Here is a 128,850-nt window from a genome sequence, read left to right on the forward strand (position 1 = left end):
CTCGACTGCAACTGGCTCCATATACACAAAAATGGCTTATATAAGCCTAAGATAACATGTCTGCAAAATTTCATGGAAATCATACATCTGATTCCCAATTTGGCTTGGAATTGCTCCTTTGGATTTGGATGGATTTTTCTGGGCAAATTTTACAAACAAATTATAAATAAATAAATGCTAAGTGTCAGTGGATGTCAGTAATGTATTCATCCGAAAAAAAATCTCAACAACCCAAAGGCTTGTTGAGCTAAAGATTGAATTTTTTTTTAAATTATTTTAAAAGTTGTCCAAATTATGCCTTCACCCTGCAAAGCTGTCCACCAGATAAAGAAGTCCCAATCGAAACATCAAATGTGGTACCATCTACTTTGTCCTGTCCATGTCACCCACGCTCAGCAGTTGTTCCGAGCTCTGTGGCTCTGTGGTTTTACACACCGGTGTTCTAAAAATACATCTCAATTGCCGTTCGGGAGGATGATGGTCATCGAAACCAAACTCCGGGCCAAACCCCAGCAGGAAATGGCATCCGAAATTGATTGCACGTACGATGACGACGGCGATGGGTCTTTTACAGAAGGACGAAACGCAATTTCAACCCGTTTTGCAGCACATTGTCCGGTGCAGTCCCGGGCCAGCCAGAATGACACAGTTGTCCTTTCGTCGTTGGAGGTCTCTCACCAGGAGTCCTGAGAATGAACTTCGAGCCCGGACCGGAGATGAGATAGTTTTGTGGTTGAAGGGTTGATTCTGGGGGGTTGTGTTGTCTTGGGGTTTGTTTTGCACTGGACAATTGACATCTCATTTAGCAAGAAGCTTTATTAAAGATTGTTTTGTTTGAAATGTACTATGAAATATAAAATGAATCTACTTCAAACAAAATTTTGTTTTTTTTTCCAATTCAAAAAGTTCTAAACTGTAATTATTCTCACAATCTTTACCCAAGATCTAAAGAAGCAACACCCATTGCACAAGCGAGTCACTCTCAAGTCCTTGCTCGACTCGCAAAGTGAAACATGTGCACGTGGGGAGTTCCGTGCCAAGCTTGTTGCATATCGACACTGGATACTTTGCCCCCCCTTCAAGTGCACAGCCAAGAACTGGGCGTGATGGAGTGGGAAATTAAAACGCCACACTGGAGATACTTGTTTCAACAGTTATGCTAATGAGTTTTAATTAATTAGAAAGTTGAGAAAGAAAAACTATGACTAAGTTTGCGAGAAAGAAAGAGCAAACCCGACTCCTTGGGGGGTGTTTTAACAGCTGGTTGGCTAAAGATCTTGATATTGTTGCAAGGAAAAAGGATTTCTTGAGATACCTTTTAAAATATTATTCAAACTTATCACGTCGTGCACAGTCATTGTAAACCAGCTGGAAATAAATGTTATCTTTCTACAATCCAATCATGGTAGAAAGTTTATTTAAAAAATGCCATGGATAATATAAAGCAGAGCAATTCTCTACCAAAACCGGAAATGGATTTTATTTGTATTTTTTGATTTGGCTCAAACTTTGTGGGGGCCTTCCCTATGACCAAAGAAGCTATTTTGTGTCATTGGTTCACCCATACAAGTCTCCATACAATTTTGGCTGCTGTCCATACAAAAATGGTATGTAAATATTCAAACAGCTGTAACTTTTGAGTGAATTTTCTGATCAATTTGGTGTCTTCGGCAAAGTTGTAGGTATTGTTGAGGACTATTGAGAAAAAATAGGTACACGGAAAAACAAATTTGCAGATTTTTTAATCAACTTTTTTTTCACAAAGACTCAATTTCCCAAAATACGTATTTTCTGATTTTCGAGATTTTTTGATATGATATGGGATAAAAATCCGCAACTTTTGAGCCATAGAGAAACATGGTCAAAAAATCTGTCGCCGAGTTATGAATTTTTGAAAAAATTGTGATTTTTGGAAAAGTTGAATTTCATGCAAAAACAAATTTGACGTTATTTTTTAATGCAAAATTGAATTGCAATCGAAAAACACTTTTTTTTTTAATTTTTTGATAAAGGGCTTTGTCTTCAAGATATAGCCACCAAAAGTTTGATTTTAGCGAAATATTTGCAGTTTTTCGATTTTTAAAAATAGTGACCATGAGTGACCATTTCTAAAAATATTTTTTTTTGAAAAGTTCAGAAAATTTGCTATAAAATTGTTTACGAGACATTGAAGATTAGACCTCGGGTTGTTGAGATACAGCGGCTTAAAGAAAAAGAAACACGAAAATTGAAGTTTTCTAAGTCTCACCCAAACAGCCCACCATTTTCTAATGTCGATATTTCAGCAACTAATGATCCGATTTTCAATGTTATAACATGAACTTTTCGAAAAAAATATTTTGAAAATTACTAAATCAACCCTATCTAAATTTAAAAATCGAAAAACTGCAAATGATCAGAAAATTCACTCAAAAGTTACAGCTGTTTGAATATTTACATACCATTTTTGAATGGACAGCTGCCAAAATTGTATGGAGACTTGTATGGGTGAACCAATGACACAAAATAGCTTCTTTGGTCATAGTTAGTTTTAAGGTATCCCTTTTCCCTTTTGTACATGTAGGACCTCCTACATTTGAAATCACTGAATAGCGAAAGCTACAATATTTCATGAATAAATGAAAGTTGCTAGTATTTAAAATTGAGGTGAAAAGTCATCGATTGTGATTGGACACTCAATAATATTTTAACTGAATGAATGTACATGGAAGAGAAAATCAAAATAAATATAAATTAAAAAAAAAAAAAAAAAAAAAAGCTTCTTTGGTCATAGGGAAGGCCTCCACAAAGTTTGAGCCAAATAAAAAAATACAAAAAATAAAAATAGTCGAAATCGGCCGATTTCGTAGAGAGTTGCTCAGCAGAAGAATTCCTGTTGATTGTTAAAACTTGATTCATGACCATTATTTACTTTGAACAAACAAATAAACAAATCAAAATCAAAAGTTCAAGTTCAGATTTTTCAATATGGGTTTCAAATGATCGGGTTTTTTTAATATATGAAAAAACCCCAATCTTTTCATACCCATATTTAAAAAAAAATGAAATTGTGAGTATTTTTTTCCTAAAATACGTAGTTTTATTAAAATTTTGAGTATTTAAAAAAAATATAACTTTTGAAATGTATGTAGAAATTCCGATCATTTGAAACCCATATTGAAAAATCAGAACTTCAACTTTTGATTTTGATTTGTTTATTTGTTTGTTCAAAGTAAATATTTTTTTCCGAAGCTTATGAAACATGTTATTGTGTCTTGTGTTTAAGTTTTTCAAATCAGGAAAATTTTGAGTGTTTTCAAAAATTTGTGTTTTTACTTTCGAAATGAATGAAAAAATCCCGAAATGATTGAAAAATAATTAAATTCAAGAAATTCAAGAAATTCAAGAAATTCAAGAAATTCAAGAAATTCAAGAAATTCAAGAAATTCAAGAAATTCAAGAAATTCAAGAAATTCAAGAAATTCAAGAAATTCAAGAAATTCAAGAAATTCAAAAAATTCAAGAAATTCAAGAAATTCAAGAAATTCAAGAAATTCAAGAAATTCAAGAAATTCAAGAAATTCAAGAAATTCAAGAAATTCAAGAAATTCAAGAAATTCAAAATTCAAGAAATTCAAGAAATTCAAGAAATTCAAGAAATTCAAGAAATTCAAGAAATTCAAGAAATTCAAGAAATTCAAGAAATTCAAGAAATTCAAGAAATTCAAGAAATTCAAGAAATTTAAGAAATTCAAGAAATATAAAAAATTTGAGAAATTCAAGAAATTCAAGAAATTCAAGAAATTCAAGAAATTCAAGAAATTCAAGAAATTCAAGAAATTCAAGAAATTTAAGAAATTCAAGAAATTTAAGAAATTCAAGAAATTCAAGAAATTCAAGAAATTCAAGAAATTCAAGAAATTTAAGAAATTCAAGAATTTCAATAAATTCAAGAAATTCAAGAAATTCAAGAAATTCAAGAAATTCAATAAATTCAAGAAATTCAAGAAATTCAAGAAAATCAAGAAATTTAAAAAAATCAAGAAATTCAAGAAATTCAAGAAATTCAAGAAATTCAAGAAATTCAAGAAATTCAAGAAATTCAAGAAATTCAAGAAATTCAAGAAATTCAAGAAATTCAAGAAATTCAAGAAATTCAAGAAATTCAAGAAATTCAAGAAATTCAAGAAATTCAAGAAATTCAAGAAATTCAAGAAATTCAAGAAATTCAAGAAATTCAAGAAATTCAAGAAATTCAAGAAATTCAAGAAATTCAAGAAATTCAAGAAATTCAAGAAATTCAAGAAATTCAAGAAATTCAAGAAATTCAAGAATTTCAAGAAATTCAAGAAATTCAAGAAATTCAAGAAATTCAAGAAATTCAAGAAATTCAAGAAATTCAAGAAATTCAAGAAATTCAAGAAATTCAAGAAATTTAAGAAATTCAAGAAACTCAAAAATTTAAGAAATTTTTGAAATTAAAATTCAGAAAAATTTCCATCTTTGTGAATTTCATCCAAATTTGAAGGCATGATTTTAATCATTAAATTTATCTTCAAAATAAACCATTCCAAAATGTCTAACGAAAAAAAATATCCCGTTCACATCGCCAAGAAAGCCCTCCTCAGCACTCGATTCCCATCAACGAAACTGCAAACTCAATGAGTCGACTCCCAAACCACAAAAGAGATGTTAACAAGTTAATGTTTTCGAATCAGTGTTGCCAGCTAGTACTCGTCGCCGTTGGATGCACACAATGTCGGGGTTGTGCTCAGAACTCTAGCTTTTGTTGCACACAATGCAATGTCGGGCAAGATTCCGGGGAATTGGCCCAATTAGCCCCGGTGTGACGGGACCAGTATCATAGCCCGCAAACGGACTCTACTAAAAGTGTGAAAGTGCTTCCAGGAATTTGCGGTCGATTTTGCACTTTGTAACGTGAGGGTAACTGCGCTGGAAATGAGGACACCCAGCAGGAAATGAATTGTGGTCACTTTTTGACACTATTTGAAACATTGTTTTGATACTTTGGGTAAAGCTTAGACTTCTTAGAAGGAATTCAAATTGTCGTTAATGTGGGTCAAATGCAGCAATAAAATAAAAATTGGCATTTTTGACAAACTATTCACAATTCAACAGATGGTTTCGATTCAATTGACGCTCGCCCCATTTTTTGATATGAACAATATTTATACATCCAAACGGTGGTCGCATGATTGTAATGCATGGTGTGATGCTGTCATGCATGCATTTTTTGCGATATTGGGATATGACATTTCTGCCCGTTACCGAAAAATATTGACATTACCGACGGCTGATTGATTGCAAAAATAAATCTTAACAGAACAAGGATTAAACCATCAACTTCTTAGTTGTTGGTCCGACACGCTACCACCACGCCATGGACGCTTGATGAAATGTGAGGGATAGGGCACCAACATATTCTTCTCTTTGAAGTGTTGCTCGGGGACGTGCTAGCATTATATGTGTTGGTGAGAACTGCAGATCGCTGACATGTTTACAAACGGGCAAAAATGATCAAAGAGTTTGCTGCAAAAAATGTTGTACAATGTAAGATTTTCTGCAGCAAATTCACTGTTGCAGATTTTGATATATATTTTTCCTTTGGGTGTAAGGTGTCAAAAACGTTGATGGCTTGTCATTGTTACCAAATTAAGTTTGTTATGTTGTGTTCAATGGAGTACTTGTGGAGTGCATAATTGGCAAAGGGAGCGCGTTGTCGTAAAAAATATTCGGAGTGAAAAGTTTTTTTGTGTGCCTTTTGCTTCGCATTTTTTTCGTGAATTGTATGCTGCGTATTTGCGTCTTGAGCGTCATTTTCGTTGAGTAATTTGTGTTTTATGTGCTTGTGTAATCTTAATTAACTGTTTTGTGATTTTCAAAGCCCTTTCTATATCATCGTTGATCGGAAGGCACGGCGTCGGGTAAATTGTGTTTACATTTTTTGAATAAGGTTTTATTTTTCTTTACGGTGGAAAAGCCATTTCTATATAATGATCGAAAGACGCGCTGACATTTTGGAACGTCGATTCTGCGTGTATCCTCCAGAGCAAGCAGCAGTTAAGTGCTCAGTGCTCTAGAAGTTTTTTCGAATTTTCCGCCGCAATCGACCGTGATTACCCGCGAGTTTGCTCCACCAGCATGCCGAAGGCCGGCCGTGGCCGTGGCAGTTCGAGTGCGGCCTCGAAAAACCCGCGAAGTTCGTCTACCGGCCGAGTGCAAAAAGGTAAACAAAACAACGCCGCCGCGTCGTCCGCCATCGCGCAGGGGAGCGTGTGCGCTGATGGTTTCAATCCGGAGTTATTGCACGCTAATTACCGTGTCCAGGATCGCAGCCCTATAAGAAGCAGACTCCGCTCAGGTACTTCCGGCAATCTGTCGACCGGTGGCGCATCAACATCCGCCAACATTCCTACCAGTAACAAGTTCGCGAGGCTGAGTGACGAGGAAACCAACAACAACAACACCGACGGTAGCAGCACTACCGACGACGACGACGATGATAGACGTGCACGCAAAAAAGGTAGTACGACAAAAAAAGATAATTCTCCGAAGGAACGACGACCACCTCCAATTTTTGTTTTGGATACGTTGGCGGACGATGTTGACGAGTTGCTGGAAGGCCTCCAATATAGTCTGAAAATTGGAAAATCGAAAGTACAAGTGATTACTTTCAACAAAAAGAATTTCGACCTGGTGGTGAAAGAACTGAAGTGTAGCAACTTCAAGTTCTACATTCGATCCAGTTGAGAAGACAGCGGTTAAGGTAGTCCTGCAGGGCTACCAAGACCGCCCAATCGCCGACCTGAAGGAACACCTCTCGGGTGCCGGAATAACGCCACGGGAGATAAAAGTGCTCTCGCGCAAGACAACAGTCACAGGTACGCACACTCTGTACCTGTTGTACTTCGACCGCGGCACCGTCAAAATCCAAGACCTGCGACGGACTAAGGCGTTGGACGGTTTTGGGTAAACTGGCGGTTTTACTCCAAAACCCAATGGACGTAGCGCAATGCCACCGTTGCCAGAAGTTCGGCCACGGCTCGCGGAACTGCAACCTCCCGCCCCGCTGCGTGAAGTGCGGTGAAACACACCTCTCGGAGAAGTGTGCACTGCCGTGCAAGGCGGACTTGGGGGACAAGGCAGAGCACACCAAGGCGCGCATCAAGTGTGCCAACTGTGACGGCAACCATACCGGTAATTACCGCGGATGCGTCGCGCGCAAGGCGTACCTCGAGGAGCAGGAAAAGAGGAAGAAGAAAGCAGCAGCATCCCACCCTTCTCAGCGGAATACGAGCGCAACCGTTCCTGCAGCTGGACAGCGTACGGTTCCAGCGGACAACTCAGCGTTCCCTCCTGGATGGGGGCGAAGGTTCGCCAGCGTGGTCGCTGCCGGTAGCGGCGATGCGGCCCAGCAAGAGGTTACCGGAGAAGATCTCTTCACCTTGCCGGAGTTTTTTGCTCTAGCGGGTGAGATGATGACGCGGTTCCGGACCTGCCGTAACAAGGCGGAGCAATTTCTGGCCCTCGGGGAGCTAATGATTAAGCACATCTACAATAGATGAAAAATACTGTGATCTAGTTTAAGCTTTTTCTATTTCTATCCCTTTTCCTTTGCAATTTCAGTAAGTTTTTTTCTAATTTTTTTCTTACTGTTGGTAATCTCTTAGTCATAAGCAATAATCGTTCCAAAATGGATTGAGATTTAACACACAGCTGAGAGGAACTCCAAAACTCTGTTATATCCTGCGAATGAACTAATTGTAACATGATTATTCACTAATAAAACCGAATTGAAATGAATTTTGGAACGTCGAGATAATAATGGAGCAAAATAACTGTGTTTGAGTGATTTTGTGTGTTAACCAGAAAGACCTTCCCATAGCATCGTTGCTCGGAAGGCTCGCCGACGGGTCTGTTATGAAAGTCCTCCCCATAGCATCGTAGCTCGGGAGGCATCGAAAAGCCAACACCTTATCCTACTAACCCAAAATATAATAATCACGTGATGCTTGAAGGAGATGCTGTGGATTCAACGGTCTCATGCGGTATCAACAGGTATATAGCGAAAAGCTGTATGCTTGATGAGTCTGCAACTTCAATTATCGGACTAACATTCCTCCCTTTCGCTGAACTGCAGGCTTCTTGGGAAGGCGCCGGTATTGACTAATAAAGTAGGGATCTTCAGAGGTTAAACAGTGAACGGATGGTTGGCTCCCACTGATAATTTTTGATTCATTGTTTAACTTCAGCTGATCTGTCAATAACGGAGTAGCAGCTTATTGGCAGTCAACCATGCTCATGCTCATGCTCATGCTCATGTGTTCAATGGAGTACTTGTTTTCACATTTGCTCTAAACGACGATTTCAAATTTAAAAAAGGTCGTGAAATATCCTCCACCATGTAATCGATATTCACAATAGATAAAAGTCAAAAAGACAAATTGTTGACAAGGCAAAATCGTATCATTATTTTTTTTCTCGATTGAGAGCAGACATGATTTGCATATTCAAACACACTTGTTGTATACTTTGCCTTATATGTGCAAACACGGAAGCTTTGAAATCAAAGGGGATACTCAAAGTCAAGTAAAAAGACTGTAAACAAGGGGCCTGTTAGATGTTCAACAGGCTGACTGAAGATTTTATGCTCGTGTATCAAGTGAGCACTAGATGAAAGATATGAATTCAATGCCGGCAAAACAGAATATTGTGGTAAAAATCGAAAAAACGGTCATGTGTTGCCGAAACATTAGTTTTTAAAACTTTTTGTTTTGGTCAGAGGTAACAATATTATAAAACAAAAGCTATATTATTTTCAAATCATTGCAAATCAAGTTGAATAAATTCGAAAAAAAATTGATGGTTCCAAAAAAGTTACAGAAAAAGGCCAAATTGAGTTCAGGACTGCTATCAACTAAAAGAAAAATAATGCCATAAATGTGTTTTTATACTGTCTGCTTTCATTATTTTAAATGGTGTTATTTTAGAAGTGTAATTACTCAAAAACATTCAAAAATTCCATATTTTTTGAAAAACTAAAATTTTATAATTTGCAAAATTTTACATATGAGCAATTCTCTACGAAATCGACCGATTGCGACAATATTTATTTTTTGTATTTTTTTATTTGGCTCAAACTTGGTGGGGGCCTTCCCCATGACCAAAGAAGCTATTTTGTGTCATTGGTTCACCTATACAAGTCTCCATACATATTTGGCAGCTGTCCATACCAAATCTGTACGTAAATATTTAAACAACTGTAACTTTAGAGTGAATTTTCTGATCAATTTGGTGTCTTCGGCAAAGTTGTTGGTATTGCTGAGGACTATTGAGAAAAAAATAGGTACACGGATTTTTTTTGCAGATTTTTCAATCAACTTTTTTATTTCAAAAACTCAATTTCCCAAAATACGTATTTTTTGATTTTCGAGATTTTTTGATATGTTTTAGGGGTCAAAAAATCTGCCGCCGAGCTATAAATTTTAGAAAAAATAGTGATTTGGAAAAAATCTAAATTTTATACCAAAAAAAATTTGACCTTATTTTTCTGTGTAAAATTGGATTTGCAATCGAAAAGTACTTTACAGATTTTTTGATAAAGGGCTCCGTTTTCAAGATATAGCCACCGAATGTTTGATTTTACCCAAATATTTGCAGTTTTTTGATTTTTTAAAATAGTGACCATGAGTGACCATTTCTAAATTTTTTTTTTTAAAGGTTCAGAAAATTTGCAAAAAAAATGTCTAAGAGACATTGGAACCTCTGGTTGCTGAGATACAGTGGCTTGAAGAAAAAGAAACATGAAAATTGAAGTTTTCTAAGTCTCACCCAAACAACCCACCATTTTCTAATGTCGATATCAGCAACTTATGGTCCGATTTTCAATGTTAAAACATGAAACATTCGTGAAATTTTCCGATCTTTTTGAAAACAATATTTTGAAATTTTTTGAATCAAGACTAACATTTTAAAAGGGCCAAACATTCAATATTACGCCATTCCCCACAAAGTTTGAGCCAAATCAAAAAATTACACATAAAATCCATTTCCGGTTTTGGTAGAGAGTTGCTCATATATTTTTTTTTTGAAATAAGTGTTTATAATGTAAAACACACACATTTTCTCTAATTACTACACCCAGAACTGGGCATCGGCATACGAGAGGATAAAGAGCACGATTCGGTAGTAAAATGGTACTGTGTGCGGACTGAGAGCATAAATCCCGAAATTAACGAGAGTACTTTACTCATGGGTTCATCTTCAAAAAAAGTTCATCTATCAAAAAAAAGTACCGGTACCGAGACTCAAACCCAAGACCTTCGGCATATTGAACCGTGCCTTTGCCGTATGGGCCACCGTGGTTCGGTGACTTAGTGTTTCTTTTCGTGAGGACTATCCTCTCGTTCTTTAACTTTGGGTGTACTTGTTTTAAAATAAACCAATTTTTATAATTCGTGTTATGGATATCATACGACGTAAATTTGTATTTTTTTTACTAAACTCAAGTTTTTAATAACATTTTCACAAAAAATCGTACTGTCATCTTGAATTTAAAATTCTAAAATATTTTTGAAGGTTATGTCCCTGGACTTTGACCAAAGTCGAAGAGTAAAAAAATAAAAAAAAGTTTTAAAATTTATCTACAAGGACTTCGCCGCCCTGGGCTCCTAAGAGTATGAAAGTATGGCACGGAGCGACGGCGCTGAATCATCATATTTACACAAAGAATTTTAGAGCGCCCGCCGCGGGATTCGAATCGTCGACCTCTGGATTGTGAGTCCAGTGCGCGATCCGGCGACATATACTTTGAAAAATATTTGCAACGGCCTAAAAGTAGTTAAGAAGTCATACTTTAACTTCTTAACAAATTTCCATGCTGTCTTTTTATAAAAAATTCGCTATTCAAGTATCAACAACACTGGTCCGTTTACAATTATTTAAACAATACCAACTTTCTTTTTATTTGCAACGGTAAAATTCGTTCCTCGGTTGGCGGATAACCTATCGAAATCCAATCATGAACTTGATGAAGTGTACCCGTGGATTGCAGAAGCCATCAGTCACCACTCTCTTTTTTCCCATCAATCCATATGGAATGATGCGCCGGAGGAAAAAAAAATAAAAGAAAATCTCTTAAAATGGTCACGTATCACGTTTCGATTGTCATTTTTCGGTTTTCTACACGGGGGCAAATCTCGGGTAACATTTGAAAGTGTCACATTAAAAAAACATCATTCAGCTAGTTGATTCAAAAAGTAAATTTGAAATGTTCCTCCCGTAGGCTGTAACACGAACCGTCCACTTTCAATTCAATTTCATTACAGTTGGGCAAGTGCCAGAAAAAATATTAACCTTATACCATGACGGTTTTGATCACGTTGGTACAGCAGGGATAGGAAAAAAATGGTAACTGACCTGTCCCCCAAAACAGTGCTGCCATTCAATCTGCACTCACACATAGCCAAAAAAAACGGAGTTCAAACAAATCAAAAAGAGCCAACGGTTCAGGCAGGGGCAAATAGATTGGAAAATCGAACCGCGGTTGACCGGTCAAACTGGATGGACCACAATGGGCTGTGTTGTTTGAATAGCAGTTTTCAACTGGATTCGAACAGTCGAGTTGTGATTTTTTACTGCTGCTTTGAATTCACAGTTCAATTAGCATGGACAAACAAAGTGGTATTTTATCATCGGAATTCAGACTTGATCGAACTTTCCACCTTGTAATTTTAGACTGACCAAGCTGATTCCCCTCACCACATTTATCCCACGAATTAATTACATGTCGGGGAGCGTCTTTGGTCGACTTAACTGCTCCAGCTTAAATACAGCTCCAGAAGTGTGCAACAAAAACAATGCGACCCAGCAGCTGCCAGAAGCTTTCAGCATTCGGGTCTTTAATTTTTGGTCTGGTGAAAATCCTCTCGTGCAGGACGTGGAACCAGGCTGGCCGGGGGGTTTGTTGGACGTGGTAAGCTGGCTTTGCCCGAGATGCCAGTAAGTTGTAACAGCATATAAATTTGCTGCTGCTTATGGAGCGATTGGGGTAACTATTGCTTTTAATCTGTTTGAGACATTTCCTTCACAATATTTTTTTTTTATTTTGAATTTTCAAGGGTCGTAAAATGCTTAGCGTAACTCAATCATCTATTTTTACTTTAAGGAATTATTGGAAAAAAAGTTTTTCCAATTTTTTCCAAATATTGAAAATTTTAAAGTTTGGCAAAGGGCTTCAAGAGTTATTCTTTAAAAAAAAAACCATTTTTATGAAAGTCCGGAAAATTTCATAATGGGTGGTTTTTGTAAGAAAACATGAAATATTAGAAAATTTTAGAAAAGTGTAAGCCCATTTTAAGGAGCAACAAAGATTGAATTAATTTATGGAAATTATGAGCATTTATGTATACCTAAGGCTACACACTGTACGGATTTTTTCCTTACCGTACGGATTTTCGACCCTCTTCGCGGATTTTTACCAGGCCGGAATTTTTGTACGAAATTTTTCGCATAATACGGATTTCAAAGGAATTTTAACAACTTTTTCAAAATTGAATTGTTTTTTTGATTTGGCCAAAGCTTTTGCTTACTAGACATTTTTATTTAAATGTGAGTTTGATTTAAAAATTGATAGTTTTCCGGGGTTTTTTTTTAGAGTTTTTTTTAAAAGGTCCTTTAAACTCTTGTCTTTCATATGTTTATAGGACCTTTAACAAAAAAAAAATGAAGAACATAATGATTTGATTCAGGAAATCACGGTTTATTTTATGAATACTTTTAACTCTCGTTGATGTGCACCGTTAAATGTGAAAGTCATAAGCACTCTTATAGCATCTTGTGAAATTTGTTAGCTGTAAAAACGACACAGTTTAAGATTTTTTTCTACAAGAAAATGGAAATCTTAAGAAGCAAACGAGTCGATCAATAAAAACAAGTAAAATTAAAAAAAAATATGGTTAGTTCAATCGCTGCGTCTCAACCCATCAAAATTAAAAGTTATCACAAAAATATTAAACAATATTTTAAAAAACTGCCTTTCGACCTATTGAGATTTTGTCTTTGAGATTCCTCAAAATAAGGCGAGGGGGGCAGCCCAAACATTGTGCCCCCCCCCCCAGAGTTTTTGGAAGAAAAATATTCTTAATTTAAATATCGAAAATAAAATTTCAATCGATGACGTTTTTTGAACAATTCGTTAACAATTTTCTATATTTCGATACAAAAGTTTTCCAAATTGACAACGTTGTACATGATATCGTTATTAGTTTGAGAGATGTCGTCAACAAAGATTTGACGGATTTTCCCACAAGATTGCAATACGTGCATGGTTTTCCAAAAACATAACTAAAGTACTTATTCGATAGCACCTATCAAGTTAGGCCATTGCAAATATTTTTTGAAGTTTTTGTCCCTCGAATCTGGCCAATGTCCAGGGGGGAGAGCAAAAAAAATAAAAAAGAATAAAAATTGAAATCACAGGCCATGGTATTAACATTTGAATGAAAAAAGTGTTTTAATGAAAAAAAAGTATTTTAAAATGCTTTTTACACCTGCCCAGTTGTTCTGCAATCATTAGTTTTAAAAAATTTCAAGCATGGAAAAAAAAATAATTTAATCACCTTTTGGCGGCCATGAATGACATTTTTTCGACAGTTACAAAAAAGGCAGATAAATTTCTCATTTTGTTTGTCAAATTTGTAAAGTAAATTTGAGACAAAAACCATTTCATACCAATTTTAGCCGATAAACACATTTTTTTAAGAAACACATTTTTCAAGACCGGTGCGCTGGATTTTGTTAGAAATGAAAAAATTCTAACAAAATCTAAAACAATACCACATAATAATCTTAAAAAAAACTCAGGTGTATCGCCTTCTTCGATTTTTGATAGGATTTGAAAATACCTATTTTTAACTCCTTTCTTCAAAATTTTGGCGAAAAATCAGAGGGCAAATAATTTTACTAAACATAGAAAATTTTCAGGAAAAATCTTTTTTCGTTGGTTGCCAAGAATTGAGAATTGCATTTTACTAATGCATTGAGCATGCATTTTAATTTTATTTGTTGAAATTTGCATTTATTTTCAATTTTGTTGAATTATTAAAGTTTCTTTATTTTCTTGTTTTTCGTGATTTCTAGAATTTCTATGATTTTTTGAATCCAATAATATTTTTTTAATTTCTGAGTTCTTAAAACTTTTTAAACTCAAATGAATCACTTGAATTTAATTTTTTTATTTGAAGGATTTTTAAAACTTTAGTTTGTAGGTTACTAAAATTCTTTCTTTCTTCTCTCATTTTTTTTTAATTTATTTTCTATTTCTCAATTATTATTTTTTGTAATATGCTTTATGATCTTATTATCTCACACTTTTAATGATACTAGGTTATTTTTAAATTACGGGATTAGCTTGCAATGTTTCTTGTCACCGCTAGCAAACAAAAATTAGACCTTTTGATAAAGTATACTTGAATTACTTTTTGTTGAAATTTCCTGAATTTCTTGGATATCTAGATTTTTTTTAATTTATTAAATTTTATTAAATTATTATAATTTTTCGAATTAAGAAACAAAAATTACACCTCTTTAAAAAGTAGGCATAAATAACTTTTTTTATATATTTTTATAATTTTATTGAGTTTTATGAATTATGAAATATATAAATTTCTCTTATTTCGTCAATTCCTGCAAATTTCAGATTACTTAAATTTCATGAAATTATCGAAATTTCTTTTTTTTTAATTTCTTTAATTTATAAGTTTTTTTGAGTTCTGTGCCACTGCTTACAAGCAAAAATTAGTCCTTTTGATGATAAACACTTGAATTCCTTGTTTTTAATAATATTTAATTTCCGGGTTTCTTAATTTTTTCAAAAAATGTTTTATTGATTTCATTATTGTTATTATCTAATTTGAATTTTTCGAATTAAAAAAAATATTCGAATTTCTAAAATTTCTTGAGCGTTAAATATTTTATAATTTCAACAATTTCATATAAATTTCGGATTCATTCCAATTCCTTGATTTTTGAATATTCTTAAATTTTGAAAGGGTTTTTGAGCGGGTTAAAAAATATTGTTTAAGTTCAAATGTTTAATGGAATTTTAAGTGCCATCAAATGAAATCAACCAGCGTTTAGAATCATTTTTTGCATGTTTTGGATGAATTCAAAAATCTTTGGAATTTTGTTGAAATTTTAATGTACAAAACTGCAGAAAGCTTTTTCTTTAACATTTTTTTTTTCATCAAATCTTACGTTTTTTGCAGACCAATGATTGCATATCAACTGTACGGGTGTATAATGCATTTTCCAATGGTTTTTCACTGAAATGTTGATATTCTGGCTTGTAATTTTTTTCCATAATTGCATTTTCAATCAATATCAGTAGCAACATCAATAGCTTATGGAAAGTGACCAAGCATGTTTATATCAAAACTTTTGCAATAATTTGTTAAAATATTGAGAATTTGCAAATCAAACGGAATTCAATTTAAGTCTTTAACCTTCCAAACATACATGAATTTCTCTAATTAACATTCTACATAGTTTAGAGTTAAATTATCTTTTTCCATCCAAAACTGATTCCAGGTAATTATATCATATCATTTGGTTAATTATTTTTGCATAAACATGCAAATAAGTAAAATTCATGATAAACGAGAAACTATAACATTTAAACTCTTCGCCAACACGTCGATTTTGGGAATCAACCGTGTCGGCGCCACTGTTGTAGAGGATTGCTCATATATTACGTTAACATTGCATAAACATATTTCACAAAAATAAAGTTAATAGTCAGTTCGGAATAGCAGAATTTAAATTTTTTGTTTCAATTTATTTTGATTTTAAAACGTTTTACAGTATTTATCATTATTACAGGTAAAACATTAAAATTTTGCTAGGATCTAAGGAAGCACATTTTTTTGGACTTCCGGAATCTCTGTTAAAAAAATAATTTATGACCAAAAAATCCAAAAACTAGTTCTTTTAAAATGATTTATGGTCAAGTTTATTGATTCTCTCCTTTATGTTATAAGTAATTTTGAATGTATTGCTTTTTTTAATTTTATTTTTAAGTTAGAACTAATAAAAAAGATGTTAGAATTACTCATGAATGTTTACACTAAGACCAATTTAACCCCATTCTTCCCCTCAGATTCAATTAATAGCGGATTAGTTTTGGTTGAACCGGTGTGTGATGGTCCCTGGGACCGAAGAAGTCAGGAAGTGTACGGGAAATTGGTGGGAATTTATTTTTTTCTTGCTCCCAAATCTTCCCAAAAACATCAGGAGGCTTAGGATCCAAGTAACAGTCCAAGCATGCTAGCTGCCATCTAACTTTTTGGCTTCCGATCGAAAGTGAGGGTTTTTTTTTTGCTGGGGAGTAGGCTTCGGGAAGGGGGTAATTATGGCCCGGGTTGGTTGGCCAGCTGGTGCAGAGGCGTTAAGGGTTCAATTTGGCAGGATTTGGTCAGTTTTTCCGGCCTGTCGTTCAATTGTGTTGATTTGCGAGAATGGTTTTCGGGGTGAGGAGGAAGAGGTCTCCATTTAATTGGCTGGTCTTTTATGGGCTTACGATCGATTTTGGTTGCTAGGGCTGGGGGGCAATTATCCGGGATTGGAGTCGAAGTAAGTGGCTTAGCAGGGTATTTCTATGTTTAATTTTTTATAAAATAAATTCTAGAAATAAAAACAACACTTATATTTAATATTGCCCAAATAAAATTTGCATTAAAATAAAAAAAAATCCAACTCAAGAAACTAAAAACCATAAAAAGCAAGCAGAGATTTTTCCCATTTTCACTTTTCCTTTATCAATCCCCGGGGTGACCAAACAAAGCTCGCTCCGCAAAAAAGCTTCCCCAAACTGTCACATTGCCATGACAGTAAGCCATAACAAAGGGACTAAAGCTCAGCACCTTCCTTCTTTTTTGCGCTCTCTGCCTCTCTCTAGCAAAAACTCCCCCGAAAGAAAAACGAACATCGCCATCGTGTCAAAGTTGAGGTCAGTTAAGACAATGTCATTTTTCCGTCCCATTTCCCGGCCATGAAAAATCGTCGCATAATGCAATCGAGATCAAATGATTTCACGCTCTTTCTTCTCCGGTGACAGTGAGACACTGAAGGAAATTGTCACGGTAAAATTTTGCAAAAAACATTTCGTGTCTTAAATTTCATTTATTTTTTTGTACAATTTCAAAAAAACATCTAAAATTTCTTTAAATACGATTCACATAAGTGCAATTCCACACCCAAGTTATCTGGATTTCTTTGAGGAAAATGGAATCGTTCGTCGCCTCCCAAAAGGTGGGGGCACTCTCTGCATGTGGTTTTGCAAGAAGGGAATTTTCTTTCGCTTTTCCCAACACACCCACACTCTCCTTAGGAAGAACTTCCTCCGTAGTCTCAAGCTGAAGACAAACAGATCAACTTCTGTTGGCCGTCCCGGGGTGCGGATAAGTAGAAAAAAAAGAGCAGTGATAAATTGATAGCTTAAATTGAGCATAAATTTGGTGCCGAATGAACTTGGTTTGCTGTCGACGTTTTGAGAGCTGGAAAGGGGAAAACGATTGAAGGAAAAATTGGTTTAGTGTAGCGGCGCTGACTTCGTCGATCGGTCTTGTTCGGTGGGGTTGATTAAAGTACGATTTGTGTCCCCTTTTGATTCAATAGAAGGTTGGAATTTATGTGACTTTAACTTTTTCAAACGAAGCTTATTTTGTAAAACAAAAATAGCTCTATCCACTGAAAACCCCTTATAAAATTCCGAAAATAACGGCGTAACCTTATATGTTTTTACTCTCTAGTGCAAATCAATCCTTTTGCTGGTCAAAACACTAATTATAACCATTGATGCCAGTTTGACGTTCCCTTCGTTTAGATATAACAAGTCATAATTAGTTTAGCTGTGAGGTGATTGACGTAACAAAAGCTGTCAAAATCACCGTTGGAAACACATGTTAGCATACATGCTAAAATGCGAAATCCGAAACAATGCTTGTCACGTAAATGAGAGATAATTTGTGTAAAATCAGGTGAGATCCAAGTAATGCAGATTAAAATTGGAACAATGCATGCTCGGAACAATGCATGTGTATGAGTAAGATCAGTTTGCTGACATTTCTCAGAAAGATTATCATTTTAAAGTAAATCGCCATAAATTAATTTTTAAAAATAAAAAATAAAAATATGTACACTAGGTTGTCCCAAAAAGGGGAAAGCTGTCAAAATCTTGGTGCTCATCTCCTATAGAATGTCAGAAACAACGTTTTCATAGATCGAAAAATTAAAAAAAATACAACTCGTGCGCTGAGCCTTTGAGGAGGGAAACTTTTTGATGGTTTTTACAAAAATACACCTAATAATCATAGTAAAGTCATTTAAAATATATCTTCCAATTTAATATGCCCTGGACAAGTTACTGTACAAATATTGCTCAAAAAACTTGTATTTTGCCAAAAAATTGCATGAAAATTGTTTTAAATTAAACGGAAAATATTTTTTTAACTGAACTTTTAGTTTATGAGCAATTCCAGCTCAAATCAGGATTTTTTCTGGTACTTTTGTACCCGACCCTCTCCGATTTCAATGAATTTTTTTAGACATGTTATCCTAGGACTATATAAGCTATTTTTGTGAATATGGAGCCCATTGTACTCAAAAATTACATTTGAGAAAGGCGTAAATTATTTAAATATTTTTGTTTTTTGTAATTTGAAAAATACTGTAACTCAAAGCCGTTGCATCGTATCAAAAAGTGATCAAAGACAAACTTGTAGGAAATTGGACGGGCTTTCTGAAAAAAAAAACACGGAAAGAAAAATACACACCACTTCTATGAGATTTTTAAATTTTCAAGTTTAAAAGTTAAATTTACAGTTAATGTTACGATTTTTTTTTCATTTTTTTGAGGAAATAGCCTAAGATGTAACAAAAAGACTTACAAAAAATACAGGAAATCATTTACTAAAACTGTTTTTTTGAAAAGTGGTCTTAACGTCAAAATTTTCAAAAACCGATAGTGGGAATCGATTTCCCAGACAATTCTACATAAAAGTATCGATATTGACCATTGTTCTAGGTCCAATCCTTGTGAAGTAACAGTGATTTAAAAAAATAAAAATGTTGAAAAATACCTTTTTTGGTGGTTTTGGCCATTTCTATAGGACAAATTTGATTTTTCAGTCTCGAAAATATTTTTACCGCAAAGCTCGTCTAATTTCCTATAATATTACGCATTTTTGAAATGTTAGTCTTGATTGAAAAATTGATAGTATTTTTTTTCGAAAAGATTAGAATATTTCACGAATGTTTCATATTTTAACATTGAAAATCGGACCATTAGTTGCTTAGATATCGAAATTTGAAAATGGTGGGTTGTTTGGGTGAGACATAGAAAACATCAATTTTCCAGTTTTTAAATCTTTGCATGGCAATATCTCAGTAACTAAGGGTCGTATCAACAAAGTTCAAAAAAGCAAAATATAGAGAATTTTTCAGCTTTTCAAAAGTATGTTTTTCAAGAGTGGGCAAACATTAGCACTAAATTTTAAAAAAATGAATAACTGCGACTATTTTCAAAAAGTTACCTAAAATTTTTTATTGCATGAAAACGGTGCACTTTATTAAAATTTCACTAAAGTGCTTTGTGATTGCAAATTTGAGTTCACATCGAAAAATGAAGTTGAAATTTTTTTGCGACCAATACTTCAATTTTTTGAAAAAATCAGCATTGATTAAAAAATTTATAACTCCGTTAAAGATTATTTGCCCATTCTGGAAATTTCTGAAAAGTTGCCATTTGATGTCCCCTAAAACATATCAGAAAATAACAAAAATTAAAAATAGTATTGTTTTGCAAATCAAGTTTTAGTGACAAAAAGTTAAATAAAAAATCTCCAAAATTATGTTTACCCTGTATCATTTTTTTTAACTGTAGTCCTTATTCATACCTACAACTTTGTCGAAGACACCAATTCGATCAAAAAAATCCTTTAAAAGATACAGATTTTTGAATCTTCATTTATCATTTTTGCATGGACAGCTGCCAAAATTGTATGTAAAAGTATATGGACAAAATAATGATGCAAAATGGATTCTTTGGGCATACCGAAGGCACCAAAAAAGTTTCAGCCGGATTGAAAAATCCAAAAATTAAAATTAGGAAAAAATACCAATTTTGTAGGGAATTGCTCTGAAGTAAAAAAAAAGTTCAGTGAAATTTTGATTGTTTTTTTAAGCTTAAAAACATTATTTTTTCAAAAAAATTAGAAGGTTTTATATTTTTAAATATTTTTCACTGATATTTTAAAGTTTTTTGAGAAAAAATAGTTTTGCCCCCTGATTTTTCAGATTGACTTTGATGGGTAGATGGGGGTGAAGGAGAGACAAAAACTTTAAATAAAATTTGTACCAGTGGCAATTGTAAGTTTTAGCAATTTTCAACAAACAAAAAGTAATATAAAGAATTGTGAATTTTGAGAAATAGATTTTTGAGAAAAAAGGTTTGAATTCGGGATAAAATGCAAAGGACTTATTTTTTAAGAATTCTCAATAATACCAACGCCGTTGCTGATACCAAATCGTTTACCAAATTTACTCGAACAGATAAAGATATTCGAATATTTACGTACCATTTTTGTATGTTCATTTGTATGCGTGATCCAATGATACATAAAGGCTTCTTATGGCATAAAAAGGATTGCACAAAGTTTGAGCCAAATAAAATCCATTTCCGGTTCTGGTGGAGAATTGCAGCTCTATAAAAAAAAATTAAAACATTTTTCAATCATCTAAAAATCATTTCTCCAGCACCACTCTTAGCACAAACGCAAAGATGCCTTTCTCTCAAGCAAAATACATTATAAAATTTCGAGAACAAAAATAACTACTTTGGGAATAATGCTCAAACGGAATATAAAGTTAGTTTATGCAACAAGTTGCTAAAAGAAGATTTTTCAGCATGAGTCGTACATTTATCCAACCAGGTTTACCGAGTTAGATAAATACGAAGAGTGCTGAAAAAGTCATGTTTTGCAACAAGTTGCTTACAACATTTTTTGCAATTACGAAAAACGCTTTTTGAATGAAATTTATGTCAATCACCCATGTGTTAAGTAAATTCACCATTCAAAATAAAAAAATACTGATAAATGTTACTTTTCGATACAAGTGCTGAAAAGTAGAACTATTGAAAGGTATTAATTTTCAAATCTGTTATTTTTGGTAGGGAAAAGTAGGCCGTTTCGTTTCTCCTAGAGCGTCAAACTTCCCGGGGTTTTCCCGAGAAACTGGACATTTTCAACCAATTTCCCGGGAAATCCCGGGAAATTTTAAATTTATTAAAATTTGTTCTGATCAAGTCTTTGATTAATGTTTTGCAATAAAATTGTATAGAATTGCGTGAAGATCAGTTAAAAGCTTGTCTGCATGTTAAAAAATCACACAATTTCAAGTAAATGTATGATTTTTTTCTTATTTTAAAAGCTTAAATCGTACAAGAAATCAGAAAAAGGTGCTGGTATTTTTGTTGAGGAGTATTTTTTACCAAAGTGTTGGGACAGTGAGTAAAATCAATCCATACTCGACACTCATAAAATTTCATTTAAACTTGCCTTTGTGACCAGTTTGAGAGAGTGTGGTTTGGCACATAAAGTTGAAATGAATTAATAACATACAGAAATTATGTTTTTCATGAGAAGTAAATTTTCATACTGGCTACAGCTCTTGAAAAAAATAAAAAAATACTTTAGGTTTTCATTGAAAATCTTAAATCGTGTTTGTTTTGACAACTATATATATTTTTTTAAATATTTGGTGCAAATTTTTAAAATATGTCGGCATTTTTTTAGCATCTCTCAAACATATAAAGTAGTTTTTCAATGTTCTTGAAATGGGTTTATCATGCCACATGGCTTCTCCGTTTATAATTGACTTCGGTTGAAATCAGTTTTTCTAAAGCCTAAAAACATTATTTAAATTGTACGATAAATTAACAGCATTCCACAATCAGTTTTCCATTTCTTTCATATTTAACCCCGTAACACCCATTTTTGCACCAGAGCTAAATTGAAATTTCTTGAATACCAAGTATTGAACGAATTGAAGTAATTCTTCTTGCACAAACTTATTCATCAATTTCCATCTCATGGTATACGGGAAGCGGTTTAAATTTTTCTTATTTTTTATAAAGCCCTTCTTAATTGTAAAAGTTGGTTTTTATTTAGCTAGATCTATTTCCAGATGCCTCAGAAATTAAAATCATCAGCAATTGATTGATTGATATAAAATTTTCTGACCATCTCATTAATCCTTCTGAACAATAAATTGTATTGAAGAAAATTATTTTGGGTTTCGTCATTTATTATTTTTTTCAGAGCATTTAAAAAAATGGTTCTAAAAAGTTAAGAAAATGTATACTTTCGCTTGATTTTCGGGAATTCCCGGGAAGAAACGGGAAATATTTTTTACGGGAAATCCCGGAAATTCCCTGGAGTTTATTTTCCCGGGACGGAAAATTGGACGCTTTAGTTTTTCCAGAAGGCACAATTTCACAGCGGAATTGCAAAAAACTTTTCTGAAGATACATATTTTCCAATATTTACACGTATGACCAGCCTAAAAAATTGTATGGAGCCTTATATGGATCAGACAAAATCTCTAGCATCTCAAGCCAAGTAATTTTTCCATACGAGTTTGTACGGTGAAAGATTTTTTTTTTTGTTATTGCAATTTTGGACAATTTAGCCATTTTTGCAATTTTGTAGTTAACAACAGAAGGCGTCTATGAGAACTGCTTGCTATGTAGCTTACTGTTTAACCCTCTCAGGCCTGAATTTAAAAAAAAAATATAGTTGATTTATGGAAAAACGATCCTGAGGACCAAACGAAAGGTTTCTATTGAAATTTTTGATTTTGAGATCATATATGACCCGACAGGCCTGAAACGGTTAATGTTTTTTTGTGGTTCCTGAAGCTTTGATGATAAAATGCTTCCAAGCTTCCAATTTGTTTATAATAATTAATAATCTACAAATTATATAAATCCTAATTTTGTTGTAACGTCTGAAAAAAGACAAAGAAGAAACAACAATGCAAAATTTAAGATGGTTAAATTAATAATCACTTTGCAAATAACCAAACTGACTGTCACATTTATGACAAACTACCAAGAGTTATTTCAATTTCCACTCATCTCCACTTTGCATCCACCGGTAATTTACGACACTTTCCATTTCTCCAGCACTAAATTGATTGCGACGTCCGTGCTTAATCATAGTTGTTCAATCAAAATCCACCAATTACGGGCGAGAATCGTACGATCCTTTGCTGGAATGGAATTTCCAGCAATTGCAATCACAATTCTCATGCATTGACAATTAATTAAGTTACAGCGACCAGATACGGCCACCGTCACGGCAGTGTGTCATTCTCCGAGGCAGAATCATCACAGAGCTTGAAATTGAACTCACCCCCACTTCCCTGGATGATCCTCCCCCACCTTGATGGCACAGCATAAAATATATGGATGTGACTCGGACTCGCTGAATGATGTTGTAAATAAAATTAATTACGCGACACACTCACACACAAGTGATGTCACAAAACCACAGAACGTCATACTCTTCAACCCGGTTTGGTGGCGGCGATGGCTCTTCAGAATCACGGGCTTCAGGGTTGCCAGATTGCACCGATAAGTCTGGAAGTGAAACACGGATTCGCTCTGGCAACCCTGCGTGGCCCACTTCCGAATGTAACCGGTCAGTAGTGAATCACTGTGCCGGTCCTTACCGTCGTCGCTCCACGGTCACTGGGTTGAGTGTGTCGTCCTCTTCCGCCAGCGTTCTTCTTGCCCTGAAATACCTACCAGTAGTATGTCAGTGTGGTGTTGCGGTAATTTATAACCTCATAAATAAATGTCATCAGACTGGGCGGTGCGGTCGGACGAGGAAGAAACGGTAGTTGAGGTGGGCAGTTATTTGTCCCAAAAGGTGGCCACGTGGACATGTTCCGATGAAGGGACTTGGCGCTGATTTCGTTACGGCGACGTTGATCCGTCTGGTCCGGGAATGCGACGGATGCTCCGGAATGGGACGGTTTTGCATAAAAGTACCGTGCACAGCTAAAAAAGTAGTAATCCAGCTGCGTGTAAAAGCCCTGGGTGTAAAATAAATATTGCATTATTTTATGAAATTCTGTGTAATATTACACCCTGAAATATGTAGCCCATCAGTATGGGAAACCTACTTAACCGAAGTGTCAAGCTCATATATGCGTTTATCCTTACAGCTTTTCATCGGTCTGATGGCCGAGTGGGCTAAGGCGCCAGTCCTTTCTGTTGGTGCTGGGTTTGAATCCCGTCGGTTGCAACTTTTTTTTGTGTTTGCAAAATTTGTACATGCAGTGTGTAATATTAAGTGTTTATTTTGACGAAGGTGATGTGCATGCTTTTGCATGCGATTTTACCATCGGATTTTTTGCTGTGTGCATCTCCATTAATCATCTCCGGAGAAGTAATTACAGCTTGCAATAGATGAGCATTATTAATTATGGATTCATCTTGGAACAAGTGGAAAACCATGTCTAATGAGGAGTTATAGATGTAAACAATTTTCATTCAGGTTCTTTCACTGAGAATCGAGATCCGCAATTTTTTTTCGTAATTTAAGGAGATATTATAGATTCTTTCAACATGTTTCATGACCGTGTGCATTTTAGTTATGATACCAACGATGAATCAAAATTAAGTCTGAGCACGATTTTCCACATTTTTTTTGTTTGGTCCACTAAAGAGAAGCTTATTTTATAAGCTGTTCAAATACGGTCAACGGGTTGAAAATAAGTTTGCACATTGTGTGACAGAAAAAAAACGATTTATTTATGTAAAATAATTGTTTTTTTGATAATATTAATGATTTTACAAAAACTTAATAATTAATTTGCAAATAACCCCACATTTCTGTCAACCTGCCACACGAGTGACCCCATCTGTCTCGTTAGTCTTTTTTATTCTCCAGTGCCAGTGTTCGAGCGTGCCACTGACGGTTGCAGACAGGAAACGTTTTACGTCAAATTAAAACTGTACTCCTAGGAAAATACACGGCCACGTCATACGAACGGAAAATAAATAATGAGCATTCGTCGGTTGATGGACTCGGGCTCGTCAAAACCGCGCAAAAAATAAAACTTTTGCTTCGAGAGAGGATTTTGGCTAATCGTTAGGCGGTGGTTGCGGGAAAAGTTGTGAACTGTGGTAGGAAATTTAGCCTGATTCTGAATAGACAGTTTTGATAATTTGCGAATGTTTTTTAGTTTTGTTTTCTGTGACTAACATTATTTATATTTGTTTAACCTCACGACCACGGTAGCTTGGGCTCGGCAGTCTTTTTTTCCTTTGTACTAGTTTCCAGCTACAATTTCCTGTTAATGTTTTTTTTTATTCCATTCTATTATTTTTTTTTTCTCTATTTCTATACTATTCATGCCTTTTAAATTTTTATCTGTTAATTTTATTTTCTATTTTGTACTCTTTTCATCGTATCTCTCTGTTGTTCTGTTTAAACTCTCTTTTTTCGGCTCTTTTTTAAACTCTTTTGTTTTGGTCTTTTATTTCTTTTGTTTTTTTTTTGTTATTTATCGTTTTACATTTTATCATTATGTATTCCTTTTTTTTTGTTTTTCTATTCATCATCTATTAAGTCCTTCTGCATTCATAATAAGCTGGTATTCTTTGTCATTATGTTTTTTTCTTTAAAATTTTCATTCTGGCATGGCCACAATTTCCTTTTCGTTTTTGAATATTTCTGTTATTTAAAATTTAAGCATAAAAATATCCTCTTTTTGGTTTGAATGTTTGTTTATGCTATAGTTAGTTATTCTGTTTTTTTCTGATTTATTATTAAATTGTTTTGTCTTTTTGTATTTCTGTTTTCTCATATTCTGTCAAACTGTATTCCTTTCATTCATTCTGTTTTTCTTTCTTTCCGTATGTCTGTCTTTCATAACTTTTTCTTGTTTTCATTTCTTCTTTTATCTTTTTGACTTTTTGTCTTGCTGTCTTTATGTCTTTATGTCTTTCTGTTTTTTTTTTTGATTTTCTGTTCGTCATTTTTGTATTTTTGTTTGTCTCTGTGCCGTTTGTTTGTTTTTTTCAGTCTTCTTCTTATCTGTTGCTTCTATGGTTATGCATTGTTTTTTCCTGTCTTATGTTTCCCTTTTTTGTCTGTTTTTTTTGTCTTTCTATGTTTCTTTTTGGTGTTTTTTTCCTTTCTTTTCTATATTTTTGTTGATTTTTCATTCTGTCCTTCTATCTTTTTGTCTCAAAACCTTTCAGTCTTTTTGTCCTGCACTCTCTTTTTCTTGTTTTTCTGTCTTTCTTTTGTCTTTCTGACTTTAAGTCTTTCTATCACTGGTCCTTTTGTCATTCATTATTTGTCTTTCTCTCTGTCTATCTGTTTTTTTTCTTCTTTCTGTCAGATTTCTTGTCATTACATATTCTGTCTCTTTTCCTTGTTTTACTCTCTTACTTTTGTCTTTTTGACTTTTTGTCTTGATGCCTTTCAGTCTTTTTGCTTTTCTGTTCCTAATTTTTTATTTTTGTTTGTCAGTCTGTCGCTCTGTTTTTTGTGTTTCATTCTTCTTATTTTTTTTCTGGATCTTCTATGTTTTTGCTTTCTGTTTTTCTGTTTCCTTCAGTCTTTAATTCACTCTCTCTACCTAGTTTTTCTGCCCATCTGTCTATCTTTTGTCTTTGTGACTGTTTCTCTTGATTCATGTATGTTTTTTTTCGGTTTTTCATAATATTTTGATGGACAGAATTTCTATCTTTTGGTCTATCTGTTTTTGCCTTTCTATCTTTTTTGGTTTTTTCTTGCTTTTTATGTTTTTTTATTATTTTCAATTCTGTCTTTTTATCTTTTTGTCTCCCTCTTTTTCCGTCTATATGTTCTCCACTCTCTCTTTCTTGTTTCCCTGTCTTTCTTTTGTCTTTTTGACGTTTTTCTGTCATTCGTCATTTTGTCATTTATTTTTTGTATTTCTTTCTGTATATATATTTTCTTTTTCTGACTTCTTGTCATTTCATATTCTGTCGATCTATCTTTTAAACTTTCTATTGTTTTTGTTTTTTCGACTTTGTATCACATTTTTGTAGATTTTTCGTTATGAAATCTGTTTTTTTTTATCAAATAGTTTTGATATGATTTCTCGCATGCAGTTTTTTTTTGTAATCTTAACATTCATTTTTGAGATTGTATTTTTCTGTCTTTCTATCATTTCTTATGGTTCTACGTTACTTCGTACTCCTGCTTTCCTCAAGCTTTCCATTTTTGTGATTTCTATATTTCTATTCAACTGGTCCTTTGTTATTTAGTGTTTCCGTCATGATCTTGCTGTGTTTAATTTGTCTCGTCTTTTTGAATATTTGTTTCTCTGTCATTCATTTTTTGCGTTTGTTTTTCTGTTCTTCTTCTGTTCCTTATACTTCTGATGTGGTTTTGCCTTTCATTGTTTTTTTTTTTTGTTATTTTTTATATTTCTGTTTTTCTTTCTATTATTCTGTTTAATAAATTCGTTTCACAAGGTTTTTATTTTTTTTTCCTGACTCCGCAGGAAAAAAATATCAAAATCTGTCATATTGCTTTTGATACATAAAATGTTATCTTTATAACAGCAATATCTCAATTTTCCCGTATGAAAACATGTCAGTGTCAGCTGTCCTCACCAATACTGGCAACTGGTCAGAAAGTAAAACATGTTATAATAACTTTTTTTACCTGCAATACAATCAAACAACCATCGATCGGTATTTGCGGCTTCGGGCCAAATTGTCATGCCCCTATATCGCAAAAAATGAATTTGATTGACATAGTTCCATGCAGATTTGAAGCAATATGTTGCGATTACCGTTTGGGTGTATCATCCTGCATTGGTCTTATAGCTTTTTTTTTTAATTTCAGGTTTGATGTCTATTTATGTTTATTTTCGATTTTGCTGTAATAAATTAAACTTTCTTTATATTTTCTGATTGGTTTTTTGTAATTTTATTGATTTGTATTTATGTCATTATGCTTTCCAAATTTTTGAAGGCAGGATATTTATTTTTATCTTTATCAGTTCGGTGAATATTTGTTTGTGTTTTTCTTTATTACTGTGTTCTGTGTTTCTTTATATCACGTTTTAAGAGTTTCGTTGTTTCAAGCATTCTTTATTTTTATTTATCTTTTTTTTGTAAACCGATCTTCCTTGCTATTATTTATTACGCAACACTGATGCGTTCGTTCTATTCCTATATTTTAAATACTCATAATTTTAAAGCCTTCATTATCCTTATTGAGCAAAAGTTCCAAACAATTCCCCCCGCAACCTTAATTCTCTCTCAAGCTGTGCGCCCCTCAAAATTGATTTCACACCCCAACGTGCTGCCGCACAAACTTTCTCCCTCAAAAACCGCCCGGAATTCTTCCCAAGAAATTCTTCGCCAAGACACCTGCTGTCACGAGTAAAACTCCCAGAAATACCCATAAATCCATTCCATTGCCCCACAGCCCTCGGCCATGCTTTAAATACCTGTTGATTTATCGTAATTACCGTGAATTCTCCTCCAATAGTCCGGCCTCCGGATAGATCCCGACGCTGGACGCTTGTTGGGATGCCCTCGGGGAAAATCCCTGAACAAGTCGGTCCTCCACCGACGGCAGGTAATTAAATTCCTTCGAGAGGGCTTTGAGGCTTTTGAGGCGGGCCGTTTTTCCAGCACTTGAAGAAGTTGCATGCCCCAGCAGGAACGAGTCTTTAATCGTTGGCCCTGGTGTTGCTGCCAGCGCGGTCTCGAAAATGCCCTGTGGAGAAATTTGTGATTAATGAGGCTTTGGCGGAGAGAGCTAGACGATAAAAGTTTCCTGTTGAAAATTTAAGGTTACCGCTGGGTTCACGCGATTCGGTGTGATTTATTGATGTTTAATGATTTTTATTTTATTTGTTTAGAGTGGACGTCAGCTTTTGGGCTTTTATTAGAGGTTTAATTTGCACGCTATTTCTCTATGTTTGTTTCAGAATGATTGTTTATTTCTTTCTGAATAAACAGTCCTAATTCTAGTTTGCATGCATAATTCTGTCTTTTCTGCCTCATTCATCATTCCTAGTATCAATTTCAATAGGTCCAAGCTGATCCCTAAATCATGCCGAGTGCTTCTGGAAATAACCATTAAAATAAACGACCACATCACCATATTTTTCCCCCGAAAATTTCCCCCATGACAGTTTTAACCTACAGCTCAAAAGCCCACATTTTCCCGGCATTTTACGACGACGGTTCGATCTTTCAAAGTTTATCCAAGAAAGCCCACGAAACGGTGGGGCGCGGTGAAGTGAAGCGAACGACGACGTCACTACGCATAAAATTACCATAAACAGTCAAAGTTCCCGGAATGACGCGACCACGCGGGCCATTCAGTTTCCATTTGTGGGGAGCGCCCCGTGAAAAATATTTCAACGTTATGTTTTAGAATTATTCCGCGGAACTGTCGCCCTCCTACTCGCTCCTGGGCTGTCGTTGCCATTTTGGGAGTTTATTTGCGATGTTCACGGAACCATTTTCCATAAACGTCACCGCCAGCTTGGGCCATCATCATTGTAATAATTTTTAATTTTGTCTGCGGCGAAGATTTGTTGTGGTTTTGGATCGACTGAAATTAGTTTTCAACAAAAATTAATCTCGTTTTTTTATAAGCTATTTGATTTCCTATGATCACATTTAATGAAATGAAAATTTGTTTTGGTTGGATGAACAACTAGGCATTTCAAAAATAAAAACAAAAATCTCAGAGAAATTGCTTTTGAGTGGTTCTCTACGATTTCGCAAATCGACTTTTCTTTATATTTTTTAGTTAAACGAAACTTTAACCATGCAATCCCTATGTCAAAAGTAATTTTAATCGATTCGAATTTTTTGTGTGTATCTCAAAAACTAATTGCCAGATTTTCAAAACTTCATAGTGAAATTTTTAGAAAATTTTCTCAGCTATTCAAACATTTTATTCAGGGTTACTTGTCTTTCATTTTTAAGAAAATATTGTTAATTCAAAATCATTCACTACCGTAAACTGGGGTCAATCGGGACACATGGGGCGAATTGGGACAGCAGTTTTAACCATGTTGGAGCACAATATTTTGATTTTTCTGATTGGTTTCAGTTAGAACATACTCAGGCCAACAAAATGTGTACATCCATTTCCAAATTTAAAAGCTTTAAGTGCTCTAAAAACTGCTGTCCCTATTCAGACTGTAGTCCCGATTCACCCCAGATTACGGTACATGCAGATAGTATAAATAGATTTTATTAATAGAACATTTACCGTTTTGGTCATTCGCTCCCTAAAATGCAGGTAATAAATTGTGGATAAAATGCGAATAAGCTTTGGTTGTCATATTTCATACCATGCCAATGTGAAATTCAATGAAAGAAAATGCGTAGCAGTTTTATTCGAGGAAAATCTAGAACAATTGGAATATTTTGAGAAGAAATTTAGTTAAATATTTAATTTGAATAAAAAAAAATATAAAAAATTGTGTAAAGCAAATTACAATGTTTTAAATTTCCTGGTATTTTAAATTCCAAATGGGATGCTAGAAATAATCAATTTCCCTTTTTGTTAAAAACTACGAAAACATTAAAAATTGTATAATTTGACTGATTCTGCTTTAAGTGAATTAAGAATTTTGGAATATTATTCTAATATCTTGTCTGATATACAAACTAAAAATAGGCAGAATCGTAAATTCAGATGGTTAAAATGTTGTAAAATTTCACCAAACTGGAGTAATGAAAAAATGTTTATTATTTGTATGTAAGGGAGTAATATTTGGTTTTTCGAGCTATAACTAATTCTTAATGTGACTATTCTTAACAGAATTATTCTAAACAAACAAAATTTTGCAAATATTCCAAGTCTGTGAAATTGCCATGAAATTGCATTGTTTTGTAACTGGCATGCCACGAAGTTTCAATTTTTTAGCCGCGATAAATCACTAGCCCTGATCATAACCTACAACTTTGCCAAAGACACCAAATTGGTCGGAAAATTCCTCCTCATGACACAGAATTGTGCTCAAAATTGTATGGAGACTTGTATGGAAAACGAATGATGCAAAATAGTTTTTTGACATAGGCTGGACAAAGTTTCATCCGAATATAAAAAAATGAATGAAAAATGATTTCGACAATTTTTATTTTTTGTATTTTTTTATTTGGCTCAAACTTTGTTGGGGACTTATACCCTTTTTTAGTAATTGTCTGCTCTACAACTTTGTAGAACATTGTTACTTTCTAAAAAAATGTTAGAAAAACACGAATTTTAAATAAGAAATTTTGTTTTAAACCAGCAGTTCTCTACGAATTCGATCTTTTTTGAATTTTAATTTTTTTATTTTTTTATCCAGCTGAAACTTTTTTGATGCCTTCGGTATGCCCAAATTTGGCAGCTGGCCATACAAAAATGATGTATGAAAATTCAAAAATCTGTATCTTCTTAAGGAATTTTTTGATCGATTTGGTGTCTTCGGCAAAGTTGTAGGTATGGATATGGACTACACTGAGAAAAAAAATGATACACGGTAGAAAATGTTGGTGATTTTTTATTTAACTTTTTGTCACTAAAACTTGATTTGCAAAAATCACCATTTTAGATTTTTTTATTTTTTTATATGTTTTAGAGGACATCAAATGCCAACTTTTCAGAAATTTCCAGGTTGTGCAAAAAATCTTCGAGCGAGTTATGAATTTTTGAATCAATACTGATTTGAAAAAAAATCGAAAAATTGGTCGCAAATTTTTTCAACTTCATTTTTCGATGTAAAATCAAATTTGCAATCAAAAAGTACTGTAGGTAAATTTTGATAAAAAGCACCGTTTTCAAGTTAAAGCCATTTTTAGGTAACTTTTTGAAAATAGTCGCAGTTTTTCATTTTTAAAATTAGTGCACAAGTTTGCCCACTTTTGAAAAAAAATAATTTTGAAAAGCTGAGAAAATTCTCTATATTTTGCTTTTTTTCGAAAAGATCGGAAATTATCACGAATGTTTCATATTTTAACATTAAAATCGGACCATTAGTTGCTGAGATATTGACGATAGAAAATGGTGTGTTGTTTGGGTGAGACTTGAAAAACATCAATTTTCCTGTTTTTAAACCTTTGCATGGCAATATCTCAGCAACTAAGGGTCGTATCAACAAAGTTCTAAAAAGCAAAATATAGAGAATTTTCTCAGCTTTTCAAATTTTTTTCAAAAGTGGGCAAACATGTGCACTTATTTAAAAAAATTAAATACTGCGATTATTCTCAAAAAAGCCACCTAAAAATTACTAAATCTTGAAAACGGTGCACTGCATCAAAAATTCACTAAAGTACTTTTTGATTGCAAATTTGATTTTACATCGAAAAATGAAGTTGAAAATTTTTTGCGACCAATTTTTCCATTTTTTTTTTAAATCAGTTTTTAAATCAGTATTGATTCAAAAATTCATAACTCGCTTAAAGATTTTTTGCACAGCCTGGAAATTTCTGAAAAGTTTGCATTTGATGTCTTTTAAAACATATCAAAAAATAAAAAAAATAAAAAATTGTGTGAAATAAAAAATCATCAAAAAAAAAATTTACCGAGTATCATTTTTTTTCAGTGTAGTCCATATCTATACCTACAACTTTGCCGAAGATACCAAAGCGATCAAATTTTTTTTTTAAAGATAAAGATTTTTGAATTTTCACGTGTCATTTTTGTATGGACAGCTGTCAAATTTGTATGGAAAATTATATGGACAAACTAATGATGCAAAAAGGCTTCTTTGGACATACCGAAGGCACCAAAAAAGTTTCAGCCGGATTAAAAAATACAAAAAAAATCGAATGACCGAAATCTGAGAGAACTGCTCAAATGAAAAAAATACCCTTCTGGGTTTAAGTAGATTTGAAAAGTACATTAAATTTCCCAGAAAATGGCATGTCCTTAAACAATGTTTACAGTCGGGTAGAATTAAATGGCAGAATTTTTTAAACATTTTTGTATTTTTTCGTTTGAAAATACGATTTTTTTCGGAAATATGATTACGATGTCGAGCATCCAATTTCACATAAAAGTCCCTTGAATACCAATTTTTCAAACCATCACCATTTAAGGCTGCAAATTATTGAAGAACTCGTAATTTTTGCAATGCTCAAAAATGGAAGGTCGTACCACCCCTCCGTCACGAGATATTAAAAAATGGAGCTCGGATTCGTGATCAGGGATAAAAGTTACTCCTTAGAACAAAGTTTCACGCAAATCGAAGAGGGTCGGGGCAACTGCTGTGTGAGTTGACGGAGAATGACCCATATATGGATTTCAAGCGACGCATATTTTTCCTTGTTTTGATTACATCAGAGTTTTAAGTGTAAAGCACTACAATATTCTCAAAATATCGTAATCTATTTATATATTCTACAATTCTTGACTTATTATACGGGTATCAAACCAGAACAAATTTTAAATGAGTTTATATCAGACCAAAAATTATTAGTATTCATAGAAATAATGAAAGCACTGTTTGATGTAAAAAATTTAAAACTTAATAAATGAAAATTGAAAGAGATTCTGTTCAATCTTCTCGCGTCTCGGCAATCACTAGCAATTCCATCGTCAAATAATCCTGTCACCATAGCCCAGATCACAGATTATCGTTGACTTTCATCACCATCAACCGGAAGCGGCTCGTTCCCTAGCTCCCTCTTTGTCATGTGTCCTGTAAGCTGGTCATTTCAAGATTGCAATCTGTCGTCAAGATGACACCCCCTCTGGGCAGCCAGATCCAGATTTGTGGCACACATCATCCGGCAACAGTCCGGATCTAATCCATTGAGCAATCGAACGTCTCTCACAAACACACAAACACACCCTCAAAGAGCTTTTGTTTGAGCCAATCAATCCGTGTCTCCTTGTGCTGGTTTTAGCTCTTCAAAGACATTAATTGTTCTTATGGTTTCAACACATGTACGTACATTTGTCACATTTGTGGTGTGTAAATAGATTAAAGCACAAACATACATGTCAAGCTGGCAGCAAATCAAGTCTGATCTCATTTTCTGTTTGGGAAGTTCTTTCAGTTTTCGAATTCTTAATCTGTTCTGAGTTTTCTGTGTTTAGTTTAATCTTTTCGTGATATTTTTTCAACGAATTTCCGTGTAATATGGCTTTTAAGAACTTCAGTTAAGATAATTTCAAATGCAAAGCAATAAAACACATTTTTTGCAGAGATTCACGCAAGATTCATCCTTTTGTTGATTTGTTACTTCAACCACAGAGGCAACATTCCAGCCCAGGAAATCCATCCATGTTCACCGCAAGTAAACATTTCCGCCTCTTCCGGGACACGACAAGGCTCTAAGAAGCAAAAAAAAGCATTCTTCTCCTAGACGCCAAAGTTTAGTGCGAAACGACGCCAAGACGACAACGTGACGGTAAGTTCCACCGCCAAACTCAATTTGAAAAGTTGCACTCACTCTCTGATGCTCGGGCGTCCCCGTGATGCTTGTTGACAGAGTGGAACCAGCTTGATTGAAATTCCTGCCCGAACCAGATGATGCGACTCTCGATGACGACGAGGGTGTAGGTGTGTTGGTTTGGAATGTCATGGAAAAGTGGAAGAAAAAATAAAAATAGATTGCAATAACTCAATCAACATAAGTTTCCAACGAGGAGTGTCGGCCAAGCCACATGATTCCATGAGGAGGGATGGGGGTGGTTTGTTTGAGATTGTGGTATATCCTTTGCATACACCACAATGTATGGTGAAGTGTCTTGGCCAAGTCTTGGCAGTGAAAATAGATCCCTTTCCATATTGGATGGATTGAACGGCAAACTTTTGTAATAATGCATTGTGGTGTGGCAAACAATATGTGCAAATTTTGGAACGTTCAAACTTTTTAAATTGCTTAGTAATTTTTGATCCTTGATACTCGACTGCTCTGAAGTTTATTAAATTTTTATTTTATTCTCGAAATACAATATTTTAATTTTTACTTTAATCTCTAGAAAATTTTGAAAAATTACGTTTTTTAATCATCTTTGTTTTAAATACCACCTTAAATTAAAAAGGCCCTTTTCCTCAGACTTTGTAATATGAAATTGAGATACTAAAACAAATAAATATAAGGAATAGCAGTTGTTGTATACAAAGGTTTAACAGGGCGAAAATATTGTTTTCGAAAAGATCGGAAAATTTCAAAAATATGTCATATTTTAACATTGAAAATCGGATCATTAGTTGCTGAGATATCGACATTAGAAAATTATGGATTTTTTGGGTGAGACTTAGAAAACATCAATTTTCCTGTTTTCAAACCTTTGCATGGCAATATCTCAGCAACTTAGGGTCGTATCAACAAAGTTGAAAAAAGCAAAATATAGAGAATTTTCTCAGCTTTTCAAAAATATTTTTTCAAAAGTGGGCAAACATGTGCACTCATTTTAAAAAATGAAAAACTGCGGCAATTTTAAAAAAGTCACCTAAAAATGGATTTAACTTGAAAACGGTGCAGTTTATCAAAATTTCACTAAAGTACTTTTTGATTGCAAATTCGATTTTACATCGAAAACTGAAGTTGAAAAATTTTTGCGACCGATATTTCGATTTTTTTAAATAATCAGTATTGATTCAAAAATTCGTAACTCGCTCAAAGATTTTTTGCACAGCCTGAGAATTTATGAAAAGTGGGCATTTTATGTCCTCTAAAACATATCAAAAAACAAAAAAAATAGTGTTTTTTTTGCAAATCAAGTTTTAGTGACAAAAAGTTAAATAAAAAATCACCAATTTTTTTTACCTTGTTTTATTTTTTTTCCAGTGTAGTCCGTATCCATACCTACAACTTTGCCGAAGACACCAAATCGATCAAAAAATTCCTTCAAAAGATACAGATTTTTGAATTTTCATACATCGTTTTTGTATGGCCAAATTTGTATGGAAAATTATATGGACAAACTAATGATGCAAAATGGCTTCTTTGGGCATACCGAAGGCACCAAAAAAGTTTCAAAAGGATTAAAAACTACAAAAATTACAATTTAGAAAAAAAGACCAATTTCGTGGAGAATTGCTCTTCTAACAAATTTTCATCAGAATTTTAAAATTAAAATGACTTGTTGTGCTTCAAATCCTTGAAACTGATAAAAGCTGATTCGAAATCCTGACACTTTTGCTTCGAATTCATCAAAACAATCGATATTTTACATAAAAATTTGCTAGAATTTAAGGAAATCAAAACCATAAATTTCTGCTTTGCCTTCCCAGTGCATCGGACGCCAATGAAATATTTCATTGAAATGTTTCTTATTTTGGGTAAACTTTTTTGGTAAATTTTATGTTATATAATTGTTTTGGCATTAACAACAGCTTTCAAACAAACTTTAAATGAAAGTTGATGTTAGAATTCAACAAATATAACAGTTTTGACATTCATTATGAGAACTTATATCCAAATAATTGATAAAACAATATGAGGTATCCGGGTTTCGAAGCGTCCGGGAATTCCAGTCAAACCAGTTGCATTCGATTTGGTTTGAGGTCCCATACGTACCTATTGATTTTTATAAAGTTTTGATGAGAAGTTCAAAAGTTATGTATAAAATTGTGTTTTTGCCCTTATCCGGATGTTAGATAAGTGACCGGAAATCGATTCAAATACCAGTATTTTATACATAGTTGGTAAGGAAATCAAAAAACCTTTCCAACGAGTCCAAAAAATTGAAGATCTGGCAACTCTGTCTCAAGTTATGACCACTTTAGTGATATTTACATACTTTTTTGAAGTTGAATCTCACTTAAATGTATTTAAACTATGTCCAGATCCATTATCCGACCCACCGTTGGTTAGTTAATCGAAAAACCTTTCCAACAAATCCAAAACATTGTGAATCTGGCAACCTTGTCTCAAGTTATGACCACTTAAGTGATATTTTTGTACTTTTTTGAAGCCAGATCTCACTTAAATATATTTAATCTTTGTACAGATCCATTATCTGGCCCACTGTCGGTTAGGTAATCAAAAAACCTTTCCAATTAGTCCAAATAATTCAAGATCTGGAAACCCTGTCTCGAGTTTTGACTTCTTAAGTGATATTTGTTTACTTTTTTATTGCGGATTTTAAGAAAATCTAGATGAAACTTGTGTCTTAACCCATCGCATCACCAATTGTTGGTAAAAAGTGAGAAAGGCATCAACCTCATAGGAGCAGTTCTCTACGGAATCGGTATTTTTTCTTTCATTTTTATTTTTTCACTTGTAGTCCCAACGGGGTCAAAAAACTTACGTTACATGAATAAATAAATAAATAAAAAATAAAAAAAAAGTTGGAAATGCAACTTCACCGGCTCATGCAACCCTTGAAGAAAAGTTGTAAATGCCTTTTTTATTATAACTTAAGGTAGACGCATCTATTTTAGATCTACCTTGTTGGAGGTGATTCTTGACATTCTTCCGGATCGAATGCAACTAGTATCATCCAAATCGGTTGAGTTTTCACCGAGATACAGCCGGTCGAAGTTGCATTTCCAACTTTTTTGATCACCTTGGTATTTCGCGTAAGTTTTGACCCCGTTGGTGCTACAAGTATTAATCCGGCTGAAACTTTTTTGGTGCCTTCGGTATGCTCAAAGAAGCCATTTAGCATCATTAGTTTGTCCATATAATTTTCCATACAAATTTGGCAGCTGTCCATACAAAAATGATATGTGAAAATTCAAAAGTCTGTATCTTTTGAAGGAATTTTTTGATCGATTTGGTGTCTTCGGCAAAGTTGTAGGATATGGATATGGACTACACTGAAGAAAATGATCCACGGTAAATTTTTTTTGTCGCTAAAACTTGATTTGCAAAAAAAACTATTTTGATTTTTTTTTCTTACATGTTTAAGAGGACATCAAATGCCAATTTTTCAGAAATTTCCAGAATGGGCAAAAAATCTTTTTCCTAGTTTTAAATTTTTAAATCAATACAATTTTTTCAAAAAATCGAAATATTGGTCGCAATTTTTTTAAGCTAAATTTCATTTTTTCCAAAGTGTGTAATTTTGTTTGCGTCGGTACATTTAGTGTGGTGCTCAAAGAATGTACAAACTTTATAACAATCTGTATCTGCATCTCGCAAAGAGTTAAATTCATAAATTTCATGATGTTCACCAACGCCCCATAACAATCCGCTCAATTAGTGCATTTCCTCCACATTTTACAGCATCGAGGGTTTCCTCGTTGAACGCGATAGCTCCGTCAGGATGCTGTTCACTTATGCTCAACTGTACAGCATAAATCTCCTTCTCCCCCCCCACCAAGTCCCCCCTTACCAGCAATTGAGCACAGTCAATTATGCACCCGGCTCTCTCTCTCTCTTACCCAGACTTTTCCAAGCTCATCATGGGCTCAGAACGGCGACTCGGTTCATTTAATTCAATGCTGGTGCTGCTGCTCCGTTTTTCCACGGCTTCGGTCGGATGGCAAAAGCCAAACAAAAAGCTGGAAAATAAGCTCTCCATCGAAGCCCAAGCTAGTGGCAGCTACTGGTAGCAAGTCAGTGACGGAAAAATTTTATATTCTAATTTACTGTATGATCAAGAAGAAAATTATTTTGCAGACAAAAATTCGTTTCGAATTAATTTAGATTCTATGAAATAAAAAAAAAGATGTTCATCAAAAATTGAAAATATTAAAATTATCCAACTCTGAACCCCCCACCGAATAACAATACTGAAATTATTCATTCGCGTAATGTTCCACTATTGGCCTGCACTACCACCAACGCAACCAACAAAAGGAGGGGGAGGAAAGCCCCGAGTGTTGTTGTTGTTGTGCCGTTACCGACGAAAGGATATTGTTTGAGTAAAGGCTTGGGTTAAGGCCCGGCCTGCTGCGGCTTCAATGCTGATGGGTGCACGCCTGGAAAATGCACAGGAAAACCGCATAACTCAACCCGACACAACAATCGCGAGTACAATGCACAGTCGGTGGGTGGTGGTGGTTGAGGGAAGGTTTGCGATATGGGATAGTGGGAAAATGTGGGTTGTGTGGGCGGGTTAGTTTTATCAAGTAATGGAAGTGACCGACAAAATTATTTTTTTCAACGGGTATTTTCAGTCACTTTTATTGTACATTGAATTTATTGAATTCAATTTTGTGATCAGAGATTGAAGTTTTTTTATTTTCATATTCTTTTACCACCAGTTCTTTCCAAAATTCAAAAAAAAAATCCAAAATTTGCAACAACAAAAACCCTGCTAACGTAGGTTTTAAGGGATTTCATTTATGTAAATTAGGTAAAAAAATAAAGGGCACATATTAAAACAATCTTAATCGACATATAAATTTACAACTATTAACGAAATAATGTTGAAGACATTTGGTTGTATCATTGTCAAGGTATAGCTAGTTATTAGCAGTTTCAAAAACGAGTGCCACGATATCTTTGACCAAATCAGCTCAAGATTTTGGTGAAGACTCTTTCAATCGGTCCTGTTTTCAAAAAATCTGATTTTACGTCTTTTCACATTAAAAATGTCGACAGTTTTTTATTTTAATATTTTTTTACAAAACAAATTTTCAAGATTGGGCTTCATCATGCACATGAGATATGTATCTTGAGAGTCATTAAATTCATTAAATTCAGTTTATTTCTTTAGTTTATCACTATTAACAGTAGTTTTGTAGGTGCAGTAGTTTTGTAAGTGCAGTACAGAGTTTTGGGAGATCCTTTCAGCTGTGTATAAGGCAATTATCACAATGGATGCAAACAAAGTTGGTTGTAAAGGAAACAGAAAACAGGAAAACAACTCGTAAAAAACTGTCACTATTGTCTTAGAGTCTACACGACAAATTTCAGCTATTTTTTCATCCATTTTCGAGATATCTTGGCACCCGTAAATCAACTCGGTGTTTCAGAAAAAAAATATCAGAAAGTTTGACAATTTGCTTTGCGCGTGGCAAAATGTGAAGCTTCAATCGTCTGTTAATTAGGCCGTTGCAAAAAAAATTAATAAAAATTGAAATAACAAGCCTTAATATCAACATTTCAATGGAAAAAGTTTTTCAAAATGCTTAATATACCTGCCCAAATGTTTCCAAAATATTTAAGTATCAACGAAATTTTTTTTTGTCCTAAAAAAACTTTTCGTGGTACTGTATATCGGAACTACACAAACATTCTAAATATTTCCATTTGATCCCAAACATGCTTATTATGATTTTAAACCCTGAAAACACCTATATTTTCATTAAAAATTTTAAGTTTCTTGAAAAAAAAAAATTTTTTTGCCCCCTGATTTTGCGGGCCGATTTTGGAGGGGGGGAGCGACATAAACTTTGAAAAATGTTTGCAACGGCCTTACTTTAATCATGACATATTTTCATGAAACTTTCAGGAGTTATTAGAAATCACCTTTTAAGTGGATTGAATAAATTTACTGTAATATTAATTTTTTAAATCTTCTATATGTAAATGTAAATATGTTTTAAATATGTACCGCAATTTTCACAAACAAAATATAATAAAAAAAAGTATATGTTATTTATTAAACTATTTGAAAACTTTAGAAAAAAACATAAAAATTTCTGAGGTTTTGTAAATTTACGGATTTGGGAAATTATAAAAAATCTGTCCCTAGTTAAATATTAGTTAATATTTTAAAAATTTAGGAATCAAGACTATCATTTGAAAAGAGCGTTAAATTAAAAAATGTTAAAAATGTTGTCTCTTATCAAAAATTAGTCTTGATTCCAAAATTTTCAAAATATTTTTTTTAAATAAATAAATAACATTAAAAAATAGAAAATTAGTTGCTGAGATTTTGGCATAAGATAAAAGGGTGAGACTTTGAAAACATCCATATTATTTTTATTTTATTCGTTTGCCCAATCTTCGTAGTTTCCTTGACAAAATTTGAGGATTTTTTTGAAGTTTACGAAAACAAATATATTCAGATCAGCACAATGGTCAATCATGGCCCTATTTTTAAAAATCGAAGAACTGCAAATTTCTAGTTGACATCAGAACTGCAAATTTGTAGTTGACATTAAGTGGCCATATCTTGGAAGCGATGCACTTTGTAAAAATATCAGTTAAGTGCTTCTCGATTTTGCATTAAATACTGCAGCCAAATTTTTGTTTTGGCATAATTTCTTTTTTTTCCCAAAAATTTTTTTATTCAAAAATGAAATTTCATCAAAAATCTTCTTTTTTTCAAAAATTACCGTTTTTTCCAAAAAATATTTTTGGTTGTGCTTCTGTATGACTAAAAAGTTGCGGGTTTCTGTTCCCTAATTCATATTAAAAAAAATCAAAAATTTAAAAATACAGATTTTGGGAAATTGGATTTTTGTGTTTAGTTATTAAAAGTTGGATTTTTTTCCAAAAGCCTAATTTTTGGAAAGTCGTCATAAATACTTACAACTTTATTGAAGACATCAAATAGATCAGAAAATTCCGTTGAAATGTATAGATTTACAAATATTTACGTACCATATTTGTATGGACAGCTGCCAAAATTTTATGGATACTTGCACAGGTAAACTAATTATACAAAATGGTTTCTTTAGTCATTGGAAGACCCCTACAAAGTTTGAGCCAAATACAAAAAAATGTGAAAAAGATAGATAGAAACATCTTCAACTTAAAAAAAAAACATGTTGAATTGAGAGTTCTTGATTGTCTTTCACCACGTCTTTTTTTCATGAAAGTTCTATTGTTTAATTTGTGTTTATGTATGTATCCTCGTGAACCATTGTAATGTACAACATATAATTGTGTAGTACCTATTCTATATTTATTTCACAAATAAGCCATCGGCCATTACACCGTAAGAGTGTTCTCATAATTTAAACACGTTCGCACCCAAAAAACAACACGAGTGAGTAAATCTCAAAAGAAAATCATAACAAATGACCAGAAACCAAACGCGGCATTAAAAAACGGATCCAAATAAAACAAAAACAGATTTCCTGGCAAATGTAAACCAACACCCTGCGTTTTTTGTTGTTGTTTCTGCCCGGAATCTGGCAACCCAAAATTTAAGCTCTACGTTTTTTTTTTCGCTACTGCCGCAGTGCTGCCAGCTCATCTCCGAGCCTCCGCTCCATGGATTCAGTGTTCAGTTCAAAAAGAGAAATAATGTAAGCCAGATTGCCATTTCGGCACCATAAAAAGATAATGTATGCTCATGTGCTGCCATAACTTATTCATGCACGAACAAACATGCTTTATTTGCTGTGCGTTTTGGGTTGGGGGTGGGAGGAGATTTTCTTTTTTTATTTACAGGAAACTCTTGGTTGGGTCGAGGCAGAGCAGGACTGGGTGGACAAAACGAGGATAAACGATGAACTGGTTGAGCTGGTTGCTGCTGCTGCTGCTGTTTTTTCGGTGGTGGTGGTGGTGGTGAAATATTTCCCCGGACCCACCTACCCAGAACAGCATTTTCGGCTTGCATGGATGGACAACAGTTTGGCGATGCTTCCGTTTGGCGGTTTTTGCAGTTGCTGGGTGCAGGACTGGGTAAATTAAGGACTTACAATTAGCGCAACGAGTACTGATGAGTACAGAATGAGTGAAAGAGTGTATTGAATCAGTTGAACATAAAATAATAACCCACAAAAAAATATTTCAACTCAAATTAAATCCAAACTACCAATAACCACTCTATCTGACTATTTTTATGTTGAGTTGTTTTGTCTTTTTTCACAGCAGAACAATTATTTACGTTGTGAAGTGCTATTTTTATTTATTTATATTCTCCAACAAAAGAATATCCATTACTCGACAATGTATTCAAATTGGCCACCGGAAGCTCCCAGACTGGAGAGTCCACGCCCCGGAGGCACTTTGCCGTTTCTGGTACCTTTTGTTTACCTTGTCGAAGTCTTGAGTCCAGCAAGCCCTTCAGAAAAAATGGGCTATCCTTGTCCTCATCAGCATCGTCCTCATCGGGTACCGACATCGTAAATTATTGCTTTTTCTCTGCCAAAGAAGTGGGGTGTGGGTGTGGGAAGGCCCCAAAATACATCACAGAGCGCAGAGGATGCTGCTCCAGAAAATGAGAAAGTGTACCGAGAGTGGAGTCTATAATTTTGTATGGGACTCACCGTGGGTGGGAGGGAAATAATGTCTTCAACTATTCAAACCTTTAAATCTTAAAATATTGCAATTTTCAAATCTTTAAATCTTAAAATATTGCAATTTTCAAATCTTAAAATCTTAAAATCTTCAAATCTTCAAATCTTCAAATCTTCAAATCTTCAAATCTTCAAATCTTCAAATCTTCAAATCTTCAAATCTTCAAATCTTCAAATCTTCAAATCTTCAAATCTTCAAATCTTCAAATCTTCAAATCTTCAAATCTTCAAATCTTCAAATCTTCAAATCTTCAAATCTTCAAATCTTCAAATCTTCAAATCTTCAAATTTCAAATCTTCAAATCTTCAAATCTTCAAATCTTCAAATCTTCAAATCTTCAAATCTTCAAATCTTCAAATCTTCAAATCTTCAAATCTTCAAATCTTCAAATCTTCAAATCTTCAAATCTTCAAATCTTCAAATCTTCAAATCTTCAAATCTTCAAATCTTCAAATCTTCAAATCTTCAAATCTTCAAATCTTCAAATCTTCAAATCTTCAAATCTTCAAATCTTCAAATCTTCAAATCTTCAAATCTTCAAATCTTCAAATCTTCAAATCTTCAAATCTTCAACACTCAATTTTAAATCTTGTGTAAGATAAAGTTAACACAAGTTCAACTTCACCCCCGTTACGGTTTCGCCCCTTCCGGAGGGGTCTTCCACCGGAAAAACTGGGCACGACGGGTGGGGTGCGAAGAAGGTACATGACAAGTCATTATTTTACCGCCACAAGGAATAATATTCATGAATGTTGTTACACTGCCTTTCTGGTATGTTTCCTTGAGGGTGGAAATGGGCAGGGTGGGTAACGGAACGGAGGCAAGGAAAACAGGCCGCCCAGTCAAGACGGAAAAGTTTTTCTTCTTCGTCTTGTTCGAAGTTCTTGACGCAGGAAGCCTTCAAGGAGAATCCTTCTTGCTTGTTGTCTTCTGGCGGGTTTCCGATACGGTCCAGGCTTTTCTTGGGGAAGAAATGTAATTTATTGCAATACTATCAGTTCGTAATGAGATGCTATCGGTTTTTATGGAAGATGGTCGATATCCATTTAGATTTCTTTTTTTCTTTTTGAGAAAATTCTGTGTTGCTTTGAGCAATATCTGCTTCCTACAAAACGCGGTAATTTGCTTTTACAATGTCACAATCTAACTTTGATCCTTCGTCAAGTGCACTCAACTCGCCTCGAGTACCACTTGGCTTGTATCCTTTCGCACAGCTTTGAGCTTATTTTCCACCCTCGGTTAGCTTTCCGCCCTGAACAGGGCACAATACGGGAAATTTTTGAGGTAAAGGGACTTAAGCTCATAAAATAACAAAATCGAATTATATCGAATTATTTTCAAATAAGTGAAACAAAAAAATCTTTTTAGGGCACTCAGATATTTTTCTCAAAAAACCTAATAAGCACCAAAGTTCTCAATCTACCCTACAAACCCCCCTCACATTTTATAGTTGCTAAAAGGGAGAGGGAGCTTTTTATTATTACATTTCCTTTCCACTTTGTCGCTTTATAATAAACCGCCCTGTTGTCGTCGGATTCACCCCCAAACCCCCCACAGGACATCCTTTCCCCTCCCTCCCCTCTCCCGTCCACGTAAGTCAGTGTCCTGTTGGGTGCGAATATCCGGGGGACGCATAATAAAATAATGAAAAGCAGGCTCCACTCTACAGCTCTCTTCTAAGTAGGAGTCTACTTTCCACGAGTTGTGTGTCCATTTTGGAGGGGGTGGCGGAAAGGATGGCCGCTGGCCACTGACTGTCCAGAACATGGACCGTCCAGGATAAAGATCAGAGAACATGGTGAAGGCCGGGGTTTGTTGCAATTTTAGCAGTAAAGGTTACCCAGAAAAATATTTTCTAAGAAAGAATTATGAAAAATATTTTTAAATGAGAAGCAATGGTCAATTTATAGTTTTTTTTTTGTTTGAGTTAATTGTATAATTGTTTAATTGTTTAATTGTTTAATTGTTTAATTGTTTAATTGTTTAATTGTTTAATTGTTTAATTGTTTAATTGTTTAATTGTTTAATTGTTTAATTGTTTAATTGTTTAATTGTTTAATTGTTTAATTGTTTAATTGTTTAATTGTTTAATTGTTTAATTGTTTAATTGTTTAATTGTTTAATTGTTTAATTGTTTAATTGTTTAATTGTTTAATTGTTTAATTGTTTAATTGTTTAATTGTTTAATTGTTTAATTGTTTAATTGTTTAATTGTTTAATTGTTTAATTGTTTAATTGTTTAATTGTTTAATTGTTTAATTGTTTAATTGTTTAATTGTTTAATTGTTTAATTGTTTAATTGTTTAATTGTTTAATTGTTTAATTGTTTAATTGTTTAATTGTTTAATTGTTTAATTGTTTAATTGTTTAATTGTTTAATTGTTTAATTGTTTAATTGTTTAATTGTTTAATTGTTTAATTGTTTAATTGTTTAATTGTTTAATTGTTTAATTGTTTAATTGTTTAATTGTTTAATTGTTTAATTGTTTAATTGTTTAGTTGTTTAATTGTTTACATGTTTAATTGTTTAACTGTTAATTTATAAACAAACTGTCACAAAGCAAAAATGGCATTTTGACATTTTAACAAGTTGACAATTTAACTATTTGACAATTTGACAATTTGACAATTTGACAATTTGACATTTTAACAAGTTGACAATTTAACTATTTGACAATTTGACAATTTGACAATTTGACAATTTGACAATTTGACAATTTGACAATTTGACAATTTGACAATTTGACAATTTGACAATTTGACAATTTGACAATTTGACAATTTGACAATTTGACAATTTGACAATTTGACAATTTGACAATTTGACAATTTGACAATTTGACAATTTGACAATTTGACAATTTGACAATTTGACAATTTGACAATTTGACAATTTGACAATTTGACAATTTGACAATTTGACAATTTGACAATTTGACAATTTGACAATTTGACAATTTGACAATTTGACAATTTGACAATTTGACAATTTGACAATTTGACAATTTGACAATTTGACAATTTGACAATTTGACAATTTGACAATTTGACAATTTGACAATTTGACAATTTGACAATTTGACAATTTGACAATTTGACAATTTGACAATTTGACAATTTGACAATTTGACAATTTGACAATTTGACAATTTGACAATTTGACAATTTGACAATTTGACAATTTGACAATTTGACAATTTGACAATTTGACAATTTGACAATTTGACAATTTGACAATTTGACAATTTGACAATTTGACAATTTGACAATTTGACAATTTGACAATTTGACAATTTGACAATTTGACAATTTGACAATTTGACAATTTGACAATTTGACAATTTGACAGTTTGACAATTAGATATAAACTCTCAACAACGGATTTTAGCATTTATGATTTTTTTTTATTTAATGATGTAATTTTGTAATCTAGAATTTAGAAGAAAAACTAAAAAATGCTAAAAAAAACTTTAAAAAAATGCAACCTTGCGATATAAAATCTTTACACCTATATTTATAAAGCACACAAAATTGTTTGATTTTTTCTGGCTTTACTTTTCCACTGCAACTTTGTTGTCCTTATGCAGTACATATTTGCAGCACTCCGCACGCCTCATAAGTATTCACTCAGCTGTAAAAATATCCGACGAAAAAAACCAAACGGGGGAGATGGGCCCACTGCCACTTTTCAATAAAGCTATACGAAATGCGCACTCGTCGTCCATATTTATTTGCTCAGTCTCGAAGCGCGTTGCGCACAATTCGAGCAAATTTGCACTCCATAAATAATGCACACGCAAATACACCGTAATCCACGCCAAACTGAGCGCCGAATTTATTCAAAGGGAAAAAAGGAGATTTGGAAAAAAAAGGGTCAATATGCGCACTACGGAGTTGCATTTTTAATTTATTTCGGTTTCGGCAGCTCATCGAGTGTCACTTTTTTCGGAACCTCGTTTTTTTCAATTCATATTGCCCACCAGAGAATTTCGAAACCACTGTGCGTTAAGTAAATAATGCGTAACGCAAAAAATTACCGATGTGTGACAGTTTGATTACAGGTGTCAGTTTTTCATTGGGGAGGCATACTTTTCAATTAAATATCAAGGGAAATAAAACAGGAGGAAAAATGTGTTTAACTGAGTTTCAATTGAGTGAGAAGAACATCCTTCAAGGTTGAACTTTATGGCAGTTTTGAGAAGAATTTATCGAAAATCAAGTCATCGTGTCGAGATTTAGTTGTGCATGTCTTGGAATCACGCTCTCACGTGTGATTTGTGTCCCATTACGAATGCAAATTGATGCACTCTGCCGCCCAGGGTAATGCATGTGTATGTGTGCGCGATGCGATGCAACATCTGGCTAATATATCATCAACTTTGAGCTCGCAAATCTTGCCATAATTCCTGGCTGCAAGCACTGAATTCCGTTTGTTGAGGCCCTGAAGGTGCAGACATATGCTAAGAGAGGGACAGTGATCCTGGTTTAATAAAATATCTCTTATTCCCTTTCTTTAGAGAATAACCTAAAATAGCTAAAGAACAAATTGTACATTTTGAGTTGTGTGTTTATCCCGAAAATTCCCGGGAAATTTAAAACAACACAAATTTTGGTCTGGAAATTTAGATTTTGTTGTGGAAATAGATGAACAGTTGAATAATTATAAATCGACATAAATATAAAAACAATAAACTTCATTTGAGAAAATTGCAAAAAAATTAGTTTACAGATCCCCAAATGCCTATTGCCTTAAATATTCTCTTTTAAAATTTAATTATTTTTGAGATATATATTTATGATTTTAAAATAAAAAAAATGATATGATATTAAATTAGTTTTCATCAAAATCAGGATCAAACAAATCAAATGTATGAAATTTGAACAGCTGTTTCAGTAAATTTTCTTGAATAACGTTTTGAATTTTTTATTGATTTCGATTAACGTGAAGACTTCCATCATTGTCATGATTTTTCGTTCAAAGATGTAAATTTTGCGTCGCTTTCAATATTTTGACAAAATTCCTTCTACAAGTTGTTTAGAATAGTGCCCTACACATGCTGATCCCTTTTGATAACGATTATCCCATTCCTTGTAAAGTTATGGAAATCGTCATTAATCAATGATTGCCAACTAGGACGTCAATGATTGTACCACAAAATTTTATAAACTTTGAAACACAATTGCTTTAGACCAAAATTCATTTTTTTTTGCTTTAAAATCTAGTTAGCGGTAGTGACTTAAAAAAATTGTAAAACATTTTTTAGATGAGATCGTTGCAAATATATGTTGAAGTTTATGTCCCTCGACTCTGAGCAAAGTTGAGGGGAGGGGGAGCAAAAAATAAAAAAAAGCTTAAAAAATTAAATTACTAATCACGGTTTCTACATTTGAATGAAAAAAGTGTTTTTAAATGCATTATCATTGCCAAGCTGTTTAGCACCTTAAGTTTTCAAAATATCTAAGTATGGAAAGGAGAAAAAAAGTTTTTGCAGTGCTGTATATTGAAAAAATAAAAAATCTAAATATTTTTAAAATTGTCCAAAACATGCTAACTATTGTTTTTTTATTGTTTTCAGTTGATAAGACTTCTATGTCCACTAAAATTTTTGTGTTTTTTGAAAAAAAAATTGCCCCCTGATTTTTCGGACCATTTTTGATGGAAAATCTACTTATATTCAAATTTTGCTATTGATGAGTTACTTCGTGACATGTTCAAGTCATAGCCAATTAAAGGTCACATTTAAAAAAAAATCTGTCGTATATCTCTAAAACATTTTTTTTATAAATAGCTTTAAATTGACGATATATTTGACAGCTACCGATTTTTATACGTAAAAAATGTAACTGCTGTGAAATGAATTATCACTTTGAAAAATTTATTTACTAGAAACAGACAGAATAATAACAATTAAGCCCTTTCAAAGTCTCAATCTGTCAACTAATGTTTTAGTCCCTTAAGAAAGCATGTTTTAACTTTTTTTGTAGTTGTTATTTTGAAAATCTAGAAAAAAAAAATTTCGTCATAGAGATATGAAAATTTCATAAATATTCTTTCTTTTTATGTTGCAAATTATCTCAATAGTTTTGGTACCAAATTCAGACTATAACAGAGTAAAACTGATATATATCATTTACTTCCTTTTTTTATTTCTTGAAAGGCCATATCTCAGTTACTAAAGTCGGAAAAATAAAAAAGTAGAAATAGTAGAAGCTACGAAGGTAGATAATTGTTTCATTTTTTGAAAAAAAAAACTTACCAAGGTCACTTTTAGCAAATCTTTTAATTGAGAAATAAAAAAAAACTCTTGGATTGAAAATTAAATTTTAAATCCAAAAATTATATTGTAAAAATTCATTATTTTTTGGAAACTTTTAAAAACTATCATTTTTTAAAGGTCATTACTAGGTCAAAATAAAAACGTCAAATGTTACTAATGTTGGCCTCTCAAAAACATTTTTTCTAAGAATCAAAAAAGAGTAAGAGTTTGCATTGTATGTGTGTATGGATAAACGAATGATGCCAAACAGCTTGGACATAAGATATCGATGGAAAAAGTTGATTTCTTCCACTTACTATGATGTTGTTTCAATTTCATTTTCCGAACTAATCTAAAATCTAATGAGAAAATTCAATTGCAACTCTTTTGTTTACACATAATAATTTCAAATTTTAACGTTTACTTTATTTACTTGAGTAATACCTCATTCATTTATTCCTAATGTAAAATGAAGCCATTTTGCATCTCTTTATATCATTTTGTTGAAATATTGATATTGTTTGTTGAAAAAAAAAAAAAATGTGTGTGTAAGCATATTTTATATCAAACTATAATGACAAATTGACGATCAAAAAACAAACTTCATACTGTTTCTTTTATCTTTTTTGCAAAAGTATTATGGCACAGGTTTTACTAAACCATCAAATTTACATTTTAATAGATTTGAACACTAAGTGATTAATACACGATTCCTAATTTGTGTTAAAGTTTCCATATCATTGTATACTATGAAAAATATATAAATGGACCTGATAACCTTATAAAACCCAACTCCATTTCTAGATGAGTTTCGACCTAAAAATTCGATTTAATGTATAACCAATATCTAATCTTCTTAAAGTATTGGAATGAAGCAATCCAAATTAAAAAAAAATAATTTGATCTTGATCTTGTTTTTCATGTGACTTTGCAATGTATTAAAAAAAAATCCGGTATCAACTTTTGAAATTATATCCCCTATTATTATCTCAGATTATGTTTTGCCTGTCGCTCAAAAAATCGAAAAAATGACTAGAAAATGGTGAGAAATAGAAGCAGGCATAAGATTGGAGAATGTCGAATATACCTAAAATTACCAATAAAAACTAAAAACCAAACAAGATAAATTGATAAAAACAATCAAAATGAATAAAAAAAACATTCCTAAGAATTTTAAGCATGTTTTGCCTCTTTATTTTTCTGGGAAGTCTTTTATACAACACAAGTAAATCGAATAACCTCCTAAGCAGGGAAAAAATAAAAAAAAATCGTAAAAAAATCAAGCTGCTGAGCAGTTCTCTACGGAATCGGTCTTTTTTCTTTAATTTTAATTTTTGTATTTTTTAATCCGGCTGAAACTTTTTTGGTGCCTTGGGTATGCCCAAAGAAGCCATTTTGCATCATTAGTTCGTTCATATAATTTTCCATACAAATTTGGCAGCTGTCCATACAAAAATGATATGTGAAAATTCAAAAATCTGTATCTTTTGAAGGAATTTTTTGATCGATTTGGTGTCTTCGGCAAAGTTGAAGGTATGGATATGGACTACACTGAAAAAAAATGATACACGGTAAAAAAAATTTTGGTGATTTTTAATTTAACTTTTTGTCACTAAAACTGGATTTGCAAAAAAACACTATTTTAATTTTTTTTTATTTTTTGATATGTTTTAGAGGACATAAAATGTCAACTTTTCAGAAATTTCCAGAATGGGCAAAAAATCTTTGACCGAGTTATGATTTTTTGAATCAATACAGATTTTTTCAAAAAATCGAAATATTGGTCGCAAAAATTTTTCGACTTCATTTTTCGATGTAAAATTGAATTTGCAATCAAAAAGTACTTTAGTGAATTTTTGATAAAGTGCACCGTTTTCAAGTTATAACCATTTTTAGGTAACTTTTTTGAAAATAGTCGCAGTTTTTCATTTTTTTAAATTAATGCCCATGTTTGCCCACCTTTGAAAAAAATATTTTCGAAAAGCTGAGAAAATTCTCTGTATTTTGCTTTATTGAACTTTGTTGATACGACCTTTAGTTGCTGAGATATTGCCATGCAAAGGTTAAAAAACAGGAAAATTGATGTTTTCTAAGTCTCACCCAAACAACCCACCATTTTCTAATGTCGATATCTCAGCAACTATAGGTCCGATTTACAATGTTAAAACATGAAACATTCGTGAAATTTTCCGATCTTTTCGAAAAAAATATTTTCAAAAATTTAAAATCAAGACTAACATTTTAAACGGGCCAAACTTTCAATATTACGCCCATTTGAAATGTTTGTCTTGATTTAAAATTTTTGAAAATATTTTTTTCGAAAAGATCGGAAAATTTCACGAATGTTTCATATTTTCACATTGTAAATCGGACCATTAATTGCTGAGATATCGACATTAGAAAATGGTGGGTTGTTTGGGTGAAACTTAGAAAACATCAATTTTCCTGTTTTTTAACCTTTGCATGGCAATATCTCAGCAACTAAAGGTCGTATCAACAAAGTTCAATAAAGCAAAATATAGAGAATTTTCCCAGCTTTTCAGCAATAGTTTTTTCAAAGGTGGGCAAACATGGGCACTAATATTAAAAAATAAAAAACTGCGACTATTTTCAAAAAAGTTACCTAAAAATGGTTATAACTTGAAAACGGTGCACTTTATCAAAAGTTCACTAAAGTACTTTTTGATTGCAAATTCAATTTTACATCGGAAAATGAAGTCGAAAAATTTTTGTGACCAATATTTCGATTTTTTGAAAAAATCTGTATTGATTCAAAAAATCATAACTCGGTCAAAGATTTTTTGCCCATTCTGGAAATTTCTGAAAAGTTGGCATTTTATGTCCTCTAAAACATATCAAAAAATAAAAAAAATTAAAAATAGTGTTTTTTTGCAAATCAAGTTTTAGTGACAAAAAGTTAAATTAAAAATCACCAAAAAAATTTTTACCGTGTATCATTTTTTTTCAGTGTAGTCCATATCCATACCTACAACTTTGCCGAAGACACCAAATCGATCAAAAAATTCCATCAAAAGATACAGATTTTTGAATTTTCACATATCATTTTTGTATGGACAGCTGCCAAATTTGTATGGAAAATTATATGAACGAACTAATTATGCAAAATGGCTTCTTTGGGCATACCGAAGGCACCAAAAAAGTTTCAGCCGGATTAAAAAATACAAAAAAAATCGAATGACCGAAATCTCAGAGAATTGCTCTGCTTTAAAGTTTTCTTCAGGCCATCGCAAATTATGTTTCAAGTTTTGTCCACCTGCCCCCTTTCAAAATTTCCTTAAAAAATAAGGAGCCAAAAAAATTATCACTGAAAATGCAAATGCTCATTTTTGTATTTTAATCAAATAAAAACTTTTAAATCTTTTTATACCAAAGAGAAAATAGTTTAACAAAAAATATTATGATTTGAATGATATTTTGCAAGTTTTCGATACTAGCATTTCTAAAATTATAGATGCTTTATCTATAATTTTGAGATACTATTCGCTTTTTTTAAATCAGGCTTTAAATTTGATATTTATTTTGCTTGCCTCCCAAAAACTTTAAATAAAATTTTACCAACTCGATCCAAAACTATTTTTTTGAATAAAAAAAAATTGAAAAGGAGGATACAATCATCGTTGCGTTCTTCATAATCAAAGTCCCTCTGTACAAGCTCAACTGGACGACGCCACGTGTGGCTCTGAGTTATGTTATGGCACATACCAAATCGAATTAACCTTTCGCAAATCGTTTTGCTGCAATATTTATCGTCAATTTCCAATCAGCTTCAAAGTACTCTGATTTCCAACGAATGTATCCTTAATGAAGTTCGCCTTGAATGTTAATCTAATAATCCTCCCCGATTGCCTATTAACATTCCAACGCCCAAGGCTCCAAAAAAGTTGGAACGGTAACTTCAACTCGCTGGTTCTCGGGCCTAACTCACCCAATCAAGACAATTCTTTTTTCCAGTGATTTGTTAGGATGTCTAGATGATCCTAGAACTTTGCAGAACTCAATTTGATCAAATCTGTAATTTTTGCGATCAAAAACATCGTTCCAACTTTTTTTTTCGCCTGTAAAAAAAAATTCGCCAAAAATTCCGCGGATGCTGTGATTTAAAAAAAGGTGGAACGATGTTTTCGGTCGCAGAAATTATAGATTTGTTCAAATCAAGTTTTGCAAAATTGTAGGATCATCTAGACATTCTTACAAACCCCTGGAAACAAGAATCGTCCCGATTGGTTGAGTTATGTCCTAGAACCAGCGAGTTGAAGTTACCGTTCCAACTTTTTTGGGAGGCTTGGGCGTCCGTGTAAGTTGGACATGCGTTGGGCGTTCCAGTGTTAATAAAGTCAAACCTCCGCCACGATCAACCAGCTGGCTGAGCTGGTTTGCCATTTTGAAGACAAACTTTTGACGTTTCGCAAACGAGTCCCACCCGGCTGAGACACATCGTTTGGACGACATGGAAATTTCAGCCCGGGTTAAGGTGAACGAACGGCGAACGCGTTCAGACAGGGGCAATTTCGTGTTTGATTTATAACCCCATTTTGGGAGGCTCCCTTCCACGCCAATCCACGTGGTGAAGTTTTGCATAATTTCGATGATGGATGGCCGGACCGAGATTAATTTTTGCCCTGCCAAATGGCACGGCACTGTCTGGAGGTTTTATTTGTGAGTAAATTGCTGAATTCTTGAAAGGAGTGAATTTCAGCGTCATTTTAAAAATAAAAGACAAGCAAGTTTTTTGTTTCGTTGATACCCATAAAACATACAAAAAAATACTCCCCGAAAGAAGACAACAAATTTCGGGCTCGTAATGTTCGGGCTAATCCCCAGAACTCTGCAGCAACCCAGATTTGAAGGCGAAACCAACAAAATCATCCCGGGATTTGCATAGCTAAGCGTAGCATGACCGGCCCGGCAGGCTGCACCTTGGTCTTATCACGAAGTTTTGTTCACAACCAGCTTTGGTAAAAATCTCATGGAAGCAGTTCCTTCCCAAGATTCGAGGGATAATCCCTAACAATTGTTGGGATCTGTAGAAAAACGACATCTTTATGATGTCAAAACTCACAAGTTTGAGAAATTCATGAAAAAAAGTTGCTCAAGCTTTAAGATTGGATAAACTGAAATATTGACTAAATCCAAAAAAAAAACCAATCCGCAACTAAGCTACAGAAAACAAAAAAGTTACACTCTATCCCGGAAAAAAGGGAAATAACTTTTCCAATCTTGCCTCACAATTTGCATTCCGTTTGAGCCCTGCCAATTCAACTTTGGCAATATATTTTATTTCTCGCACCCCGAGAGTGAAGAACGCGAATCAATTCCCGGATGGTATCGTTTGTTTTTATTTGTTGCCTCACCGAGCCAATTGATATTTGACCTGCCTATCAACGCAAGGTGAATTGATTGCTGGCTTTGAGTTGAGCTATGAAAGAGGTTTAAATTTTATTATTTGAAATGTTCTTTATATTGTGAAAAATGTGTTATTTTACTGATAGAAAAGACTTAAGTATATGACAAATATCTGGTTAAACACGCTTAGAATTTTTTTTTAGATTATGAAATGACCCTTAAAAATTTGTTTTGAAGGAAATGACTCATTTATTTTAATTCATTAACTTATGGAGTTATTTTGATAACTTACCTATTTTTAACGATACTATCTATTTTTTTTACTTATTTGTTTGGATGAAATTTTTACAATTGTGTGTCAAAAGAAGCCATTTTGCATCATTATTTCTTTTTTTTACATTGAAGTAATAAAAGTTCATAAAAGTGAAAATTGTCAAAATTTTTAAGAAATTCAAATTTTCATATTTTTAACATAAAGTTGAAGTTTGGAAAAAAATATTTCAGTGTTCTGTTATCGTAAACTGCGTAACAATGATACAATTTGAACTGATTTTTAAATATTGTTGATCCGGTAAGGCTTGTTTCTAGAGTTGTTTGAAAATATGTACACACAATGTTCATGTTTTTTTTTTTTTTGAATCTGTTTGTGAAAATGCCGGTACATTTGAAGATATTTAACCCATTTTTTATATTAAAAAGTTGCAGAAATTTGTATGACCCAATGACACCCCTGACGACGAAATTAAATTTTCATTGCATAGACTTAAGAAATTACAAACTACACCATCTTTATTTTTCTTTATGTTTTACTGGACTTAAAGCACAGTGTTTGATGTATGATTTTGTTGGCATTGCTATAATTTTTCGATAGAGTTTTTTTTTTTAACTGGAAAAAATGTATTTTAAAAGATTTCCAGAACCTCTTCTGACCAAGTTCATCGTGTGCAAGCTATGGGTTTTTTTTCAATTGATTTTTTTAACATGAAAAAATTACCTTCGTTTATCTTTCAAACAAAACTTAATAGTTGAGAAAATTCTCTACTAATTTCATTTTCAAATATTTTTTATTTATTATTTTGTTGCCAAGATACAGGCGATCACACTAATGTTCCAAAATGAGAATAAATTGTATTTTTGGTGATTTGAAATATATTTTTTTTGCAAAAAAAATGGAAATTGCTTTTAACAAAATACGTGGTGATTTCACTATATTGCTGTTTTTGTAATATTGGACCTAAGGTTAATATTATTTTTTATAAAAAAAAAAAACATAATTTTGGCTTTAAGGTTCGTAGAATGAATATATCTTTTACAACATTATTTTTTTCTATGCTCGTAACAATTTATAAATATTTTTAGCATTTTTTTGAACATTTTTAGTTCAATTCAATGTATTTTATTCAATATTTGTTTAAAGACCTTTATAAATAATTTCTGTAAGTTTCTAGTATATTTATGTAGCATTTGAGAACTGAACCCATTAATTTCCTCGAATTGGAATTTTTTTAAGACACGTTAGGCCGTTGCAAATATTTTTTGTAGTTTATGTCCCACGACTCTGGTCGGGGTCGAGGGGAAAAAAGTGTTTTAAAGTGCATTTTACACCTGCCCAGTTGTTTTGCATTCATTAGTTTTCAAAATATCCAAGTATTGAAGATATTTTTTTTCGCCGAAAAAAAAAAACTTTTTGCGGTGCTGTACATAGGAATTCAACGAAAATTGAAAATATTTTTGATCGATCCCAGACAGGCTAAATATGATTTTAAACGCAGGAAAATGCATTTCTAATTGTTTGCAGTTGGTTAGACTTCTATTTCCCTTAAAATTTTGAAATTTAAAAAAAAAATTTTTTTGACCCCTGATTTTTCGAACAGATTTTGAAGGGGGGGCGACATAAACTTTGAAAAATATTCGCAACGGCCATCAATAAAAAAAATATAAAAATTATTTACAAAAAAAATATGTCAAAACTCTATTATTCTTCAAAGTTCTACAATGCTAATGAACATGCGAAAACTACCAGAAATATTTGTTAATAATGTTCTGAAAAAACGAATAAATGGAATGGAAATTATCACATTTTTTTTGTTCAAGTGCTGCATTAGATCAAAAGAATTTAAATTTGATTAAATTTTTAAAGAAAAGAAATACAAATAAAATAAGCAGACTAAAAAATAAAATTATTGTCAGCTATAAAAATGGAATATATGGAAATAAAGTTGCTATTATAACTTATCCAAAACATTTGTAAGCATTAAAGTTCAATAGAAAGTACCAAGTAAGACTTTTTTTGCAAGAAAGTTCAAATACATTTATATTGCTTCCTCAGTCCTTCTAAGAATGACCAAGGGAGAATACCTCACCAGTTGAGAAACACTGCATTAGGAACATAAAACAAAAAATAACATAAAAAATCGAAAAACGATGGATAGCAATTTTGCTGACAACATATAATTTATTATCACTTTTTCAATACGAAGAAAATAACACAAATATTGATCTATCAAGTCATAATCTACAAAATAATTGTTGTGAAATTCATATACAAAACCAAATTTTAAAAAAATATCGGAAATTTTATTTTAAAACCACTGTAATTTGTAAAAAAAAATGGTTTACTATAAAGTTGGTTTTTATCTACAATCGATTAATTTCTAAGCAACAATTTTGGAAGAATATGACAAAAACTTTCCCCGGATTCTCTACTTTGATCCTATTTTTCGAAGAAATAAAAAAATCAAAACTTTTATGTCAAATTTGCAGCAAAATCAGAGCACTTTCAGTCTTTCGCTGTGTAAAAAGAAGCTTTCTCTATCTTTATTTTTAAACTCCAGAGCACACAAAACCCACTAAGAACAAACCCGAAACACTTCCCAGTCAAGATTCATTTGATAATTGCGGGTGGGAATTGGACCAAGTCTCCGTGCTGGGACCACTTTGGCCAGACGAGTGGAAACTGCACTGGGAAAATTGTCTTTGTCACAGTGCACTTAACTCTTTCTTCTCATGCTGTTGGAGCGATGCTTGCCTTGAGGGAGGGGAAATGAATTGAGAATCAATGGAGATTCAATTTGCTTCATATTGAGTTAAGATTATTTTTGTTTTAAATTGGAGGCTGATCGTTTTTCAAAATTGCAGTATTTTCTAATCAATTTAACATTAAAGTTAAACAAAATACGTTTCTCCTACCAAAAGAGCAACATTCCCGATTCCCCAAAACCGTCCAAGTATCGCCGCTAGACAAGATTGATCCGTCCACATAATTCGACGGAATTACCCTCCCACGTAATCTCCTCCCCAATTGTGTCTGGGAAATCTCTTCTTGAAGGCAAGATTTTCAACAAGAAAAAGCCAAAATGTCAGCACCAAAGAAAAAAAGGACTTTTTCTCTCCAAGAGGCGTAATTTAAAATGATTGAAGAGTGCCTTCGAGGGATTGGCGGCGTGATTTTTCGGAAGCCAATTGGATAGGGAAATTGATGAGATTAGGTGTTTCGGAAAAAAGAAAGGGGATCATGGAAGAGTGGGATGCATTCGATTGGTTTCGGTTTGGTTACGTCGAAAATTGGATCGATATATAACCTTGAGTGGTGGGATCAGCAGAAAAATGCAGCAATTTCGCTGAGTGTTATGGAGGTTAACAATGAAGGAAATCTCTTGTTGATGAATGTTTAAGAAAAATTAAATTTTCAAATTTATGTTACTATTCTTTGGATAGTATACATGGAATTTTAATGACAACTTGTGGAACTATTTGTAAATTATTTCCCTATTGTTGCATAGTAGGTTAAATCTGACATTTTTTTTTAAAGGTCCAATAAACCAAATTTCCAGTTTTTGCTTGGGTGTTTTTGAAACCGCTTTGAGTCAGGGGTGTTAAAAAACACCACAAAAGCAAAAACTTGAAATTTGGTTTATTGGACCTTTTCAAAAACTCCAGAAATGTACCTTTTGTTAAACAGTAGGGTAAATGTACCTACTGTTAGAAAGTAGGGTAAACGAACTACTATTTTACAGTAGGGTGAAGTACCCTATTGTTGGAAATTAGGATAAATGTTCCTACTGTTAAACTGTTTAACAGAGGTACCTATTGTCGCGAAGTAGGGTAGAAGTACCTACTGTTGGACAGTAGATTAAATGTTCCTCTTGTTGAATAATAGGGTAAACTTCCCAATTGTTGGAAATATAGTGAAATGTCCCTGATGTTGGTCAGTAATGTAAATTCACCTAATGTTGTACACTAGGGTAAATGCCCTTATTGTTAAACAGTAGGGTAAATATACCTAGTGTTGGAAAGTAGGGTAAATTACCTACTTTTGGACAATATGGTGAATGTCCATATTGTTGGAAATTAGGATAAATGTACCTACTGTCGGAATGTAGGGTAAATGTTCCTACTGTTGGACAGTAGATAAGAAAACCCTATTGTTGGGAAGTAGGGTAGAAGTACCTACTATTGGACAGTTGGTTAATTGTTCTTTTGTGAAATAATAGGGTAAATGTCCCTATTGTTGGACGTAAGGGTAAATGTCCCTAATGTTGAACAATAGGGTAAATATACGTATTGTTGGAAATTAGTGTAAATGACGTATTATTGGACAGTAGAGTAAATGTCCCTGTTGTTGGAAATTAGGGTAAATGTTCCTACTGTCAGAATTTAAGTTTTATGTTGCTACTGTTGAACATAACTATTGAGTCCCAATTTTGGGGATGTAAGGTAGAAATACCTACTATCGGACAATATTTTAAATGCCCCTATTGTCAGTCAGTAGAGTAAATGTCCTTACTTTAGAATAGTAGGGTATATCTCCCTTTTGTTGGCAAGTAGCAATGAATGACCCTACTGTTGGACATTAGGGTAAATATTCATACTGTTGAACAGTAGGCTAGAGGCAATTTAATCTTAAAGTAGCCAAAAGTCCTAGTTCGTAGCCATTTCTTTTTGCAAAATTTTAAGAAAAAAATCAGCTTCTTATATAAGCCTAAGTGCTCGTGTTAGCTACTCCTGTTAAGTATCATGTTGCTAAATCCATCGATTCTTAGAAAACCCCCAATTTCTGTAACAATGACGGCTTGTGCCCCCAACCCAAGGCACATCTACTCGAGATGACAACACGTGATTTTTGAGGTTATCGCAGTGTCTGTATGATGATGAAACAAAACCCCAAAGTACCTTGGAAAGCCCCTTGTCCCCCATCCCCCCTCCTCGTACATCACCATACCGGAAGAAACATAACACATCTGGGAAATATGCTGGCAGATCAGCACCGTCTGGTGGTTTCGAGGCGAAGAACAAAAAAAAAACGAGTTGAAGACAAGGGTATTACGAATCACTCGCCGGTAATCGTGACGAGGCAATCAAACGTTAACCCTCTTTTGAGACACGCACACACGCGAGCGCACACACATGTATTTGTAGAATTGCCGTGCTGGAACGGCTGGGAATTTGAGAACTCACCTTTACTTAAGGGGGGAAGGTAGAGCCAGCCGCCGCATCAATAGTGCTTTGGAGGTATTGAAAGAAAAAATATCCAAACAGAACAAAATTTGCAAAAATAAATAAATCTGCTAGTTATTAAAACTTGGTAAAATAAAAATTAAATACAATAACATAAATTAAATTAAGAACGAAAACTTAGCTATTAAGTATTCCACCAAAAAAGACAAAATATTTTTTTTTTCTTTTTCAAACAAATTGTGTTTTTTTTTCAAAACCAAACTCTTTTCCTCGGGGTTCCCCTCGGGTAGACCCAGCCGCAGCATCAATAGCGCTATGGAGGTGTGTTGTTAGAATACAAAATTTCAATAAGAACACAATTTGTTAAAACAAAGAGTTCCAACTCATGAAATTACGTAGTGAATGAATACAATATCAATTTAAATTATAGAGAAAATATAGCTTTCACAAAAAATTGCCAAAAATAACAAGTTTAGTTCTTTTTTTCAACAAATTGTGTTTCTTCAATCCAAACTCTTTTCATCGGGGTTCCCCGCACCAGGTGAAGCATCTCGGGACGGATAAAAGTAATCAAACCCGGACTCTTTCGGCATCTCTATAGCTGATCTTGTTACAACTGCCGTGGTACACGTTGCGTTGTTGGCTTGGTTAGCTTTTGACAGCTGTCGTCAGGCCGCCACGCTGTTAAAGGCAAGCCTTGCTCAAGGATCATCGTCGGCAAGGGCAAAGTGTGCTCAGGTTTGCGGAAGGTTGTGTTTGCTGCGAAAAGATTGCCTCTGAGGAATTTTGTGAGCGATTTTTTTCCTCTATTCTGGTGAAGGTTGGATGGGGTTTTTTTTCTGTAATCCAAACCACGTGGCAATGGTAACGGTGATGATGATGATGATGTGGTGAGACGGCTTCTAGAATGGATTTGATGAGATTTGGGGAGAACGTTGTGTTTTAAAAAGCTAAATATTAGAATTTTTCGAAATAAAAGTTTAGTTTTTTATAGTTTGAGTAATTCTCTTCAATTTTACATTATTTTGAGAATAATAATTTCGATATCTGGTATAACCAAATACGGGTCATTCCATCTCAACTGTGCACGAAAAAGTGCAAATTTGAAAATTACCCTCTCCGATCCTGCTCAAATTTGGCAGAGCTGTTGATACTATCAAAACATGCAAGAATCCCGAATTTCATCCAAATCGGACCACCCCCTCCATTTTTGTACCTCCCCAAAAAATCGACTTTTTGGCGATTTTTGACCAAACCTCCTAGTTTCAAACGACGATAACTCAGGAACCACACATCTTAGAGGGTCGGTCTTAGACTCAATTTTAAAGGAAATTGGACGTAGAATCCATTTCCGTGTTCAAAATTTTGATTAATTTATTTCTTCTACCTGTATTGCGCAATTGAAAACTTTAAACGGGCGTATCTCAAAACACCCCAACTTATTTTTTTTATTTGACCTCACCATCGTGTTCCCCGGCCAATTTCACATAAGAATCACTTATCGACAGAAATGAATATGTTTCGTTCCAGAGATATCGAATTTAAAAGTATTGTGTTTTCGAGATTACCTACATCAGCTTCATTCGCCGCATCTGCTAGAAGCACACAGGCGGGCTGATCAATAACTGCTACCTGGTGTTCTAGGAGATGATTAATTTAATTTGTATTTTTTATAATTTTACGCAAATATTTATTCAAATGGCTAATAGGGAAAATTCGGCTATGTTTGGCAGGTAAAGTCCTCGCTCCTAGTTTCGTCCGATTTGCTCATTTTACTATTTAAACATCAAATTTTGCAAAACTTTTGATAGAAACTTGCTTGTTCACTTCTTATTGAGCTATTTATCACTCGATTTCAGTTGAAAACGCTTTTAATCAGCTGTAATTGAATGCCAAAGTTGTTCCCCTACCTAGATCAATCTATTTTTGTGAAAGGAATATTTATTGGGTTATTTTTTTATGCACCGTTTTTTTACGTGTTGCTAACCGTTTTAGAGTACCTCCGAGGCCATGACTAGGGCATTTATCATGGGCGGTAGCAAAATAGTGCCATTCAGCAAAAACCCCAAAACCTGCTCTATTACTATTATTATTATTATAGTTTATTATTGACACTTTACCATAATTTGGCAAATCCGATTTATGGTTTAAAAGATTGATCATATTAAATCAATTTTTATATTGTGAGCAAGCTCCATTTTATTAAAAGAATCCAAGAATGATGTAAGAAAAAAAATACTGGACGGTGTCGAAATCATCGCAACTAAATTTGGGGAATTAGCCGCTTTGCAGCAGATCAAAATTTGTGATTTTCTTACATTTTTCAGTTTTATACTTTCCAGAAATCTTTTTCCTAATCCTTGTGATCGTCCTTCACTAGAGTACAACGTATCAAGAAAATTTTATCAATTTTAGTTCATATCTTTTACTCAGTAATGTATCGTGCACTTATTGTTCAGTGTTACTAACAAGATTAATTGCATTTTCCTGCTCGCTCCGTCGGAATCCAATTCTGCCCTTTACTTTGTGTCGTTATTGCTCTGTCCTGTGGGTTAGCACAGAAATTCACTTCATTCATTTTTTTTGAGCAGATAAACATTCGTGATTCAAATCCAGTTTCCTACAGTGTTATACAGTAAATTTTTGCCCAATTTGATAAAGATTATTTATGATGAAATATTATTTCAATAAATGGCCAGGTAGTTATTGATCAGCCCGCCTGTGTGCTTCTAGCAGATGCGGCGAATGAAGCAGATGTAGGTAATCTCGAAAACACAAAACTTTAAAATTCGATATCTCTGGAACGAAACATATTCATTTCTGTCGATAAGTGATTCTTATGTAAAATTGGCCGGGGAACACGATGGTGAGGTCAAATAAAAAAAATAAGTTGGGGTGTTTTTAGATACGGCCGTTTAAAGTTTTCAAATACGCAATACAGGTAGACAAAATAAATTAATCAAAATTTTGATCACGGAAATGGATTCTACGTCCAATTTCCTTCAAAATTGAGTCTAAGACCGACCCTCTAAGATTTGTGGTTCCTGTGTTATCGTCGTTTGAAACTAGGAGGCTTGGTCAAAAATCGCCAAAAAGTCGATGTTTTGGGGAGGTACAAAAATGGAGGGGGTGGTCCGATTTGGTTGAAATTCGGGATTCTTGCATGTTTTGATAGTATCAACAGCCCTGCCAAATTTGAGCAGGATCGGAGAGGGTAATTTTCAAATGCTGTTCCGCTTCAGATGGAATGACCCATACATTAATTGATTGCATTGTTTCGCTTTTAAAACGCAGCTTTCATCCCTTGTTCAAATTCAATGAAAATCAATCACGGTAAAATGTGACACCCAACAACCTTTCACAAACTGTGACCCCGCGAAAGCTTATTAAAAGTTGATGGGTGATCCATTAGGGCCAATTTAAGCTTTATCGTGTGCCCCAGTCGGTGCGTCCCGTTCGCGCAACGCAAAAGTTAACGAACAGCGAAAATTCCATCAACTTTCACGTGGTTTTAATGAAATTGAAAAAAAAAAACCATGACATCCACTCACGAACACGATGTTCACAAACACACACACACATCGTCATCGTGAATGTAAATGATTATGGAAAATGGATTTCATATTCATGAAACTGAACGCCAACTTCATTCTAGAGATTCGCCCTCTCAAAAGAAATTTAGAGAAAAAAAGCGGCAGTCTGATGAGCCGGCTTTATAGTTGAGGTTTTCCCCAAAATCAATGCGGCTGGAGCGAGCTTTCCCGGGGGGGAATTTATTTCAAATTTGTGAAGTGGAATGCAATTACTTTGCCGAGGCTGAGCCTTGGCAGTGGTGAATGAAGTCTCGCGATGAAAGGCGAAAAGAAAAGCTTCAGCGCCGAGATGATGATGCGGTAATGAGGAAATGATTGCATTTCCAGCAGCACTAACGAGAAAAAGATTGAGAGGGGGTGAGGATTGGGTGTGATCGTGTGGGGGATTTTATTTTTATAAAAGATCATTGGAACGAAGGGATTGTATCGTAAGTATAATGAGCAAAGGCTCTTTGCATTTCTCTTTGAGAGAATTGAGTTTACAATTACACCAAATAAAAACATATTCATTAAGCCTTTTTCCCATACTTATTACTTATTTTGACTCAATAATTTAATTTAAAAATGCAGGGGTACACTTTTTCAATATTCTGAGCATAATCTACAGTACTAAGCAGTAAAAATGGATAAATTTTAATTCATGCTTCCAATTTTAAATCTTTGTGGTAAACTGCTATTTTGAAAATAAGTAAGAAAAATATTCATGGGTTGTTCAGGAGTTTTGCGTATTTAAAATTCAATATCATTGAGCTGGCTGAGAAAATGTCTCGTATTTTCTGCATCAGACTTGAATTTTGCTGATACAGCTTATCTAAGTCACAGGTATTTTCTTCGAAAGGAATTCAGGATTAATACTCACTTCATTCCACAATATCTTTATACTATGGCGTTATTAATCAAAAATAATACAATTCAAAACGATACTTCAACCTTGTTGGTCTTCACAGTCATCTTCCATTATTGTTTCAAATTTATGCCAGAGTGTTTTGCATAAGATACAACATTATAAATTTTAAGGAAGGTATTCGAAAGAATATTCATTCTACCTTTTCAAAAGTTATATGTACTATAAAACGATGATCCCTTTTATTTTTTTTTAAAATAAAACAGGAATGATGTAAAACAAATAGAATGCATTTCTTTTCGATTTATTTTTCAAACAAAAAAACTTGATTTGGACATTTCGTGTTTTTATGTTTTTGTAGCGGCAGCTTCTGAAAAAAAAACTTTGCAAAACAATCATATTTACATTGAAAAAACTTTTGAAATCGGTTGAAATTGTGTATCCATTGTATAATATTTATTGATGCATTATTTTTCATAATTTCGAATTTTGGGACACAGAAAGAAAATAGACGTAAAAGTATAAACAAATATTTTCATATAATAGTTGATGTTTTGAAAATGTGTAACATAACAAGCATAACAGTAAGATTGTTCAACCCTTTCAGGTCAGATGAGTCATAAATGACCGGAAATTCAAAATTTCATAAAATAGCCTTAAATGTTCGTATTTTTTTTTATGGTCATAAGAATCATTTTCCCATCATCGACCAAAAACAATTTTGGAAAGAAAAAACAGGCCTGAAACGGTTAAAGCATATTGTGAATTTGAATGCTGTTTGATTGTTTACGCTTCTCTTCTTGACTTGACCTGACGATAAGCTGATGGTCATTTTTTTTAATAACCAGTCTTATTTTATTTTTTTTAAATTATGCCACTTACCTGTGTTGTGTACCCGGGAGCGCGAACCAAACGAGCGGCCACAAAGTCGCAAGAATAAACTAGATTTTTAGACTAACAATCAAACACGTTTATTCTCTTGCACGACACAAAACTTAAGAACTAAAGGTTTCACTTCTATCCAAATCGCGCCTCTCTCGACCTGGGTGCTACCATCGAGCACAGTGAGTCGCGGAGTTTTGGGAACGGCTGGTGGTTCTCTGTGAACCCAACATCTCCCCCTTTAAGCCCAGAGTCCCGGGCTGTAGCGATCCGGAGCTCTGCGGTCTCGTTCAGAACGGCGCGGGAAAGGTCGATCGTCTCCAGGTAGAACAGGTGGATCTCCGCTCGGCAGTGGCTGCGTCTCGATTTCGAAGTTGTCCAGCAGGATGTCCAGCGGAAGTGTGCCAGGTTGAGCTTCCGCCGATGTTGCGTTAGCGACGCGACGGCGTCGTATCTGGTTGGTGTGCACCTTAATTGAACGGTTGGATCCTTCGAGCTTGATGACGTAGTTCACCGCGCCGACCTTTTCGATTACTTGCCCTGGTGCCCACGTGAAATCATTGCGAAGGAACACGTGTGCGAAAATCAGGTCACCGGGCGTGAAACACCTTTCCACAGCTCCATGTTTCCGGTCGTAGTCAGCGTTCTGCTTCTCGTTCGCAGGAGTGGGCTTCGGCGGCATGGAGGGAGCTCGTAGTAGATCGAATGTTGATTTAGGCCGACGACTCAGCATCAACTCCGCAGGAGATTTGCCACCGGGTGCTTGCGGGTTCGCAGTCGACCGGTACGCTTGAAGAAAAACTTGTAGAGTTTCCTCCAAATCCTCCCCCTCGTTGATCTTTTTAAGAGCTCGCTTCAGCGTGTCGACGAAGCGCTCTGCTTGACCGTTGGACGCCGGATGGTATGGAGCAGTCGTCACGTGCTGAATTCCGTTCTGCTTCAGGAACGTTCGGAACTCAGCGCTCGTAAACTGCGGGCCGTTGTCCGAAACGAGAAGGTCCATTCGACCAAAGCGAGCGATGCACTGCCGCAGCAGCTTGAGAGTCGCCTTGGTGGAAGACGATGGGATTGCGAAAATCTCCGGCCACTTTGAGTACGCATCCACTACGACGAAGAAGAAAACTCCATTTATCGGGCCAGCGTAATCGATGTGGACCCGCTCCCAAGTGCCGTTCGGGGTCGGCCAGGACTGGAGCGGTGCCTTGGTTGGAAGCTTGGCTGCAGCGGCGCACTTTGGGCAAGCGCGCACAAGGTCTTCGATGTCCGCGTCGATTCGGGGCCAGAACACGTAACAGCGCGCAAGCGACTTCATGCGCACAATTCCGGGATGCGCTTTGTGCAGCTGCTTGAGAATGCGCTTGCGGTACACTTCCGGTACGACGACGCGCTCACCCAGGAGAAGACATCCTTCGACCACGCTGAGAGCAAAACGGCGGCAGAAGAAAAGTTTCGCTTCGGGTTCAGCGATCATCGTGGAAGACTCGGGCCAGCCTTCGTGGTGGTACTTGATGACCGCTTGCAACGACTTCGACTCCTTCGTAGCCTTCCGGATCAGGGCGTGCGTGACCGGAAAGTTGCTGACCGACGAGTCGATAAAAACTTCGAGTTCGTCATCCAACGAGATTGCGGCGATCACGAAGTCTTCGTCATCTTCTCTGCTGTGCTGGCTGATGAGACGGGAGAGCACGTCCGCATAGCCAAACTGGTCCGTAGCGATATACTCGATACGGAAGTCGTAGGTGAGCAGTATGATGGCCCAACGCTGCAGTCGGTTCGCCGAGTGAACTGGGATGCCCTTGTGCGAGCCGAAGATTGAGAGAAGGGGCTTGTGATCGGTCTGCAGGGTAAAGTATCTGCCATAGATCATGGAGTGGAACTTCATGACACCGAACACGAGTGCGAGACCTTCCTTCTCGATCTGTCCGTAATTCTTCTCGGCGGGGGTGAGCGAACGGCTACGATGCTGCACGACCTTGATGGCTCCTGTTGGCAGGCGATGCATCAGGCAGGCACCGATTCCGGTGTTGGACGCGTCGGCAGCAACGATGATCTCGTGGCGAGGATCGAAGTGCGTCAACAGGAGATCTGACGACAGGAGGCGCTTGAATTCCTCAAACGCGCGTTGGCAATCCTTGGTCCAGTTCCACTGTGCGTTGGCCTTGAGCAGCTGGTCCATCGGATGGCGCAAACGGTGCATCTCCGAAACAAACTTGGCGTAGTAGTTCACTGCGCCGAGGTACGAGCGCAGCTCTGAAACGTTCTTCGGAGGCGGCATCGTGGAGATCGCTTGGAGCTTGGCCGGATCGGGGCGGATACCTGAGCTGTTGACCACGTGGCCCAGGTACTTGATCTCGTCCATGAAGAAACGACACTTGGAGAGCTGAAGGTGGAAACCGTAGTCGCGGATGCGCTCGAGCACCGCGTGCAGGTTGTGTAGATGCTCTTCCTCAGTGGCCCCGCCAACCAGAATGTCGTCCAAATAGACGCGAACTCCGGTCAGGCCAGCGGTCATGGAGTCCATGATCTTCTGGAAAGCGCCCGTGGCTGGACGCACGCCCGGTGCCAAACGGTTGAACTTGAAGAGCCCCCGGTGCGTGTTGACCGTGAGGAGGTTCTTCGAATCTTCGTCCATTTCGATCTGTAAGTAGGCGTCGGAGAGATCAATTATGCTGAAATGGCGCATTCCAGCAAGGGATGCGAAGATGTCGTCCGGCACTGGCAGCGGGTAATCGTTCGGCTGGAGCGCGTTGTTGAGCCCGGTGGAGTAATCTCCACAGATCCGGATGCTGCCGTTCGCCTTCCGTACAGCCACAATCGGCGCGGCCCAGTCGGAGTGCTCGACGAACGAGATGATCCCCAGGTTCTCCAAACGCTTCAGCTCGTCCTGCAGCGGTTCGTAGGCGGTCTGCGCGACTGGCCGGCGCGGAACATACACGGGCTGTTGATTCGGCTTCAGAAACAGCTTCACCTTCGTTTTCGTGCAGAGGCCCAGAGTGTCCAGGAAGACCTCCGGAAACTTGCGCTGCAGCTGGTGAACTTGATCCAGAACGCCGTCCGCGACAGTCACCCGGTTGCACACCGACGATAGCGGGACGGACCACAAGTCGAAAGCGTCGATCAGGTCCAACCCGAGCAGGTTCAGGTTGCTGTTGGGTGCGACGTAGCAGACGGTTGAGCGGCAGGAATCCTGCAACGTCACGCTGCACTCGAACTCTGCCTCCAGCTTGACGTGGCCACCAGACGCGCTAGTAGCTTCGTGACTTGTCGGGCGAGTTGCGGGAGATCCAAGAGCCAACCAATTATCACGGCTGATCACCGTGATGTCCGAGGCCGTGTCGATTTGGAGCTTGATCGGCTTACCGTTTTATCAGGATGCTGACAAACTTCCTTCTGCGACGGGCGCTGGTCTGGTCGCTCGAGACCTCCTTCACGCTTGAACGCTGCGGTTTCCCGGACGGCCTCGCGAACGCGCAGTAGCCGTCTTTGTGCCCGATTTGTTTACACTCTTTGCAGACGTGTTTTACAAAGGGCAGGCCTCCGTGTAGTGTACACCGCCACACAGCCAGCAAGGGGATTTTGGCGTCTTCCTTGCGTCTGACTTCTGTTTTGTTGTGGTTTGTCTTGACGTTTCTGGTTAGACTTGCCACGATACTTGTCAGAAAGAGAGTTGACAACAGAAGTGGAGGAGTGTGCGGCGTTCTCGATCAGTGCTGTGTCCTGCTTCAGGTTGAGGAGCCGCTGACATTTGGTTGCGAGGGTGTCTACCGTAAGTGTAGCAGCATCCGTCTCGAGTTTGGACAGCAGTCTGGTGCGAATTTCGGAGTCCCGGTGCGAGCGTAGTCCGCAAACGAAGATCAGCGCCTTGAACTCGTTCTCCTTCAGGCTGCTCAGCTTGAAGTCCTCGCAGAGTCGATTCACCGCGCCAGCGTAGGCGATGAAGTCGTCCGACTCCGGCTTGATGAACTGCAGGCACTTGCAGCGCTTGTTGAACAGGGATGTTCGGCGAGAAAAAATCTCCTTCAGCTTCGTCACGGACTCCTCGAAGTCGTTATCCTTCGGCTTTTTCGGCAGGATGAAGTTGGCGTATCTGCTGTGCGCCCGAGTGTCCAGCTTCCGCAGTAACAGTCTCACCTTGCTGGCATCATCGAGCTTGCAAGCATCCTGGGAGAAAGTGTCCGCGTACCGCGAGTACCAGACGTCGAACAGGCCGTCATCGCTGTCCGGATCGTAGTGAAACTCGACCATCGTGTTCGCCAACGACTCGAGCAGGAACTCCTTGTTGTCGCTGGTGTTGGCGTTGAGCTTCGGTGGCGCGATGATAGGCTTGGCCGTGACGGTCTTCACGAGGTCCTGAAGCGCCTTCTGCTGGGCTTGCTGCTCCTTCTGGAGGTCCTGGTTCTGGAGGCAGACCTCGGTCAGCTTCTCCAGGAGGCTCTTCAGATCCGGGTCGCTCATTGTCCGGTTGAGGTTAGGTTCGGCGGGTAACGTAGAGCCGGGTTCTTTTCCGCAAATTCCACGGGTTGCACAGGACACCAGAAATTTGCAGCGTCCTCGTCGCCAAAAAGTTGTGTACCCAGGGGCGCGAACCAAACGAGCGGCCACAAAGTCGCAAGAATAAACTAGATTTTTAGACTAACAATCAAACACGTTTATTCTCTTGCACGACACAAAACTTAAGAACTAAAGGTTTCACTTCTATCCAAATCGCGCCTCTCTCGACCTGGGTGCTACCATCGAGCACAGTGAGTCGCGGAGTTTTGGGAACGGCTGGTGGTTCTCTGTGAACCCAACAACCTGTATGAAATTGTTTTTGCTATTTTTTCTAAAAAAAACGTTACTTAATCCACCTTAAGGTGGTTGGTGCCTTCCTCGCATTCATGTTGTATTTTAGGTTGTATTTACAAATTAATTTAAGAGTTTTTTTTTATTTATTTTTTCATTTATTTTTTATAATTATTGGTTTTACTTGAACAGCAATTTTCAATTCTTTTTTTTACCAACTCTCCAAAATAAAGGAGAAAAGTCTCATGAGTTATATATTCCAGTAAAAAGTTCGTGTAAATCTTTGTCGAGACAAAATGATGCAGCAACATAATTAATACAGATTTTTTCCAGAAGAGACGCAGACACTGCTTAAGCAATGTGGCAACCGGGCGATACGCATGCAAGGGGTGTGGCTGCCAATCCCCCGCTCAAACCAAAATTCCTACGCATGCTGCGACTCTCGCGCGTAAGCAAAAAGACCCGGCCTTTGAGGTTATGCAAAAATCACCCTTTTTTGTAGCTACAAAAAAACTTTTTCATGGCATAACTTTAAAAGTACTTCACTAAACAGAATAAAATTTAATAGGGTCTTAGGGGACCCCAAAACGAACAGAATAAGGCGGATCCGGCCAAAATCGGTTCAGCCAGTTCTGAGATAATCGTGTGGAAAAAAAATCATGTCTACACACATCCCCACAGACATTTGTTCAGAATTTGATTCTGAATCGATAGGTATACGTGAAGGTATATCTAGGAGTTGTATTTAAGAAGTTCATTTTTCGAGTGATTTTATAGCCTTGCCTCAGTGAGGTGAGGAAGGCAAAAAATATTCTATTGGTAAATCCATCGTCTGTAACCGAAAAATATAATTTTAGAATTTGGAATAAAATAATATGTATTTTCTTTTAGCTTCTGTTTCAATAAAGAATGTCAAAAGGTCTAAAGGTCAAAAAATTAAACAGTTGTAAAATTTCAATTTCAATTCAATTCCCCAGCAGTTTCCCCAACCCCTCTTCAATTTCCGTGAAAAATTGTCCTAAAAGATAATTTTAGTCCCTGATCACAAATCCGAGGTATAACTGTTTTTGAAAATTGAGAAAAACAGCCTTCACCAGCGATTGAATAATCATCATCAAAAGAAAATCTTTGGACGTTCATCAAGAGAAAAAAAATCCGAATGGAGCATGGCTCTCTTCTCTCGCGCACGAAAGATCGGTAAAAAGAATCTAAAAAAATCATCATCTTGATTATTCGACGGAACATCTTTTTCACTATTACACTTGCAGGTGTAGCTTCATACGTCGAAAAATTACCTGTCGCATTTTCTAGATGTGCAATGTGTGTAAATAAGGTGGAATAAATATTATTAAGTGGTGCTGACAAGGAAATTCTCAAAAAATTATTAGCAGATTGATTTTTTTGGAGAATTTCGGGAGCGATTTCGTTTTGCGTGATTTGCCTCCTCTCTTTTTTTGCGATTATTCCATCTCTGTCCATCGCAAAGGATCAAAACTTAGCACGTCCACTAAAAAAAATCAAAAAATTAAAGATAAAGTTGATCAAAACAAGATGTCTGTGTAAAAAATATAGAAATTGATCCCAACTTTGGCGAAGACTTGGTGTCTGGATCAGAAAATTGCTTCAAAAATTATGTATTTTCAAATATTTTCATAGCACTTTTGTTTGGACAGCCTCCAAATTTGTATGAAGAAACGGAAAATGGCTTCTTTGAACTTCTGGAATCGATGGACAAAGCCTTTTCCGATTAAAAATATAAAATACAAAATTGCGGAAAACTTAATAGTTGCTCTTAAGAAATATTGATCACATCTTAAGATACAGCGATTCCCCGTCATACTTTACTGTTTTTATGTTGATTGAAAAAACATATGAAAATATTACATCTGGAAATATTGCGAGATTCTGTGTCAGAATAAGACCTGTTAATTTAAACAGATGACTTTTTAATTAATTTTTTTTTGTGATAAATCATTTGTTTTCAATTTTTAACATAGAAAAGAGTATTTGTTTTTTTTTAACTTTTTCAAGAAATCATCATCGTATGAGTTTTTTTGTGGCAAAATATTTTTTATGCATTCATGATAGTCATATTTTTTCATAAAATAGCGATTTTCAGCAAAACTGTGAGAAATATTTGATTTTGGTGTAAATGCGGTTAGTTTAACATAATTTTGGAAAAGCTTGAAAACATAATTTGGTCAAACCAGTTGCATTCGATTAGGTTCAAGATCCCATACGTACCTATTGATTTTTATAAAGTTTCGATTTGTAGTTCAAAAGATATGTATATAAATGGGTTTTTGAATTTATCCGGATGTTGGATAAGTGACCGGAAATCGATTCAAATATCTTCATGTTATACATCGTTAGGTAATCGAAAGACCTTTCCAACGAATCCAAATCATTGAAGATTTGGCAACTTTTTTTTGTGTACTTTTTAATGCGGATTTTAAGAAAAACTAGATGAAATTTGTGAACAAACCCATCGAATCACCAATAGTTGTTTAAGAGTGAGGAAGGCACCAACCACATAGGTGGATTAAGTTAGTTTTTTTATTTTACTAAAATTATTGTATCTTGACACGGTAGTGACAAAAACAAGTTGATCCAATAGCACAAATATTTAGAAGGAAGTTGTCTACAAATTTATCGTTTTGGGTTCGGTAGCTAAATGTGTTCAGTTGGTTTTTAGAGAGAAATTCGTAAACATTATTGGTGGGACCCTAATCCATATTTTATAGTGATTTTCCATGGAAACAGGCTATTCAATTGCGAGTTCTGGACGATTTTCGGGATTTTTCTATTGCATGAACTAATTGTTCCTGAGGCAAAATCCAAACGAAATCACACTGGATCTTCAACACTACGGAAACTATCGATATTTCTTTTATTCATCCCCTAATGTGAAACCAGTAGCACGATAGACAATTTTTGAAATAAACTGGAGAAGTGTTTCCATAAATGCAACAATTTTGGAAGAAGAAGATAACAATATTTGGCAAAAATTACTGCAACCGCAGTTTGTGTGTGATTTTTCCAAATCCAAAACTTCATCATCCCGGTACGAGAATCGAACTCATGACCTCTGGATTGGAAACCCAGCACGCGGTTTGTCGGAACCCATCCCCTACCGGTCAGTATTCCCAGTGAGCAGATTTACTCTTTTAAGGGATCTGATTATGCCGAGCCAGACAGAAATCGAACAAATTGAGGTAAAATAACTTCTTCACAGATTCCTGCTACAATCTGACAATCTTCTTTTAAAATCAAGATTCGAGTCCATATTATCAGGGAATGTTTTTATCCGGATCTTCTTCTTCCAAACTTGTTGCATTAACTGTACCACTTCTGAAAAAATCTGAAACAATAAAATTTAAATTGAATATCTTGGAAACTGGCGTTTTTGCCGACATATAAAATTAAAAAAACTAAATTTGGCTGCTAAACAGTCACTCGACATATTGAACAGCTTTTGCCGAATTACGGTTCAAAGTGGCCCCTTCCATCTCACGTAATACATCATCATTTTGAACACTCTCCCGCTCGGAAACATCGTGTGCATCAGCAGCTTAACTTTCTGTACACACACCTGTCAGTAAGCAGCAGCAGTGGCACCCGCCAAGAATCTGCAAGAACCTACCTCAAAGATGCACCCTCGCTGTTTGTTTTCTCTGGGACAGGGATAAGCATAAAAGCTTTGCACCATCATCGACCTCGCCTTGCGGTGGGTGGCAGTACAGGTTTACGACTTTGCATAATTCTCCGAGTCGGGAGCTGGGGAAAAGAAATTGAAATGAAGGAAATTGCATTTTCCTCCTCCCAAACCACCATGAAGTAAGCTGATGCTAGGGATGTACGGGAGCAGCTCGAGGGAATCTTCTCAGATATTATGCTAAGAATAAAAGGTTTTCTTTTTTTTTTTTGGGGATTACTGCAACCACAGTTTGTTTTGGGGATTCAGGTTTCGGGTTGAGCCAATTTAGCTGTGTCGATATAAATTAAAGTAAGCGAGAGTAGCAGACACTGAAAGAAAATTCCCAGTGAATTGGAGATCAACTGCCAACGTCATCAAATAATGTGCAGGTTGTGAGACAAAGGTAGACGAGTGTGAAACCACCATCCCATCAATTACAACCAGCCTCGACTGAGTGGTCTGGTGCCAGTGGTTTCGGTTTGTTGGTTTGCGAAATTGAAAAATGCAATCCCAACTTTATGCCTGCCAGTGTGAGTGTGTGTGTGGTTTGAACTGTCCCATGGGAGCTCATTTGGTTGTTACTCCTGGGACATGACTGGACGTTCCCAGTTGTGGGAGGGAAAAGTGCACTACTAATTGTGGTTTGTGCTCATGCTATGGAGATTTATTAGGTTTGATTTTATTTGATGAAGCTTTAATTTGATTTAAATTAAATTGAACTGGACACCATGAGTAATTGTACATTTACAGTATAATTAATCTCCTACAGCCCAACCCCGAGGCTGAGCGAAATCCAACCTGAAAGTTAAATATTATTTAAAATTAACTTTCATTCAATCCAGAAGCAATAAAATTTTTAATTCTTCTTGTTATGAATATTTGATGATTTGTATAAACTAGCATTCAATTTATCAAAGAACATAATTAAGCTGATTTTTACTTATTCAAATGTTCCTTAAACCTTTGGCACTCACAACGTTGTTCTTTCCGCAGGAAACACGTGTTCACAGAACACAGCAAAAATTCCGATGGTAAAATCGCATGCAAAAGCATGCACATCACCTTTGTGAAAAAAAACACTTAATATTACATTCGACATGTACTACTAAAAATGTGTAATATTACACAAATCGTAATTTCGTTCCAGGGATAGGTATCGAATTGGTATCCTTTGTTATTATATGTCAAGTAAAGAAAAAATAATCGTTTTAAAACTTATTATTCATGATTTATTACAAATAATATTATCAAATAAGATTTGTTGACACTTAAAGAAAGGTTATCAATTATTTTTGAAACTAGATTTGGCCACAAAAGAAAAAAATAACTGATTTATTCTTCGCTCGTGCCTCGTCGGAATGTTGAGGTGCGGCTTCGAGAAGATCTCCTTCACGTTCAGGAACGGCGCTGAATCCACAATCAACGAGTGCAGCCCCGTCTGCTTTGACCACGATGGCACGATTGCAACCTGTCAACCCCCGCTCTGGGGCCAGGCAACGTTTGTTTGAGTTGCGTTCGTCAAGAGCATCCGCTAACAGGTTTACGGTTCCACCGGCGAAACCGGCACCGGTACTATGACGTGCTGCTGCGGGGGGTTTCATCGACATGCCACACACGACTACGTGCTTGGTCGGGCAGGATATGATTTGGTAGCCAGGCGCGAAAAGTTTGCTCGACACAACCTAATGCTGAAAGGCTTCCGGACGGCCATCACTGTACTGATGTGGTTATCGTGGATTGAGCCACGCTCACGGATGATTGGATACACCTGGTAGTCGAACGTGTAGGTTATGTTCTCGATGGCTTTCGGGAAAAGTTCGTGATCAGGGTGGCGAGCGTTCGTATGAATCATCGAGTCCATTCGGCAGCAAACCTCCATCACCTCCACCGATGCATTCACGTTGTTACGGTGCGCGTAGTTCACCAGATGCGCAAGTGTCGTAAACGGACAGTTCATTGCTTCGCCGTTGCTCTTGTTCGATCGTAAGCACCGTTTCAACAGGTCAATAAACTCCCGCAGGTCCGTCTTCTCCGCCAGGAGCTGGACACACTCGATGTCCGTTGGGATCTGCGCGATGTCGGAAAGGCAGTTGACGGTACACTCGCAGATCCAAAACATTTATGTTGGTGGCTTCGTTACATTTGATCTGGCTTCTCTTTGTCAACTTCAATTGCTTCGCAAACCTGCGGTTCGGTTTGTGTTGGAGCCGGCCAGCTGCTTCTGATATTGCATCCGTGTCTTCAACGGAATCAGGTTCTGACGAAGGGGCAGACTCGCCTGTCGTGGCCTTTCATCCTTGGATTTGACAGCAGACTCTTTAGCACGAAGGTGTCCTTTTCCGGCTCTTCCTGCTTGGCCGGTTTATTCACGAGTCCTAGGAAGATATATTAGAATCAAATAATATCTTTAAAATAATTTAGTTTAATTATTACCTGTCCGAATAAGATTTTTTTATCCAATGATGTTCAGGGACCTGGTTGCATTGGGTACGTTTAAGAAATTAAACCATGCCGTTGAACTCGTCCAAGAAGAAGAAAAAGAAATAAAATAAATAATTAAAAAAACATAATTACCTAGAATTCAAAAACCTGAAATTCTCTAAATAAAAAAAAAAATTAAAAATTTGTAGCTTCTTAACTTTTGAAATTCTGATATTATTAATTTTTAAATCAGTGATTTTAGCTTTTAAAATTCTGAAATTCAAAATAATTTGAAATCCTAAATTTTTAAAATAATGATTCCTAAATATTTTTTTAAATTCTAAACTTGTTAAACGAATTAAGCTTTTTTTTTGGCTTTATAACTTTTGAATTCTAATTTTCTTTATTTTTAAATTCTAAACGTAACGTTTTTAAAATTTTCAGATCTATTTTTAAATTTTTAGAATTTGAACTCTTCAAAAATCCAAATTCTAAAAATTTAAAAATTGATCTGAAAATTTTAGAAACGTTACGTTAAGAATTTAAAAATAAAGAAAATTAGAATTCAAAAGTTATAAAGCCAAAAAAAGCTTAAATCATTCAACAAATGATTATTAAGGAATCATTATCTTAAAAAAAAATAGGATTTCAAATTATTTTGAATTTATGAATTTTAAAAGCTAAAATCACTGATTTAAAAATTAATAATGTTAGAATTTCAAAAGTTAAGAAGCTACAAATTTAAAAATTTTAGAATCTCAGAAGTTAAGAAGGCAAGATTTATAGTAGGATTCATAGTACAGAATCAAGAAGTAATGAATTTGAAAAGTTAAGTATTTAAGAAGTTCAGAAGGGCAAAACTATTTTTCCCTTAATACTTGAAAAAAAAAAAATTCTCGCAAACATAAAATTTTCGTCAAAACTTAGAAATTTTGATTGCAAAACAACTGAACAGGTTTTTTATAACTATTTTATTTCTGTGCCGAGTCGAGGGACATAAACTTTTAAAAAATATTTGCAACGGCCCTGTAATTATTAAAAATCGTGGAACTCCAGAATGCTAAGGGCTTTAGAATTTGAGAATTAAAAAAAAAATAATAAAATAGAATTCAAGAAGTTAAGAATTTTATAAAGTAAAGATCAAAAATTAAAGAGCTTACTTGAAAAATAAATATTTTTAACGGGTTTTAAAATTAAGAAGATTAAAAGAAAAATTAGTTAAGAAGTTTAGAGTTGATTATTTAAGAATGTCAGAATTTAAAAGTTTAGAAGTTGAGAATTTCAGAAATTAAGAATTTTAAAGTTATAGAACTTAAAAACCCTAGAATTTTAGAATTTAAAATTAGGGAATTTTTGAAATACGTTTACGTTTACGTACCCTGTTTACGCCGTCCCGCTAGCTGCGGAGCGATGGCGACGGCGTCGAATCGGCGTCGCTTTCACCGACGGATGGCTCCTTGGCGCCCTTGGAAATGGTTGCTTCGGCTTCGGACTCAGGGGCTTGGGGCAATGTGCAATGCCGCTTTTGAATGACTGGAAATCTTCCCTAAACTGTCCGTTGAATTCGAATGTTAACCGGCGGCTGGTCCCAAGATTCGGAAGCTACCGTTAGATGACTGATCCTTTGGAGAACCTTCTTGGGCGACGCGTTGGCTGCTTGCTGCTGCTAATTAGCAGGCCACCTCCTCTTTCAGATCTCCTCAGCCTTTGCCTTTCGGTGGCCACATTTGGCCTGCGTCGCCACTTCCGGTTTCAACTTCTTCTCTACCTCCCACTTAGATGTCGCCGTTCGTCCTTTGACCTTCGGAGCAGCGGCCAAACATCCTGCAAACCAGTGCCGCTTTCAGCCGGCTCCCAACCACGTCCGTTGTTGGCGGCAACAGCTGCAGGTTTTCGTAGAGACGGTTGTGGATCCGTAGCTTTAAGCTTGAGGGGGTAATTTCCCGCGACGGCGAAAACTTTTCGGTGGGATCGGGTGGCAACAACTTCCAAAACATTCGCGGGGTCACTGCCTTCGCCACATTGCCCTTGGCCGCTGGTCCCACGCGTTTCGGATCTACGAGATCTTCGGTCGAACCGGCGTGGCAGCTATCCGGCTTGGACAGCCTCTCGGCTACCTTGGTTCACTGGGAAGAGGAAAAGTCGCGTCATTCAATAATAAGAAGTGGGCAATTTTGTTTTACCTGGCTTGTTTTTCACATTTTTTACAAAAGTCAAACATTTTTTACCACGAAACAACGCAAATTGCTTCCAACAAAGCCTCCCGCGATTGCTGCTGAAGACGTTTTTCCACTGATTAAGCAAATTCTCACTTCGAAATTTTCATCAAAATCTTTTGCACTCTTGACTGTTTTGACATTTTGACAGCTGGTTCGCAAACAACACGGGAATGTAATATTGAACAGAAATGTGTTGAATATTACACATTTTGGGTGTAAATGGTGTTAGGCAAATTTGGAAGAGGGGTTCAATGCTAATTGCTTAATATTACACAAAAATAATTACACAACCCCTTTTTACATGCAGGCATTTTACTACTTTTTTTGCTGTGAAGCTAATCGTTTCACAATTTGTTGCATTCAACATCTGCTCCGAGGGGGTGGGGTGACCACCGCTGGGAACGTTTCCCATTATGCAGTCAACCGTGTCCAACCCCCGTGGTTGAGATCCTTGGAGTCCATTGCATATCACTCCCCACCCCCTTTTTGCAGCTCGAGTGGTTGTTTAAATTTGCATATCGTAATTGTGCTGCAATTCAAATGTGTGTGTTTGCTGACTTGTAGCAAAGTCAAAGTGCAAACGTGAGGAGAGCCACTTCCTTACTCCCACCCCCACTTCGATTAGGGATATGCATGTCTGATTGCAGATATCGGAAAGGTAAACCGCAAGATTAATGGAGTCGATTACTGGTGTATTGCAGCACAGACAAAAAAAAACGATTTTTTTTTGGTTTTTTAATTTTAAACTAAAATAAACCCATAAACTTACTTTTAATTTATCGCAAAAAAATAAACATACTTTGTTGGTGGTGTTTGTGGTTGAGTTATTTAGATTCAGTTTTTGCAAATAGTGTGCAACTGAATGAAGCTGCTAATGGACTGTTTGACCAAGACAACTTAACCCTTTCAAGTCAGACAAATGCAAACACAAAATAGTACCCATGAATCCCAAACAACCATCCTTGTGCGGAGTGGGAAACAATTGACTTTCAATTTCTCGACAAACTTTGTTTCTGTGGACGTACGAACAAAACATGAAACTGCACTGGGATTTGGTTGGACTCAATGGATAGAGTTTGTCAGAAATCATTACTTCGTTGTGAGGATTATAACGTTTTGTTTTGCACAAATCCACTGAGTCAGCAAATTTAACGATCTAGGATCTCTAGGCAACGAAACAGGAAAAATGTTGAGCATGGCCACTAAAAAATAATGAAACAGTAATATATATTTTTTCGCCTTTCGAAAAGCATTACATTTTCAAATGCCAATATCTTAGAAACTAATGGTCCAAAAAAAAATCTATGCCAAAATATCAACTACGATAAATAAATTTGAGATCTTAATTCTTAATGAAATAAACATAAACTTGAGGTTTAGTAGAATTTAGTTTAAGGTTACAACTTTGCTGAAAATTCATATAAATTTGAAACAATTTGTATTTAAAAAACCTTTAGTCCTTGTGAAAAATTACCAAATAATCCAAAAATAAAGTCCGTTCATTGATTCGGTTCCAATTTCATGGAATTTCAAAACGCTTAGAGAGTGTTAAAGTAATTAATGCTATTTATCAAAATTTCCGGGAACTATTTTGAATTTATATAAAAAATGTCGAAAACCATTTTTCGATGTACTTTGAACACTTATCTGACAAGCTCATTATAAATCCATACCATTTCGTTCGTATTTAATTTATATTCTCCAAACAACAATTTTAAATGTCTCCTAATTTTCAATGGAAATTTAAGTGAAATTAACTGAAATCAATTAAAAAATGCATTTCCCTGCGTTAAGAATGATTTTTAGCACGTTTGGGTAAATTCAAACATATTTTGAATTTAAAGAATTTTCGATGCAAGAAGTTTTTTTTCGATATTTTTTATTCGACAGAGATTTTTTAAAAACTAATGCTAACTTACTATACGGGTATATAATGCATTTTCCAATATTTTTTCTACATTAAACTGTTGGAATGCTGGCTTATAATTTCAATTACCTTTTTTAGCCCCCTGACCCGGGCAGACCGTAATAACAAAATTCATGCTATTTCAATAACAAATACTGTTAAAATAGCAAAGAGTGTTACGGAACCTTCTTGATTTTTATTTTGCATAAGATTTTAATAACTGTTTATGTTATCATAACAAAATTTGTTATTGGTCTGATATTGGTTGAAAGCCAAAACAACTTTGGAATATTTTTTTTTGTTATGAAAGAATACCTCCAACCAGGCCCATAGCCAGGGGGTGGGCTTTGGGCTGAAGCCCCACCCCCCGAAATTTTTGGAAGACATATGGGAGAGAGGGTAGAAGAGGTAAAGAAGAAGAAAATTTCTTCTTCCAGCCCCCCCCCCTCCCCCCCCAAACCAAAATTCTGGCTACGCTCCTGCCTCCAACTGTTATTGGGATGATCGGATTAGTTGTTAAAATAACAAAAAAAATATAACACAGATTTGTTCGAAGAATAACTAACTGTTATTACAATAACAATCCAATAACAAAAAAAAATCATAACGACCAAAATCAAATGTTGTTATAAGTAACATAAAATGTTATCGGCCTAGTATATTCAAATATCAAAAAATGTTATTCCCATGCTATTTCCATCTGCTCGAAGAGGGACGAGCTCAAAAGCTTTGAAAAATATTTGCATCGGCGTATTTCAGCTTTGAAAAATAATCTGATGCAAAATTATATTAAACAAGAGAATTAATTTACATCATCATAATTTTGAGAAATCAAAACAAAAATATTTGGAATCTATTTTCAAGCTCAAAATAGTGTTAAACCCTCTGCCATTTCCAGTAGTTTCAAAATTTTGAGTCAATTCATTATATTATATGGAAGGGTTATGTACTTTCTGAATTTGCACCAATTTGATGGTTAAGAAAAATATTTTTTATTTGAAAATGATAAATAATAAGTAACTTTGCAAGGATTCTGTTTTGGAATCTTGCAATTTTCTGCAAAGTAATTAAGCATGGAAAATAATAAAAAAAAAACTGAACAAATAGGGGAACAGCATCTAGTTCCAGCGTGCCTCTAATGATGGCAGGTCAGAACTTTGACATTCAATTAAAGCTAATTATAAGCGTTTTCAACTGAAATCGAGTGATATATAGCTCAATAAGAAGTGAGCAAGCAAGTTTCTATCAATAGTTTTACAAAATAAGTTGTTTAAATAGTGAAAATCAGCAAATTGGATGGAGTAAGGAGCAAGTGCTTAACCTGCCAAACATACGAGAATTTCCCCTACATTACGGGCAATTTATAAATCGCGTAGACACTTCAGAGTAAGGGGAAGGAGGGAAAGGGCATTTGTCAACGCCGTATTATCATTTTTTGTAAGAACAATTGTGGAGAAAAGGGGTCTACGATTTCCATGGATGGCCCGTTCGGGACCATTCATAAACCACGTGGACACTTTTTTGAAATCTCGGACCCCCCCTCCCCCCTGAAAATTAACATTCACAATAAATCTTTTTAATTGTAAATGGGTAATTCTCTACCAACTCACACGAAATCGGGAAAAGTTGCCCCGACCCCTCTTCGATTTGCGTGAAACCTTGTCCTAAGGGGTAACTTTTGTCCCTGATCACGAATCCGAGGTCCGTTTTTTGATATCTCGTGACGGAGGGGCGGTACGACCCCTTCCATTTTCGAACATGCGAAAAAAGAGGTGTTTTTTAATAATTTGCAGCCTGAAACGGTGATGAGATAGAAATTTGGGGTCAAAGGGACTTTTATGTAAAATTAGACGCCCGATTGGATGGCGTACTCAGAATTCCGAAAAAAACGTATTTTTCATCGAAAAAAAACACTAAAAAAGTTTTAAAAAGTCTCCCATTTTCGAGTTACTCGACTGTAAAAATTTTTGGAACATGTCATTTTATTGGAAATTTAATGTACTTTTCGAATCTACATTGACCCAGAAGGGTCATTTTTTCATTTAGAACAAAATTTTTCATTTTAAAATTTCGTGATTTTTCTAACTTTGCAGGGTTATTTTTTAGAGTGTAACAATGTTCTACAAAGTTGTAGAGCAGACAATTACAAAAATTTGATATATAGACATAAGGGGTTCGCTTATAAACATCACGAGTTATTGCGATTTTACGAAAAAAAGTTTTGAAAAAGTTGGTCGTCGTCGATAATGGCCGTTCATGGTCACCCGCGACAGACACGGACGACGAAACAAAGAGAAACGCAAAAAGTAACTTTTTCAAAACTTTTTTTTCGTAAAATCGCGATAACTCGTGATGTTTATAAGCAAACCCCTTATATATCAAAATTTTTGTAATTGTCTTCTCTACAACTTTGTAGAACATTATTACACTCTAAAAAATAACCCTGCAAAGTTAGAAAAAACACGAAATTTTAAAATGAAAAAGTTTGTTCTAAATGAAAAATGACCCTTCTGGGTTAATTTAGATTCGAAAAGTACATTAAATTTCCCATAAAATGACATGTTCCAAAATTTTTTACAGTCGAGTAACGGAAAATGGGAGAATTTTTAAAACTTTTTTAGTTTTTCGATGAAAAATACGTTTTTTTGAATTCTGAGTATCGGACGTCTATACATAAAAGTCCCTTTGACACCAAATTTCTATCTCATCACCGTTTCAGGCTGCACATTTTGAAAAACACTCTTTCGCATGTTCAAAATGGAAGGGTACCGCCTCTCCGTCACGAATCAAAAAAACCTCGGATTCGATCAGGGACAAAGTTTCACGCAAATCGCAAAGAAGTCGGGGCAACTGCTGTGTGAGTTGGCGGAGAATTACCAAATCTTTTTTTGTATGGAGCGTGGACAATCGCTTAACCCTCCCCCACGTGGTTTATGAATGGTCCCTTGGAAATTTGTTAGCATTCTGAGCGTTTAATCGTAATTTTCCGAAAAATTGTAAAGTTTTAGAGCTTTGGAGTGTTTAGAAAAGTTGTTGCATTTGAGTAGGGGCAACTTTTGGTTTGGTGGAAAATTAGGGTGGTTCAAGATTAGGATGATTTTGAAAATCTAACTTTTAAGAAATATTTTTGGGTTTTTTTACCTCGTAATCTACGCCTTCTATGACCAAATTTAAAGAAAGCATCTGAGCAAAACTGGAAAGATCAGTTTTTATACGTAGCAATTTGAGCTTTATGCTTTTAGAGCTTAAAAAACAAACATTTTTTTTTTTGACAAAGCAATTTGGACTTAACGGTCAAACGTTACAGCCATTTCGAAAGAGGATATCTAGCACTACAAACGCTGAAAAAAATCTTTTTTCTTTAAACTCGAGATTTCTTCATTTTCAAGTCTAATTTTTAAGGGAAAAGTGTATGGGACCACCCTATCGAAATTTGAAAATTGTTCAACTATACGTTTTTCTATATAATTTTGCCCGCTGAATTACCCTAATTTTCAACCGATCCAAAAGTTGCTCCTTCTCATTTGCAACAACTCTTCTGACGACACCAAAGCTAAAAAAAATCACAATTTTTCTGAAAACCCATTTTTTTACTTAATTTTGCGATCTGGTCCAATGTGCATTGTTCAAAGAAAAGACCCCTTGTAAGTTTTTCAAATAAAAGGTTTTGAACTGTATTGACTAATTGCCTTTTTCCAAATTTGTGAGCCGTACAAAAAAAAAATACTTATTTTTTTTTTAAATTTAATCAAATAAATGTTAAAGCAATCCTGGTCCACCACGTTCCGGTTGATTTTTCACTTCAGCCTCATTGACCGCTATGGGAGAAAGTTTTCCCTTTCGTCGAACGTGGCGATCGATCGGGTACGTGTCTAGTCAACCCTGTACAGCTGTAAGACCATTTTTTCTGATTGTTGCTCAGCTAGGTTATCAATCGCCATCTGCCTTGAAAAAAAAGCACACCCACCAAGACTGTGCTTTTGGGTCCAACGTGTCGTGAATAAATTTTGTGGTGATTCTTTTGTGAGAGAAAGTGAAAATATCAAACTTTTCCAACAGTTGAAAATCTCAACTGTGGAGAATAATTTCAAGAGGAAAACATTTTGAGTCTATTGAAATGAACTTCAATTTGGAATAAAAAAAAATCGCTACCAAAGGACATAGAAGAAAAAAAAATGCTCTCGGAAACTTGTTAGTTGCTACATCAATTTTAATTTATCCAAATAAGATCAATACTAGAAACTTTTTTTATGATCGAATTTATGTTATTTATTTTTGCGAATTATTGTTGTTTGACTTTAAATAATGAAAAAGCAGCAGTCTTTATTTCACGACAATTTTAATTGATAATAAAAAAAAAATACTAAAATTTTATTTCCAACCATTCCTCATCAAAAAGATGAAATAAAATGTCATGCCAATCTCGTCACTGGCAGGCTCATTTTCACCCCGACACTGTGAACGCCTGGAGGAGAATGCGGGCAGATCGACACCGTCATCGTTTAAACAGGTCACGTTCCGCCATTACCGGGGACGATTCTTCGACACCGGTCGGCTCGCCGGTGGCTAAAATTCACACGTGTCATGTGCGTGGGAGAGCTGACCGGCTGGGGCGCCGTGAGAAAGCAATTTCGAGCGGAGCTCTGTTTGGTGTTTTTTTTTTCCTGTTCCTTCAGGATGACACCTGTCCGGAACGATTTAGGGGGTTGGACCTCGGGGTAGGATGTTCCGGAAACGTTTTGTTTTCTTCTTTTGCTGGTGCCGGTGATGGCTGGCCATCAAGAGGTGTAAATCGAAACTGAAATCGATCCGTCATTCGTGACAGACAGAGGAAAGATTTGGGACGACCTGGGAAAGGATTTGAAACGGGACGACACTTTGGGACCACACACTTGATGGTGTGAAACGAAATATGCAGTAATTTTTGTTTTGTCCTGTTTGTAACTATTTTTAACGCATTTTTGTAGTTGTTTTAAAGTTGCTTAAAATTTATATTCAAAAAACCAAAAAATCGATGATTCTTTTATTTTAAAACGATAATTCTTTTGCCGAAGAACTTCATCTTAGGGCTCTATACAGGGTAGCAATCCAAAATTTCGCGAAGCGAAATGAAACGCTTTGGTTTCACCTTCCCCTCTCAGCAAATTTCCCCTCTTCTTAGCGCACGCTGGTTGGTTCAGCAAACGTTTCCCAATCAGTCAATCGAGAGACGTGAGATTGATGTATCTAAAATCACCCCCACTCCACCTCATAATTTTCGGATCGTCGACGGGCAACAAGCGAATACGGAGGTATAGGAGAATGGGTGCAAAAAGGCGGGGCATACGTCCCCGACCTAAATCAACAAAAAGCGGCTCGGTCAGTCCCGAAAATTCATTCTGTTGTTGGACGTCGTCGAGAACACATCAGGAGCAGATGGCTTGGTGGCCCGATAGCAGACGGCCTGGAGGCCCGGGAGCAGATGGCCTGGAGGCATGGACACGGCAAGACATGCCAGCCGGTATGAGCGGGAGTTGATCATTGGAACTGGCAACCACCTGGAGTAGCCGGAGTCCCCGATGGTGTTCCGATAAGGGGACATTTGCGGAACCATAAGAGTTCGGGCAATATGGGTATCAAACTTTAAGGATTTTGATACTGGACATGAAATTTGACATTTCGGCCGTAGTGGCCACCACCTGGAGTGGCCGGAGGCTCCGGGAGCAGGAGTTTACCTTCCCCCGTTATCCAACGTCAAATTTACATGAGACCATCTTTGAGCAGAAATAAATAGATCTTAAGAATTAAATCTTTCGTGATTGATTTTGTGGCCAAGAAACGCAAATATTAATAAATATAAAAAATTCATTTACTTTTGTGTCCGAAGTTCTTCGTCATGATGGTTATGCCTGTAGCATTACCACAGCACCTTTTTGTTGGAAGGAATTTAATTCACCAGCAGCGAGGTTTTCCTCACATTTTTTCAATCCTTTTACTAGAATATCACACCAAATGTGTGGCTCATCAGCAAGTTTGTTAAATGATAGAATTATAGTAGATCAGATTTATGGTGCAAACATTTTATTTTTACATCAAATGATTCATCACTTAGGGTTCGTAGTGTGATTTGAAGAAAAAAATCAATGTATTTATTTAGTTATCAATGTTTATACGCTTAACTAAATACATACTATTTTTATGTAAAACAAACCTTACCCGACAAACTTCGTTCTGCCTGTTTTTCGTTTTTTTTTTCCTGTGATCAAAATATGATTTTACGTAACTTTCTCCATACAAATTGCCGATGCTCCGGAATCGGTTCCAGAGTGGCCAGAGTGTCAATTAGCGTTAGCGTAAAAACCTTCCTTGAGCTTATACGAACCCAACGCAACAAGAAGCACCTCGATCCGACGATCCATATTGAACTGATTCGCGTTCGAACAAAACCGTCGAAATTTTGTATATATTAACAAGCCTTACCCGACAAACTTCGTTCTGTCTTTTTTCGTTTGTTGACGTATAGCTTGTTTGCTTATTCAGCCTCCTGTGATCAACATTTAAGTTTACGTAAATTTCCCATACAATCTGCAGATGTTCCGGAATCGGTCCCAGAGTGGCCAAAGTGGCAATGTTTTAGCATATAAACCTTCCTTGGACTTATACGAACCCAACGCAACAAAGAGCACCTCGATCCGACGTTCCGTATTGAACTGATTCGCGTTCGAACAAAACCTTCGAAATTTTTTATATATATAGAAGATAATAGATTGTTAAAAAGTTGGAGTTTTTTTCTGAAATTTGTAGAAAACAGTTTTCTTTATAAAATTATCGATTCATATTGCATTTTAAACTGATTTCGAAGCACGAATCAAAAGTTTTCACCTTTTATATCAAACTTGTTTTACTGAAAATTCCTATAAATTTGGATTTTTTTTAAATATGTTTAAAACACATAATAATTATTATTTACAAATTTATGCTGCCTTATTTTAAAGGAAAATTTTCCAAAGAATCCGAAAATGCATTTTGGAGAAAATAATTACACTTTGAGAATATTAAAATAATACTATCATAGATCTAGGGTTTTTTTCTCAAAATTCATTTTCCCTAAAAGAGCACGCAGCTAGCAACATCTAAACTTAGAAACATGTACCCTCCCTGTAAAGGCTTATGAATTGATCTCAGTTGAAAGGTTCTCCAAATCTCTGAATTGCAAATGTAACATCCTGGAGCAGAACTGTTAAATTCTAATAAAAACACAATTGAATTGAATTGAAAAATAATACTATTCTTCAAAATTTAATAAATTATGGTTAACTAACTTTTTAAACTTTTCAAAAATTTATGAAAACTTTTTCTATGATTCCATACCATTCCGTTTAAATTATATTTATACTCTTCGTTTTGCGGAATAATCTCAAATCCTACCTAAAATAAATCACAAAATACCGCATTTTTTCTAAAATACAAAAAAAAACTTCATTTGTAATGTGGGAATCAAACGCAATCAAATTTTCTATGCTCTTTTTCTGTTATAGGAGTTATTTTTTTGTAAAATAGAAAAGTTGTCACAAAATTCCGTACATTTTTTTCAAAATAGTGCAATTTTCAAGATTTATAATATGGGTATTAAACGGAGCGAGATTGTGTATACTTTTCACGCCCTTTAATATTTTTTTTTAAGGGTGCACAGCACCCAAGGAAGATGTTGTCTTCTTATTCCAAAATTGTCAAACTTACGGACCCAATCCTACAAAATTCTGATTGTAAAAATAGTCAAACTTTGTTGTAAATAACTACCATGGCAGTAATTTAGGGGATGAATAAAAAACTATATCAATAGTTCCCGTAGTTTTGAAGATACTAAAATGTCTGTAACAGAAATCTGAGTGCAACAGCTATGGTTGATGTGTACCGTTAAATACTAAAATTTTCACAAAATACTGTTTTTTTTAAATACTCAAACTTTCATAAATTGCAATATTGGTATAAAACTAATCGAAATTTTGTATGCTTTTTCGTTTTTATAAGATTTTTTTAATACTAAATTTTTCACAATATACTCAATCTTTCATAATTTAAAATATTGGTATCAAACGAAGTGGAATTTTGTAGGCTTTTTAACTATTTTTATTTTTTTTTATTTTTCAGAATACCGTATATATTTTGAAAATACTCAAATTATCATAACTTGCAATATGGATATCAAACGAAGCAAAGTTATGTATGCTTTTATCAATTTTTATTAGAGTTTTTTGTTACAGTATTTTTTCGAAATTGCTCAAATATTCATTATTGCAATATGGGTATCAAACGATGTGAGTTTTTGGTAGATTCTTTCACTTAAATTGTGCAGAATGGCCTGAATCATGGCTGCCGGCTACCAAAAATAGAGGGAATCTGTACAGATTTGGCGATTTTGAAGAACAAAATGTTGGTTCTATTAAAATGTACACCCTAAAGATCCTCTGTAGTACCTATTATCTTTATGAAGAATGAAATTACGAAGCTATTTTACTCCAAGGACTCTAAAAAAGTGAGAATGCATTGCAAAGTTTCAAATGATTTACCCATATTTTGAATTATGAAAATTAAGTATTTTCGAAAAATACGGTATTGTGAGAAAACTTGAGTTTTTTACAAACAAAGCAAAGCATACATAATTTCGCTTCGTTTGATACCCATATTACAAATTATAAAAAAGAAGAATTATCGATAAAATACGGTATTTTTAAAGTTTTTATCATTTTTAAAATGTTTGGGATTTCAGTCCAAAGCCTCGATTATACGAGGTTTCGATCATTCCAAGGTTTTTATGAGAATTCGGTCAATCGAAAGACGAAAAAAAAAGTTTTTTTTTCTTATTTTTAACTTCAATTTTGAGATCTGCGACCCCATTGTAGTCAAATCTGAATAGTTTATGCCTATTAAATAACAAAATGATTTTTTTCTCAAAATTTCGTCACACAACTATGACAGTTCTCAAATTACCATAAATTCCAAAAGCCAATGTAGTTCATAACAAATCATGCCATACCCACTATTCTCCGGTATTCGTTTTTCACCTCGTTGAAACGCTGGAAAATTGCTAGCCATTTTATCGATAGCGCTAGCCATAAATTTGTCGGAAATTGAAGCGCACCCACAAATTCTGCGATTTGTTGTTTTGTTTTACGACCAGCTGACACTATTGCGGGTGGGGAACAGTTATTGCGTTGTTGCGGGTGGATTTGCAACTGTCATAAAGCATTTTGTAAAGGGGTTTAAGCTTTGAAAAGGGTTTATTCTGTACAGTTACTTAATCTTTTTTTTGTCGATTAGGTTCACAAATAGTTTTTGTGTTTGTTTTAAGTTGACCCTTTCACAATATTACTAGCGATTTTTCCAGCTTTTCCAAATTCCAACGATTGTTTAGAGCTAATAGTCATTTTGCACCAGCGCGTTCACGCAGAACATAAACCCAGTTTCCCAAAGTGCCCAACTCTAGTTTTTGACTAAAGCTTAGGCTTAGCTATAGCCCGTGGCGATATAATCTAATCATGATTGCTCAATTCAACAAATTGTTTGTGCGTAATTGATTTTTGGTAGTGGTGGTGGTGGTCGTAAAATTTCGATGACATGAACACTCACACACATTCGGATTAATTTGTGACTGCGGGCTTTGTGGGAACGCACAGTTTTAGTTTATTTTTATGGCCAATTTGTGAGCTGGAGTAATTACTGCAGTCACATTTGGGCAATGGACGAGGCAAGTGTGATTGAATTGCATACTGTTTTGATTGAGAGACGTTAAATAAATTGTGACACTAATCGGTGGAATTTACAGCGACAATATATAATCGTTTTTCCATGTTTTATGATAGATTATTAAGAGCTATGCTCTGTATCATTAACAATAAACATAAACAATGTATTGATAATGAACTTTTTTATCAAGAAATTTACTCGCAATTTTGTAACATTTACTAAGTAAGAAATACCAACATTTACAAGCAATTTTGGCAAAACCTTTCTTAAAATGTGCACAAGTCGACAGTCGTGCAAAAAATCTAAAACGCGAAAAAAAATGAACAAAGACAAGAATCAACAAAACAAGAATCAAATCGTTGTGGATGCAAAAATGGACCCTCTTTATTCTTGCCCTTTTACAAGAAGAAAGCTTATTTTGCTAGTCCAAAAAAAAAAGTGACACAAAAAGAAAACAAGGGTCCCAAACGGAAAGCAATAGTGCGAAACAAGCTGACGGCCACCGTCTCTTTCTTCAGACCACTCTCGTGCAATGCAAAGTGTCGTAAGACCTCGGAGGATTTCTTTTTGTTCTAGCGATTTTCCCCGTGACGAGCTTTTGAGTGGGAGCTTTCGTCGAGGGCTTTTGTTGTTTTTTTTTTCGTTGCCTCCCTCAACTCTATCTCAACAGCAGTTAAACGGCGGGGCGAGGACAAGGAAAATTGGTGTCCTTTTGACCAAGAACCATCAAGTGGAGGCTTCCATCAGCAGACACAATTTGGGACGATTTGGGTGCCGGAAATTGTGCACAACTGCAAAGACGACAGACGATGAGATTTGGGGGGAAATTTCTGACAGTACGATCTCGTAATTTACTTTTCTCAAAACGATTGGTTGTGTGGAATTAAACATAAAAAAATTAAATTGATAAAAATGATGAGAATTATCTTAAATAATTTAAATTTAATTTAATTCTGTAAGCCAACCTTCTATCAGCAGAAACCGTCTCAGTTTTCTACTCAACACAATCGTCCATCAAAACTTTGGCTGATCTTTTCGTAGCGCCCTTTTTTAAACGCACAACTTTAGAAGTAAAGTGGCGAAAAGCAATTTTCCGCCCCATTTAGCCATTCGGTGTCCATTTAGAGAGTTGGTTCTTGTGCAAGGGTGAAAAAAGAGTGATCTTAGACGGAGAAGGAGGCACTTGAGCAATTAAGCATAAGCATAAGCATAGGTGCCCACCCGCAGTTGCTACTCCGTTATTGACCAGGACCTCCAGAAGTTACATCCACGAGCCGTGAAAGATGAGTGGGTGCTATCTTTCCTCGCTTCGCAACTTCTCAAAGGCCCCTATCATGCTGATCAATACCGGCGCCGGCCACGACCAGTGGTAGGGTCACGGGGAAGTGGATGGGAATGTTAGTCCGATACTTGAGTGATAGAGACCGCCCAATCGACTGCTTCTCCGACAAAGTATCACATAAGTTTTGAGGGGGTTAGTAGATGGGTATGAGGTCAGGATTCACGAGTGGCAGTGATGTGACCATGAGCATTTTGTTTATCGGTTGAAATTTTCAAATCTTAGGCAGCCGGCTGCGGAAAGATAGATAATTGATTATTTAAAATGGTTTATTTTTATCGAACGCGTGCCAGCCGAGCATTAGTGCTATGGGCTGGACTTATCAGTATAATTTTATTGTTTTTACAATTTAGATAACGCGAGAAAATTTCAAAAATAGTAAATAAATGACGCTTTACTCTTCAAATAATCGATAGTTTGATGAGTAATTACTAAAACTGAAAGTTGGAATAAATTTTAACGATCATTTACGACGAAAATTATCGCGAAAAATCCGGACTGTGCGTCCCAAGAAGCACTGCACTTATGAAGGCATTATTCAATTATTATGACCAATCACCCCATGCACACAAACAGCGACACAAAAGAGACGAAAATTATCGCGAAAAAACAAGACTGCGCGTCCCCAGAAGCACTCACGGAGAAGGAGGCACTTGAGCAATTCTCTACGAAATAGGTCTTTTTTTCTTAATTTTATTTTTTGTATTTTTTAATCCAGCTGAAACTTTTTTGGTGCCTTCGGTATGCCCAAAGAAGCCATTTTGCATCATTAGGTTGTCCATATACTTCTCCATACAAATTTGGCAGCTGTCCATACAAAAATGATATACGAAAATTCAAAAACCTGTATCTTTTGAAGGAATTTTTTGATCGATTTGGTGTCTCGACATAGTTGTAGGTTTAGATAAGGATTATTTTGTGATTTTTTATTTTACTTTTTGTCACTAAAACTTGATTTTCAAAAAAAACACTATTTTTAAGTTTTTCTTTTTTTCTGATATGTTTTAGGGGACATAAAATGACAGCTTTTCAGAAATTTCCAGATCGGGCAAAAAAACTTTGACAGAGTTATGAATTTTTGAATCAATACTGTTTTTTTTTTTAAATCGAAATACAGGTCGCAATTTTTTTCAACTTCATTTCTCAGGTTTAAAAACAGGATAATTTATGTTTTCTGAGCCTCACACAAACAATCCACCATTTTCTTACATCGATATCTCAGCAACTAATGATCCGATTTTTAATGTTAAAATATTAAGCATTCGTGAAATTTTCTTATCTTTTCGAAAAAAATTCTTTAAAATTTGTTGAATCAAGACTAATATTTCAAAAGGGCGTAATATGAAATATTTGTGCCTTTTAAAACGTTGGTCTTGATTAAAAAAATTTAAAAAAAATCGAAAGATCACAAAATTTCCCGAATGTTTGTAAAGCGGATTATTAGCAGCTGAAATATCGACGTTAGAAAATGGTGGGTTGTTTGGCTGAGACTTAGAAAACATCAATTTTCCTGTTTTTAAACACTTGCATGGCAATGTCTCAGCAACTAAGGGTCGTTTCAACAAAGTTCAAAAAAGCAAATTATACAGAATTTCCTCAGCTTTTCAAAAATATTTTTTCAAAAGTGGGCAAACATGGGCACATATTTAAAAAAAATTATAACTGCGAGTATTTTCAAAAAAGAAACCTAAAAATAGCTATAACTTTAAAACGGTGCGCTTTATAAAAATTTCATTAAAGTACTTTTTGATTGCAAATTTTATTTTACATCGAGAAATGAAGTTGAACAATGTTTGCGACCAGTATTTCGATTGTTTGAAAAAATCAACTCGGTCAAAGATTTTTTGCACAACCTGGAAATTGCTGAAAAGTTAAAATAAAAATAGTGTTCTTTTGCAAATCAAGCTTTAGTAACAAAACGTGAAATAAAAAATCACAAAAAAAAATACCGCGTATCATTTTTTTAGTGTAGTCCTTATCCATACCTACAACTTTACCGAAGACACCAAATCGATCAAAAAATCCTTCAAAAGATACAGATTTTTTAATTTTTATATACATATCATTTTTGTATGGACAGCTACCAAATTTGTAGGGAAAATTATATGGACAAACTAATGATGCCAATTGGCTTCTTGGGTCATACCGAAAGCACCAAAAAAGTTTCAGATGTATTAAAAAATACAAATATTAAATTAAAGAAAATAGACCGATTTCGTGAAGAATTGCTCTAATTTTGAGCCTCACTGGTGTTATACCAAAAGGTCGAAATCAGGATTAAAAAATTCTGTTAGGTTAAATAAGCAAACTTTTTTCTTGTTTTTATTATTATTTAGTTTACAAAAGATTTGTTTTATTTTTATCAGATTGTTTTAATATCAAATAATCATCAGCTAAAAAAAGCAAAACTTCTGAATGCTCATTCCATACAAGCTCTCATAATTTCCTTGAATACATTTCCCAACCCAATGCACTCTTTCAGCTCCAGCTGACATTTTCTATCTGCGCCAAGAAAGTAGCATTCATTTTATTGCACAACATCATCATTTTCCATTGGCAACACGCCAACCAACAAGTCAGCCAGTGTGCATCTTTTTCATATATGCACACAAAAATTTCGAACTAGTGACATTCTCTTCCTTCCTTGAAAATCATCTTTCTTTTTTCTTTTGCCTCCCACCGCCCTCAAAGCATCATTGACTTGTTGAGACATTTTCCTGTGCTTCTCGTTACACGAAAAACTGTATCCATTTTTTTACCCTCTTCCTTTTGAAAAAGAGTTAAGGGAAAAACCAACAAAGCATCACAAAGAAGCGAGATGATACCGAGAGGATCCACTCGTCTCCGGGAAATTTTGCTGCTTTCGTCGTCTTGAAGGGCGAAGTTGAGGGGTGAAAGCAGGAGGAAATCTAAAGGATACTTTCCATATGTGGCTGTTTTGTTGAGCTTTTCTCCCGAAAGAAAGAGGGGGCTTCGACACACTCGTTACACCCGTTCACATTCCAGGGCATCCTCCCGGAAAAGTGGAAGCTGGTGGAATTTTCAATGATCCTTACGAGAAAGATTTGCTGAAGTGAGCGGCTTTTCACTCATACACTCGTAAACCAGATGGTTACTTTCGAAAAATACGAGCGACTTTTTTCCGAGTTCAATTTAAAGGGTTGAAGAACAAAACTTCTCGATGTCATGAATTTAATTCCCAATTTCTTTTAGATCACAGACAAAAAAAAACATCACTCAATTCAATGAACCTTCCCCCCAGCGAAAGCAATCTCTCAACCCTACCCAACAAAAAAGAAATCCTGAACCACCTGGTGACGAACTTTTTTTCCGAAACCGGAAAATTTAATTTTCTTTCGACTCCCCCTTCGTTTCACGGTCGGTGTGGTGCTCGAACTTTTTACCTTGGCAAAGTTGGTTGTTTGTTTGCCCACCCCTCAATTGGGTGGGGCCCGAGATTGAAGTCCATCTTCGCGGAAAGTTGCGCGGGGTAAAAACAAAGCAAACAAAAAAAAACATTCCAGTATAAAATGGACAACCGGAGCAAAAAAATGTTATTGAATAGGCCAAGAATGATGAAGGTAACGTGAACAACGAAAAAAAAACAACCACTTCACCTTAAAAGTTTTTGATGAGATTATTAACTGTGACCGAGCAAGGTGGAAAAAACATCCCAAGAACCAAACCAGTAATGAGATTGAGGTTCGTGGGTTTGAAAGAAAAACAAAGTTTTGATAAAGTGTTCTTTTTTTGTTTTATATGGTTTATCAAAGAATAGCTGTCTAATTAGATTTTTTTATCAAGTTGTATAATCGACAGAGTTCTTAAGTGAGGGATTCACTGTTAACAAAAATGGAACGTAAATATGAGCAATTCTCTACCAAAACCGGAAATGGATTTTATTTGTATTTTTTGATTTGGCTCAAACTTTGTGGGGGCCTTCCCTGTGACCAAATAAGCTATTTTGTGTCATTGGTTCATCCATATAAGTCTCCATACAATTTTGGCTGCTGTCCATACAAAAATGGTATGTAAATATTCAAACAGCTGTAACTTTTAAGAGAATTTTCTGATCAATTTGGTGTCTTCGGCAAAGTTGTAGGTATTGTTGAGGACAATTGAGAAAAAAATATGTACACGGAAAAAAAATTGCAGATTTTTTTATCAACTTTTTTTTCACTAAAACTCAATTTCCCAAAATACGTATTTTTTGATTTTCGAGATTTTTTGATTGTTTTAGGGGACTAAAATCCGCAAAGATCGGAAAATTTCACGAATGTTTCATGTATTAACATTGAAAATCGGACCATTAGTTGCTGAGATATCGACATTAGAAAATGGTGGGTTGTTTTGGTGAGACTTAGAAAACTTCAATTTTCGTGTTTCTTTTTCTTAAAGCGGCTGTATCTCAGCAACCCGAGGTCCAATCTTCAATGTCTCTTAGACAATTTTATAGCAAATTTTCTGAACTTTTAAAAAAAATAGTTTTAGAAATGGTCGCTCATGGTCACTATTTTTAAAAATCGAAAAACTGCAAATATTTTGCTAAAATCAAGCTTTCGGTGGCTATATCTTGAAAACGAAGCCCTTTATCAAAAAAATTGTAGAGTAGTTTTCGATTGCAAATTCAATTTCGCATTAAAAATTGATTTCAAATTTGTTTTTGCATGAAATTTTGATTTTTTCCAAAAATCACTATTTTTTCAAAAATTCATAACTTGGCGGCAGATTTTTTGACCATGTTTCTCTATAGCTCAAAAGTTGCGGATTTGAGTCCCCTACAGGGATGGAATAATCGCAAAAAAATCAATTTCGCTTGCGAACTTTCTTCACCCGCGAAAGAGAGTGGAGGCAAATCACGCAAAAGAAAATCGCTCCCGAACTTCTCCAAGAAAGTCAATCTGCTGATGATTTTTGTGAATTTCCTTGTCAGCACCACTTAATAATATTTATTTCACTTTGTTTACACACAATGTCCATCTACACATTGTGACAGGTCATTTTTTGACGTGTGACGGTACACTTGCAAGTGTAGTAGTGAAAAGGATATTCCGCCGAATAATCATGATGATGATTTTTTTAGATTCTTTTTACCGATCTTTCGTGCGCGAGAGAGGAGAGCCATGCTCCTTTCGGATTTTTTCTCTTGATGAACATCCAGAGATTTTCTTTTGATGATGATTATTCCATCACTGGTCCCCTAAAACATATCAAAAAATCTCGAAAATCAAAAAATACGTATTTTGGGAAATTGAGTTTTAGTGAAAAAAAAAGTTGATAAAAAAAACTGCAATTTTTTTTCCGTGTACATATTTTTTCTCAATTGCCCTCAACAATACCTACAACTTTGCCGAAGACACCAAATTGATCAGAAAATTCACTCAAAAGTTACAGCTGTTTGAATATTTACATACCATTTTTGTATGGACAGCAGCCAAAATTGTATGGAGACTTATATGGATGAACCAATGACACAAAATAGCTTATTTAGTCACAGGGAAGGCCCCCACAAAGTTTGAGCCAAATCAAAAAATACAAAAAATAAAAATGGTCGAAATCGGCCGATTTCGTAGAGAGCTGCTCAGATTCGAAAATCTGTAACTATTCAATGAATTTTTTGATTGATTTGCTGTCTTCGACAAAATTGAAGGTATTGATGAGAACTATTCAGAAAAATAGGTACATGGAAAAAAAATTGTTAATTTTTAATTAACGTTTCTTCTCAAATTTTTTTTTCCAAAATACGTATTTTTTAGTTATTGATTTTTGATTGTTTTAGCGGACAAACCCCGCATCTTTCAAGTAATTCAGAAGTTTGAACCAACAGTTATGATTTTTTAAATAGTGATTTTTGTAAAAATTTAAATCATGATTTTATTATTTTTTAACACAATTTTTTAATGTAAAATCAAATTTGCAATTGAAAAGTCGATTTTTTTTTCAAAAAAAAATGTTTTTTTTGAGGAAACAGTGCCCATGATTGTCCATTCCTAAAAATATTTTTTCGAAAAGTTCAGAAAATTTCATAAAATTTCGTTTTAGAAACGTTAAAGATTGGACCAATGGTTGATGAGATACAGCAGATGAAAGAAAAAGAAACAGGAAAATTATTTTTTTAAGTCTCACCCAAACAACCCTCCATTTTCTAATGTCGATATCTCAGTATTTTCGTGAAATTTTACGATCTCTTCGAAAACTTTTTTTTTTATTTTTTTTTAATCAAGACGAGAAGACCTCCGTGTACGCACGAGAGCAAGCAGCAGTCAAGTGCTCAGTGCTCTATCGTTTGTTCGAAATTTTCCGCCGTAGTCTACCCTAATTACCCGCGAGTTTGCTCCTGCAGCATGCCAAAGGCCGGCCGTGGCCGTGGCAGTTCGAGTGCGGCCTCGAAAAACCCGCGAAGTTCGTCTACCGGCCGTGTGCAAAAAGGTAAACAAACCAACGCCGTGTCGACCGCCATCGCACAGGGGAGCGTGGGCGCAGACGGCATCGACAAAAAGTTACTACATCCCGGATATGTTCCAAGATCACCAGAGCGAACCCGTTCCGGTACTTCCGGTGCCACGACCAACACGTCAACATCCGCCAACATTCCCATCAGGAACGAGTTCCAGATGCTGAGCGACGACGAAGAAAACAACAACAACACCGACGGTAGCAGCACTACCGACGACGACGAATACGATGGACGTGCACGGAAGAAAGTGTCGACGTCAAAAACGAACAATTCTCCAAAAGAACGTAGACCACCTCCAATCTATGTTTTGGACACGTTGGTGGACGATATTGACGAGTTGCTGGAAGGCCTCGGATATTGTCTGAAAATCGGTAAGTCGTCAGTGCAAGTCTACACATTTGACAGCAAGAACTTCGACCTGGTTGTGGAGAAATTGAAGAATAAAAACTTCAAGTTCTACACATTCGACCCTGTGCAGAAGACAGCCGTTAAGGTCGTCTTGCAGGGGTACCAAGACCGCCCGATCTCCGACCTCAAGAAGGTCCTCTCGGGTGCTGGAATAACGCCGCGTGACATAAAAGTCCTCTCGCGGAAGACAACAGTCACAGGTACACACACACTGTACCTGTTGTACTTCGACCGCGGCACCGTCAAAATCCAAGACCTGCGACGGACTAAGGCGTTGGACGGTTTTTGGGTAAACTGGCGGTTTTACTCAAAAAACCCGACGGACGCAGCGCAATGCCACCGTTGCCAGAAATTTGGCCACGGCTCGCGGAACTGCAACCTCCCGCCCCGCTGCGTGAAGTGCGGTGAAACACACCTCTCGGAGGCGTGCGCACTGCCGTGCAAGGCGGAATTGGGGGACGAGGCAGAGCAAACCAAGGCGCGCATCAAGTGCGCCAACTGTGGAGGTAACCATACCAGCAACTACCGTGGATGCAGCGCACGGAAAACCTACCTCGAGGAGCAGGAAAAGAGGAAAAAGAAAGCAACAGCGTCCCACCCTCCTCAGCGAAGTACGAGCGTAACCGTGCCGGCTGCTGGGCAGCGTACGGTTCCCGTGGACAACTCAGCATTCCCTCCTGGCTGGAGGCGATCGTTTGCCAGCGTGGTTGCTGCCGGTAGCGGCAATGCGGCCCAGCAAGAAGTCACCGGGGAAGATCTCTTCACCCTGCCGGAGTTCTTTGCTCTCGCGGGGGAGATGATGACGCGGTTCCGGACCTGCCGTAACAAGGCGGAGCAATTCCTGGCCCTTGGGGAGCTGATGATCAAGCACATCTACAAATGATTAAATACTGTGATTTAGATATTAGCTTTTTCTCTTTCTTTCCCCTTTCCTTTGCAATTTTAGCAAGTTTTTTTTTATTTTTCTTGCTCTTGTTAGTGCCTTAGTTATAGAAATAATTGTTCCAAAAAGGATTATGATGCAACACACAGCTGAAAGGAACTCCAAAACTCTGTTATGAATTGCAAAAGAACTGATTGTATCTTGATTATTCACCAATAAAACCGAATTGAAATTGAAAAAAAAAATTAATCAAGACGAACGTAAAGGGGCAATCATTCAATATTACGTGTTTATTTTAATTTTGTCAATGATAGTTTGAAGATATTTGTACTGGATTTTATACCTCACTAAGTAATTAAAATTCTGAAAGGAAGATTAAAAGTTTTCATAATGTAGGGACCATTCATAAACCACGTAGACACTTTTCAGGAAATCTCAGACCGCCCACAACGCGTCCAAAAATTAACATTAACATTCTCAAATTCATATAATTATTTATTCATCAATATCCTTTTTTATATATTCGTTAAACATGAATTGTAACAAGGTTGCTTGATAAATGTTAGTTTTACATATATCACTCTGGATCTTGTTAGAAATTTACTATTTTCAATTCAGTTAGGTTTTGTTGAGTTACAATAAGTTTCTTTTTTCGTAATCTTACGTGACTTAAAAAAGCATAACAAATGAAAAAATATTCTCTGTTGCTATCACGGTCAAAAATAAAAATTTAATCTCTTGACGATAAATTACACAATTCATTCTCATGAAAAACGCTAGAATAGAATATAGAGATAGGTAAAAAACACCAAAACATTTTTTGTGATAAGATAATATACTAGAATTCCTTGCACGCTTACATGACATTTTCAATTGTTCAGGTTAGTATGCAGAACAAATAGAGAAGAACTTAAAAAAAACTGCAGTGCAAATGATGCAACCATTCTCACTTCCTCTCTTCTGCAGTGACCACAAACACACACTGTCACATTCATTTTACACCGAGAAAAAAAAACTCTTGGATACTACACCACAACAGTAGCAGTATCCGCAGCCAGGTGAAACCAGGTGAAAATTGAGGTGAACTCCTCCTTCTCCATGTGTTTGGAGCTGGAGATTTGTAAATTTTCACATTCTACGGATTCTGGTTGAAATTGCCTTAAAAAAAGTGAAACAAGCGTTTTTTTTTCTTTTGATAGCAATGCTTTTTTTCAGTACAAAGGAAATCAACCCGTTTTACGGTGTCATTTTAAAAGTTTGCAGACGTGCAAAATTGCAGTTCCACCCAAGCTCCACTCTTTTTCCGAAACTGTCCAAACTGTCCAAAAGTGCCAAAGTTAAAACTCAGTTGAATTGGAAAGGTGAATAGACTAGCTAACTAAGCTTAGCTGCTGGCCACCCAACTGGGAATCTAGATCGGTAAGCTAAATCGTTTTTGCTTTTGACTGCCGGGGGCCGAGGTCCATAAATCTTTCGACCTCTCAGTAACTTCTTCCGGTGAAAGTGTATTCCTGATGCATTGATTCAATTGCAAGCTTGCCAATGAAGATAGTTTGGTATAGATCTCTGGAAAAGTGCTGTTTACAAAATGTTTTCAGAAATATAGAAAGTGTTTTTGGGACCTCAATTTCAAAATTCGTCTTGCTAAAATTAGTTTAGAAGATTAAAAAATGTTTTTCATTTGACAAAGAATTACTGCTCTGACTTCCTTTCATCCAAATTCCTTTCAAGCTCTGCTCTGCTCCATTCTCCTCACTGAATTGGCCTTAACCTTTTCTCTCTGAAGCAATAGTAGATATGTGTGTGAAACTCGGGCAAATTTATATATGAACTCCGTTCCGTTTGCCATCGTTTGGTTGGTTAGTCGCCTCTGCATCCTGCGAGGACAAAAGCTCGTGCCACTTCTCCACTGCTGCTGCTGCCGGCCATGCATATTTCACCGGATCAGAACTTAACGACTCTCTGCGCTGCCTCTCAGTGTGCGGAGACGACAACTCGGAACAAAAGTTCAATTTGTGGGGCTTCAAGTGGTAAATATTGTCGCATCAGATATATGTGTGTTAGGTGAAAACCGAGTCCTGAACTTACTCTGACTCAAGACTTTGTCGCTCGAGCCATTTGCTGAACCTCTTGCGGAATTTGGAAAGTGCTTCACAATCCTCTCTGTGAGTGCTTCGGTAGCAACAGGAAGAAGAGAAGTACTTCCTGGCACCACCAGTGGCAGTGGAATGATTGTTTATTTGCATACTCCCCTGGTACACATTTGCCGGGAGGTTTTATTGAAGTGCTGCTCCGGGGGTTCCAGGCCAGACAATGTTTCCGGCGTGAGTTGGAATGTTTTACAGCTTCGTTCTATTGTGAATCTCTGAACAACTTGATTTCGTTAGAGGAATTTTTTTCAATTCAATTCCTATTCAATTGTGAATATCAGAAACTTAGATTGCCAAAATTCCAACTTTTAGATTAAAACAAATTTTTTCTTGATATTAGTTTTATCATAAAAAAGTTGAAATTTTAAAAACATCTTCAATTTTCAGATTTTTAAAAAGTATCCTAGTGCCCATTTCTGAAAAAATCTTTTTCAGAACATATTTTTTTTAACGTATCTCCGAAACGTAAAAAACAATTTCGTAAATTCATGAAATTCTAAAATGCTGATATCAAAAAATTAATGCTCCAATTTTTGAAAAAAATGAATCAATTATCAAATTTTATGATCGCTTGAAGAAAAATGAAAAAAAAATTCTTGAAAATTTAATTTTTAAATCAACAGTTTTGGAAGTATTTAAATAGTTTAAATATATTTATTTGTATTTATTCAAACTTGATGTTTTTGATTTTTAATGTTTTTAATGACATTAATGTTTTTAATGTTTTTAAAGTTTTTAAAGTTTTAAAAGTTTTAAAAGTTTTTAAAGTTTTAAAAGTTTTTAAAGTTTTAAATGTTTTAAATGTTTTAAATGTTTTAAATGTTTAAAATGTTTTAAATGTTTTAAATGTTTTAAATGTTTTAAATGTTTTAAATGTTTTAAATGTTTTAAATGTTTTAAATGTTTTAAATGTTTTAAATGTTTGAAATGTTTTAAATGTTTTAAATGTTTTAAATGTTTTAAATGTTTTAAATGTTTTAAATGTTTTAAATGTTTTAAATGTTTTAAATGTTTTAAATGTTTTAAATGTTTTAAATGTTTTAAATGTTTTAAATGTTTTAAATGTTTTAAATCTTTTAAATGCTTTAAATGTTTAAAATGTTTTAAATGCTTTAAATGTTTTAAATGTTTTAAATGTTTTAAATGTTTTAAATGTTTTAAATGTTTTAAATGTTTTAAATGTTTTAAATGTTTTAAATGTTTTAAATGTTTTAAATGTTTTAAATGTTTTAAATGTTTTAAATGTTTTAAATGTTTTAAATGTTTTAAATGTTTTTAATATTTTTAATGTTTTAAATGTTTTTAATGTTTTTAATGTTTTAAATGTTTTTAATGTTTTTAATGTTTTAAATGTTCTAAATGTTTTAAATGTTTTTAATGTTTTTATTTTTTTTAATGTTTTAAATGTTTTTAATGTTTTTAATGTTTTTAATGTTTTTAACGTTTTTAATGTTTTTAATGTTTTTAATGTTTTTAATGTTTTTAATGTTTTTAATATTTTTAATGTTTTTAATGTTTTTAATGTTTTTAATGTTTTTAATGTTTTTAATGTTTTTAATGTTTTTAATGTTTTTAATGTTTTTAATGTTTTTAATGTTTTTAATGTTTTTAATGTTTTTAATGTTTTTAATGTTTTTAATGTTTTTAATGTTTTTAATGTTTTTAATGTTTTTAATGTTTTTAATGTTTTTAATGTTTTTAATGTTTTTAATGTTTTTAATGTTTTTAATGTTTTTAATGTTTTTAATGTTTTTAATGTTTTTAATGTTTTTAATGTTTTTAATGTTTTTAATGTTTTTAATGTTTTTAATGTTTTTAATGTTTTGAATGTTTTTAATGTTTTTAATGTTTTTGATGTTTTTAATGTTTTTAATGTTTTTGATGTTTTTAATGTTTTTAATGTTTTTAATGTTTTTAAGGTTTTTAATGTTTTTAATGTTTTTAATGTTTTTAATGTTTTTAATGTTTTTAATGTTTTTAATGTTTTTAATGTTTTAATGTTTTTAATGTTTTTAATGTTTTTAATGTTTTTAATGTTTTTAATGTTTTTAATGTTTTTAATGTTTTTAATGTTTTTAATGTTTTTAATGTTTTTAATGTTTTTAATGTTTTTAATGTTTTTAATGTTTTTAATGTTTTTAATGTTTTTAATGTTTTTAATGTTTTAATGTTTTTAATGTTTTTAATGTTTTTAATGTTTTTAATGTTTTTAATGTTTTCAATGTTTTTAAAGTTCTTAATGTTTTCAATGTTTTTTATGTTTTTAATGTTAAAAAACAAAAAAGAATGATTTTTATTTATGAGATGCTTTGTTTTTTTTTATTTATAAACTACCAGATACAAACTTTAATATGATAACAGATTAACCTTCGATTGATTTCAAGTGAAATGAACCCTTTTCATAGTAATTAAATCAGGAGATCATTTACACCCTCTTCCACAAACTTCAACAGCAACCGGATTGATTTCCACAGTTTCCACAGCTCCATCAATTAACCCAGAAGTCAACTCCATGCTACAGACTCGTCATTTTTCACCCAAAACCAGAAACCTAGTCAGTTTTCCGACTAAATTTATGCTCTCCCTCCTGCTCCATGCAAACTATCCTGTAGGTGAAATCGATTTGTTCGGTCGGTGCTCGATAAATTACGTTCCGGATCAATTTCCGTGGCAGAAGTGGTTGTAGGTCGTCCTGCAGGATGAAATGACCTGGAATTCTGCGCGGCCCGTCCCCGACGTGGCAAACGATGTGCTGCCGCACTCAATAAAGTACGAATGATTTATATGGTCCGACGCCGGAGAAGATATGTTGGGGATTTCTGAATGTTGGGAACAGTGGGAACTTCGTTTAGAACGGGTTTTAAGGTTCTTGGCCTAAAACATTTTTTGTGATTTTTTTTCAATTAATCATTTATAAATTAAAAAAAAAAATAAAAGGATCTTAAAGGACGAGAAAAATAGGATAACTTTGTGATCAACTATAGAGTTGAATCATGAAATTCAGAGTAGTTAAGCTTTTGCAGACATTCTACTGACAAACAAAGCCATGACTTAGTCTAGAGTTGATTTTAGAGTACATACGTCAAAGTGCACGTGCGATGATTTATCAATGATAAATGGCAGATTCAGGCTTGATTTATGGATGGGAAATTGAACACTATTCTCTGGTGACACTCTAGACGAACTGTGAACTGAATTCTACAACACTGTCAGACTCTATTTTGAGCCTTCAAATTTCCACAAAAATATCTTTTCCGAGAAGTCCTTTCCCTGAACCCTTTGACTCACTTCCGGGGAAAACAAACCTTCTCCCCGGCAAAAGCTCAAAATCCCAAATGACTTTTTCCACAAATTACCACGCGAGTGTGACTCCGAGTTGTTGACTTTGTTGCTTCTGAAGCTGTTCCGGACAACATTCCCCAAGTGTCGAGTTTCGTGTGAGCAAATCAACGACCACACGTGTACCTGGGAGAGTGTGCTCCCGTTACACGTGTTTTTCACGAGCCAGCAACATAAAACAATCCCAACACACAAAGATTCGTTACACAGTGATCCCCCCTCCCACCCCTCCAGTATGTGGAAATGCTGGGAGCACTGTAGCTTAAAATTGTTGCATTAAAATTCTGCGTGTAAGCATCAAAATTTCTTTAAACAAATATTTAATTGTTAATTTTGAAAATAGTATTTTTTCTAAATTTTTTGAACAGTGCCTCAAAAGGGGGTTTGATGGGTCTTTTGTGCAAATATTTGTAACACTTTTCAACTGCTGTGGCCACACCGGAGGGAGCGCTGAAAACTGAAGTTCCAAGCGAAATGGTTTATCTGATGAAAGAGCTTTCTCTGCGTCGGAAGGGAAAGCGCGGCAGTTTTAATTACATCTGTTGCTTTGCACGACAGTCCGGGAAAGTGTTATTTTATACACACGGGAAATGCGAAGCGGGATGGTTTTGGGACAAGTGCTTTAATTTTTAAATGTTTTTATTAATAAATTAACAAAATTTTGTAATAAAAGCGTACAGTGAAAAATTCAAATAATATTTGATCTTTCCTAAATTTCAACAGTTACTATTTTTCAACAAAAAATGAGGCAAAATTATACAAAAGGGGGGTAAACTTAATGCAACATAAAAGCAAAAAATACTGAAATCCAGTTTAAAAATGTTTTAAAAAATACATATTTTCAGTGGTAACATTTGATTGCTTTGTAGGATCTTTAAAATATTCACAACATAGATCTAGGATTTTTTCTCAAAATTTATTTTCCCTAAAAGAGCACGCAGCTAGCAACATCTAAACTTAGTAACATGTACCCTCCCTGTAAAGGCTTATGAATTGATCTCAGTTGAAAGGTTCTCCACATCTCTGAATTGCAAATGTAACATCCTGGAGCAGAACTGTTAAATTCTAATAAACACCAATTGAATTGAAAAATTGAAAATATTGACAATCAGGTACTGCTTTAAAAATTAAAACATAATCCAAATATAAAAAAAACTTCTTTACACAATTCAAAATTGTATCAAGCATAACATTTGAAGCAAAATAATAACAGGTTTTAAGTTTAATCCAATTGTACCGGTCTGCCAGAAGTCCAATCTACAGTGTCTCTTGGGTAATTTTATCGGTATTTTCTAAATTTTTCGAAAAAATTTTTTTATGAAGGACAATCACGGACACTATTTAAAAACGGGAATTTTGCAGTTAAAATTATACATAAAAAAGGCCTTGAAAAAAGTGCATTTAATCGATAAATCTTAACAGTATTTTTCGATTGCAAATTTGATTTTACATAAAAAACTGAAAAAATTGTTTGTCTTTAATTTCTTTTATTTCCTAAAAACAACCTATTCAAAAAATCATAACTCGGTGGGAACATTTTTCTTAATGCTTCTTTATGGCTCAAAAGTTGCGGTTTTTTGTTCCCTTAAACATTTTATAAATTTCAAAACTGACTAAAACACGGAGAGATTGGCTTATTTGAAATTCTCTGATTTTTAAATTTAATTTTGAAAATAATTTAAATAGCTTTTGAATTAAAATATTTGCATATTAAAAAAAAGAAATATTTTTGGATTTTTTTAAATTTTTTGTTCAGGAGGTCATTTTGAGTAACTTTAACACTTTTTTTTCTTGTTTCATTTTTTAATATTAATATTTACTTTTATCTTGTTTAGTTAAAAGTTGTTTCTGATAGTATTATGCTAATTTTACCACTACATTCCGTTTTGTCTGTGTAGTTTCTACATGTTTTTACAGCCATTTATCCATTTTTTTGAAATAGATTTAGTTTTACGTGAAATCAACTCTAAAATTAATATTACTTGTAAACAGTGAAGTTTATAAAAAAAGTTCTTTTGGATTGCGAATTCGGTTTAACCTTAAATTACTAAATGATTCAATATTGTTGGTCCATATATTTTTAAATTTATATCTCTGTGAAATATTATCGTAAAACTTATTTTTCAATGGACAGCTGCCAAAAACCTAGTATAAAAAGTCCATTGATGCAAAATGTCCTATTTGGTCAGAGGGAAGCCCTCCATTAAAATAAAGCCAAACAAAAAAAAAATACAATTTCAAAAGATAGGCCGATTAAATAATTAATGCAAATGTAAGATACTTTCTGAACTTGGTGATAATCTGGTTCCTTTTTTATATTAATTAATATTTATTCAGATTTTCTTTTCCATGTACATTCATTTAGTTAAAATATTATTGAGTGTCCAATCACAATCGATGACTTTTCACCTCAATTTTAAATACTAGCAACTATCATTTATTCATGAAATATTGTAGCTTTCGCTATTCAGTGATTTCAAATCCTACATGTACAAAAGAGAAAAGGAATACCTTAAAACTAACTTATATAATCTGGTTCCTCGATCTCAATATTGCTCCATCAACCAATGAATTCTTCAGTCCTTAAATACTGTGATTTAGATATTAGCTTTTTCTCTTTCTTTCCCCTTTCCTTTGCAATTTTAGCAAGTTTTTTTTTATTTTTCTTGCTCTTGTTAGTGCCTTAGTTATAGAAATAATTGTTCCAAAAAGGATTATGATGCAACACACAGCTGAAAGGAACTCCAAAACTCTGTTATGAATTGCAAAAGAACTGATTGTATCTTGATTATTCACCAATAAAACCGAATTGAAATTGAAAAAAAAATTAATCAAGACGAACGTAAAGGGGCAATCATTCAATATTACGTGTTTATTTTAATTTTGTCAATGATAGTTTGAAGATATTTGTACTGGATTTTATACCTCACTAAGTAATTAAAATTCTGAAAGGAAGATTAAAAGTTTTCATAATGTAGGGACCATTCATAAACCACGTAGACACTTTTCAGGAAATCTCAGACCGCCCACAACGCGTCCAAAAAATTAACATTAACATTCTCAAATTCATATAATTATTTATTCATCAATATCCTTTTTTATATATTCGTTAAACATGAATTGTAACAAGGTTGCTTGATAAATGTTAGTTTTACATATATCACTCTGGATCTTGTTAGAAATTTACTATTTTCAATTCAGTTAGGTTTTGTTGAGTTACAATAAGTTTCTTTTTTCGTAATCTTACGTGACTTAAAAAAGCATAACAAATGAAAAAATATTCTCTGTTGCTATCACGGTCAAAAATAAAAATTTAATCTCTTGACGATAAATTACACAATTCATTCTCATGAAAAACGCTAGAATAGAATATAGAGATAGGTAAAAAACACCAAAACATTTTTGTGATAAGATAATATACTAGAATTCCTTGCACGCTTACATGACATTTTCAATTGTTCAGGTTAGTATGCAGAACAAATAGAGAAGAACTTAAAAAAAACTGCAGTGCAAATGATGCAACCATTCTCACTTCCTCTCTTCTGCAGTGACCACAAACACACACTGTCACATTCATTTTACACCGAGAAAAAAAAACTCTTGGATACTACACCACAACAGTAGCAGTATCCGCAGCCAGGTGAAACCAGGTGAAAATTGAGGTGAACTCCTCCTTCTCCATGTGTTTGGAGCTGGAGATTTGTAAATTTTCACATTCTACGGATTCTGGTTGAAATTGCCTTAAAAAAAGTGAAACAAGCGTTTTTTTTTCTTTTGATAGCAATGCTTTTTTTCAGTACAAAGGAAATCAACCCGTTTTACGGTGTCATTTTAAAAGTTTGCAGACGTGCAAAATTGCAGTTCCACCCAAGCTCCACTCTTTTTCCGAAACTGTCCAAACTGTCCAAAAGTGCCAAAGTTAAAACTCAGTTGAATTGGAAAGGTGAATAGACTAGCTAACTAAGCTTAGCTGCTGGCCACCCAACTGGGAATCTAGATCGGTAAGCTAAATCGTTTTTGCTTTTGACTGCCGGGGCCGAGGTCCATAAATCTTTCGACCTCTCAGTAACTTCTTCCGGTGAAAGTGTATTCCTGATGCATTGATTCAATTGCAAGCTTGCCAATGAAGATAGTTTGGTATAGATCTCTGGAAAAGTGCTGTTTACAAAATGTTTTCAGAAATATAGAAAGTGTTTTTGGGACCTCAATTTCAAAATTCGTCTTGCTAAAATTAGTTTAGAAGATTAAAAAATGTTTTTCATTTGACAAAGAATTACTGCTCTGACTTCCTTTCATCCAAATTCCCTTTCAAGCTCTGCTCTGCTCCATTCTCCTCACTGAATTGGCCTTAACCTTTTCTCTCTGAAGCAATAGTAGATATGTGTGTGAAACTCGGGCAAATTTATATATGAACTCCGTTCCGTTTGCCATCGTTTGGTTGGTTAGTCGCCTCTGCATCCTGCGAGGACAAAAGCTCGTGCCACTTCTCCACTGCTGCTGCTGCCGGCCATGCATATTTCACCGGATCAGAACTTAACGACTCTCTGCGCTGCCTCTCAGTGTGCGGAGACGACAACTCCGGAACAAAAGTTCAATTTGTGGGGCTTCAAGTGGTAAATATTGTCGCATCAGATATATGTGTGTTAGGTGAAAACCGAGTCCTGAACTTACTCTGACTCAAGACTTTGTCGCTCGAGCCATTTGCTGAACCTCTTGCGGAATTTGGAAAGTGCTTCACAATCCTCTCTGTGAGTGCTTCGGTAGCAACAGGAAGAAGAGAAGTACTTCCTGGCACCACCAGTGGCAGTGGAATGATTGTTTATTTGCATACTCCTGGTACACATTTGCCGGGAGGTTTTATTGAAGTGCTGCTCCGGGGGTTCCAGGCCAGACAATGTTTCCGGCGTGAGTTGGAATGTTTTACAGCTTCGTTCTATTGTGAATCTCTGAACAACTTGATTTCGTTAGAGGAATTTTTTTCAATTCAATTCCTATTCAATTGTGAATATCAGAAACTTAGATTGCCAAAATTCCAACTTTTAGATTAAAACAAATTTTTTCTTGATATTAGTTTTATCATAAAAAAGTTGAAATTTTAAAAACATCTTCAATTTTCAGATTTTTAAAAAGTATCCTAGTGCCCATTTCTGAAAAAATCTTTTTCAGAACATATTTTTTTTAACGTATCTCCGAAACGTAAAAAACAATTTCGTAAATTCATGAAATTCTAAAATGCTGATATCAAAAATTAATGCTCCAATTTTTGAAAAAATGAATCAATTATCAAATTTTATGATCGCTTGAAGAAAAATGAAAAAAAAATTCTTGAAAATTTAATTTTTAAATCAACAGTTTTGGAAGTATTTAAATAGTTTAAATATATTTATTTGTATTTATTCAAAATTGATGTTTTTGATTTTTAATGTTTTTAATGACATTAATGTTTTTAATGTTTTTAAAGTTTTTAAAGTTTTAAAAGTTTTAAAAGTTTTTAAAGTTTTAAAAGTTTTTAAAGTTTTAAATGTTTTAAATGTTTTAAATGTTTTAAATGTTTTAAATGTTTTAAATGTTTTAAATGTTTTAAATGTTTTAAATGTTTTAAATGTTTTAAATGTTTTAAATGTTTTAAATGTTTTAAATGTTTTAAATGTTTTAAATGTTTGAAATGTTTTAAATGTTTTAAATGTTTTAAATGTTTTAAATGTTTTAAATGTTTTAAATGTTTTAAATGTTTTAAATGTTTTAAATGTTTTAAATGTTTTAAATGTTTTAAATGTTTTAAATGTTTTAAATGTTTTAAATGTTTTAAATGTTTTAAATGTTTTAAATGTTTTAAATCTTTTAAATGCTTTAAATGTTTTAAATGTTTTAAATGCTTTAAATGTTTTAAATGTTTTAAATGTTTTAAATGTTTTAAATGTTTTAAATGTTTTAAATGTTTTAAATGTTTTAAATGTTTTAAATGTTTTAAATGTTTTAAATGTTTTAAATGTTTTAAATGTTTTAAATGTTTTAAATGTTTTAAATGTTTTAAATGTTTTTAATATTTTTAATGTTTTAAATGTTTTTAATGTTTTTAATGTTTTAAATGTTTTTAATGTTTTTAATGTTTTAAATGTTCTAAATGTTTTAAATGTTTTTAATGTTTTTATTTTTTTTAATGTTTTAAATGTTTTAAATGTTTTTAATGTTTTTAATGTTTTTAACGTTTTTAATGTTTTTAATGTTTTTAATGTTTTTAATGTTTTTAATGTTTTTAATATTTTTAATGTTTTTAATGTTTTTAATGTTTTTAATGTTTTTAATGTTTTTAATGTTTTTAATGTTTTTAATGTTTTTAATGTTTTTAATGTTTTTAATGTTTTTAATGTTTTTAATGTTTTTAATGTTTTTAATGTTTTTAATGTTTTTAATGTTTTTAATGTTTTTAATGTTTTTAATGTTTTTAATGTTTTTAATGTTTTTAATGTTTTTGATGTTTTTAATGTTTTTAATGTTTTTAATGTTTTTAAGGTTTTTAATGTTTTTAATGTTTTTAATGTTTTTAATGTTTTTAATGTTTTTAATGTTTTTAATGTTTTTAATGTTTTTAATGTTTTTAATGTTTTTAATGTTTTTAATGTTTTGAATGTTTTGAATGTTTTTAATGTTTTTAATGTTTTTGATGTTTTTAATGTTTTTAATGTTTTTGATGTTTTTAATGTTTTTAATGTTTTTAATGTTTTTAAGGTTTTTAATGTTTTTAATGTTTTTAATGTTTTTAATGTTTTTAATGTTTTTAATGTTTTTAATGTTTTTAATGTTTTTAATGTTTTTAATGTTTTTAATGTTTTTAATGTTTTTAATGTTTTTAATGTTTTTAATGTTTTTAATGTTTTTAATGTTTTTAATGTTTTTAATGTTTTTAATGTTTTTAATGTTTTTAATGTTTTTAATGTTTTTAATGTTTTTAATGTTTTTAATGTTTTTAATGTTTTTAATGTTTTTAATGTTTTTAATGTTTTTAATGTTTTTAATGTTTTTAATGTTTTTAATGTTTTCAATGTTTTTAAAGTTCTTAATGTTTTCAATGTTTTTTATGTTTTTAATGTTAAAAAAACAAAAAAAGAATGATTTTTATTTATGAGATGCTTTGTTTTTTTTTATTTATAAACTACCAGATACAAACTTTAATATGATAACAGATTAACCTTCGATTGATTTCAAGTGAAATGAACCCTTTTCATAGTAATTAAATCAGGAGATCATTTACACCCTCTTCCACAAACTTCAACAGCAACCGGATTGATTTCCACAGTTTCCACAGCTCCATCAATTAACCCAGAAGTCAACTCCATGCTACAGACTCGTCATTTTTCACCCAAAACCAGAAACCTAGTCAGTTTTCCGACTAAATTTATGCTCTCCCTCCTGCTCCATGCAAACTATCCTGTAGGTGAAATCGATTTGTTCGGTCGGTGCTCGATAAATTACGTTCCGGATCAATTTCCGTGGCAGAAGTGGTTGTAGGTCGTCCTGCAGGATGAAATGACCTGGAATTCTGCGCGGCCCGTCCCCGACGTGGCAAACGATGTGCTGCCGCACTCAATAAAGTACGAATGATTTATATGGTCCGACGCCGGAGAAGATATGTTGGGGATTTCTGAATGTTGGGAACAGTGGGAACTTCGTTTAGAACGGGTTTTAAGGTTCTTGGCCTAAAACATTTTTTGTGATTTTTTTTCAATTAATCATTTATAAATTAAAAAAATAAATAAAAGGATCTTAAAGGACGAGAAAAATAGGATAACTTTGTGATCAACTATAGAGTTGAATCATGAAATTCAGAGTAGTTAAGCTTTTGCAGACATTCTACTGACAAACAAAGCCATGACTTAGTCTAGAGTTGATTTTAGAGTACATACGTCAAAGTGCACGTGCGATGATTTATCAATGATAAATGGCAGATTCAGGCTTGATTTATGGATGGGAAATTGAACACTATTCTCTGGTGACACTCTAGACGAACTGTGAACTGAATTCTACAACACTGTCAGACTCTATTTTGAGCCTTCAAATTTCCACAAAAATATCTTTTCCGAGAAGTCCTTTCCTGAACCCTTTGACTCACTTCCGGGGAAAACAAACCTTCTCCCCGGCAAAAGCTCAAAATCCCAAATGACTTTTTCCACAAATTACCACGCGAGTGTGACTCCGAGTTGTTGACTTTGTTGCTTCTGAAGCTGTTCCGGACAACATTCCCCAAGTGTCGAGTTTCGTGTGAGCAAATCAACGACCACACGTGTACCTGGGAGAGTGTGCTCCCGTTACACGTGTTTTTCACGAGCCAGCAACATAAAACAATCCCAACACACAAAGATTCGTTACACAGTGATCCCCCCTCCCACCCCTCCAGTATGTGGAAATGCTGGGAGCACTGTAGCTTAAAATTGTTGCATTAAAATTCTGCGTGTAAGCATCAAAATTTCTTTAAACAAATATTTAATTGTTAATTTTGAAAATAGTATTTTTTCTAAATTTTTTGAACAGTGCCTCAAAAGGGGGTTTGATGGGTCTTTTGTGCAAATATTTGTAACACTTTTCAACTGCTGTGGCCACACCGGAGGGAGCGCTGAAAACTGAAGTTCCAAGCGAAATGGTTTATCTGATGAAAGAGCTTTCTCTGCGTCGGAAGGGAAAGCGCGGCAGTTTTAATTACATCTGTTGCTTTGCACGACAGTCCGGGAAAGTGTTATTTTATACACACGGGAAATGCGAAGCGGGATGGTTTTGGGACAAGTGCTTTAATTTTTAAATGTTTTTTTTTATTAATAAATTAACAAAATTTTGTAATAAAAAGCGTACAGTGAAAAAATTCAAATAATATTTGATCTTTCCTAAATTTCAACAGTTACTATTTTTCAACAAAAAATGAGGCAAAATTATACAAAAGGGGGGTAAACTTAATGCAACATAAAAGCAAAAAATACTGAAATCCAGTTTAAAAATGTTTTAAAAAATACATATTTTCAGTGGTAACATTTGATTGCTTTGTAGGATCTTTAAAATATTCACAACATAGATCTAGGATTTTTTCTCAAAATTTATTTTCCCTAAAAGAGCACGCAGCTAGCAACATCTAAACTTAGTAACATGTACCCTCCCTGTAAAGGCTTATGAATTGATCTCAGTTGAAAGGTTCTCCACATCTCTGAATTGCAAATGTAACATCCTGGAGCAGAACTGTTAAATTCTAATAAACACCAATTGAATTGAAAAATTGAAAATATTGACAATCAGGTACTGCTTTAAAAATTAAAACATAATCCAAATATAAAAACTTCTTTACACAATTCAAAATTGTATCAAGCATAACATTTGAAGCAAAATAATAACAGGTTTTAAGTTTAATCCAATTGTACCGGTCTGCCAGAAGTCCAATCTACAGTGTCTCTTGGGTAATTTTATCGGTATTTTCTAAATTTTTCGAAAAAAATTTTTTTTATGAAGGACAATCACGGACACTATTTAAAAACGGGAATTTTTGCAGTTAAAATTATACATAAAAAAGGCCTTGAAAAAAGTGCATTTAATCGATAAATCTTAACAGTATTTTTCGATTGCAAATTTGATTTTACATAAAAAACTGAAAAAATTGTTTGTCTTTAATTTCTTTTATTTCCTAAAAACAACCTATTCAAAAAATCATAACTCGGTGGGAACATTTTTCTTAATGCTTCTTTATGGCTCAAAAGTTGCGGTTTTTTGTTCCCTTAAACATTTTATAAATTTCAAAACTGACTAAAACACGGAGAGATTGGCTTATTTGAAATTCTCTGATTTTTAAATTTAATTTTGAAAATAATTTAAATAGCTTTTGAATTAAAATATTTGCATATTAAAAAAAAGAAATATTTTTGGATTTTTTTAAATTTTTTGTTCAGGAGGTCATTTTGAGTAACTTTAACACTTTTTTTCTTGTTTCATTTTTAATATTAATATTTACTTTTATCTTGTTTAGTTAAAAGTTGTTTCTGATAGTATTATGCTAATTTTACCACTACATTCCGTTTTGTCTGTGTAGTTTCTACATGTTTTACAGCCATTTATCCATTTTTTGAAATAGATTTAGTTTTACGTGAAATCAACTCTAAAATTAATATTACTTGTAAACAGTGAAGTTTATAAAAAAAGTTCTTTTGGATTGCGAATTCGGTTTAACCTTAAATTACTAAATGATTCAATATTGTTGGTCCATATATTTTTTAAATTTATATCTCTGTGAAATATTATCGTAAAACTTATTTTTTCAATGGACAGCTGCCAAAAACCCTAGTATAAAAAGTCCATTGATGCAAAATGTCCTATTTGGTCAGAGGGAAGCCCTCCATTAAAATAAAGCCAAACAAAAAAAAAATACAATTTCAAAAGATAGGCCGATTAAATAATTAATGCAAATGTAAGATACTTTCTGAACTTGGTGATAATCTGGTTCCTTTTTTATATTAATTAATATTTATTCAGATTTTCTTTTCCATGTACATTCATTTAGTTAAAATATTATTGAGTGTCCAATCACAATCGATGACTTTTCACCTCAATTTTAAATACTAGCAACTATCATTTATTCATGAAATATTGTAGCTTTCGCTATTCAGTGATTTCAAATCCTACATGTACAAAAGAGAAAAGGAATACCTTAAAACTAACTTATATAATCTGGTTCCTCGATCTCAATATTGCTCCATCAACCAATGAATTCTTCAGTCCCTTCGCACTTCGTACTTCTGTTCTCTCCATTCCTCGATATTTTCTCTTGCATTTTTTACCTCAAAAATCTCTTGCGGTTGTTATTAATTTCACGTTCTCATGCACAGAAACTGCACTTTGGAAAGTTGAAAATTTGATTGAATATTCATCAAAAAATTATGAAAAATCATCATTTTCTGAGGTAAAATTAATCTTTTTTTACACAAAATTTGTTATAATTTCCTAAATACTACCATCATTTTTTTTTCTGTTTGACTTACACAGCAAAAAAAAGTTGAATTTGGGAATGCTGAAAATTTGGTAGGTTGAATATTACCTTCTTTTTTAAGTAATATTACCTAAAAATGTGTAATAATGTGAACCTGATGAATATGCACCAGAAACTGATGAAAATTCATCATTTTCTGATGTAATTCACAGAATAAAAATGATGGTAACCCAAGTAACCAGAAGCACTAAATCAAAACTCTAATTCCACTCTAAATAAACATTCCCAATGCTATGACACTTTAAATAGTCTTTCCAAATGTTTCGAAACATTTGTAGCTTGAAACATTATTACCTACTGTATAATGACATATAGAACAGCCAATTAAAGTTTCAAAGCATTTAGCTCAACAATGTTTCGAAGCATTTATGGTAAGCTTTATATATCACTGTAAAGTATGCTTTTAAAGTAACATCACACTTTGACATTTATTAAAATGTTTCAAAACACTAACTCAACATTAGTGAGGGCAATTAAAGTTTGGCAGTATTTGGTGGTATTTTTGTTGATGCAGGAAATCGTTTAGCGTCTATAAAAAGGTAGGTTAATTAAACTTAGTTTGACTGGACTGTTTATTAAATTATTATTACTTTATTTAATCATTCTCTTTTCGTTGACAGCACTTATCGTCGCACGAAACATATTTCTAGCAGGAACAAAACCGTTTAAGAAGAGGTCCAGATTTCGCTCGGAGTGGCATACGTCTACGCCAGCTTCAACGATACCTTCGTCCACGTTACGGATCTTTTGGGCAATCGTGACGAAGCCTCGCCCTACGCTGCTTCGTTGGCCGCTTATAGTACGGCGGCGGGAAGTGCAAGTCCCTCGGAATTAACGCGCTGCACATGAAGCTGCATGCCGCCGGTGGAAACCGCACCAAGACCCCGGGACCGGGTGCGCAGTCAACGCTCCGTGCCCTGGCCCTTTCTTCGATGAATTGTGAATTTTGTTTGAAGTGTAGTGATAAATAAATACTTTGTTTTGACCTGGCTAGTGTATTCTCTATCGACAAAAATCATACATGAAAACATATTTCAGGAGGGACGAGACGGTTGGCGCAGGGCATCTAGGTGAAACATCTCAGAATATCGAATCAACACGCAGCTTAGAATCTCGAATGAAGAACAACACAGCAAAAAAACACAAACAAGCTTTCAAACCCCGTCAACCCAGCGTGAAAAGCACTCTCTCAAGAGAGAGAGAGAGAAAGAGAGAGAGAGAGAGAGAGAGAGAGAGAGAGAGAGCTGCGCGCAAAGCTTTGTTTTTTTAAATTTCCGTCGGTAAGGTAGTATGTTGACGTTTTACCGCGGTATAACTTTATATCAACTCTACCCGTCGCCACTCAATTTTACCTCCATGCGTATAAAGTGAATATAAAGTTTTGAGACTCTGTATGCATACTTTATATGTTGATATAGAGGGGATTTAAAGCTACTTTATAAGTCCCACGGTTACTTGGGAATATTCATCACGAAATGATGACAGATTTTGTGTAAAAAAATGATTAATTTTAACCCCAGAAAATGATGAATTTTCATCAGTTTTTGATGAATATTCATCAGGTTCACATGTTTACATATTTTTATGTAATATTAATCAAAAAAGAGGTAATATTCAACCTACCAAATTTTCAACATTCCAAAATTCAACTTTTTTTTTGCTGTGAAATGTTTTTTCGACAATTTGTGCAAAAGATGTATTTTCTGTTATCCAAAACATGTCCAAATAAAAACTTAAAAAAATTTGCGCCAAAAAACTACGCCAAATTAAATTTAAAGTAATTGATTTAAGAGCGAGTCCACGAGCAAAGCATACCCATCTCGCATCGACCTCCCCAATCTGCTTGAAATTTTCAGGAGTTGTTTGTACATATAAAACTAGCATCTGGCCAAAATATGAGCACCCTAGGTCAACGGGAAGTGGGGCAAATCGGGACACAAAGTTTGAAGGTTCAAAAACGTCAAAAATCTTAAAAAGGCTATAACTCAGGCAAAATTCAATTTAATTTCAAAATTCAAAAGGCATCTAAAAGGGTTTGAAAAATGCAACAAAATGCAGGGTAGAGCAATTCAATTGGTTATTTCTAAAGGGAGTTATTGGCATTTTAGTGAAAAAATAGCATAATTTTCAAACTCAAATAAAAAAGTGTTCCATCCAGATATCAACTCGGTTCGACCTGCAGCTTATAGAGGACATCTGGGACTACCATCTGAGACTAAGAACGCTTTGGGTAAGGCAGTTTAACATATTAAATAAACACTTTTACTTTTAGTGAATTTTTTTGTTGTAAATTTTTGCTCGGGGGACCCATTAGATCCCATTTTTTGGTGATAATTTTATCATATTCGTGTTCCTGAGACAATTTCACAATTGAAACATGCATAAAAATGTTTATTTTCATCCATTTTAACCCTTTTAAAAATGAAAGTTAAAAAAAATCTTCGATTCACATTTATTGAAAATCAAGTTCGTTTCCAAGGATACTAGATGACACCAGAAAAAAGCAGCTTCTTATTTTTTTATATCTATCATTTTTTTAAGGGTTAAAATTGATGAAAACAACAACTTTTATGCATGTTTCTTATGTGAAATTGTCTCAGGAACACGAATATGATAAAATTATCACCAGAAAATGGGATCTAAGGGGTCTCCCGAGCAAAAATGTATAACCGAAAAATTTACTAAAAGTAAAAGTGTCTATTTAATATGTTAAACTACCTTACCCAAAGCGTTCTCAGTCTCAGATGGTAGTCCCAGATGTCCCCTACAAGCTGCAGGTCGAACCGAGTTGATATCTGGATGGAACACTTTTTTATTTGAGTTTGAAAATTATGCTATTTTTTCACTAAAATGTCAATAACTCCCTTTAGAAATAACCAATTGCCCAAGTAACCGTGGGACTGTATAAGGTAGCTTTAAATCCCCTCTATATCAACATATAAAATATGCATACAGAGTCTCAAAACTTTATATTCACTTTATACCCATGGAGGTAAAATTGAGTGGCGACGGGTAGAGTTGATATAAAGTTATACCGCGGTAAAACGTCAAAATACTACCTTACCGACGGAAATTAAAAATAAAACAAAAAACTTTGCGCGCAGCTCTCTCTCTCTCTCTCTCTCTCTCTCTCTCTCTCTCTCTCTCTCTCTCTCTCTCTCTCTCTCTCTCTCTCTCTCTCTCTCTCTCTCTCTCTCTTGAGAGAGTGCTTTTCACGCTGGGTTGACGGGGTTTGAAAGCTTGTTTGTGTTTTTTTTGCTGTGTTATTCGTCATTCGAGATTCTAAGCTGCGTGTTGATTCGATATTCTGAGATGTTTCACCTAAATGCCCTGCGCCAACCGTCTCGTCCGTCCTGAAATATGTTTTCATGTATGATTTTTGTCGATATAGAATACACTATCCAGGCTAAAACAAAGTATTTATTTATCACTACAATTCAAACAAAATTCATCGAAGAAAGGGCCAGGGCACGGAGCGTTGACTGCGCGCCCGGTCCCGGGGTCTTGGTGTGGTTTCCATCGGCGACACGCAGCTTCATGCGCAGCGCGGTGATTCCGAGGGACTTGCACTTCCCGCCGCCGTACTAAGCGGCCAACGAAGCAGCGTAGGGCGAGGCCTCGTCACGATGAGCCTTGACCTTCATGCCACCGGTGCCCCGCCAGATAGTTGCTTGTCCAAAAGATCCGTAACGTGGACGAAGGTATCGTTGAAGCTGGCGTAGACGTATGCCACTCCGAGCGAAATCTGGACCTCCTCTTAAATGGGTTTGTTCCAGCTAGAAATATGTTTCGTGCGACGATAAGAGCTGTCAACGAAAAAAGAATGATTAAATAAAGTAATAATAATTTAATAAACAGTCCAGTCAATTAACCTACCTTTTTATAGACGCTAAACGATTTTTCCTGCATCAACAAAAATACCACCAAATACTGCCAAACTTTAAATACCCTCACTAATGTTGAGTTAGTGTTTTGAAACATTTTAAGAAATGTCAAAGTGTGATGTAACTTTAAAAGCATACTTTACAGTGATATATAAAGCTTACCATAAATGCTTCGAAACATTGTTGAGCTAAATGCTTTAAAACTTTAATTGACTGTTCTCTATGTTATTATACAGTAGGTAATAATGTTTCAAGCTACAAATGTTTCGAAACATTTGGAAAGACTATTTAAAGTGTCATAGAATTGGGAATGTTTATTTAGAGTGGATTTAGAGTTTTGATTTAGTGATTTTGGTTACTTGGGTGAGATGCTCTACCCTGCATTTTGTTGCATTTTTCAAGCCCTTTTAGATGCATTTTGAATTTTGAAATTAAATTGAATTTGCCTAAGTTATAGCCTTTTTCAGATTTTTGACGTTTTTGAACCTTCACACTTTGTGTCCCGATTTGCCCCACTTCCTGTTGACCTAGAGTGCTCATATTTTGGCCAGATGCTAGTTTTATATGTACAAACAATCCCTGAAAATTTCAGGCAGATTGGTGAGGTCCAAACGACGTCCCATACAAAGGGGTATGCCCTGTTCGTGGACTCGCTCTTAAAATGTGCCCCTTTTGAACATTTGATGTATTCGAAACTAACAATTTTTATACAATTTGAAACTATGTTTGTTTCAGTTTCTGTAATGTCCTTTGAAATATGTCTGCTATAAAGCAAATTTAAATAAATAATAACTTATGGTTATTATGAAAACAGACTATCAAATCTCGACTCCACACAAACTTTTTGTAATTAAAGAGCAAAAAAAAAATAAGTTTCAAAAAACTTCAAAATTTATATGGAAATAGTATTGCAATCAACAGGAAACAATTTAAAATTAATTTTCCTGCGATTATAATCATTTTAAGCGTGGTTGAACCAGTAAAAAAAATCCAAAATGTTAGTAAAATTTTGGTATCTTAAAAATTTTATGTTGCCAAATCACTCGGTTGTTTGATTTCCCGTGTTATCGAGTTTAAGTGGAAATTTGACGCGAAATACAGCTCGTTCGAAAGAAGAAATTCCTTCGCACACATATAAACACTCACACGCACACTCGACCTTATCATCAAACGCAGAGCTCGGTTTCGAAGCTCGGATAAAGAGCTTCCGGAAAAAAGGTTTCCATTTCCCGTGGCAACCAAATATCACCTTCCCACCCCTCCGCGACCAAGAAGAAAGGTGATAGCATTTTCCAAAATTAAGCAACGCAAGCACTGTTTTAATTAAAATTTTCCCCGAAAAAAGGTGCGCAAAGTTTGTGCGATTTCCCCCAAACCCGCAAACAAAATGATAATTTAACCATTAGCGGTGATGTCGGTTTCGTGGTGCTGCTCAGGTATATTTTGGAAATTAACGTAAAATTTTTCAAATTTCACTCCGCTGACACGGCCCAAATTTCACGAACACACCTGTTACGTCCCATTGTAACGTCATTTAAACGCCATACGCCGCCATTGATTATGCCATTTTGGCTCGCTGGAAATGAAAGTAACTTGACCCCTCGAGGGGGGAAAAACGCTACACGGAAAAAAAAGTGTGCGAGAAATCGTGAATTTCGATTCATGAATTCGTGAATAATTTTGTGCATGATTTCGTGATACCTTTCATGATTTCATGAGTTTTATTCATGAAATCGTGCATAAAAATGCACGAATTTATGAATTTAATTCATGGCAAAAATATTTTTACGAATATTCATGAATTTTCCTTCATGAAATCATGCATATCACTATTCATGATTTCATGACTGATTTTCATGAAGTCATGACTAAACTTCATGAATTCATGAAAAATATTCATGATTTTACGATTATTTATGCATGCGTAAATTTTACGTCGTAAAATTTTATTCGCGAATTTATGAATCATGTTTTTCATGATTTCATGAAAGTTTACATGTTTTCTTGAATAAAATGCATGAATTCGTGCATAACATTCATGGGTTTATGAATTTGTATCCATGTTTATGACGAGTGATCTTGATCAATCAAGAACAGTTTCGTTCGAACTGTCAAGTTTGTTTTTCGCTTGCCAGTTCAGCCGCGTGTTTATTTGCCACGAAGTCAATCGCGTTGTGACTTGTCGCGTCCTGTTGTGTTTGCCGGAAAAGTGACCGTGATTTGCGGACCCGGGATTTGGAGGTGCTGTCCACCGGAACCGGGAAAAGATCTGCGGCCGTTCCGTTGGAAATGGCAACGGAGCCAAGGGCTAGCAGGAAGAGGACCGAGCTGCAGGAGGAGGACCGAGTGGCAGTAGGAGAACCGAGCGCGGGAGGAGGACCGGGCGGCAGGAGGAGGACCGAGCAGCAAGAGTAGGACCGAGTGGCAGGAGGAGGGCCGAGCGGCAGGAGGAGTAACAAGGTAAGAGACAGAACAGTTCCCGGTTTGTTTCGATTGTCGAATCAAGGGGAACATGGTCCATAAGACAGTTCCCGTGTTTTATCTCCGCGTGTGACAGTTTCTTGGTCGTGGACTCGTAGGAATCTCGGTTTTCTGTCAATTGCCGGAGCATTCTACGCGTGTGACAGACAGTGAGGTTTGTTTTGGTTTTGGAAACGAAAAAATCCCGTTTTTTTATCGGTTCTCGTGGATGCGCTGAGTGACATTTCGGTGCTTTGTTTTGAGCTAGAAATGGGGACATAGGTAAAGTATGTTAATAATTTTAATGATTTTAATATTGTAAGCATATTATTTTAAAGTATTCAACATATTTAAAGTATTTGAAGTTAATAACGTATTTTAATAATTTTCAGCATTTCCATTTTCTTAGGTACTTTAATTTTGTAAAGACTTTTAAGTTTTTTGAAATATTATTATTTTTAGGTATGTTAAGTATGCTAATGAATTTAGGAATTTTTATTTTAACAGGTATTATATGTTAATATTGTGACTTTTAAAAGTATCTAAGTATTTCAAGTATTTTAAATATTTCAAGTGTTTAGAGTTTGTTGAGTGTTGAAATAATTTTAAGCATTTAATTTGTTTCAGGTATTTTAATATTGTAAGTATTAAAAATATTTTAAGTATTTAAAATATTTATTTTTTAAGTATATTCATTTGTTCAGGTATTTTAAAATTAAATGTTTTTAAAGTTTTTAAGTATTTCAAGTATTTGAAATAATTGAAGTGTTTAAAGTTTGTTAAGCTTTTAAATAATTTTAAGCAATTAATTTTTTATAGGTATTTTAATATTTCAAGAACTTGAAATATTTTAAGTATTTTTAAGTTTTTAACATATTTAAAGTATTTAAAGAATTTTAATAATTTTAAGTATTTTAAGTATTTTAAGTATTTTAAGTATTTTAAGTATTTTAAGTATTTTAAGTATTTTAAGTATTTTAAGTATTTTAAGTATTTTAAGTATTTTAAGTATTTTAAGTATTTTAAGTATTTTAAGTATTTTAAGTATTTTAAGTATTTTAAGTATTTTAAGTATTTTAAGTATTTTAAGTATTTTAAGTATTTTAAGTATTTTAAGTATTTTAAGTTTTTTAAGTATTTTATGTATTTTAAGTATTTTAAGTATTTTAAGTATTTTAAGTATTTTAAGTATTTTAAGTATTTTAAGTATTTTAAGTATTTTAAGTATTTTAAGTATTTTAAGTATTTTAAGTATTTTAAGTATTTTAAGTATTTTAAGTATTTTAAGTATTTTAAGTATTTTAAGTATTTTAAGTATTTAAAGTATTTAAAGTATTTAAAGTATTTAAAGTATTTTAAGTATTTTAAGTATTTTAAGTATTTTAAGTATTTTAAGTATTTTAAGTATTTTAAGTATTTTAAGTATTTTAAGTATTTTAAGTATTTTAAGTATTTTAAGTATTTTAAGTATTTTAAGTATTTTAAGTATTTTAAGTATTTTAAGTATTTTAAGTATTTTAAGTATTTTAAGTATTTTAAGTATTTTAAGTATTTTAAGTATTTTAAGTATTTTAAGTATTTTAAGTATTTTAAGTATTTTATATATTAAAAGTGCTTAAAGTATTTTAAGTATTTAAAGTATTTCAAGTATTTCAAGTATTTTGAGTATTTTAAGTATATTAAGTATTTTAAGTTTTTTCAGTATTTTAAGTATAATAATTATTTAAAGTTTTTTAAGTATTTAAAGTATTTAAAGTATTTAAAGTATTTAAAGTATTTAAAGTATTTTAAGTCTTTTAAGTATTTAAAGTATTTAAAGTATTTAAAGTATTTAAAGTATTTAAAGTATTTAAAGTATTTAAAGTATTTAAAGTATTTAAAGTATTTAAAGTATTTAAAGTATTTAAAGTATTTAAAGTATTTAAAGTATTTAAAGTATTTAAAGTATTTAAAGTATTTAAAGTATTTAAAGTATTTAAAGTATTTAAAGTATTTAAAGTATTTAAAGTATTTAAAGTATTTAAAGTATTTAAAGTATTTAAAGTATTTAAAGTATTTAAAGTATTTAAAGTATTTAAAGTATTTAAAGTATTTAAAGTATTTAAAGTATTTAAAGTATTTAAAGTATTTAAAGTATTTAAAGTATTTAAAGTATTTAAAGTATTTAAAGTATTTAAAGTATTTAAAGTATTTAAAGTATTTAAAGTATTTAAAGTATTTAAAGTATTTAAAGTATTTAAAGTATTTAAAGTATTTAAAGTATTTAAAGTATTTAAAGTATTTAAAGTATTTAAAGTATTTAAAGTATTTAAAGTATTTAAAGTATTTAAAGTATTTAAAGTATTTAAAGTATTTAAAGTATTTAAAGTATTTAAAGTATTTAAAGTATTTAAAGTATTTAAAGTATTTAAAGTATTTAAAGTATTTAAAGTATTTAAAGTATTTAAAGTATTTAAAGTATTTAAAGTATTTAAAGTATTTAAAGTATTTAAAGTATTTAAAGTATTTAAAGTATTTAAAGTATTTAAAGTATTTAAAGTATTTAAAGTATGTAAACTATTTAAACTATTTAAAGTATTTAAAATATTTAAAAAATTTAAAGTATTTAAAGTATTTAAAGTATTCAAAGTATTTAAAGTATTTAAAGTATTTAAAGTATCTAAAGTATTTAAAGTATTTAAAGTATTTAAAGTATTTAAAGTATTTAAAGTATTTTAAGTATTTAAAGTATTTAAAGTATTTAAAGTATTTTAAGTATTTAAAGTATTTTAAGTATTTAAAGTATTTAAAGTATTTAAAGTATTTAAAGTATTTAAAGTATTTAAAGTATTTAAAGTATTTAAAGTATTTAAAGTATTTTAAGTATTTAAAGTATTTAAAGTATTTAAAGTATTTAAAGTATTTAAAGTATTTAAAGTATTTAAATTATTTAAAATATTTAAAGTATTAAAAGAATTTAAAGTATTTTAAGTATTTTAAGTATTTTAAGTATTTTAAGTATTTTAAGTATTTTAAGTATTTTAAGTATTTTAAGTATTTTAAGTATTTTAAGTATTTTAAGTATTTTAAGTATTTTAAGTATTTTAAGTATTTTAAGTATTTTAAGTATTTTAAGTATTTTATATATAAAAAGTGCTTAAAGTATTTAAAGTATTTAAAGTATTTCAAGTATTTCAAGTATTTTGAGTATTTTAAGTATATTAAGTATTTTAAGTTTGTTCAGTATTTTAAGTATAATAATTATTTAAAGTTTTTTAAGTATTTAAAGTATTTAAAATATTTAAAGTATTTAAAGTATTTAAAGTATTTAAAGTATTTAAAGTATTTAAAGTATTTAAAGTATTTAAAGTATTTAATGTATTTAAAGTATTTAAAGTATTTAAAGTATTTTAAGTATTTTAAGTATTTTAAGTATTTTAAGTATTTTAAGTATTTTAAGTATTTTAAGTATTTTAAGTATTTTAATATTTTAAGTATTTTAAGTATTTTGAGTATTTTAAGTATTTTAAGTATTTTAAGTATTTTAAGTATTTTAAGTATTTTAAGTATTTTAAGTATTTTAAGTATTTTAAGTATTTTAAGTATTTTAAGTATTTTAAGTATTTTAAGTATTTTAAGTATTTTAAGTATTTTAAGTATTTTAAGTATTTTAAGTATTTTAAGTATTTTAAGTATTTTAAGTATTTTAAGTATTTTATATATAAAAAGTGCTTAAAGTATTTTAAGTATTTAAAGTATTTCAAGTATTTCAAGTATTTTGAGTATTTTAAGTATATTAAGTATTTTAAGTTTTTTCAGTATTTTAAGTATAATAATTATTTAAAGTTTTTTAAGTATTTAAAGTATTTAAAGTATTTAAAGTATTTAAAGTATTTAAAGTATTTAAAGTATTTAAAGTATTTAATGTATTTAAAGTATTTAAAGTATTTAAAGTATTTTAAGTATTTTAAGTATTTTAAGTATTTTAAGTATTTTAAGTATTTTAAGTATTTTAAGTATTTTATATATAAAAAGTGCTTAAAGTATTTTAAGTATTTTAAGTATTTTAAGTATTTTAAGTATTTTAAGTATTTTAAGTATTTTAAGTATTTTAAGTATTTAAAGTATTTAAAGTATTTAAAGTATTTAAAGTATTTAAAGTATTTAAATTATTTAAAATATTCAAAGTATTAAAAGAATTTAAAGTATTTAAAGTATTTAAAGTATTTTAAGTATTTAAAGTATTTAAATTATTTAAAGTATTTAAAGTATTAGAAGTATTTAAAGTATTTAAAGAATATAAAGTATTTAAAGTATTTAAAGTATTCAAAGTATTTAAAGTATTCAATGTATTTAAAGTATTTAAAGTATTTAAAGTACTTAAAGTATTTAAAGTATTTAAAGTATTTAAAGTATTTAAAGTATTTGAAGTATTTTAAGTTTTATGAGCATTTCATTTATTTTATGTATTTTGCGTATTTCAATTATTTTGAGTTTGTGAAGTATTTAATTTATTTTACGTATTTTAAATAGTTTGAGTTTTTGAAGTTTTTATAGATTTTTATTTTGTTGAGTATTTTAAGAATTTCGGTGTTTTTTTTAATTTTCAATTCAACTCTCTATGACTCTATTTGCGTCAAATTAAAGTGTTTGACCATCTGCATTTACAAAAATAAATCCTTTTATTGTAATTAATCACTTTATTGTAATTGGAGTTATTAATTAGACAAAAAAATTATGGCTTTATTATACGAATTATCGATTATTCTATTATTAGTTCATCAGACAATCGAGTCTGGACTGTACAAGAAATCCCTTAGGTCTTTTTGTATTTAATTTAAGTTTTCGTTGTATTTTTGTATAGTAACGATCGGTACCCAATTAACGTTTCCGAAATGCTCATGTCAAGTTTTTGAATGTTGGTTTTACTAAATTTATGATTGTATTTTTAATTTATTTAAAGCATTTTTGAACATCACATAACTGGGACCTTTGTAAATTCAGAATTCTTCCGCAGTGACCGGTAATCGGTTCCAAGGTGGCCAGATGGAGCCAGAGTACATTGGCATCACATACAATGGCTACAGTTTTAAATTTCATGAATTTTGATATGTCACATAACAGGGTTCCTTGCACATTCCGAAATGTCCCCAGTGACCACCGGTAACCGGTGACCGGTTCCAAAGTGGCCAGGTGGGGCCAGATTTCATTGGCATCACATAAAATGGCCAAAGATTTGAATTTCATGAATTTTGATATGTCACAAGGCAGGGTTCCTTGCACATTCCGAAATGTCCCCAGTGACCACCGGTAACCGGTGACCGGTTCCAAAGTGGCCAGGTGGGGCCAGATTACATTGGCATCACATAAAATGGCCAAAGATTTGAATTTCATGAATTTTGATATGTCACAAGGCAGGGTTCCTTGCACATTCCGAAATGTCCCCAGTGACCACCGGTAACCGGTGACCGGTTCCAAAGTGGCCAGGTGGGGCCAGATTACATTGGCATCACATAAAATGGCCAAAGATTTGAATTTCATGAATTTTGATATGTCACAAGGCAGGGTTCCTTGCACATTCCGAAATGTCCCCAGTGACCACCGGTAACCGGTGACCGGTTCCAAAGTGGCCAGGTGGGGCCAGATTTCATTGGCATCACATAAAATGGCCACAGTTTTAAAATTCATGAATTTTAATATGTCACAAGACAGGGTTCTTGCACATTCCGAAATGTCTTCAGTGACCACCGGTAACCGGTGACCGGTTCTATAGTGGCCAGGTGGGGCCATAGTACATTGGAATCACATAAAATGTGCTCCGTTTTTTTTCACAAAACAGGATTCCTTGTCAATTCCGGTATGTGCCCCCAGTGGCACGTAATGGTAAATGTACAGAAAAAGTAATCCGGAAATTGTGAAAATCGTACCATGAAATCGTGAATATTACGAGTTTTACTTTACGAATTTTTGAACTATGCATATTGGGCACGAATAAGCCAGGAGCCGTGAATAAATATGCATGATTACCCGGATGAACGGGGATGATTTAGTGACCATAAAGAAACATTAAATTACCTTTTGGGAAATGGTGACGATTTGTCAAATTGTTGGTTCGAAAATATGGAGTTATGTTTTCACAAATAGTCAGTATTTGAAAAATTGTTAATTTAAATTTTAAATGCTGCAAGAATTTGATCATATTCCTGATTATGAATTAATTATTTGACAGATCTTATGTTTTTAGGGTTTTTAGGGAACAACATGTAAAATTTTAGTGTAACACCTCGTGTAACACGTTTTTTGTGTACATAGGACCTTTTCAGATAAACTATATTGATGTATATATATATTTTTTGATTTTAATCAAAATTCTTTTTAAAGAAGCTGTTTGTACAAAATTTGAAATTGATATATTATACCATGTTTTTTATTTAATCTACATGAAGTATAAACATAATTTTAGATGAAAAAACAAAGTTTCATAGCATTCTACTCGGGCCAACATTTGTTGGTGACATGAACATTCAACTACATGGCCTTATTTTTTAGTTTAATTATTTTTAACTAAACCGATTCTCAAAAGTTTGCTTAGACTGCATTTTCAAAAAA

General features: G+C 34.0%; 2 protein-coding genes and 2 pseudogenes across 2 annotated transcripts; 1 reads left to right on the plus strand and 3 right to left on the minus strand.

Annotated features, from left to right (window-relative positions):
• Positions 1-65,815: 65,815 nt before the first annotated feature.
• Positions 65,816-70,029, minus strand: LOC119766417 (uncharacterized protein K02A2.6-like). The gene is made up of 2 exons (XM_038250952.1): positions 69,250-70,029; positions 65,816-68,929 (listed from the first exon to the last, which is right to left on the minus strand). Exons 1-2 carry the CDS (start codon positions 70,027-70,029, stop codon positions 65,816-65,818), a joined length of 3,894 nt encoding a protein of 1,297 aa, XP_038106880.1.
• A 5,642-nt stretch (positions 70,030-75,671) lies between these two features.
• Positions 75,672-76,573, minus strand: LOC119766418 (homeodomain-interacting protein kinase 2-like). The gene is made up of 2 exons (XM_038250953.1): positions 76,487-76,573; positions 75,672-76,428 (listed from the first exon to the last, which is right to left on the minus strand). Exon 2 carries the CDS (start codon positions 76,170-76,172, stop codon positions 75,672-75,674), a length of 501 nt encoding a protein of 166 aa, XP_038106881.1. The 5' UTR covers positions 76,173-76,428; positions 76,487-76,573.
• Positions 76,574-85,183: 8,610 nt separating this feature from the next.
• LOC119766419 lies at positions 85,184-116,889 on the plus strand (annotated as a pseudogene).
• A 2,466-nt stretch (positions 116,890-119,355) lies between these two features.
• On the minus strand, positions 119,356-121,325 carry LOC119766420 (annotated as a pseudogene).
• Positions 121,326-128,850: the final 7,525 nt, after the last annotated feature.

The sequence above is a fragment of the Culex quinquefasciatus genome, chromosome 2 (assembly GCF_015732765.1).
Source record: "Culex quinquefasciatus strain JHB chromosome 2, VPISU_Cqui_1.0_pri_paternal, whole genome shotgun sequence".
Lineage (NCBI taxonomy): Eukaryota > Metazoa > Arthropoda > Insecta > Diptera > Culicidae > Culex > Culex quinquefasciatus.

What these genes read in the sequence shown, in the direction of transcription:
- LOC119766417 (XM_038250952.1), bottom strand. Translation starts at nt 70,029, where the DNA reads ATGAGCGACCCGGATCTGAAGAGCCTCCTGGAGAAGCTGACCGAGGTC. An exon ending in CCGCACACTCCTCCACTTCT is followed by an intron (nt 68,930 to 69,249) that starts GTTGTCAACTCT and finishes TAAAACGGTAAG; the next exon opens with CCGATCAAGCTCCAAATCGA.
- LOC119766418 (XM_038250953.1), bottom strand. Translation starts at nt 76,172, where the DNA reads ATGTTTTGGATCTGCGAGTGTACCGTCAACTGCCTTTCCGACATCGCG.